The sequence below is a fragment of the Rhipicephalus sanguineus genome, chromosome 1, assembly GCF_013339695.2.
Source record: "Rhipicephalus sanguineus isolate Rsan-2018 chromosome 1, BIME_Rsan_1.4, whole genome shotgun sequence".
Taxonomy (NCBI): Eukaryota; Metazoa; Arthropoda; class Arachnida; order Ixodida; family Ixodidae; genus Rhipicephalus; species Rhipicephalus sanguineus.
In genome coordinates, this window is record NC_051176.1 from 177,343,888 (window position 1) to 177,488,066 (window position 144,179).

The 144,179-nt window shown below is 43.2% G+C and overlaps 3 protein-coding genes across 7 annotated transcripts; 1 reads left to right on the top strand and 2 right to left on the bottom strand.

Annotated features, from left to right (window-relative positions):
• Positions 1 to 24,780: 24,780 nt before the first annotated feature.
• On the bottom strand, positions 24,781 to 90,730 carry LOC119402947 (protein transport protein Sec24C). Of its 3 annotated transcripts, none has more exons than XM_049417959.1 (24): positions 90,590 to 90,730; positions 87,059 to 87,240; positions 82,992 to 83,524; positions 77,424 to 77,585; positions 69,279 to 69,440; positions 66,368 to 66,476; positions 65,184 to 65,311; positions 64,590 to 64,728; positions 61,655 to 61,770; positions 60,738 to 60,862; positions 60,498 to 60,576; positions 60,100 to 60,212; positions 59,694 to 59,787; positions 59,305 to 59,421; positions 58,944 to 59,114; positions 57,045 to 57,098; positions 50,390 to 50,584; positions 47,926 to 48,112; positions 43,923 to 44,117; positions 39,163 to 39,266; positions 38,918 to 39,005; positions 33,692 to 33,795; positions 29,540 to 29,629; positions 24,781 to 25,998 (listed from the first exon to the last, which is right to left on the bottom strand). In XM_049417959.1, exons 2-24 carry the CDS (start codon positions 87,237 to 87,239, stop codon positions 25,858 to 25,860), a joined length of 3,387 nt encoding a protein of 1,128 aa, XP_049273916.1. In that variant the 5' UTR covers position 87,240; positions 90,590 to 90,730; the 3' UTR covers positions 24,781 to 25,857. The 3 variants fall into 3 exon arrangements, with proteins under 3 accessions (XP_049273916.1, XP_049273914.1, XP_049273920.1); XM_049417957.1 differs by having other exon boundaries at positions 77,424 to 77,588; XM_049417963.1 differs by lacking the exon at positions 57,045 to 57,098 and having other exon boundaries at positions 77,424 to 77,588.
• A 4,414-nt stretch (positions 90,731 to 95,144) lies between these two features.
• Positions 95,145 to 103,979, bottom strand: LOC119402985 (uncharacterized). Of its 3 annotated transcripts, none has more exons than XM_037669978.2 (4): positions 103,855 to 103,979; positions 101,754 to 102,125; positions 97,775 to 97,884; positions 95,145 to 95,281 (listed from the first exon to the last, which is right to left on the bottom strand). In XM_037669978.2, the coding sequence occupies exons 1-4, from the start codon at positions 103,869 to 103,871 to the stop codon at positions 95,208 to 95,210; spliced, it is 573 nt and encodes a 190-aa protein (XP_037525906.1). In that variant the 5' UTR covers positions 103,872 to 103,979; the 3' UTR covers positions 95,145 to 95,207. The 3 variants fall into 3 exon arrangements, with proteins under 3 accessions (XP_037525906.1, XP_037525908.1, XP_037525913.1); XM_037669980.2 differs by lacking the exon at positions 103,855 to 103,979 and adding an exon at positions 103,442 to 103,569; XM_037669985.2 differs by lacking the exon at positions 103,855 to 103,979 and adding an exon at positions 103,412 to 103,504.
• A 256-nt stretch (positions 103,980 to 104,235) lies between these two features.
• Positions 104,236 to 117,508, top strand: LOC119402960 (L-xylulose reductase). The gene is made up of 7 exons (XM_037669973.2): positions 104,236 to 104,479; positions 105,585 to 105,682; positions 106,712 to 106,866; positions 109,141 to 109,183; positions 111,931 to 112,095; positions 112,628 to 112,745; positions 117,264 to 117,508. Exons 1-7 carry the CDS (start codon positions 104,428 to 104,430, stop codon positions 117,365 to 117,367), a joined length of 735 nt encoding a protein of 244 aa, XP_037525901.1. The 5' UTR covers positions 104,236 to 104,427; the 3' UTR covers positions 117,368 to 117,508.
• The last annotated feature ends 26,671 nt before the right edge of the window (positions 117,509 to 144,179 follow it).

Below are 144,179 nucleotides of genomic sequence, written 5' to 3' on the forward strand. Positions count from 1 at the left end.
TGGGATATACTGGAAGAAGTGGGCATAGGTGACGACTGTATACAGCTTTTGAGGGAAATATACCGAGAAAATACAGTTCGTATAGAATGGGAAGGAATAAGTAGCAAGGACAGCGTTGAAATTAGCAAGGGGCTGAGACAGGGATGTCCTTTGTCCCCGCTGTTATTCATGCTGTACATGGTGAGGATGGAAAAAGCGCTAGAAGGTAGCAACATTGGATTTAATTTGTCACACAAACAGGTCGGAGCGATGGTTGAGCAGAAGCTTCCAGGTCTATTTTATGCTGATGATATTGTCTTATTTGCGGACAGTCAAGATGATATACAGCGACTGGCAGATATATGCGGAAGGGAATGTGAGGCTCTAGGACTAGAATTTAGTGCAACAAAATGTGGATTGATATTATTCAATGATCAAGAAGACCATGCGGTCTTTATACAGGGCCAAAAAATACCGAGGGTAAGCGAGTACAAGTACCTCGGAGTATGGGTAAATGAGGGGGATAGATATATGGAGGTACAAGAGAAAGCATCGGTAGCAAAGGGAAAGAGGAATGCTGCAATTATGAAGCACAGAGCTTTATGGGGGTACAATAGGTACGAGGTGCTTCGAGGGCTGTGGAAGGGTGTGATGGTCCCGGGGCTTACATTTGGGAACTCAGTGGTGTGCATGAAGTCAGAGGTACAATCAGGAATGGATGTAAATCAAAGGACGGTGGGCCGCCTCGCGTTGGGCGCTCACGGGAAGACGACAAATGAGGCTGTAAAGGGTGATATGGGCTGGACAGGCTTTGAAGTGCGGGAAGCTCAGAGCAAAATGAGATTCGAAGAGAGGCTGAGGAAAATGAAGAAGAGTAGATGGGCAGAGAAGGTTTTCAGGTATTTGTATAGAAAAAGTGTTGACACGCAGTGGAGAAAAAGAACTAGGAGGCTCACCAGTAAATATACGGCTAGCAGTGCGGGCGATATGGCAACAAGGAGCATTAAGCGGAAGGTCAGAGAGGCGGAGAGGACTTATTGGATGGCAGCGATGGAAAAGAAGCCGGCTCTGAGTAACTACCGAAAGGGAAAAAAGGAAATAAGGAGGGAAAGGTTTTATGGTTTTATGATAATTCAAGGGGAAGCGCTTTACTGTTTGAAGCAAGGTCGGGCTGCCTTAGAACGCGTAGTTATAAAGCGAGATTCAGTAACGAAGAAGAACAATGTACATGCTGCGGGGGAACTAAGGAAACGATGGAACATGTACTGATTGAATGTGGCGATATTCACCCAGGTATACGTGTGGGCACGAGTCTACATGAAGCCTTGGGTTTTAGGGACAACAATGGAAAGCTGAACATGTCCGCGATAGAAATAAGTAAGAGACGGTTAGAGTATTGGTGGCAGAAAAGTAGAGATAAAGAACAAAAATAAATAATGGGATAATAAGGTCATTCTGCCTTAAGAGGTAGAGAGATAGACCGTGAATTTGTATTTTTTGGTATAATAACATAGATTTAATCAATGTAGATAAGGTATTAGGCCAACATGAAACAAGGAAGCTTTTTTTTTTTTTTTTCCCGAGCCTGGTGGCAGACATGTCACCGCCCCGTTACAAAGGGGACGCTCATAGCATCCATCCATCCATGGCGCATGTCACTGGATGCCTGCGCTCGTAAGAGGCGCTCGCTCTTGGCGAGCTTTCTCTTTCGCTTGGAGTCGCCGGATGGAGGTAGACAAGGAGCTTGCTCTTGGCGCGCTTTCTCTTTCGCTCGGGAGCGGACACTTTCCCTGCATTTCAGCGATCACAAAGCGGTGATAATGAAGGGACCACGTAAACCAACAGTACAATAAAGGTTTGTTGTTTAATATATACACGGTGTTTCACACTCTTTATATGATGTACTGTGCGAATTTCACGGAAGAGTTTCACGGTTTACCGATGACTCCCTCCGGAGCTTCGCCCCACTCATCATCATTCACCCCGTGGATATGCTGTTTAATTTTTATTTCAACAACTAAATGATATTTCCTCATTTGTGATCATCCCCAAGTAAGAGAACAGAGTTTAGTTATGGAAATAACAGCTAGTGGAAGCTATCAGGGGCGTAGCCAAGGGGGGAGGGGTTGGGGGGTTCAAACCCCCCCCCCGAAAATTTTCAGTTTTGCTTGCGTATATATACACGCACACATACAAACGCACGCCCGAACATACATAATGTATGGTTGAACCCCCCCCCCCCCCCCGAAAAAAATTTCTGGCTATGCCCCTGGAAGCTATATATGCACAGGTTTAGAACTCGTGAGGCCACGCGCTCCCGTGTTGCAAGTCATATAGAGCGCGACTGTACATAGATAACTAAATTGATCGTGTATGTACTTCATCGCTTTGACATTATGTATATACCAAAGTTTAACGCATTCAGGCGCTAAACAACAGACGTTGGAGGGCTTGCCTCGAACTCGATGTTGTGCGACGCTCGCTTGTACTTGCGAGTTGCGGCGCGCCGAAATAATTGAAACTTCTTTTGCATTGTACCCGCAGTTAGATTTAATGAGCTTCCTACTTTTCTGAAGTGGGGATTGGCGGAAGAAGCCTTGGAAGGTCCTTGATTTTCAGGAAACCGTGGCTCGACAACAAAAAAGAAAGAGAGGTCTGTTGTGGCCTATGCACATTTGCTTGCGTATACGGCTCTCTTTGCACTACCCAGTCAGCGCCAGGGCTGCTTTGGCGGCGCTGGTGGCGGTTTTTTTCGCAGCGCCAACTGGACAGAGCTGATGTCTATAGCACAGCCATTTATAGCATAGCCACGGCCGCTACATAAAAAAAAAAAAAAACAGGTGCGGCCTGCTGCGTCGCGTCGCCGTCAATGGGCAAGCGCGTCCCCGTCCAGTTCACAGTTGCATCCGCAGTTTTTGGTGAGGACACCACTAGTACGGTACGCAAGGCAGAGGCCAGTTCGTGCTATTAGTATTATGTAGCGGCCGTGGTGCTACAATGTGGTCGGCTCGGGATTTATGCGTTGTTCGTGTGCTTTTAATGTGATCGTGTGTATGAGTAGCTTTCCTCGTGTTTCCTGCGCCTGAGTACGCTTATTTGGTGTGCGCGTCTGTGGCGGACGGTTTTTTCTAGCGGTGAGATGCCGCGAAGCTGTTGTGTGCCGCTGTGCAATTCAAACGCGAGAAGAGACGCTACTATGAAGCACCACGAATTCCCTAGCGATCTTCAGCGTCGGGAAGCGTGGCTGAAGAATATTTCTCGCCAAGGACCGTCAGGTAAAACAAGTAAGTGGGAGCGAAGCGACAGGTCGCTGGTATGTTCATTACATTTCACTGAGGATGACTATAAAAAGAACACGAAGATTAGGATTTTGCTTCCGACTGCGGTCCCGACTGCGTTTCCCGGTTATCCGCACTACATGCAAAAAAAAAAAAAGAACACGCAGCCCAGAGAACGCTGGCGAATGATGCAGCTGATGACGCTGTAGTTGGGGCAGGTGATTGTGAAAGCTCAGGGGAAAGCCCGAAGATCAAAAGTTCCTCGCACCCTGTTCAGCACACCTGCACCCTTATTCAGCGTGTCATGAAGGCAGACGACGTCAGAAAAAGCAGCAAGTTGTGCCACATTCTGACGTCAGCCTTGCTTCCACATCTCAGTCACTGTGGACATTTCGTATGTGAAAAAAAAAAAAAAACGACCACGCTCACACTGAGGAGCTCTTCGAGGTATTCTTTAAAAAGTTGCTGCGGCCTCTTATAGCCAATTGCAGGGGCGTAGCCAGGGGGGGGGGGGTTCAACCCCCCCCCCCCCGAAATTTTTCAGTTTTACTACAAACGCACGCACGAACATACATAAAGTATGGTTGAACCCCCCCCCCCCCCCTCGAAAAAAATTTCTGGCTACGCCCCTGGCCAATTGGGCTGGAAATGCAAGTGCAACTGTAGAGCGAGTCTTGACGTTGTCGCATAAACCTCTGTCAAGGAAGGTCTTCCGCCTGTGAATAAGCTTTTCGTTAGTTAGAATAAAATTGCAGTAAAAGTGTTAAGGTGTTCGTCGAATCATTTCACCCTTCTGTCGCCTGCTCATGCAGTTATAAATTTTCCACAAGCTCACGTACATTAATATGTGGTTTCCAATTCGTGACATAATAACATACATCCAGGCACGTAGCCAAAACATTTTTTCTTAGGGGAAGGAGGGTGCACGAGGAGGATTAACAAGGTGAGTTTCATCCCAAGTGCAGGGGCGAGTGGAGCTGTTGGGAGAGACATGCCGTCAGAAACACGGGCAAGAGCTAAAATTAGTAGCGCGCAAAAAAAAACAAACAAAAAAACAAGAAAATAAACGGGAGACAAAAGGAAGAAACGTACACAGAACAAGCGCTTGTCAGTTCTGCGTATCTTGTTTTGCCGCTGTTTCTTTACGTGCCCCTGATTTCATGTCATGCAACTTTAATAACCTGCCGCGCTTGTTCCTTGCCGAGAATAGAGAGATAGAGGAAAAGTCAAATTTCGGGAGAAAAGGCGGCCACCCTCCTGAGTGCCTGCATCACTCACTGCTTCGTCTTGAAGAAACACGTAAATGTACTCAGCATAATTCGTAATAACGAGAACTTCTTTTCATTTCAGGTGAGTAAAGCAGGCAACCTTCATGAAGAGTACTGAGGCCCACTCTACGAAGTATCGGTAGTCCTAGGGCAAACTGTTCACATATGTGGGGTAATCGGCATTTCTAATAACGACTTCAATATTCAACCTGTAATATGCAACATTAAAACGCGTAATCTACTGCCTGATTGGAGTAAGTGTCGCGCGTACAAACGCGACTGTCGAAGTGAACGGCTGTACCGGTGTGGTGGCGCCAGAGCGGGCGCAAGGAGAACTAGGCCCCGGACGCCGTTTCGGCGCCACGCAGCAGGCCGCACCTGTTTTTTTTTTTATGTAGCGGCCGGGGCAAGGGAAGTGAGGGTGAGGAGTGATGTGAGGGTAAGAAGGAAGGAAAGGAGGAGGGGGCGGGTAAAGCATAGCGTGTGTAGTAGAGTGTAGCAATGGGTGGGAAAGGGAAACGAGGGTGAGGAGGAGTGATCTGAGGGCGAGGAGGAGGGAAAAGGGGAGGGTAAATCATAGCATAGCCATGTTTAGTACAGTAAAGCGAGGGGTAAAGAAGAGTGAAGGTGAGGAGGAGAGGAGGGTAAAGAATAGCATAGCCGTGTGAGTACCAAGGGGGTAGAAAAGGGGATAGAGAAGGGAAGCGAGGGTGAGGAGGGGAAGGGTAAATGATAGCATAGCTATGTGTAGTACAGTATAAGAATGGGTGGGAAAGGGAAGCGAGGGTGAGGAGGGTGGAAATGATGGGGAGAGGGTAAAGCATATATCATAGCCGTGTATAGTATAGTATACCATGGGGGTGGAAAAAGGTAGCGAGAGTGAGGAGGAGTGATGTGAAGGTGAGGAGGGAAAATGGAAGGGAAGAGGATGCCACTGCACCACAAATGAAGGTTTCCTTTTCCCGCCATGGACGCCGCGCAGGCTCCACGTCTGGAACGCCAGCTGGCGCTTGCCCGTGAACACGAGCGTCGTTGAAGGGCAGGTAAATCACTGCTCCGCACTTCCTGCAGCTTTCACGCTGAGTGCAACTGCATACATTTTTTTTATTTGTTAAACGCACGCTATGAATGGACTATGCAGTGAAAGCTAGAACTTTTAATATTGATAAAATTCATTATTGTGTTGACTGCGGCTGTTTTATGTTTGCAGTTTTTTTCCGTAAAACTCTCTGATAGAGATTTTTAGTGCTGGGGATCCCAAGCCGCTTGCTTACGTGCGCGTTGTCGCGTTCCTTTGTACTTCCAGCCGCACCCATGGGGAATACAAAGGAACGCAAGGGCTTACTTACGTAAGCCGCTTTGTGTGCCCGACACTAAAACTCTCTATTAAAGGGGCAATGACACAAAATTTCGCGGTCGAGATAACCTGCGTGATCGATTCCTGTGAACATGCGTATGTCATCTGCAAAATATCAACAGCGAATATAGCTTGGAAGGTATTTTAAATGAATTTTGAAGTTTGCGTGAGCGATCTATAGCCTCGCCCTATTGACACCCTCAAAAGTGACCTTCGGTGACCCCCCCCCCCCCCCCCCTTTACTTCCCTCACGTGACCACGCCGCGACAAGTTATGATGACGTCATAGCTGACATTTTTTTTTCCTTTTTTTTGCCGCGTTCGCTCCAGCAGCCTACTTCTCGGCGGCTGCTCGCGAGTCCGTGGCCGCGGCACACGCGTTGAAAGTTTTGTGTTTGGCGCCACTGCTTTCCCGCGCAGCACGTGCGTCAAAGTGGGAATGCGAGATGACGACGCAAACCGCCCGGAAGTGCGTCACAGTTCTCTGTGCTGAAGTGATCGAGCGCTGCACCCGCTAGTCGTTTTTGAAACCGAAACTGACACTGGTCGGTAATGAGGAGCCTGGTTGTGGTGGTATCAACTTTATTTGACTAAGAGTCAACTGTCTGACGCCTCAGGGTGGCTCTACGCGGGAAGCGACTCTTTCGGCCCAGGAAACGATGGCCAGCTGTTTCTCCCGGCCGGAGTTCTGATAAGTTCATCCCATGTTAATTTTGAGGGAGCTGATACGAGTGATTTAGGAGGCGGAAAACCCCCGCATCCCCACAAGATGTGATCTTGGGTACGTAGCTAGTGCATTTTGACTACAATTTTGACAGTTTGGTTCGAATTCTCCGTTCGTGCTAATTGCCAGTGTATGAGGACTGGTGAAAGAGTGCGTTTGTGTGCGGCGTAGGATTGTGGTCAGCGCTCTCGTGAGGTCGTCATCTGGCGGAGGGTAAAGCCTTCGTTCGTTCTTGTAGAACTTTGTGACGTCGTTATAAGAAATCAGTGCCTCACCCGGGGAAACAGGGTCTGAGGGTCGCACCAATAACGAATTTCGCTAAAGGCAGCGTAGCAAGGATCCTTAAAAAAGACCGGTGAGAAGCAACCGTCGAGCTTGTGTGGGTCCCTGCCCACTCGGGGAACCCGTGGAATGAGGAGGCGCACCGTGTATCCCGATGTCTAATGAGGAGCCTGTAATTAATTATCTGTAGCGCGCTGCAGCAAACGATGTGCAGTCCTATGACTAACAGGCCCCCAGAAACACACTGCAGCAAAATAAACGCGAGGCCACAATTTTTGTGTCAGTATCCCTTTAGGTAGCGCGAACTCCCCTCTCCCTTTACACCGGTTCCCCGCCTAGCGGAAGCGGAAGTGCCGCCATGATGTTTCTGCTACTTTTCCGGTTGATGCACCCAAGGAGGTTTAAATAAAACTATTATATAAAATAAAATTTTATTTTAACCTCCTTGGATGCACCTGCCCCATGCCCTCGCTACCTCGCTACAGTACACTGTACCCTCGCGACGCAGAAACGCCGATCGAAAACTCAGCACTCGGCGGCAGGCAGTTTAGAACGAACCTCAAAACAACAACACTTGCGAAACGGAGAAGGAAATATTTGCTTTCTCGCGTTACCTCGCGTGTGCACATGCGTGTGCAGAAACAAGATGGAAGGAAAAAGCGGAAGGACGTGGCTCAAGAGCTTTCTTCCGGAAGCTCCGGAAATTGGCGGCGTCGCGTCGAAACAATAGATGGCGCTACTTAAAAAAGCGGCAGCATATGCGATGGAGGGGCTTTAGTATGGACATCCGACCGGTGCAGGCAAAAAAACCAGAGGCGAAATGGTAGCCAGCGCCTCTGTCGTGCTTTGTGGTTGTAGTGATCTTTTTTTTTTTTGTTGCTACGACGTCTGTTTGGTGTTCATTGAAAAAGCACAGAAAAAAAAAGCGAAACTCAATAGTAATTTTAACTTTGATGCCACGCCGCGATCACTTCTAACGTTACATTTATCCAATCATAGGCTGACGCGAATCGTCATCTCCGCGCAATAGTTCTGGCGAGCGCCGCTACGCGCTGATGCAGTCAGCAGCGATGCAGCGACTTTATTGCGTGATTAAAATACTAAATCATTTGATATCGGTGCTTAGACATATACTAAAATTATCCCCAGCCATCAGTCTACGCAACCCGGCCACAAGTAAAAAAATGGGGGGTTGAATAGTGTTGGAGGGCCCCTTTAAGCCTAACGAGATCAAGATGCGTGGCACGGTATGCATCAACGTTTATAGAAGCAAGTTCTCTAAACGTTGGCATGCATGACTGTCATATAAACGGATAGTATAGTAGCATATGGGCAACTTGTGTTGTGGAATTTCCTATGGCAAGAGTGCCCAAAATAGTGTCGAAGTAGGCGCATGTTGTGCGTGATCGGCATATTTTCGGATGAGATTAGAATTAATCGTGAATATCGCATAATTTGAGTCCGGTAAAGCTCGGTGCGTAAAACTCGGGCCAGTGATGAAACATATGCAGTAATTATGAAAGTCATCCTCGTATATTGCTATCTTTCGAGGCAGTTGTAGGCGGTCCCTTAAAGCGCCATCTAGCCTATGCAACGCGTCTATGCGTAGTCAGTTTTGTCGAAGGGAAGTATATAACAAGTCGGACCTACGATCGGTCCCTGAAGTATACATATTCGCCCCGCTATGGCTTCTGCAAGCAAGCAAACGGTGTTCGGCTTCGGCACCAACCTCGACTGGCGCCCTACGCAGTTCGTGAAAGTTTTCCCTTGGAACAGGGTGTGCAGCATCTGCGGACTCGTTCCTTCAGTAGTGGCCATGTTACCCTGTTGCTCCTGCATTCTCTGCCTACCCTGCTACAACCGCGACGCCTACGACACCAACCGTTGTCCCCTAGACGGAGAATTATTCCAAGAGAATGACGTAGTGTGGTCGACTTTTACCAAGGACACCATCCTCAAGCGCAGAATTCGCTGCTGGAACGCAGACAACGGTTGCAAAGCCAAGGATGTCGCTTCAGCGGTGTTGGAGCACTTCACTAACGACTGCGAATTCCACACCGTCAGCTGCCCCAGCTGCCGAGGCAAGTTTTTACACCAGGACGTATCGAACCACATGGCATCTGTCTGCACTGCGCGTTCTCCTTTGAAGCGAAAGCCGAGACGCAGCCCTCGAGCCAACGAGTCTTCTGATGTGATGGCAGCGTTAAAGAAGATCTCGAGCGACAACGTCCTCCTGAAGAAGCAGCTAGAATCTTTGGAACGTCGGATCACTTGCGACAGTGATAGTGCCAGAAAGGTATCGTGTTCTGTAGCCGACAAAACCGTGAAAGCCGCTTTGGAAGGCACCAGTTCAACGGGCAGATCCTGTAGCGAGAGCGAATGCATGCTTAAAGTCTCATCGCAGGTCCGTGATGTTCTGGCTGAGAACGAGCGTAACACGAGAGCGTTTATCACGCAGGAATGCAACCGGATCATGAAAACATTGACGGAAAAGTTCAAAGAAGCTTCTTCCATGGGCGATGCTGATCCCCTGTCGCGCACTCTCCTGCTCTCAGACTTAAGCGAATCAATTGATGATTGCCTAAAACGCTTGGATGGTGAAGAAGCGTTGACCAGACAGGATGCGGCGAGAATTGTGAGTCCACTAGCCATTTCATCTCTGGCTGGTGCCAGCGGTGCACTGAACGTCGCGGTGCCGCGTGAACTGACCATAGATGGCTGGAAAGATATGTGTACTGAAGGAGCATGTAGCACTGGTGACAGTACCACCCGTCACGACAGTCCTAGCGGCTATGCGTACGGATACAAAACTTCGTTCCTTCTAACTGTTCACCCGTCCTGCGGAGAGTTGAGAATAGTTGCAAATGTACACAGTGGCTTGTACGACGAGTTGTTGAATTGGCCTCCGAGTATCACACCGAGGGTAAGATTCATTCACCCTACTAATTGCGCTCAGGACATAACATTAGGAGAGCCCATTACATGGAAGGACGCGATCTCGTACAATGGCGAAAACAGCTTCGAAGGGTCAATTCAAAGTATAAGCATTCTGAAATTGCACAACGATGGCTTCGGTACGAGCAATCGACTCCGTTTACAATTTGACTTTGTACGTTTGTAGCATGGGAAGACGTGCACCAAATTTCGAGAGCTTATGTTCGAACTTTTTCTTTCCATTAACATTGACCGTTTGTCATCATGTTCTGCACAATATACCCGCATCAATTCAACTTTCATATTCTTTTTCTCCTGGAATTAACAGTGCCCGTGTGCGTGGCCGCGGGTGAAATGCACTTGATGAAATCGCTTCACAAACGAACTATGGATAAACGTTTGTCTATTCCCTCAATTCTGTGCCCGCATTCTTCTCTTCCTCGGTCGCCTTTGTTGTCCTTCCTCTTTTTTCGTTCACTCGCATTCCACCACTGGCGAACGCCGTTCCGCTGTCAGCCGTTACAGTGCGGTCCCCGTCAACTTCCCGTCCTTCTTTTTCCTCATTTCAGTACACGCCCAATCATTGCTCCTACTTTTATTCACAGGGACCGTTGCCTTTCATAGCTTGCGTATTGAATAAAGAGTGTGAGACATTCAACTGCTGTGTTCGCAATATTCTGCAAGAGAGAAGCAGTGCGTGCACTTATCACAAACAGGGTCGTAACTAAGGGGGGGGGGGGTTGAGGGGGTTCTGACACCCCCCGAAATTTTTTCATTCTTTAACTTTTCGGGTGATAGTCAAATATTTGCATGCCTTCACAGCAACCACGAGTTGCCAGAGTTAGCCTTTCTGCACAAAAACACCCTCCGAAAAAAACTCCTGGGTACGGCCCTGATCACAAACGCCATATTTCTGCATGCCTAACCATGGCCGGTCTAGAGGCGCGCGCAGGAAGGAGCGAGCGCGCGCCTCCAGACCGGCCGTGGCCTAACAAAATGCTTAGGACCTGCATATGGCACACCACCTGAGCTCCAACAGCTCATCTTGGCAGGGGAGCAGAGGCTACGGAGGCGGGGCTTTCGCACGTTCGTGTTACTCCGCTATTAGTACCAGGTAGTACGGCAGCTTGCAGCTGATATATTGCAGGGGAAACAGCTCAAAGACCAGGACAGAAAAGGCACACATACAACCACACGTGGCGCTGTTGCATGTGTGCCTTTTTTGTCCTGGTCTTTGCGCTGTTTCCCTAATATGATCAACGAACTAGCCGACAAGTTCACCCTTCAAGCTGATATCAGTTTCAGTTTTGCATGCTCGCATCGCTACGCGTTTAGAAAAACAATATGCATGAAAAATGTGAATGGGGGAAAGAGACATTTTGATTGTTCAGTGTAGTACATTAAACGGCGAGTTTGCTGCCACATACGGACAAATTAACGTCAGAGACACCATGTTTACTAAGGAGAATAGGCATGTGCAGAAAACCTGGTGCTGTCTAAAAAAATGGAAAAAATAAAATAAAAATAAATTCTTGTAAACAATAACTTTATTTCACATACGGCTTTCTGTAACAGCTGTAGTCTCATAACAAATGAAGCCGTATTTCTTTGAGCAAGGGAAGTGAGAAAATTATCAATTAAATTAGGCACTATTTCTTGGCGCGTTAGCAGGCATGCGTTTCGGTTCTGTACAGCACTGCATAGCCTGTTCTTGCATAGCATCGATAGCCTGTTCAATCGATGTCCGTGCGCGGGGTAGCCTTTGATTGTTCGTTCAATTTACATTTGAGGGCACTCCGCCTAGCGCCGTGACTGCTGACTAGCGCCGCGCGTTAGGCGGCAGTCACGTGCTATTTTTTTTTTTTTTTTAATGCGCGCGCTTTAAAGAAAGGCCGGAAAAAAATTAAGCAGGGGAGTTACCTTACCATAGAATAAAAACATTCGATGTTTCTGAACAAGCGCTACAACTTTTGTATCGAAGATTTTTCTATAGAGTTACTATTTAAAAGTTCATTAAGCAATCTTTGTTAATTGCCAAGCTTTGCGGATTGGAAAAAAAAATATTCTGACGTGCTCTATATGGCTCAGAGCAATACTGCGCTAATTGGAGACGCGTATCGCCTATGCTTAATTTTTTAATACTTGGTGCTTTTGATCTGAAACACCCTGTAAATCAAACACAGGCGTTTTGACGCACGAGAGACCTGCGTAAAGGGTTTCTTTGGAATATTCTGAGGAAAGATTTTAACGCTATTTAAGTAATTTACTGCGCGCAGGACTGGTAGCGCAGGAAGGAGCGCTTTTATCCACATCAGTTGGAGATCGCGGCCGATTGCGTAGCTTGTGAATCGCAGAACGTCGTCGTCTGCGCTTTCTGTTGACACACGCTTACAACTCTACTCTACGCGACCTCACTTTCATTAACTCCGATTAAAACTAAATGCTATATCAAGTCTTGCAAGCGCCTCAGGAGCTGGTAACGTTCGCAGGGTAGTGCGGCTATTGTGGCGCCCGCATCGGCCCTATGGGAAGTTTTCCCTCTAGAGGCTGTACTAATTCTATGGTCGAGTGAACAGCGAGCGATTTCCAGCTGACTGAAAATTAATTGCAAATTTCAGGCCGCGTGCTGGGCTATAATAATGTTTGGCTCACATGTTCTCAGGAGCCTCGACTACACTCTAAGAAAAAAAAGAGTATGCGTGACTCTTTTCGGAGAGTTCTGACTTGCCACGTATACGACTCTCTTTAAATAGTCACGGTGACTCTCTTCGTGGGTCAGGGTCGGCTCGCTCTAGGAGAGTCTCCTGACCCTCTAGGAAGAGTGCAAAGACTCTTATCGGGAGGATCACGTTACCACTTATAGGGAGTCAGACGACGCTTGCCGGTAACGCTTCTAGGGTGGTCAAGGGACCCACACCGAAGCATCAAGCGACTCCACAAGTATTTTAAGCTACTCATTTGATCCTTGCTCTACTTTTGCGCGACTACTATTGAAAATAGTGGAGTATTCATTTTAAGCAAGTCCAATAATACTTGCCGTTCTGCCCAGCGACTGTAAAAAAAGAATAGTTCAGTTTTAGCATTATTTTATTCAAACTCGTCAAAACAACACATATTTTCCAGCAAAGTTATATAGAAAGCGCGAAATGATGGTCTGTGATTTCCAATTAAGAAGTTTGGGTATTCCTCATTTACATGCTTCTATGAGTATAGCCAACCAAAATGTGTGACTGTGATGTGTACAGTGTCATATGGTGATAAATGAACAGCAGAAATCGCCATCATGTTTCCATATTTATTCCTTCTGATTAAAAATAAATCAAAAAGTGGTGGCGGCTTGAGGCATCAGACTTGTGGCTTGCTAGTTTGTCGCTCCTGTCCAGCGTGAGCACCATGAAAAACGGTATCTGAAAAGCAGAACGTGATATTATGATGAGAAAATGAAATTGCAGTAAAGGTTTGCAAAACCTACACAATAAGTGTTTAACACAGACATAATAAAGGCTAACAACAAAACAACAAATGCAAACAGGCATGCTCAGGAACCAAGTTTTTTGACGTCGAGATCAGATATGTCACATTTTAGAATTACCGCACATAGCTCCCACAATCACGCACACTCACTCGATTCTGTAATAACGCCCAACGTCATCGCAGTGTATGCAAATCACGAAAACAGCAAACAGAAACGAGGGAAGAGTGCACGGCCGCGGCTGCACCAACGCGCGCCGTCGAAAGTCTAGAGCTTTTTCACTTTACCGGTGAAGCGTGTCCAACTTGAATGACTACCGCGTACGTTCTGGAAGCACCGTACTATATCTGCACCTCAAACTACCGTCTTTAAGCCAACAAAAACCATTATATATAGTGCGTCTGAGCGTTCTGTACAGAGGCATTTTTTTTTCACGTTCCCACGCGCCGAAGCACGCTACACACTCAAGGTCGATGGAAATGTTATGAAGTAGACTAAAGTGCATCTCAAAACGACATCTTGCACATTCAGTAGCGCAGACACAACGTGCGATCAGCAAAAAATGACCCTTGATAATTTTTTGCATCGCTCACTATAAGGGAGCTTGCACAGCAACGCGCATGCGGTGGCAACTCGTTAACTGACAGCTTTAGTTGGGCATCCGCAACAGCCCTGCGGACACAGGCTGCTGTTGGAAATGGCTGGCAGATAACTTCCGCAGAGCTGCTGCAGACGCCCAGCTAAAGCTGTATAATTAGTACCTACGAAGCAGTACACTCACCGTTAACTGGCGCCCGTTGTTCCTGTCCGCAGCTCCAGGAATATTCCGTCCTCCAAGCGTCACCGCGTCACTTCGTGCACGGAGCCGGCGTCAACACCAACACCACCGAAGACGCGCATGAACAGACACACAACCCGCGCAACCAACACGCAACGCATTCCAATAGACGAGGAGACAGAGAGGAAAACAGAAGCGGCACGCCGCCCCGGCGCCGTTGTGGCGCGTTGCCTCGCCTCCGTCGTCGAGCCAACGCGCCACAACGGCGCCAAAGGGCAAGCGCGCGATATGTATGGCGTATACGGCGCCGCCGCCAATCGAAACGCGCTTCAGGAGAGTCCCGTGACTCCAGCCGAATTGCGAACTCTCTTTCTCTGCCTGTACCTTCCAAAAGGGGTCAAATGGACACCCGAAGAGAGTCACGCGGCCGTGACCCTCTTTTGACTCTTTTTTTTCTTAGAGTGTACCAATCGGCAACGTTTTCTGACCATGCTCAAAAAGTGCTCCAGGGCCCCTCTAAAGTGTTCCTGAATCACTTTTCCAAGAGATCATCGAGTGACCTTAGTATCGGAGCTTATTGTCCCACAAAATTGATTGCCGCAAAAGTGTTTCGTATCTGTCAAGAACGAGCTTGTCGCACGCTACTTTTTCTCTTCTTTCATCTCGACGAGCGCGCTGGAAGCTACACAGGGGAGGTTGACAAGCGGAAAAAAGACTACGTCACGCGCGCGTAATGAAACCATATGAAACACGATCGCTTTCTCCAGGTGTGATTCCGGAGCGCGCGCTAGTGTCACATCTATGAATTTTAGAGCGCGGCGCCCGGCACGTGGTGGCAACCCGCGGCAAGAAGCGCATCTGATACAATCGCCGCTTTTGGCCTATGCCAGCTATCGGCCAATAACAGCGATATGTTGTGTGACGAAAGACCTGCTGTATGATAGCCCTCCGACGAGCGTGAGTATACGGGCCTCTGTACGAAAAAAGGGCGCTCGAGAAAGTGGTACTTCGCGCTCCGCTTGTGAACTCACCCTGCCGATTTGGCTGAGATGTTCACTTTATGTGTTTCTTCACCAAGGAGCGAGAGGTGATTTAGAAACCTTGAGATGTTTGCGTTAACTGTCCAGTATACGTGGGAACTTTGGCCGCTTATTAGTGGCGAACGTTGTCTTTAAGATATTTTAATTTGGTTTTAAAGTAAGCTAGAGTGCTCATCTGAGTTGGCAGCACCTCGCTACATCGCCACTATTATGACGTAGATGAAGGCCCCGGCGTGTGACGTTCCACAAGAGCGAGTTTTGTGGACGTCGCAGGAGATTCGCGGGCCGCACACCATACCACGACTGGCACCCGACGAGGGCTATTGTTCCTTGCCCCCCTCGCTCTTGTCGGGATGCTCTCGAGGTGGTTTTGGCTGCTTACGCCAGGAATGCCTTTCTTTTCCTTTTTTTGAAAGCTCTTAAAGGGGCCCTGCAACACTTTTTCATTATGGTCAGAAAACGCTGCCGATCGGTAGTCGAGGATCCCGAGAACACAAGAGCCAAACATTATAGCGCAGCGCGGCCTGGGATTTACAATAAATTCGTAGTCAGCTAAAAAGCGCTTCCTCTTCTCTCGACAAAAAAATTATGATTACGGCGTCACAGGCAGGTTCCACCCCTTTGGCTGATTTGAACATGGCGCGCTCGGTAGTTGCTGCGGCCGCCGCGAAAGACCGCCACTCGCCCGCGCACTGAAAGTATCTGAAAGTACGCCACGCGTTCGATGAAAAACAAAAAAAGAAAATGTGCTCAAAGTCAGAAGGCGCGCGTGACGTACCTTCTTCCCCCGTGCCCCCCCCCCCCCCCCCCCCCCCCCGCTGCTTAGCTTCCAGCGCTTTCGTTGGGGCGAGAGAAGAAAGCAATTACAGCGTGCGACAAATCTTTTTAACTCCGCTTGTACTGGACGGATTCTAAAAATGTTTGTGGCATTCGATTCGTGAGGCAATAATAGTTCCTTTCGTGAAGCCATTCCATGGCTACTTGGAAAAGTGTTGCAGGGCCCCTTTTAACAGGATTAACTCCTACCGAAGCACGCGCATCGTTTCACTCGATGTGAAAACTGCGCGACTGCGCCAACTGCGCTCCAACGTCGCCAAAGCTTGAGTGCACGTGGTCTTAGGCGCTCCCCCGCTGTGGGGCGTTAGCTCCTTACAATTTTAGGCGGGCGTTTCGAAGTGACACTAAATTGGTCACAATTAGAGTCGCTAGCATTAATTATACGATACGTTCGAGCATTTACGATTCACTTTCGGCATTACCAGACACAAGGCTACAAATTACAGTAAACAAGTCACAAGCAAACATTTCGCTGTTAGGGGTCCTTTAATGCTTCGAATAAGGTCGTGATTTGAAGCTTTAAACTGATAGAATCACTGGTGCTCTGTAGGGAGCTGTGGAAGAAATAATGCATTGAAGTGATAAAAACCACTCAGTACGTGTTTTGCCACGTCAGTCGAGTCGACTGCGCCACGTTGGCACAATTCTCCGTAGCAAGTATATGGGGCGGGCGCGCACTGTGAGAATGTCTGAGGAGCAGTACACACAAGCGCGAGAACGTGAGCGGCGCTCCGGCGGCGGTAAAGCGCAAGCAGCATCCTCGTGCCGCGAAAGGGACGTTTACACTAGACCGACACGACGCCGATTTCTGTCTGCCAACTGTCGCCGGGAGCGTGTTTTAGCGAAATTTTTGTTTGTTACTTTTTTACTCTAATTTGTAGCTTTTGTGTCTGGTAACCCCGAAATTGAATCATGAATGCTCTAAACGTATCGTATAATGAATGCTAGCGTCGTTAATTGTGACCAATTTAGTGTCACTTCAAAATGCCCGCCTAAAACCATAAGAAACTAGCGCCCCACAGCGGGGGAGCGCCTAAGACCACGTGCACTCAAGCACGGCCGGGCTAGACCGCAAGCGCGAAGCGCGGGTGCGGTCTAGCCCGGCCGTGACTCAAGCTGAGGTTATATGAGGTGATGTTAGGGGGTGATATTGAAAGCGCACTTTTCAAATCGGGGCCCCGCGCGCGGTAAAGATTGAAGGGATGTGAGTGCTTCGGTATGAGTTAAAAACGCGTGTCCCCTCAGGAAAAAGAAATAGCATTCGTGGCCGAAGCAGCCAGAACTACCTTGAGAGCAGCCCGACAACAGAGCGAGAGGGGTGAGGAACAATAGCCCTCGCCGGGTGCCAGTCGTGGTATTGTGCGCGCCCCGCAAAATCTTCTCTGACGTCGACAATACTCGCTTTAATAGTGGAACGTCACAAGCGGCCTTGATCTACGTCATACTAGGGGCGATGTCGCGAGGTGCTGCCAACTCAGATGAGCACTCACGCTTACTTTAAAGCCATGCAAAATATCATAAAGCTAACGTTCGGCACTAGTAATCGGTCAGAAGTGCCCACGCATAAAGGACCATCAACCAACACAAACATCTCGAGGTTTCAGTTTTGGTGTCAGGGGTAAGACCCGTGTCGTAGACAAAAAACTCGGCAGGTATGCGCCACAGAAAGCGGGTATGTGCCAAGCAGCTCCTAGCATAGCATAGCCATGCATAGTACAGTACAGCAAGGGGTGGAAATGGAAGCTAGGAGGAGTGATGTGAAGGTGAGGAGGAATGAAAGGAGGAGGGAGATGGTAAAGAATGGCATAGTCTTGTGTAGTATAGTTTATACGCCACAGACAGTGGGTATGTGCCAAGCAGCTCCTAGCATAGCACAGCATAGCCATTCATAGTATAGTATCCGCGATGCGCAGCGCCTATAGGGGCGCCACTGAAAGCCGCGTAGCGGCGGCCGTTGGAACCGCTCGCGGGTCGCGTAGCAGACGCCTCATTTGAGCGCGTGCGATTCGCCGGTTGTGCGCGTCCCAGATAATTACTTTTGCGGCAACAGTGTGCGCAAAGGAGCCGCACTTTATAATAGTGGACATGTGTCCGATGTCACAGCTGTGTGGGACGACAAGGTCCCCATACGCGACAAGTGTTTGTCACAGACAATCGACAACAAGCTTCTCCTACGAAGTGGAGCTCATCGTAAGTACACCGCTTTCTTTATAACGTCCCGATCACTAACGTCTGCATGCGTTGACGCGTGAACAAATATTTTTTCTCGACATAGTAGCTTCGTTTACGTGCCATGTGCTGATATAGTAGATTTTGAGGGAGCGCTGTCGCACCGGCGTATAGATTTCACAGGGTCGGCCACGTGAAGGGTCAGCGTTGGTAAAACTTTGAAACCAGCACGATAAACTTGTGAAAAAATAAACGATAAGCTTGTCATCATCGGTGCAGAAGCGCACAGCGAACATTCTGCACCGATGATCACATTCCAGTGCCATCAATAGGTAGAATGCAGCCGATTTCGTACAGCACACGTGTGATTCCACGGCGCTTTTTTAAAGGAGCCGTCACCTGCCCTACATTCTCTCGCAATGCGCTTCGCGCCATTCGTTTTTCAAGTGAGCCAAGGTATCGCGTCTTATCAGTAATAACAACCTCATGTGAATTGTAGTGTCTACAATGTAGGCGAGGCGACCAAGTGTAAACGTAGTAGCGTTCGCTGAAAACGTAGCGACAAAAAAGAAGAAATAAAAACACGGTAATCGTTCTAACACTGCCGTAAAAAAAGCGCGATTGCTTAGCTTCTACGTCGTACAGCCGCAATCCACCGCCGCCGTCGCTTTCGCTCATGAAATAGCACCGGAAACCTGTAGATGTGCGTTCCTGGCGATTTCTTGTGTGTGTTTGAGCAGCCGACAACGCAGCAGGTATTTTTCGACATCACTGAGGCCCGCCAGAATCGTTAAATCACGATAAAAAACACATTCATCCGTGCACTCGCGTATAGAGGCTCGCGGGAACACTGCTCGCCGGGCCCCGCGAGCGCTTCCGAGCCATGGCGGCAGATGGCGTCGTCGGCGCTTTGCGCATAGGAGGAGTGATGTGATGGTGAGAAGGAACGAAAGGAGGAGGTGAGAGGGTAGGCCATAGCATAACCATGTACAATATGGAATAGCAAGAGGTGGGAAAGAGAAGTGATGTGAGGGTTAGAGGAGGGAAAGGAGAGTGGGAAATATAGAAAAACAAAGAAAGAAGATGATGAATAAAGAACTGAATCAGCGTTCACCAGGTGGTGGCGCTTCTCCGCTGTTTACTGGGATTTCACAGGCATGGATGTGGATTTAATTTTTTGTCGTAACGGCATTCTATTTACACTGCAACGACAGTCTGCCGACTTATGTCGAAGACGCCGACGGAGTCTTGTCGCGCTGTAGGCCTTGCGTAGCCGATTTTCTGTAGTCACACGGGAGCCGCGCGACCACACCAAACACGCTTTTCTGCTTTTTAGAACAATATACTATATATACTACTACAGGTACAAACCCAGAATAAGTCGGATCCGTAAATCTGATCTTCAAGCTCAACCAAGGTCATCCTCGGAGCTGCGGCAGTACCGCAGCATGGCCTCCGAGATTGCGCGCCGGCTGGTATTTCGAGAAAAACCAATTTCTGTTTTACTGTTTCGGGAAGTTTTGCGCTAGAGCACCTGGAAAATTGGGATACCTCAAACGAACCCTCAAGCACTCTACCAAGGACTGTAAATTAACTGCTTATAAATCCCTCGTCAGGCCATTACTAGAGTACGCCCAGGGCTGGGCAAAGATACTTTGAAATTGTATCATGATACGATACAAGATACTCAGGCAAAAAGTATTGGAGATACAGATACAAGATACTGCCGCAATAATTGTATCCGATACGATACTTGGCAATTGTATCTTAAGATACTTCGATACATTCTCAAATTTGTTATTATAGATCCATATTATGTAGCAGCAAACGCCTATACATGAAAATGTCTGCTTGAAAATTTCTGAACTGTGACCTATGTTCTTTCATTTGAATGAGATGGATGTTAGTATCTCAAAAGTTTTGCCCTTCTCGCTCAAAGTACATTAGTTTCCTTCCAAAATAACTTATTGGGGTTTGTTTTACCTTCTTCGCAGGAAAACTCTTTATACACTTCGCTGACAGCGGTTCTTGCTTGTCATTTTTGCAATTCATGGGAGTCGCTGCTCAGCTTGCCGACCAGCTATAGCGGGTTGCCATACAATCAGAATAACGTCAATAAGAAGCCTTCGCACGACGGCGCAAATACCGGTGTGGGCTTTTACCTTGTCCGTAAAATACAGTTCGCACAGTACCGTATATCCGGAAAGGTGTACAGCTGCAACATCGCTGGTAGCGACATTTTTTTTTTGGGGGGGGGGGGGGGGGGGGAGGGGACTCATGGTGTATACGGGGTTTGATACCATTCACTAGCGGTGCGGCCGGCACACGTGACCGTCTTCGTTCCATTTGTTCTTATTTTCTAAATAAGTATGTTCGTGAGCTACACAGACATGACTGGTCTCAAGCATTCCTTTCGTGAAGAACATGTGGTCACCATGTGCTGAATTATAGCCGTGGAACAAAAACTCTGTATTTAAATCCGCGTCCAGATTTCACTGGTTGTGCACATCGGTATCGATGTTTCTCGAATCCTGACTCCAAATCCCCTTCAGAGATGACCTATATATGAGATATGTGAAAGGCTTCCTTTCAAATGGCAACGTCATTTTGTTCAAACTCTCTCCGACCACACCATGTTCACTGTCCGGGCCCTTGGAACTAAATTTCGTGACCGCGGCCCGCCGGCTATAAGCTGAGTTTGAGACCCCTGATGTATACGTAGATGATGTAAAACTGCAATGAATTTCCATGTTCTACTTAGCTACTGGCGTAAGGGATACTTTTTTGATATACTCACTAACGTGCAATCTTTTAGCAATTTTTCTTCAACGAGAGAACACGTGCAACACAAAAATGTCTCATACGTATTGTGTATATATAGCTGCACAAAGCGCCGCAGGACACCGCCGCTATTCGCGCTATTGCCGTTTATAGCTCCCATTACGTGGCGATTAGTAATACGAAAAATATTTAAGGCCTAAAACAGGAAAACAAATATAAGTAAAACAGAGAGGTGGTTGCGTATCAAACATTCACATTGAATGAGTACAGAAACACAATACAGACGGCGCACTTAATAGTTACGAGCATGAAGTATCGTGAACTTGCCTGTTGAGACAATAGAAAATTCAGTGCCTATGAAAAATTGCCTGAAACAGCTCGTCGGGACGCCCATGAGTAAAACGGAGCATTCAGTAAAACAACGTTTCTCGAATCCCCTTCCTAATATCTTTAAGATGGCTCCTAATGATTTTCGTTATTATATATTTTTTTATTTATAATACCCTCCGGGCCAAATGGCATTGAATAGGGGAGTGGATACAATACATGAAAAATACAGAATTAAACAGTGCCGTGAATTTAGGTAACACAACATTTCTACAGGTTATACAAATAATAGTAGTTATTTCAAAGAAAAGAAATAATAACATAAAATAAGATATACAAACAGAAGCAGTGAGTACAGGTAACAGATTCTCCTGGTTATACAATGTTATCTAATGCTTCGTGGAAAAGTTTGCAGTCACTGATGGTTGCGACGCTTGAGGGAAGGTGGTTCCTATCCTGAGATTTACGGGGAATAAATGACTGAAAGAAAGACTTAGTGTGTCATGATGCGATTCCTACCTTATTGCGATCATCAACGCGGTTTGAAAGGTACACAGGCCGGAGTATGAGGTCATTACTAAGTGTTGGATGGTAGAAAATTTTATGAAATAGCGAAAGACGGGCGACTTTGCGTCGGTGAGCCAATGGAGTAAGTGATAAGTTATTTTTCATTGAGGTTATACTGGTAGTGTGGTTGTAGTTTGGATGAATCTCGCAGTTATTTTGCCCTAGTTCAAGAGAGGTGATAAGGTTAGCATGACTGGAATCCCATATGGCAGATGCATACTCAAGTTTGGAGCGTATGAGAGACTTATAAAGCATTAGTTTTAAGGAAGAGGGTGCTTTGGAAAAGTTACGTCGTAAGTAGCCGCAAACTCAGTTTCGCTATCTTCTTAAGCGGTAAGCAGAATATTTTGTACTAAACACTCAAGGCACGCCCACATAATAATATTATTGTTTTCACAATCACCTTGGCAACGCGTAAATGTGTAAATAGTATTAGAAATTATTAAGCAGACAGAAGAATAAAGCAGGAATCTTATTTTGGGAGCGCGCTACAAAAGACATACTGCAGTGACCAGACCGGAAAAAAAAGAAAAAAAAGTGCAGAGACCAACGTAATGTATGTGATGCTAAATGACAGCTAAGAAAGCACAATCAAATTATGAGTTCATAAATTCTTTGAATAAATGTAGATGGAAGTGAAAAATACGGTACGCCAAGATATTTTCTGTTAGGTAAACGCTTGACCTATTAGATCTAGCATCAGTACCAGTGGTACTAAAGTTGTTAGAATTTTATTTCCATATAAGTTAATTCACTGCATGCAAGTCAAACTTACATCCACGAGATCCTTCAAATCACTGCTATGTGAAATCCACGCGACGCAAAGCAACCCCATTCTTGCACGCATCACATTTCGTTACGGAGCAAGACGAAAGAGAATCTTCAATAACGACACTGTAACAACATCAGAATTTGCGCAATAGACGCCGCACGCTGTGGAGTACGCGGCGCAGGACAGTGGCTAAGAGCAAGTATCGCGGCACTGGCACAACTAAAAAGAAAATAAATCGAGAAAACAAAAGGTACGTGGGCTGGGCGCAGACGTCCGCATGGTTGTCTTCCTCATCTTCTACCTAAAGCCCCTCCATCGCATCAACTGCCGCTTTTTTAAGTACCGCCATCTATTGTTCGACGACGACGCCCACTTCCAGTTCCGGAGCTTCCGGAAGGAAGTTCTTGAGCCACTTCCTTCCGCTTTTTCCTTCCATCTTGTTTCTGCGCACGCATGTGCACACGCGAGAAAGCTCATATTTGCTTCTCCGTTTCGCAAGTGTTGTTGTTTCGAGGTTCGTCGTAAACTGCCTGCCGCCGAGCGAGTTTTCGCTCGGTGTTTCTGCGTGGCGAGGGCATGGGCGGGCATGGGGCAGGTGCATCAACTGGAAAAGCAGCAGAAACCTCATGGCAGCACTTCGGCTTCCGCTAGGCAGGGAACCGGTGTAAAGGGAGAGGGGGCGGACGAGTTGGCGCTACTTAACCTAGCCGGCGGAAAACGCATGGAGGGGCTTTACTTCTACCCTCACTGGATGACTTTGGCGGAAAAATGAAATAACGTCACTCGCCCTAGACTTTTTCAGATGGCTTAGTGGCACCAGTACCAGCTTGAGAAGCAGAGCTTGGGCAGCGATTATTGTTTCGCACACTTGCGTTGCGATAGAAGTATCTTGTATCTTAAGATACACGATACATTATCGAATGTATCGGAAATACAGATACAGATACTTGTTTTTGGAGACGTATCGCGATACAGATACAAGATACCCAAAGAGTATCTAAGATAGTATCTAAGATACATGTATCTTCGATACTGCCCAGCACTGAGTACGCCTCAGTGGTATGGTCACCCTACACTGCACTTGAAATAAATAAGCTTGAGGTCATACAAAAGGAAGCAATACAATTCATTTTCCGTCGATATGATCGCAATTTTTCTCCTTCATGTCACGCATGCGCTTTGTCATTAGAACCCCTGGCTCATCGACGCACGCTTGAGCGTATCACTTTGCTGCATAATATTGTACATGGCCACAGTTGCATTCAAGCTCAGATTTCTTTCACTCGTTTCACTAGGGGTGCCACGCGCCGACCACGCCCACTTAATATTGTTCCTTTTCAGCCATTTGTGAATTGTTTTAAGCATTCTTTTTTTCCAAGCGTTGTCGACATTTGGAATAGCCTAGATGGTTCCTTGCGGGAAAAGCCGCATGAATAGTTTGTGGAAGAATTGTCGAACTACATATTGTGATACTTATAATATGCATTGTATGATGGTTGTTTAATTTACTAACTCATGTACCCTTCTGCTTAGTCTCGTCTATCGATACAGCAGTATCTGTAAATAAATAAATAAATAAATAAGTAAATAAAAAGTTGATCTAATTCATTCATTCTGTATATGCTATTTGTATATCTGTATCTGTGCTATCTGTATATGCTATTTATTTTATTTCATTCATTCTGTATATGCTACCTTTACCTAAAGGTAGCATATACAGTAACTCTAGTCGTAGCAACACGGCAATGCCGCAAAAGAGCTTCAGCGAAACACTAGTTGCGCTGAAGGAAAAGCGCGTCAGCATGCGCGTCCGCAAGCAAGGGCAAAAATTAGGTGATGCTTAAGCTTCGCCTTTAAGAGTTGAACGCGATATCGATATTTGGCCCCATACTCATCACGCTCCGTTTCGCTTGTCATTATGTTCAGTCGACCAGCCAGCCAGCCAGCCAGCCAGCCAGCCTCCACTTCGATGACATCGTCGAACCTGTCGAAGACGTAATTGGTCGAGAGAAGAGCAAGCGATTCCTAGCAGTCTTTTAGACATAATTGTAAATTCCCTGCTGCGTGCAGTCCTATAATATTTGGCTCACATGCTCACTGGAGCCTTGACTACCAATTGGCAGCATTTTCTGACCATGTTCAAAAAGTGTTGCAGGGCCCGTTTAATCTATGCACAAAGCAACAAATATCAGAAATTACAAACTACAAACACTAAAAAATAGATGAAAAATCTTTATTAGCTTTCTATTTCATTCGAACCTCTCTTCTTACATGGCCATCTCCATCAAACCACAGACATCATACCAAGCCACAGGCAACTGGAAACATTAGTTTACAACAATTTTTGTTGGACCACACACAGCTGAGAGGAAACGGATGTTATTCAATGTGGGCCAACTGTGTTTAAAAATATGGCTCCACTTTAGCAGCAATGCATTTAGCGTGACTTGAAAATTGTCATGCAACAGTGTTACAATTCCTTTCAGAGCGCTCTCGGAGCCAGATTCTGTGAAATAAAAAAAATGCAAATGCACAAGAATAAGGTGAGTGAATTTAAAGGAGACCTTGAATGTTTTTACATGTCCGAACAGAGGCACCCTCAATTTCTGGGCCTGAATGTATTAAATGTCCTCCGGCAGTATTTCAAAAAGCTTCTATTCAAACATTGATATGCTTACAAGACACCTGTAAAAAAAAAAAAAAAAGCAACATGCCTATACTGCAAGTAACAAAACAAGTATTACAAGAAGCTTTAAAAGGAAATGGTTGCTGGTAGCTCTGGTTAGTACAGCCTCTCTGTTGTCATTTTGAAGGTTCTCTGCTGCAGTCAACAAAGAGTGGCAATGCCTATACAGCAAACACTTTCCCCACACATTTCAATCATGCATTTTTACAGAAGCTTTTTCAGGAATTAGTTCACTGTGACAGGACATGGAGAAAAAAAAAGGGGGAGGGGGGAGGGGAAGGGACAGAGGAAGGCGCTTCACAATCAAGATGTCACGCTCATGTTTACAATGGGAAAATCTAATCGGCAACCAGGAATATCAAGGCAACCTCTTCCAATGTTTCATCAACACATAAAAACAGCACATATTTGAGACACTGTTTCCATCCCCTGTGGTGGTCACTTCAAACAGAAGCGTAGTCAGTTGCCAGGTGCTGCAGCTACTCGGCGACATCCAGAGTGTGGGCACTGCCCACTGAGGGGAGCAGAAAAACAAGGCCCATCTTCTAGGCGCAGTGATGTTGCACAAAAGCTTGCTAGCTGGGGCTGGAGGCACAAGTACGGGACCTCAGCTGAGCAGGTTGCGGATTTCCTTGTGCAGGTGGCAGAGGAAGTCCACATACGAAGGGCCCAAATCTCCATGCCGATCTTCCACAAGGAATTGCCGGAACACCAGCTCCATCTTGTCCCCTTGGCGCACCAGTGTCAGCTGCACATATGTACACACAGTTCCAAGCTAACACCCTTTCCACAGCACTTAACGCCAATAACACAGCCACTTAGAAGCATTTAAAGAGACCTGACTGCACTTAACATGAATAGACGTTGAACAAAAGTTTTCTTGTACTTTGTAAGGCTTTAATAGCAACCCAACATCTTACAGACTGCATCTATCTACCCGATAACAGCCATTATGAATGACTTTATGGTACCTGCAACTGCTAAGCAGCACTGGAATTTCCCTCAGTTGGTTGAAAAATTCGTGAACACGAGGTGTCACTCGAGCTGACGTTTCGACAAGACAGTTGCAGCCTTGAAGAAGACAAGTCCACTTGTCAAAGTGTCGGCTCCAGCGACACCCAATGTTCACAAACTTTTCATCTCTTCAAGCTTCCACCTTCCCCTAAATTCTTCCTTTTTTGGTGGACGTCAGTTGGTTGGGCATAAGCAAAACTATGGTGAAAAGTAACTTAGCATTTATCAAAGGCATGCACTTCAGTATCACCAGAATTGTTGAGCCTGCTTTGCTAGAACATTGTTGCATATTCTATAAGCTACTGAAATGTGTGATTAGTATGCAAGGCTATATGTACATACTTCCTTGACACACATAGCTTAAGCAGAGATGGCCAATACAAAACTGAGACAACACACAAAACTGATCTAGTTTGACATTGGCCGCAAATACAGTGTAGTGTGCTTATACAATGATATGTTGAAACCGGTAATAATGATCCTAGATAGAGTGATCTACTGGTTAAACTGACTACATTTCAATGCATTCATGACTTTTCAGCCATACGTACAATAAAAATGTTTGATTTGCATACTGTTACAATGAACACTTCAGAACAAGTTGTGGTGAAAAGTGGGCACATGCAAAGCTCTGAAACAAAGAAGTGCAGCCAAATACAATGTATGGTAGTGTGCACTCCGCTGGCATGTTTGTCGGGAAGGACGTACAGCACACGGAATGGGTATAGCTAATGCCAAACCGAACTTTTTTTTTTATATTTGTGACACAGACTTGCCCCTAAGGCATAATATTTGTTGTGTATATTTCTATTAACTGTGCGCCATTAGGCTGGTGTTGTGAACTTTCGCTTGCCAAGTGAAGCCCTGATGGGATACAGCATACGGCCTTTATGGCGACAGTGGCCTCCGAGATTGCCCTGGTTCTTGGAGGATATGACAACGGCACTGTCCATGACTCATTTTCATGCAGTTCTCCTTGCGTGCTAGCACCACTGCCATGTGCACTGCATCACATACATACGCTTGAGCTGCGGTTGGTACAATTTGTACCAACCGCAGCTCAAGCGTTGCTATTGCTCCTTTTCTTGATGTTGAAAGTGACTCACACCATTTGGTGTTAACATAATAGTAACACAGGCCATTATCAGAACATCACAGTTTGTTTATGTCACCGCTGCTAATGGTCCAGAGTTCTACCTTTAGAGCTTTCTTATTTTTTATTACTGGAGTGACAATCAAAACATTAAATTTACAGCTCTTAGCGTTCTAATAATAATAATAATAATAATATCTGGGGTTTAACGTCCCAAAACCACGATATGATTATGAGAGACGCCGTAGTGGAGGGCTCCGGAAATTTTGACCACCTGGGGTCCTTTAACGTGCACCTAAATCTAAGTACACGGGCCTCAAACATTTTCACCTCCATCGAAAATGCAGCTGCCACGGCCGGGATTCGATCCTGCGACCTTCAGCTCAGCAGTCAAGCACCATAACCACTAGACCACCGTGGCGGGGCCTTAGCGTTCTCAATCCCATGTCATTCTGTGCCATGTGTAGTTCATAATCCGCTGCTATACTCAGACAAAGCGGTGAGAACTTTTTAAAACAATGGCAGTCCCGGCAGTTTTGCTTCGGGCTGTGCAGAACACTTTGTTCTTGTATGCACAGAATCCATATTATGTTCTGCAGGTAGTAAAATATATATCCCATGCTCTAAAAAAAGAAAAAGAAAAACAAAGCTTGTGCTGGCAGTTTGAAAATGACAGGTGATCAGAGCCGGATGCCTTCTTGAAACTGTCAATTATCATCATGTATCAAAGTGACACATGAAACATATTCCTAAATTTAGTGAAGGCCTATGATGATTAGATGCAGAAGGCACATGAGGCAGCTACACAGGGAAAGAATGAGAAATTGCCCCTGATAGCTCCAATAATATAGCTTTACAGCAAATAAAGTCAGAGTTACAGACACTAGAAGATAACGATAAAAGCTAATTACAACACAGTAAATTTAACAAGACTTAATTTACAAAGAGGCTGGAAACACGTCCATATATAACCCTATCTAAAGAGGGAAGCACTCGCTCTTTTGGTTATATATGGTCTGTTTTTCAGCGTGATGTTGCACTTCATGCTGTAGCGGCTTAGCTCATTCAGAAGCTGCTCCCTTGCACTTTTGAAGTCCTGAACGGAAACACCATCTTATTCTTTATCCCTCCGCTAGTCTTCATGTTGTTAAAGGGGTCAAGAACCACTTTTCGAAGTAATGTTCTAGTGACCTCAGTATCAGAGTTTATTGCCTCACAAAGTTATAGCAGCCAAAATTTCTCGAATCCATCAAGAACGAGCAGAGTTACAGGGGTTTGTCACACGCTTTAAGCACTTTCTCTCTTCTCTCGTCTCGACAAGTGCATTGGAACCTACACAGGGAGGGATGGCACGGGGGAAAGAAGTTACATCAGCACATGTCAAGACCTTGAGTGTGCATGATGAAACTCCTGCTGCAATTCCTGCGCGTTAGTGCGGATCACTATGTAATATTAGCAGACTATGAAGCACAGTGCCGTCACGTGGTGGCACCACGTGGCGGCACCCTGTGGCAAGAAGCGAATCTGATCCAAACGCCGGTCTTCATTTGTGCCGGCTATTGGCCAATAGCATGTTATCTGCTGTTCCATGTCAAACAGCAGATGACAGCAGCTTTGAAGAGAGTGAGCACAGGCCTCGTTATGAAAAGAGGGCACCTGTGAAAATTATAGCTTTGCGCTCCGCTTGTAAACTCTCCTTGTCGTGCACAACTGCAAGATTTGGCTGAGGTGTTCATAGCAGTGTCTGCTATCCACAGGATGTGTTTTCTCACAAAGCCCTAGGGGTGCTTCATGACCCCTTTAATAGTGAACATTTAGAATGCAGGAAGCTATAAAACAGATGTAAAATTTTGTAAAATAAAAATTCCAATTAAACATAGAAGGGTTGCAGCTTAAGGTAGCTTGGTGCTCCTGGAAGTGCTTGTCTTCGTCATCACCATTTTTTTTCTCCCGTATTGAACTACATCCCTCCTCAAGCTTAAAGAAGCCTCAGCAGCATGCTACTATCAACTGTTGTGTGATTTTAGGTAAAAAGAATGTATAAACAAACTGTACTGTAACTTGGCAAACTGTTCAAAATGCTGGAAGTGCTTTTTAGTGACATGCTTAGTCTAGCTTACCCTTTTTAAAAGAGACCTCTAAGACACAGACAGAACAGAAAAAATCAGATACGACAGCTCACCCGCATACAGCGCTGCCTTTCCATGCGTACTCGGGCTATGATGTCCCGTACACGTCTGGAGATCGGTGTGTTCAGCTCTAGTAGAGACGTCTGCACACAAAAATTCAGATCCATCATATGATATGCAGTCAAGATATGCACTTGTATAACAACACCAAATCAAATTTATCCATAGAGGCAGCATTACATAGGCGGCTCAAAAAGCGTGCAAAAGACAGAATTTTTAATGAAATCATACTCTGGTTGAATAATTGGGGCAGCTACGAACTAGTGGTGTGAAAATTGAGGAATAAGCGGAGCTGGTGGCATTCCCCTCCTCTTTTCTCTTTTCCCCACCCTCACTTCCTTCCCTTTCCAACCCCTTGCTACACTATACTGTACAAGACTATGCTATGATTCACCCTCTGTCCTCCTCCTTGCCCTCATCCTCACTTCCCTTTCCCACTACCTTGCTATTATACAAGGCACGCCATGCTTTTTCTCTCTCTCTTTCTGTTTCTTTCTTTCTCTGCCATAACTAGGCAGAGTGCGCCCGCGTGATGATGATAGTTTTCTGTATGATCAGTGCAGACAAACAAAAAGCTTAACAGCTCCATTACAAAAGTGCTTCATGAACAAACACACTAATTTCTGGGGTTTTAAATGCCAAAACCACAATACCATTACAAGGCACACCATATTGGGGAACTCTAGATTTATTTTGACAACCTGCGGTTCTTCAACACGCACCAAAATCTAAGTACAAGGCTCTTCTTGCATTTCACCCCCTCCAAAATGCAGCTGCCGTGGCTCGAAATCGAACGCGTGTCCTCGAGCTTAGCAGCACAACTTACCAATCAAGCTAACAATGAATGCGAAGCCCTTGCCATAGAACATATGGAGTGTATAGCACAGACACATTCCTATGCTAATAGTATAGAAGTTTTGCCAATTAATACATATAAGAGTGCAGACTGACCTCCAGGAATTTGAGGTCTTGAAACGCTGTAAATAAATACTGAACAAATAAACATACGCCATAAACACATTCCAAATATGTTTCCCATTTTCTTTATATATCCACTGTTAGACGTGTTCCTTTTTATAGCAAAAAAAATGCCATAGATCAGTATTCTATACAGCCTTCTGAAATATACAGTAAAAGCTCGTTAATTTGACCGCCGTTAATTCGGAAAATCGGATAATTCAGGCATGTTCTTTAGTCCCGGCAAGCACATGTATTGTTCGATGGCATTAAACTCTCGTTAATTCAGTCATATTTGGCTGCAACCAGGTTGATTCAGACGATCCTCAGAGTGTTCCAAGCACGAAGAAAATGTGCGACACAAAGGAGTGAAAACTGTGTTCGCGAAAAATCGAAATGGCCGCGGGTTTTCAGAAAGGCGTGGTTGCCATCCTTAATCTTACCACAATCGCATTGTTGGTGAGCAACACTGCAGCGGCTGCAGCAAACCTGCTTTGTTTCCGATTTTACTGAGTACACAGGCTGGGCGCGTGCCTTCAGAATTGCGTGGACACTATGATCGTGTCTTTAGCGACCATGATTTCGTCTTCAGCAGACGCAGCACTCAGTAGCTTTGTTTTGACTTGGGGCAGTGTGCGCGCAACGTCGCAAAATTCAAATGTGGTGGAAGTTGATGACGAAGAGCTTCACCTGCGGCCTGCATGCTGGCATAAAACTCATTCGCTACATTGTGAAGACGAACTATTAGTTGCCAACCATTTTTTCTGGCAAAAAAAAAAAAAAAAAAAGAACCATCGCCATGTGCCCCTGCAGTACGTAAGGGATTGCTTCGGAGCACGTTTCGGCTTGACACGGGGGTATTGAGCCGCAGTCCAATTGTGAGCGGAGTAGTGATTGACGAAAATTGTGGCTTTTACCTGATCTTATGCAAAGCAAGTACTGGATTTACGTATTCATCAAGAAAATGAAAACGCATTGATGTAATAGACAAGTGCTTATTGTTCTCTTGATGCTTTCGATAATTTGGCATTCGTTTCATTCGGACATTTCTTGCGGTCCTGTGAAATCCGAATTAACGAGCTTTTACTGTATAGATGTTCCACTAGATGATAGCAGGAGGAAGAAACCTGCTTAATATGTAACACATACAGCAATAAGAATGACTTTGTTCAAAAGTATTACTACCTAAGCTGCTACTGGTCATAATGCCAGTTTGGAACATAAACCACTACTGTAACCATGGAAAATTTTATGCTTTAGGTACCTGTAGATTGGATACCTACAAATTAGATAAAAATAATTTATTCTGGCACCAAAGGCCACTGGATGACAACACAAATCTTTTCGCTACAACAATAAAAAGGCTGTTACCAAAAGGGTTAAACTGGATTCACTGCACAATCATTACCTGGCTGCAATAAAATGGGAAGACTGGTACTTTTCCTGCAGGATAACAAAGCATTAAGTGCCACTATACTACAGTGAGAAGCATGCTTGTTTTTTGGTTTGGTTTCCTTAACTTTCAGAGAAATAGTTTTTTTTTAATACCAAGATTGGGCTTTATGGTTTTGCAGGGATAAAGATTTCTCACAACACTACATTCTCATAAACTAGGGGGTAGTTTATCGACAAACCCTTAGTGCTAGTTAGTTAAGTCGTGTTTTTTGGCGCAAAAGGAACTCAGGCTATGATGCACCAGCCACAATGTTAAACCCTTAGTGCTACTTTCTAAAGAACTGCACTCCTTTCAGTTAATGACCAGAACAGTTTGCAGAAAAACTGTACAAGCAGATATTTTTAGTTTAAAAGAGCCCCAACAAAAAAGAGGCCTTAAGGGGGGACACTGCTCTTGAGAATTTTTTTCTCATTTCTTGATCGATTTTGAAGATACTTGGTGAGTTTATGTATATTTGTGTGCTGATTTCAAATATACAATTATTTTTCTAGTATAACTGGTAGTTTTTAAAATACAAAATATTTCATGTGTCTTTTGGGGAGGAATATTTTTTTTTTTAACAAAGTGAGTTACAAAGTAAATCAGCATATCACAATAACCTCTATTCAGAAATGAGTGCAATGCAGCAAAAATGGATGTTCTAAGCCCATTAGAACAAAAGTTACGGTATGTTGAACATTCGCGAAGGAAGACCCCACTTGAAATTGACGCACTCATGAGTTTTACATATTGTAACTTTTGTTCTAATGGGCTTAGAACATCAATTTTTTTTTTTGCATTGCACTCATTTCTGATTACAGGTTATTGTGACATGCTGATTTAATTTGTAACTCTCTCTGTTAAAAAAAAAATCTTCCTCCCCAAAAGGCACATGAAATATTTTGTATTTTAAAAACTACCGGTTATACTAGAAAAATAAGTGCATATTTGAAACCTGCACACAAATATACATAAACTCACCAAGTATCATCAAAATCGATCAAGAAATTAGAAAAACATCTTAAGAGCAGTGTCCCCCCCTTAAAGGCCCTTTTAAAAAAGTGTGAAATATGAGTGGCATTAAAGGGCACCTTTTCACAAAATATTTCTCATATCTTTCAAGAAGCATGTTTTCCTGTTGGGCGTTGGTAAATAATAGTATAACTAAGCAAAAGCTGCCACTGCCATGCCTTCATGGTCTTCCTCTCATTGCTTGAAAGTGTGTTTAATGTTATGCTATTATGCTCATAAGAAGCGACGCCCACCAGGTTCCACCCATCACCGTACTGTGCTCGAGTATAGCGGGACGACCTCAAGGAAGTGCATTGTATTTCTCCAATGTGCAGTCAAGCCTCAAATGTTGTAGTACTGGTGCAGAGATACTATTCAGTGGCACGAATACTCATTATAGTATTTGTTAGCAATAATGCAAGCATATTTAGAAGTTATGCACAGCTTGTTCAAGCTGAACGTATTAAATATCAATGGTACAACGCCTCTGTGGATGGCATATAAGATTTAGACACATGTGGTCATCTCATCCCTTACTGTTAACTTTAATTTGCATAGGTTAATCAACAGAGCAATTAGACAATAAAAACCTTCAATCAAGATTATGTAGCAAAAGTATAATCCAATCAAGAATACGTAGCAAAAGCACAATCTTCTGGATAATCCCCAGCAGAATACTATGACTAGAATGATTCCAAAGCTTTACAAGAATAGCTGCTGCAGAAATAGTTTTTCTCCATACCTTGTCAATGTCTATCCTGGCTGCCACAGGTTGTGCAAACACATTTTGCAGAAAGTCTGGGTCAACAGCCATTCCAATCCAAAGGAACATATGGATGCCGTTCTCTGAAAAGTCATGGACCCAAAGTTTAGTTAAACTGCGTGTATTCATTTTTTCAATGACCACCAAAACTGGAATTAATTGGAAAGATGTGCCTATGATTGACTACTGGCAATAATGTATCCCCATTCAGCTTTGGCAACTGCACCATCTTGAGCCATAAAAAGAAAGGTGGGGGGTTGGGGGTGGAGCCGCCAAATGCACAGACAACTGTGGCTATTAATTAAGTGGTTTCAGCAGAAAGTACAGCAGGTGGTTTCGTATGCATCCAACAATGTCACAGTGAGCATGATGACAAGACCACTGTAGAAGTAAAACAAACATCGGTTGTACAGTAACCGAAAGGGGCAATCAAGCTAAATCATAAGGACAAAATGAGCCACATTTTTTTCAGCCCTTCCTATTGAAACTTTGCTGCAGCATTGATTCCCGCAGCCACATATTGGAGTGTTATGAAATCGCATGCTACCAAAGTTTACTTGAGCTGTAAAGGTTACTCATGTGAGCACATGTCGCATACATACCTGCAACTCAGCATGTTATCGTTGGCATTGCAAAAAAATGATGAATCAGAAATGTGTAGTTGGCACTCAACTGACAGGCCTAACATGCCAAAGCAACACAGGAACTAGACTCCTACAACTATGATAGATGCAGAAGCTATGGCAGAGTTCTTAAGCACATGCATAACATGACTGCTCTTGCACTTTGTGTCCAAGAGAATGTGGCCAAAGCAACTTTGAATTGAAACCATGATGTTATGCATGGCAGCAGAATGCCCATGCCACTAAGCCACCAAACAATACGAGTTTGAAGCTAAATACAGCATGAAGAATGTCTTCTTCTCTAAAGCTTGAACAATCTGATGACTATATTCAAGCTAAGTACTAGGCTTGTGCGAATATTCGAGCACTTCGAATATTCGAACGAATATTACAGTATTCGAATTCGCTTCGAAACGAAGTTAAATTCCAGGAAATTTCGAAGTATTCGAAATGAACGAATAGACATATATAAACCGCATGTAACCTCCTGTAAAGGTGGTTTCACTGCAGTGGAGGTGTGCTATACGGTGAATACACCTTTCCAGGAGAAATTCGCACTGCCGCGAAGCCCCACTTCAAGGTTAAATAAACGTAAAGTAAAACGTCGTTAATTCAAAGTGACTGGCACTGTGAAAAATCTAATTACGCGGGTTTTCGAATTAACCAAACATACCAAAAACCGGGATGCAAGGAACTTTGAATTACTGGAAGTAATCAGAGGTGGTCGTTTGCTGTGCCTGCTAGTTTGCAGCTATAAGGGTTATGTTTTCCAGCAATACCTGGTCCCAATTTTGCCGCTAAACAAAAGAAACGGCGGGCTTCGCTGCTGCCAGCGCAAAAAAAAAAAAGAAAAGAAGGAAAAAAAACGGTCTCGTGGTCAACTGAAATGCGTGCCTGCGGAAAAGAAGACGTGCTTCGCTGCAACACAGTGGTGACACGCGGGCAGCATATCACCTGCTCCTCGCAGCGTCAGCGCGTCATGATGCGACCATTCACCCATTCTTTCTGGTAAAATAAAGAATTTAATAATGACCAGTGTGACGGAATTCGCGATCTGTTCTAGGTGGAAAAGATGATCACTGAAGTTTGCGAACTGAGTTTTCGAAGTGGGCGTTGCAGGCAAGTACTCCGCCAGCAGTGCAAGTGCTCAAATTGCCGGAACAACCGCCAATCGGAGGTTCGCATACATCGCGAATTCCGTCAGACCGCCCTTTATTAATTTCTCTATTTTCCCAGAAAGAATCGGTAAATCATGACGCACTGACGTTCAGAGAAGCATGCGTCATGCTGCCCACGTGTCACCGCTGTGTTGCAGTGAAGCAGATCTTCTTTTCCGCAGGCTCACATTTCAGCTGACCACGAGACCGCTTTTTGTTTTGTTTTTTTTTTCTTGCGCTGGCAGCAGCGAGGCTCGGGTGCGTAACTTGTCACTCATTAGTATCGCTACATTGCATTGCCTTGTGGCTCCTAAGGGCCATCGTTTCTGCGGATTTGCGGCTAAATCGGGATCGGGAATTGGCACATGGCACCTAAAGTTTTCGAATTAACCGGGCTGGTTCTGACCACCGCTTCAAATTATCCGCTCAAATTTACATTGAAAAATACGGGGCCGCAGAAATCCTTCTAATTATGCGGGATTTCGAAATAACCGAGTTCGAATTAATGAGGTTTTACTGTATTACCCTCACATCGATTCATCATTCTTTAAGTTTAAAAGCTTGTTATACCGGCTTATATGCTCTAAGCATAGTAAATTTTAAAACGTAACATATTTTACATGCTATCACTTGCATTCTACCGAAAGGCAAATCCTGCTACTACTCAAAGTTGCTTCCACTTCCCTTTGAACCAAAAAGAATGACATATGCCTATGCCTTCTTTCAACTTTAAAAATATTGCGCTGGTTAGTTGAGTCCTGACAGATATGCTCATTTTTCTTTATTATATGTAATATAAACTATTCGAATTCGCTTCGACATTCGCTTCGACCAAATCACTATTCGCTTCGAATTCGCTTAGGACCTAAAATTTACTATTCGCACAAGCCTACAGAAGTACTAGTTACAACGAGCAAGTATAAAAATGACATTAGGTGGACAAAAAGTATCACAATATATAGCATTTTGGCTTCATCAATTGGATTAAAAAGTACCTTTCTGCTCAATGTTGCAATATATGCTTGCCAACACAAAACTTTCTACATCTTAATTATCCAATGACAAGAAAATTCTCACAATCCTAATTTATAACATATCCCTTTCAGGTGCGAATTGTGATGGACTATCTGCAAATGTATAAAACTTACACAACATAATTCCAAAGCACTCAACATTATATTTCAAGAAAGAAGAGGCAGTTATGTGTTGTTTTGAGTAAGTTTCAGTAATTAATCATAATTAGCATGTAATCAGATATCAATATTTTTGCATAAAAAGAATAAAATTTAAGGCTTAAAATACATACGAAGTTTGTTTTTGGTTGCATTCATTTCAAGCAAAGCAAAATAATAGTATTGACATTGGTCCTGGAATTCGGGTGTTGAACGACCCGTCGAACATTGTAGTGCTTCTACCAAAGTGATTGGCTGCAGCCATATGCAGCCCGTTAAGGTTATGTCAAGATATAGGAGGCACATATCATCCAATGTGCAATATATCTTGCTCATTCTTGGCCACTAGTCCAAAGAACTGGCAAAAACAAGTTGTGTCCACGTGTGCCTGAAGGGTATAAAAGAACAATCTCAAACTGGCTTGATGCTAATTTTTAAGAGAATTTACAAGTTGAACCTTAATGTAATAAACATGGATATAACAAATCACAAAATAAAATGCTATAAACAAAACGTTGGGAGTTCTACTGCGGTAACAAAATCAGAAATGCATGATCTGAAACAATATCAGTTAGAGCAAAGTGAGCATTTAATTGTTTGCAGCCCCAAGTATGGATATTCTGGTAGCAAAAATGTGAATTACCCAGGAAAAGCAACTTCGAAAGGCACCTTTCAGATGCGTGTGCGTGTTGGTCAGCTACTTGTTTTTCCTCGGCCACACGATGCCAGTCAATGCGTCAAATCTTGTGTGATCACACCAACTGTTCTTTTGTGCATGAATTAACCATAGTGCATGTTTGTAATTTAGTGTCGCTGAAGTGCTTCATATTGGAACCACAACATGTCCATGAGTCAACAAAATCAAAAAGGAATTCCTTGCTTGCACTAGCACACACCCAGTCACAAATATTTTTCACAAATATCAGCATATGGTATATGCTTATGACAAGATCAGGTGTAATGAAGCTGCATTTGTGTTAATTGTGACTTTTATTTACTTACTACAGACTCACTACAGTAAGTTTCACACAAAACAAAAATTTCACAAAGTCTTGTTTTTTCATCTGAAGAGAACAACAGAACTAAACTTCCAGCAAGGAGCTTCTCGATTAACAAGAATGACTAATCATGCAAAAACATAGGCAATAAGAGTGAAATAAACAGGACTGGCAATTACTGTTTGTATAAAACTTTACTACATGCAGTATTACTGGTCTAATTGATGAAACCATACAAACTCACTTGAAAACATCGAACTTCTGTCTAACCTTAATTAGTAATGGAAGAACTGCAAATGCCTAGCAGTCAGTCACCAAGAGTCCTTGGAAAAATTACGAGCCGATTTCTTCAGGACGTTGTGTAAATGTATACTGGTTGGAAAGTTTTCTGATGTCTAATAAAAAATGTGTGGGTTTTGATAGTATATCAGTAGGTAGGAACAGTGGAATACATTTATGGTTGTGTGCACTAAGTGTTCTTTATAGAGATATTGTATATGCTGTCCTTCTTGTTATTCTGCACATCTCAGCGGCGAGTACTACATGCTAGACAATGACTACATAGAATTTTCCTCGCCAGTTACTTGCCTCATGATTGCAAGCAATACGTGCACTGCAGTGTATTTGTGCAGCACTGAAATTCCCTATGCATGTACAAGCTTTTTGTTTCTTTTTGTTTTCCTTTGTACATGTGTAATTGCTTAAGAATTGAGCAGCTTATTCACTGTGCACATTAGCACACTGAACAATTTACGGATGGCCTTTTCACACATCAGAAACAATCTCATAAGTGTCAGTTTTATAATCTTGCCTGCAAATCTTGCCCAAGGTGGTGAAATGGTGCAAGTAATTTTGGATGTTCTTATATAAGCATACAAGTATTTCTAGCTTCAATTTGAATGCTTTTCTTAAGGTAAAAAAAAAATCCAGGCTCAAAAAGAGGTCAAGAATATACCCCACTTGCAATATTTTTGCTGCATGTTGCATGCACTTGCAAGATGTAAAGAAAACTATTTGATGAAGCATGCACTTCAAAGTTGGGTTATGTAATCTGATATTTCAGGAATTCCTCGCTGCTGAGCATACTTATAAAAGGGGAGGTAGCCAGACTGCATCCTGCATATGTCATTAACGGCAGGAGGTCTTGTGTATACAATTAGTCAGCAACACACGTAGAAAATTTAAGTTATCTTTGGAGTGTCCCTTTAATGAAGTACAGTAGTCAATGCAAAAATCAATGAAACTAGGCCCTCACCTAGAAGGTAGCAGCCATCCTCTTGGATCTTTTCAGCAGTACACCGCAGTGCAACTGGCAGCTCCACAGAGTCCACGTCAACGTCATGCTGAGAAAACCCATTAACCACAGGTGCTATATGACATCAGTTTATGAAAAGGCAGGGCACAATGAGAAAGTTCCCTAATGAGCCAGAATATACCCATGTGTCGAAAAGTATGAGTGTGACGAGAATTAGGCTTCAGTGTAACAGGAAAGAAACTTACCAGAGGCAAGAGGCGCGGGTAAAAGTAAGCCACTGTGCTCGCCACATCCATGCTACACAGTGAGAGCATAGCAAAGCTCCGATCATCAGTGGTCATTTCGGGGCCTGCACGCAAACCACAATGTAAAATGAATAATAAAAACTTCTAAAAACAGCGTCATTGCATTAAGTAGCTAGAGTACAAAAAGCTCTCACTACCAACTAATCTCGGTCGCCAAGTTTCGTGTATGCTGCAATTTTGCCTTGCTTTGTGCACCACACCCCAAACCTGACTTAAAGCAGGCCAGGGACTGTCATCGGCTACAAGTAAACACATACCCTAATCTATTAATCCTCAATAAAAACTTTGAGGACACTTGAATTTCGCCTTCAAGAGTAGAATGCAACAGCGTAATTGGGCCCCATTCGCATCAACTAATTCGATACCCGGGCTTTGCTTGTCAGCGGGCACCTCAACTGTGCCACGAGGAAAAAAACGTCTCTACACGTAACATTGGCCGTTTTAAAGGAACACTTAGGTGAAACAACGAATCGGTTTAGATAGATAAATTGTGCTCTGAGAACTCTAATGTCATTAATTTCACCATCATAGGTTTATTAATACAGGAGAAATTCAAGTTCCAACTTTCATTTTTAAATTTAGCGCCGAAATTTCCATGAGTGACATTACGAATTTTGGCGACATTGGCTCAACGAAATTTCCTCAAACTCGGTATGATAAGTTTATGCCCCCCTGAGAGGACAATGTGCTTCATTATTACTGATTAGGAACTACGCAAAACCTAGTAGATGCTGTCAAAATGTACGACATCATGACATCTGGTGGGGGAATTTCGAGGTGGCGTCACCACCCGCATTTTCTTTCTGCGAGTTTTCTTGATTACCAAGCATCTTTTCGCGCTAAGCGTGGTGATTTTGGTATTGCAAAAGAGTAATTTACTAATCACGATCTTTCACTCACAGACAACACCAACCAACAATGCTGACACTGGAATTTATGCGAAACGAGCTCTTTAACGCTATCGCATTCAAATCCACCCAACGCAATAGTACTCGAACACGTGTCGGTGGTTTTGGCAGCAGCCATCTCTCACCCACATAATGTGGGTGTGTGGGCTAAGGCCACCTGAAATTAACTCACCCTTATTAGGGAGAAACTGATTTGAGAGGCAGTGGGAGGTCTGGCACGTGGGCAAATATCGGGAGGGCCAAGTTGCTCTGCTCGACCAAGCCCAGCGAGCCACACAGGCCATTAGAGCCCTGGACTAGGGGACCCACCCACCCTTGCCCTAATACCCCAAAGTAAAATAAAGTTTCTACTACTACTTCTGTAGGAGACCAGGTAGTTTTAATTTTGGTTTAACAAAGTGATTTTGTACTGCAACCATAACTTTAACCGACTCTTTGAAATCAAACAAGAGAAACTTGTCCAAAAACTAATCCATGTTTTACCGTTCATGGATCTCCACAAGAGCAAAAACCTGGTGACACGAATCTCACAAGGTGCTGTCGAATGTTAGTATCACCTGAAGTTTGTATCATAAATGAATATATATAAGCAAAAAAATAATAAAGACTTTATTAACTTGTTGCCAAAAGAATTTCTAAGCATTTGCTGACTGCGTATGCTGCTTTGGACGTAAGGCAGCACAAAGCAGCCTAACTACCCATATATGAAGCGTCTCTGTAACTCGCATCAGGCAACCAGCGACCCTGCCCAGCCTTGGCACTTGCTGCTGATTATTATCTGCACAATATAGGGTGCATAGGCCATCTATGAACTCTGCTGTGTAAGAGCTAGTGCAGCCACCACAGCTGGTCTTGAGGAGGCACGCACTACCCGCCACGGTGGTTTAATGGTTATGGTGCTTGATTGCTGACCTGAAGGTCGCGGGATCGAATCCCGGCCGCGGCGGTGCATTTTGATGGAGGCGAAGCGCTAGAGGCCCATGTGCTTAGATTTAGGTGCACGATAAAGTACCGCAGGTAATCGAAATTTCCAGAGCCCTCCACTCCGGCGTCTCTCATAATCAAATCTTGGTTTTAGGATGTTAAACCCCAATTATATTAGGAGACGCGAGCTCACCTGACCTTCCCTCACTCCCTTTGCTCCCGGGTCCACCTTGCGTGCACCTTATTGTGTGACCTCCAACATAATTAGACTCGGGAAGCTGATGTGTGTTGAAGTCACCAGGGTTTTATGTTATAAAAGAAAGGACAGTCACTGACTGACAATAAAAAATTTATAATTTGGACATGTGTGATTGTTTGGACAGCTTCACGGCACCACCACTGGCACGATAGATGTTAATGTACGTGGACAAACACAATTTTGCACAATATAGTACAATGCACCGTGTAATAATTTCAACTCTAGCTTTGTGACAATGCGCTAACTTGGTCACCACATTGAAGAGAAATAGAAGTAGGTATTTTAGTTGTGATACATACTCCGAACCTCTTCAATACCGAAACTATCAACGTAATTGATCTAGTATCCACAGACCACACCCAAGGCTGAAAAGAAGCCAAGCCGTTAAGTCATAAAACATGCATCTACACAATATGGCAGGAGAGTTTTGTCTCTCTGGTTTCATTTGGTGTGTCCACATCTTTGCACAGTACATATATAGAGACATCAGCACACCACAATGAAAGTGCAAATGGCTGTGCCAGAGTGGCCCCACAGTGGCTTTTTTGCACCTGTGTACCTTCAGGTGATCGCGTAATCAAGAAGATTAGCGAGAGGTGGTGTCTCCCGACCAGCCATAGTATGCATTTTGTCGCAACATCAAAGCACACAATGAGCATTTTGCTACAAAGCCATGCAGTAAGGCAGCCACTTGATGTTGTGGAATGCTTTCCATGAGATGTCATTTCAGTGTTACTATCAGAACAGTGAGCTTTGCAAGCACCAAACTGAAGTTACGTGCTGCAAAAATGGATTACACAAACACAGCTTCATTCTTCTTTTTCCATTAGTGCCATTATGTTCTTGTGCCCCTTTACGAACACTGAATTTTTTTATTAATAAATCAATTACATGTGTTGTGGCTTGGCATGTTTGTTGTGTTGTTTTCAAAGAGTACTAACACAAGAATTTTACACCTTGTTTTTTCTGTTGCAATAAGTAGCTAATGTTCCACTTATCACGACTGGAAACCACATTTGCTTGAGCGCACAGTGGTTCATTTGAAGACGTCTTTATAGCGCCCCGCCACAGTTTCAGTTTCAGAGAGCACTGAGAGAGGCAACACCTAGGGTTTTCTTTTCTTTCTTTTTTTTGTAAACACAGCTGGCCACATGAGCGCATGAAACAGCGATGCACTCGCCACGCTTGTCGCATGCAGCATCGTGTACATGTGAGCACCGCATTGATAACTGTGGGAGAGAGCACACACAAGGAGCACGCAGCCAACACGAACTCGTGATGTAGGTGATTGTTGGTTGTTTACACTCAAACCAAGTTGATGTTTACGTCATGAGCTGCTCGTTTCGCATGCAGTTGCACAGCACACACTTTCAAATTGATTTTAAATATGTTCTAGGCTATATATTAGCAGTTGATACTTCGTAGATGTGTGTGTGTGTCCACACAAATCTATCTCACAAGCTATATCAGCTTCAAAATTTTATGTCAGTACTATTTTAAGTTCATGGATTCCTCGGTTATGAAGGCTCAGTCCCTTCAGCTGCAATACAATTATGGCTGTCAAGTGGCATTAACAGTAGAGTTTGCTCAAACAAATGTCCTCATAATATACAGCAGAATCGCTCTGAATGGAACCTGGAAGGACCCAGACCATATGTTTCATTTAACAGGAGTTTTGTTAACTGAGAGATGTATATACACGTGCAGCAGTAAAATACAAACCAACTAAATTATTATTAAGTGATTGCAGTTACCGAGATTCTATTGTAGTGTATGCAGAAAATACATTTTCAGAAGTTATACCTTTTTGCATTTGTATGGTTAAGGATGAAAGCAAAGTCACTAGAGGCCATGACCATTAATATGAAAAGAACAAAATGAAATTCATAGTCAAGACACTGAAAACGGGTTTGTCCCAAAAGTTTCCCTGCCGTACAAAGCACTAACGATAAGTAAAGAACTGAATGAAAGAAAGAAGGGCGACAGAAGTCCCTTCTACCACTGCCCCTAGCTTGTCTTTTAGTGTACCAAAATGCACTGGTCTTATCTTGTGTGGGGTTTGGGCTTTTAGCCAGACGATTAAAATAAAACTATATGGTTTGATGTCAAATAGCTAAACAAATAGCCTATGATAGGTGCTGTAGTGGAAAATTCATTTTCAACCATTTGGGATTGTTTCATGTGCACCCAAACCATGGTGCACAATTGTTTTTGTAATCTGCTTCCATTCGAACGCAGCTGCTGCCACCAAGAATCAAAGCTGCAACCTCATTTTGAATAGCAAATTACCATCATTGTAGTGACTGCTGTTGGCATACCATATATTCACAAATCTAAGCCCTTCTCAATTTAAGATTGAGGTCACATAAAATGGAAAAGTCTGTTACACTTTTACAGGGATTCTTTATTTTGGTTCAGTGAAATCCTTGTTCATGAGCACCTAACAGTGCAATGCCATTACTCATTTCCCTGAACAGCGATTCACACTAACATGCATGTAATGTCTTGTTAATTCTGTGTGCAGTACAGCTAATGAGCAGCACATTAACATGTACTGCCATGAATAACAGTCAGTAAATGTACGATTTACTAATGCACTTGCAAGTTACCTCCAGAAAGGGCATCACTCTTGAGCAGGCAGTTGAGGTACAGGGGCAGTAGCTTCATGCATTCAGGCAGGATAAGCTGACCAGACGAAGAGGGGCTAGCACAGTGCTTCCGGTATGCAGCCAGCATCTGGGCACCTCGACCGATGCAGCCATCACGCACCTGTCGAGGGCTCTGCTCCAATAGCTGTCTAATTGCTGCATAGAATAAAAAAAAAATAATTGGATCAATGCGCGTGGAGTGGTGGCTACCATAACTACTGTCACATAGCTCTCTGGTCACATCTCCCAGCCAAATGTAACAATATGGCCATTAAACATGCACATGTAAGCCCTCAGACAATTCTTTGCATGCGAAAGGCAAGAAACTACACACATTTTCATAATGAAACAGCAACCATGATAGCTTATTTAATGTTTCTACAGCCATTTTATGCATACAATGCCATTCATTATTGTGCCTCTTTCAGAACACTGAATTCTATCACCTACAACTTCTGAAATCTCACAGCTAACATGATATCAACAAATACAAGAGGTTATTTTCTCAACGCAAAATCATGGTGGTGATGCAGCCTACCTTAAGAACAAAAGTTTCAGAGCAAGAGTTGCAAAATTTCTTACACATCTCAGTGTAACATCCAAGCATTGTTAAAGAGCACGTGGTAAGCTTGATCTCCTCTCTACCATGCTGCACCTCTACTAAAATAACAAATGGCTTGCACAATACTATACAAACATGACCTCTAAACACTGGACATTCTGCACAGTGATAGAAGATGCAAGCTGTCTCAACAACTTCCTGCACTCCAACAAGATGATTTATCAAATTCAATCCACATGCATTTTGTGAGTTGAGGAGATCCAGAAAAATGATCAAATCGCTTTTCAACAACCAATTTGTTTTCTTCCAGACAATGTTCGTTAATGACAGACTGAAGTTTAAGACAGCGCTTTAACAATAAAAAGGGGGAAGCTGCGACGTGGGCTGCACAGAGGTCACAAAGTAAACCTAGCGCTCGAAGTATCAAAACTAAAAACGTGCAAAGCATCCATCAGCAGTGCTACAGTCTGGCAACTAATAATAATATTTGTTGCGGTTTAACGTCCCAAAACCACAATACGATTATGAGGGACGCCGTAGTGGAGGGCTCTGGAAATTTTGACCACCTGAGGTTCTTTAACGTTCACCTAAATCTAAGTACACTGGCCTCAGCATTTTCACCTAAGTCTGGGAACTCTGTCAAATGTTAATCATGGACATTACAATAAAATTGAAGAAATTACAGGCACCTTTCAACTTCAAAATACACAATGTAGTTGTTAACATGGAAGAAAAGTATTTCACGACGAGGGAAGACAAAGAAAACATAGAAGGAACACAAAAGAAATCTGTAAGAACCTTGTGTTGACATCTAATAAGAACTAGAACCAACGGTTTTAGAACATGAAATATGACGGGCTGAACACCAGCTACCTTCAGATAAAGCAAGTGGATTATTAATGTCTCTTTGTTATCTGGTCCAATATCCATTGTTCTTTCAAAGCAAAGGCAATTAAACTGAAGCTTTCTTATCTTGACCATGTTGTATGGGCTGCCAGTCCAATGGGACATAAATTAATACTAGCCAAAGTGGAAAATAAGAGAAAACGAGGTTGCCTGTGTATGAGGTTGTTGAGGCCACAGGAAAACATCTTGAGGAGCTTGAACTTCTATTAATAGATCCCACTGGCATTCATATAACCAAGGTGCCACCAGGTGTCACCGACAACTCCATAGTAGTTAACAACACCAATGACTGTAAAAAAATTTGTCTTTACTCTTGAAGCTGAGAGGTGCCCTTTTTGAAAAGTAAGCTCTAGGAACAGACTTTGTTCAACAGCTTCCCATCTTCCCCTGAACTTCTGTTTTTACTGTCGATGTCAGTTTACCAACACACATTCTTAAATTTCTGTCCTTTGATGCACCGAGAGAGGGCAGCATCAAATTGTAGTGCCCAGTATTACCAGTCTTTAAATCGAACCTTTTTTTTTTTTTTTTGCAGAGTTAGGAGGGCTTTTTCATGTGTGTCATCTGGCTTGCCTGGCTGAACACTGCACATGTTTGACGGGATGGCGGCGTCATCTAGGAACAATGCAGCAAAGGAGTAGTTTGTGAGTGCAAAGAACTAACACGATGCAGTGCCATCCTTTCATCAAGTGGTGGAATGAGTACAAATGCCGCCAGCTGAATATGACTCGCATCAAGTGGTGCTGAAAATCCATCCTACATATGGCTCCTAGCAATATTTGCTCCATGTCACCTTAATGCCTCAACTGAAGAACTGACGAAGCAGCTGTCGAAGGCCATCTTAGATTACAGCCAGACTGTCACTGGTTGGCGATAGCAAAGGCAGCTAGAGCGGTTGCTCTTCCATACACGCCGCTAATGATAACATCAAGAAGCATTTTGTCAAGGGCCCCTTTGGCACCTGTTGTAGCATCCACAAAAACTATTGCTTAGCCTTGGACATCGACCAAGTCAAAAGGAGGCTGCTATTTTAATGCTTGGCTTTACGTGTCCGTTAACTGGCATCCAGTCTGAGATTTTTTTTAAACACCATTTCCAAAAGGGAGAAAAGAGAGACTGTTAAAATCTGCTAAATAACTGTAAGTAAAAAATTAAACAAGCATCAAGTTCAATAAACAGGCAGGCATCTTTATTATTATACTAGCAATGCTGCAAAGGCTGTTGAACCTTAATATAATGAACTCAAATACAACAAAATTTCCTACATAACTAACTACTGTACTTTTTGTATGCCCATGTGCATATAGCACCACATATTTTTAATGTGAGCATTCCAAAATTTAATCATAATTTTTATTAAACTGTCCGAAGCAATGTGGTGGCTGTGAACAATGTTGCCATAATCCACACTGTCGCATTGCTCCCATATGATTTTAAAGCACAGCTCTTCAATTTTTGTGGCATCCAATGGATTGTGATGCTGCACTCATTGGACTGGGTTCAGGGGTTGGCAATTTTTATGCAGGACATGTACTCAATGTTGTACCACTCTGGGCAGGCAACGCCCGAGGTAATGTTTGCAAGTGGTGGGGGTGGCATGGGGCGAAAGCTTTTACACAAATTGCCACAGTGCAATGGGCCTGTTTCTCAAGGCTTTCCATCTGCCATGTAGCCACAGTGAGAGGGACTTTGTCAGTGCATTATCATAGAGTAAATGTGGTCACCGGCTCTCACGTTTAACGAAGCTTTGTTTTTTTTTTTTTGTTACTGAAGTCAGTTTTTTTGGATTGCCTTGTTAGTATTTGGACATATTGTCAAGCCTTTACACATGGGTTGGAGATTATACTCAGCATAAATTGTCGATGTTCAATAGACGTTTTGATATAGCAATGAAGTGAAGTGTCCATTTTGCAGAATGTGGTGTAACTGAGGCTTAGCTGCACTATCGAGTCTAGCTACTAAAACCAGCTATGCTTGCCTTGCACTGCATGGCCAGATTTCGACATAGCAGTCTGCAACCTACAGTGAATTTTAACAATTGCACCCACAATTAACACGAGAAGCTCCAAGCTGTGGTTTTGAGGTAGTGCATTTCAATGATGTGCCAGCTATGGTATGATGACACTCGTTCATACTGGTGCTCTAATCACTGCATACATTACTATGCAAAAATTACACCTAAATTTACAAGAATATCAGCTTGAATATGCAAAATTTCCCTGAAATGTTTTGCATTCCACTGAGAGCACCATTCTGTGCTGTTAAGAATCAAATATAATATGATCATTAATGTCCCACTACTATCTGTTCCGTGCCAATATCCACTAAAGACTGTCTTATATCACCACTGAAATGAGCTAACTGTTGAATGCCTCAACACTAAAAATGCCTGGAAACACCAGCAGTAACTATATGTTTTTTAATGCCTTGTTCCTTTGCACACATCTCTTAGCAGAAAAGATTTCTTTTGTGATGCTCTGTTCAGAGGGAACTCACCTTGCTTGGACAAAACATTGACAATGGTGTCCAGGTCGCAGTTTCGATACATGTCAGCCATTTGAGAGCAAGTAGCTAAGGCAAGATTATGGATACGAAGCCTGCGCTGGCCTCCAAATGTCGTGTACAGCAGAGCCACCTGTACAAAGGCCCCTTCTTCCTCCGATAGCTTGTCGTCATACTTGATCTGCATACAAGATAAGCAGGAAATTATCACAAAGCAATGAACAAGAGAAGAAAAGATCAAAATGAGAGCTTGTGTATGTGTGCGATGGCACCCAGACGTTCACTAAACTTCTTAAAAAGTGTCCTTGAAACATTTTTTTGAACTGTTGTCAGAGCTTAGGCTACATCATCATCGAATCATTTGCCCCATAATTTAAGCACAATCTGTAGCGGTTAACAGGTTTAAAGCCTTGTAATAAATTACACAGTTCATGCAGAGAGCTTAAATCGGTTCACAATTGTAATAATAATAATTATGTAACAATACTACTACATTTCACAGTGCTTCCATGCTTTGTATTGCTACCTGACATTGCTTGTTCAATACAGAAGTCTTTGCCATTTTTTGTCTTACTAAACAGCTTTATATTTTCTTGTTTTTCACATTGTTCTTTACTTTTTCATTATCTGTAAAGTTATTGTAACCACTAATTTATGTATATCTCACTTTTCTTTCCGTTCAGATGATGTACAAGAGTGCCCCCAGACGGTTTTCAACCTTGGGGCTCCCTGTATTGTAATAATTTTGTATTCACTATTATGTAAAACTGACATCGTTAATGAATAAACTTGAACTTGAAAAAATTATCTTTTAGGACTCGCTCTACTGGCTCAATGTGTTTGCAGAAAATTGTCAAAACCGTTTCAGGGTCCCTTTAAGTGAATAAAATTCAGGACAAGTAAAATTAGTTGCTGCTTTTTTGCAAACGCACGATTCTTAACTAAGATAAAATTAAAATGCCTCAGAAACCCACATTTCCTATTAAGAAACCTAGAGCAATTAAATGTGAGGCAATGAAGCTTTCATGCTCCTTTTCAGCATACTTCGTTTACTACTTTTTTTCCTCACACCTATAAAACACTGCTTTTTTCTGTTCATGCTTTTTACAAGATAATATTTTATAACAATATCATTTAGCTGTTTATTTTCCTCCCTAAAGTAGAGAACAATCAAATATTTAGAATGCATCTGGAAAAATTGTTAGGGAAATTGATAATCATTAGTGACTGTACTTCAGGCTAGGGGCGATGTTTGTTTTGTTTTCATAAATGTGCATTTAATGTATGAGGGCTATTCAAAAAGTAAGGGCCGTTTGCTAATATTTAAATATTTACACGTTAGAATGAATGGATGGATGGATGGATGCTATGAGCGTCCCCTTTGTAACGGGGCGGTGACATGTCTGCCACCAGGCTCGAAAAAAAAAAAAAAAAAAGCTTCCTTGTTTCATGTTGGCCTAATACCTTATCTACATTGATTAAATCTATGTTATTATACCAAAAAAATATAAATTCACGGTCTATCTCTCTGCCTCTTAAGGCAGAATGACCTTATTTTTCCCCCATTATTTATTTTTGTTCTTTATCTCTACTTTTCTGCCACCAATACTCTAACCGTCTCTTACTTAAGATCTAATTGTGCAGCGCCATCTGTTGATTCTTCGCGAAGGTACTGAAGTTACTGTTCTGACTCAGTAGTCGTCTGCTTGTCGGGGAAAGCAAACACCAATGTCTGCAAAAATCGTTGCTCGCACCTGTTATGAAGTGCGAGCTGTAATTCAATTTTTGCTTGCAATAGGATCATCAGCTTCTCAAATTTATGCGGAATTGTGCCTAGTCTATGGACATGAAGTGATGAGTCAAAGAAAGGTCATAAAATCGTGTCGAGACTTCACAAATGGCCGCACAAATATGCACGACTAACAGCGGAGTGCAAGGGCCAGAATCCAGACCAATGAAACTGTTCAACGAGTGGATTGGGCATTGCGGTTAGTTCCGACGACTGACAGTCGTCTGTCGGATGAATTTCCTCTTGTCAGCCACACTACAATTTGCACGATTGTAATTGAAAAGACACCAGATATCAGTGTGTGCAAGGTGGGCACTAAAAATGCTTACCGACCAACTCAAACAGCAAAGAATTCCCAGGCGGTAAACTTTTATGCAGCGGGACTAAAGAAATTGGTGCAGCGGTACGAAAAGTGCTTAGAATTTAACGGTGATTATGTAGAAAAGTGAAGTAGTCTTGTGCTAAACTAAACCAGATAATAAAAACTTTTACTAACGAATATTTATTTTTCGGGGAAGAAACAGCCCTTACTTTTTGAATAACCCTCGAATTATAACCACTGGCTACAAAATGTCGTGCACTGGATATAAAAAAGGCTGACGGTGATGATGTCATAATTTCATGTACACAATGTCTCACTGTAAGACAAAAAGCATCAGGTTTCAATACCTCAACTGCTATGCATTTGTTGCAGTCCACAGCGGCCAGTTCAACATCTGTGGTGTTTGCCATGTAGTAGTTACCGTAGAAGTCAGTTGGCCGGATGCCTGTGCTAGTGCGCACTCGCATAACAGCATCAAAAGCTGTGGGCTGGGAGACATCACGCCGTAGGTCTTCAAGAAACCTGGCCCCTTCGACATCCTCCTGGAAGATAACCATGACAGCCAATCACCTGGTACATAAGCATACGCTAGCAAGCATTTCGCTTTGAACTGAACATTGCACAGCTTGGCAAGTTCTCCTGTGACTGGCCGATGAAGCTCATGTCAGGCAATGCTGCAGCCAATGTAAGTAGCCAAAAGTCAGCCTCTGCAATAGCAATGCTGAGCCAATAATGCCTGGTGAGCTCATCTTAGCAACATACCAGCAAGAAAATACAATTGTTCGTTTTCTTGAACAAGAAATTCTGCAATGGCATTCATGTGCACTTGTGCCTCAGCATACAGAAATTAACATTGCTAATCCATAGAGTGCTGTTCTATCATACATATTCCTTCTGTAAATTTGACAAAAATATTCCCATAACAATGCAAGGTCTGCAACAAATTCCCTATCGAGATCACTTTTTGCTATAGTTTATACTTCTACCAGTCTCTATGATAAATTCCACACATCAATGCACATCAGGCAACAAGATGGGTATACTCATGACGTGCAAACTTCCAGGCACATTTATATTGACAAATCTAAATGCTAACATATACTAGGGTACACACACACAATAAGAATAAAAAAAAACAGCTAATACAGATTACAGTTTGTCTATCGACTAACAATCACACTTCTCATCACTATGCTTGTGGATGCTCTTTGTTGCCCAGTTTCATTACCTCTGTCTGCAACACTCTTTATGAACCCAGTGCTACAACAGCTACACTCAAACCTCGATATAACGAACACGGATATAACGAATTATCGGTTATAACGAAGTAAATGAAGACTAGTCTTGTCATAGCTGCAGTGTCACAAATAAACGTTTATAACGAATTTTTGAATATAACGAAGTTAATTTTGTGGCATATATGACTTTGTTATAATGAGGTTTCAGTGTACCTACTTTTGTTCTCCTGTACATACCGGTTTTCATGAAGGCTGAGCTCAGCATGCCTCCATTCATTAACTACTGCTCCTTCATGCTTTGATGCATGTTCACAGCTGAGAACAGCTGCTATGGCATGAGTGTTATGAAAGTCATCCCCTATGCATATCCCTATATAGCCCCATACACCGGTTTCCTCTAGCACATGGTGATGCTAGCATAGCAATGCAGCTTAATAGACTCAATATGCCCATTCCCTTGCCACCATATTACTTGTACTCAACATGCCCATTCCCTTATGCCACGACAGCTCTGCCCACTGGTAACCAGCTTCAGCCCTTTGCGACACAATGTTTTGTAGCTATAGCACTCAACACAACACAAGATTGTATATCTGCCTACGAAATTTCACCGAGGCTATTCTGTCTATTTGAAGAGCATGCATCTCAAAGCTTCCATTTATTTACATGCAGCAGCCATGCAAAACATGCTATAACTCATTTTTCTGTCTGTGCTTGAAAACAATCAATGGCATTAAGTTCTTCTCCAAAGGCATCATACATTAACATAACTGAACATGGCATTCCAAAATTACAGCACCTTGCACAGAGAAATGGTGGTGCTCAAGCATGTTTGTTTACATTTCACTTGTGCCTTAAGCGGTGTAGGAATTTTTTATATTGCCATATAAAAAACAGCTACGATTCATTAATACTATGAGCTCTGCTCTGTATGCACTCTCCGCATGTTTGACAACTGATTCTCTATCGGTGAAATGCTTGCAATATTAAATTAATTTCCACTCCACTTCATTTCAGGTCTTGCCTAAGAAAACAGGCTTCAGGTGCCTGGCAAAGTCTCTACCCCCTTATATAAAAAGTATTAATTAGATGCTCGCCCATTTTACAGTACAAAATTGATTTTATTAGGACATTTTCCTCACAATATCTCAAAAGGACTAACTTGTTATTAAATATGAGAAGTTACCTTTTTTTCTGAAGTTGTTTGCTTCAGCTCTGTGGCATCCAGTGCATATGAGTACTGGATGCCACGAAGAAAGAATGTTGCAAAGAAAGTTCTTCAACATTTTCCTGTGCAGCATTTCATCAGACTAATACCTATGGTCAGCTGCAATCTTTCCAAAACGAGTAAAAACACTGACTGTTTCGGCAGGTTCACTGTAACACCTACAGTTAGTTACAACATAAGAAACAAGGTGCACCTGCCCTTCATCTCTGTAGGAGAGCCGTGCCAGCTGGCATCTGTTCAAAGCACAAGCATTTTTCTTCTCTACTAATGTAAATCATAGTCATATCAGAAAATAAGAGTTTGTTGTTTCTGATAAAATATTATCACTGGCTGAGAGTACTGATATCAGTAGCTCTCGTAAAATTTGTCAGGATGTTCAAGTTTTCCACTCAAATGTAGATATACATTTTAGTGGATCAGCAGATATGCTTGCCAAAATAAACTATCTTAAACATGTGAAAGTGCTTGAAGTCGCAGAAATATGCTACTGTAACTGGAAGGATCATCCATGCAAACTATCTTTGGGTAAAACAGTGCTAGCTATAAGCAGAGCTTAATTTTTTTTTTTTTCAGGTTTAACTGAATATGGGCATACAGATAAATCCCACTGTAAATTGTGAGCCGCTGATGAAAGCAGCTTAGTAAACAAGGTAGCAGGCTGGGCACATTCCACACTCCATGCAGCCTCCTTGTGTCAAAACAGCCAGAAGACTACAACTCCGGTAAGGTCTGTGGCAGTGGTGGCCTAGCACAACTACCAGTGAAATTGGTCTGGTTGAGTGCTGGTCTTAGAATACAAGCAATGCAGATAAATTGCTTAACAAGGGTTCAACATGCAGGCAAATTGTTATGAGAAACTCGCCATTGACATTGCAAGTGCAGTTAAAAGTGCGAAGATGTACTGGTGCTGCACACAGCACCAGTCAGTTTCCTTCGGATGTGGAAGTTATTCAATGCAAATACAGTAAAACCTCGGTGATACGAATCTCTCGGGGTGACCAAAAATATTCGTATCATCCGAAATTCGTATCACCAGAAAACATGGAAAATTAGTATGCGACAAAAGAAAGTTGGCATGCATTTTGATTCAGTGTTTCTCAGGGCCGCAGCGACGTCATGAACAGCTCTGAATGATTGCCAGTAAAGTTTTTAGACGTCAATGATCATACTTGTACTGGTAAATATACGGTGCATGCGCACGTGTGTAATTAATGAACCAGATTTTTTGTGACCCGTAACCCCTAGTAGCCCCTTCCTAATCATACTACGCTTTTCTGCATGACACCAGAGCACTACTGCGAAAGTGACTTAAGAAGGGCTTTGCACGCGATAGATGAAGGAGAGCAAATTTTAGAATCGCTGTCCTTTGATGCTGTTATTTTATTATCGCGGTGGTGTTGGGGGTGTTTTTCGGGAAATTTATGGCCATGCCCGCACAATAGGTAGGTTTGCTCATAATTCGGGAGTCTCCCGTGGAAATAGGAGAGTTGGCAGGCGTGGGCATATTGCGAGGCCTAGCTCCTTCCCCAAGACCTTCGGCTTTGTCTCTTGGGGTCTTCGTCCACCTCTCATGGGACTTCATGACGGACCCGCAGCCCAAGTTTCAGTCTTGTTTCATAGAACGTCTGATTGCGTGGACATGGCTGGCATCGACGTGGCAGGCACGTGTTAACACAGTACAAAGACGCTGCTGCCTCGAGCACAGCAGCACGCGTCAACGTGTCGTGGAAAAAAAATAATAAACGCGACGTCTATGTCATCTGTAATCTAAACGCGAAGGTGCATAAAGGCCTCCAAGATTCGCGCGCACTATCTCAGAGGCAACGACGCACCGTTAATGGCGCGCAGCGCGCATGCCCGCGCCCGCGCGTGACTGCCGTGTCTTCCGCGACAGCGCGGGCAGCACCTGTTCGCACAGCACCTGTTTGCGGGCAGCGTACATTCGTATCAAACGTTGCGGGGAGCAAATCGGTTCACAACAACCGTACTCCAATACATTGCAGGCTAATGGGCCTTGGCCGGGACCACAGAAAAATTCGTATCACCCCAAAATTCGTACGAGCGGTGATCGTACCACTGAGGTTTTACTGTATGCATCTCATAACTTCCTAACGTCCCCACCTAACTATTTTTAGTCTATAAACAAACATATGTCCATTTCCTCCGAAGTGAAGCACCTTCGGAATACCCCTATTTTACACAGCCTATGAGACAAGGGCCAGCATAACATGTTTCTTTTCCTACTTTACATACTGACATTCCTAGTAGCTTCCAATACATCAATGATATCAATAATATCCAAGAGAATGCCGTTACATGAAGGTAAAGTCAAGTGCTACCGTGCACCAAGTACTATCCTATGCGTCTGCAAGATGTCGTATGAAAATAGAAACATTTAAACAACATGTACCCAGCCACATCCATTTATATGTCGCTAGCAATAACTTGTGTAAATTTTCTTCCTCTATTTATGTAAATGAATAGGCTACTGTGTAAAAAAAAATCTTGCCATGCGGAGTAACAGCTACATGTTACAGCCCACATGTAAGTTTTACATTGGCCAGATACAAGGGAGCTTATTTCACAATTGCAAGACAAGCGGCATGAAAATGATTCACTCAAACACCTGCCTGTAAGAAAGGTAGACTTGTGGCCCTGTCAACAGAGCTATAATTTCACAGAAGTGGCCACAAAAGTCGTTCCTTGTAATGTGAACATGAACATATGCAGGGCCATATGAAATGCACAGTGGAAGCCTTACTGCAGCAACAGACAGCCCTGTCATGTTGAAGTGGGTAAACAGGATATGCTTTATGCATCTGCTATCCAGACTGCCAATAGTAAAACATGCCTGTTTAGTCTCTATACATGGAGAGGAAAGCTATCCACATGGTTGGTCTTGAGTGATACGAACACAGGGTAGCTAGAAGCAGCATGCCAAAAACCTTGCCATGCCAAAGGATGTTTCAGAAGAAACTAAGGGCGCGTGAACAGTGAGACCTTAGAAATGTATCTAATTTCTGAAATAGCTGTACTAAAAATTCAGGACTTCGAATGGTAAGTTGAAGCTAAATGTATATATATACATATATCCAATTTCTTAAACAGCATAAAATGTACACATAGAATACAAGGCTGGTTACATACTAAACTTTGAATTAGTCAAGATGGTGAAATCTGGAGGCTGTTGATAAAGTAAGCATCCTTGGCTGGGTCACTGCAAATGATTATGCAAAAATACTTAATGCCCAACATGCTCACTCAGAAAGCCCTCCCTTAGTGAAGCAATAAAGCCTTCAAGAGGTGATAATGTGAACAAATTTCCTCCATCAATTACTATATTTGAATATGAAAATCCCAAGTTATATGTTGCAAAAGAACAGCTACGATTCGTTAATACTGTGAGCTCTGCTCCTTATGCACTCATTGTTTTGGCAGCTTAATTGTAACACCTACAGTGAGTTACAATGCAAGAAAATATTGAACCACAATTCCCTACAATTGATGTTCTCTAGAAATATCTATTCTTGGGAATAAAATATTTATATTCCCTAAAATGGATATTTCTAACATTTCTTGTATCATACACATAATCCTAAGGCCGAGCCATTCAACACAAAATAAAAGTAACACTTAACAGCATGTTTTATCAAATGCAATCTCTAGCGATTCTTTGACAGCCCCTTTCTTTTTGCCAAAGCCAATGGCAGCATAATGTTTAGCAAATAAGACTTCGCTGAAATTAACCAGAATGCCATTTATATGGTTTTTCCTTTCGAAGAAGCATCTTGCAACTTGTTTCATTTATCAAGATGCATTATGCATACAATTTTGTAATGCTTAAAATTTTAAAAATTTGCCTTAAGCTGATTTACTATTTAATTCTTTAAATTGAGCTGAGAAGTTGGATAAAGATCACGACTGAACGCACAGCCCTACTCTTTATTATCAATACCTCTCGGGTGCAGTAGTCTTTCATGCCCGCTAAGATGTGTATTCGTACTGAATCTACGGTCTATGCAGTTTCAAAACTTATTCCACTTTGACGCCCAAGACATTTTCAAACCCGTTCACTGCTATGGCTTCTTAGCAACACACAGAAAAAAGACGATAGGCACACTCAAGTCTCGCACAAGCTTCAGAAGTTTCTCATGCACAGACAGTAGAATGATGGCTTGTGTTTTGCAAACACATGTCGGTAAACAGTAACAAGAATGCCATGCAGAGGTTAATGCTTGCAAAAAAAAAAAAAAAAAAAGCTGCTGTAGAGTTCCCTGCCCTGTTTTTCTTTGGCAACACAAAGGTGTATTCAGACCAAAGAGATGCATGCTTTGAATGTCAACCCACAGCTCCCTGTGCAACCCAGAGCAATTTTTTTACATGCCTTGAAAGAAAGGAGGAGAACTCAAGATGTGAAGAAACCCACAAGGAACCTGCCCAAGCTGATGGAAGCAACGAACCCACACCTGCCACCACATAGTCAATGTAGCATAAGCTGCTGTAATGTGTACATCACCCAACAGTGCGGGGGCCTACCTGCAGGCCCTGGACGTTACTTTCCCTTTGGACTAGTGCTTTGTCACCTGTGTTCTGGAAGAGAGTGTAATGCACTTGCAGCTATTCCTAAAGGTAGAAGCTTTTCATCCGTTAGGTAACCTGTGCTTCCACTCCATTTCATTATACCAGGTTCTGTATGTCCTTACAAGGCTTTGCAGAAGCCCTCCATTTAATCATTGTTTTCTTCTCGATGTGTCAGCAACCAACTGACAAGTTGTCACGAATCAACTTAACTGCAAAATGTTATATCAGCACCACACAGGCAGCCTGAAAGGTCACCTAGGTTTGCCAGCACCTTTGAAACAGTAGCTTATTTTTCCCCTTAAAATTATAATCTTCTGTTTTCATGCTATTTCATTTTGTCCAGAAGTCATAGTTAATTTCTGGATTGCAGTGAACTTTTGAGTATAGATTCTGAGAAACTTCTTTCCCAAATACTATTTCTTTTTTTTTACCAATGAAACTTTGCACGTTCCTGTTTTGACCCATTATGCTGTGAAATGAACTGGAAAAATTGAAAACAATGCTGCCTAGCATTTGTACAAGTAATTTCAACCATTATACTCTAGAAACACAGAATTGAAAAGTGCTGTGTAGTTCTTGATATCAGAGGCTTAGGACAAATCAGGCAGGAAATATCAGCCTCATTTTTGGCTATTTCTGCGCAAAATTACTTGCAACTTTTGTGCAGAAGATGTGAATCATGACTGTTGGTGTATCAGTCATATATGAGTGAAAATAAAATGCTTGCCCCGAGGTATAAATTGTACTGTGTGCGCATATGCAAAAGTAACACTATAAGTTATCTGATTTTTTTTACTACCTAGGGTGTATGAAACTGTCCAAAAGACTAATGCATAGCTTTTTACTTTCTTTAAGTGATCAAATCAGCCCAGCCATGTTTGATATAGCACTGCTTAATGAAGTATGTGTGCTCAATTACATTTGTTTGTAGAACAGTCAAGCCATTAAGTGAAAATATTGGGGTATAATACTGTGCCTCTTTGCCTCTTTTTGCTAGTCTATGCTGTCAAACCTGCCAGCAGCTCAATATACAGAGTGCTGCTGTTATTATTCTGATGGTGGTACTACAGATTTTTTTTTCCAGAGTCTATAAATATGTAAAAAATCTAGAATATGGACCTTTCCATGCCAAAGTACACTGATTTTTAAAGAAAGAATAAGCGAACAAACATCAACAGATCTAAGTTTCTGTAAAATATCATCACCAAAAAATCAAAAGCCTGAAAGCCAGTTGCAGTATTACTGTGACTAAGACAACAATACAGCTATTTAAAGAAGGAATGCATTAGGATAGTGAAATAATGACTTCAGCTACTTAAATGAAAGAAATAAACAAAAAATACTTAATGCACATTGTAAGACAAGGAATGCTGGCATTGCCTACATGATGTCAATAGTCAAAGAATGCTATCATCACTCAAAAGGCAAACACCCTTGAGAGTTGAATATCAGATGCAACCACATCCACAGGTAAACTGTCACCAAGCTGCCCCCAAGGTAAGAAACTTGGCAGGAAGAGCATCAGACACATTATCCAAAGGTTGTAGGTGCAGTCCCTACTGGTGGCAAGCTGTCTTTTCATCCACTTTAAATTCTTTACGTTTATATTGTAATTACTATACTACAATTAGAGTACCAAATAACGTACCCTATATACCTTTCCTGACTTCATTATCTGTTGGTTTCATTAGGTTACCTGCATGAAGACACTTTCGTACAATAACAGCAGCACTCGACCATCAACAGAGTGTCCACAACAGGACACAATAATAAATATTTGCACAAGAGAACCTCCACTTCAGAGACAATGAAAAAAAAAAAAAAGACCAGTGTGTGCCAGAGTTCACTACTCACCTGGAAGTAGGTATACTTGTACACCTGTCCCCCAGTCATCTTGGCCACTTGGCCTATCGTTGCCACATCAACATAGGCATTGTGGAACAAGAAGAGGTCCACACAGCAGCCAGCCGCTACACAGTCCTGTCCCAGCTGACTGTAGAAGGGTGACTGGGGTATCAACACTGACTGGAGCCAGAAAAGAAAAAAAAGAGAAAAGGCTTGGGTTAGCGCTGCCCATTCCAGCAACTATCAGCTGTGTCCAGCAACCTAAAAAACAGTCATGAGTATGGCTTAAAATTCAATAATGACGTATCACCAGTATGCCTCACAATTCCAAGTTCTTACGCTAAAGATAAAAATTGAACTTAATACCTACCTTCTCTTTGTCAGTACCGAGTAGCTTGCGGTCATCTCTGTTTTTTAACTTTCCAGGGGCATCCGCAATGGGAAGGCTTGTGTGCATCACAAAGAGTTTGCCTGCACACTCTGCCGCCTGAAAAGATTAGTACATGGCTTTCATTATTTTTAAAAAGAGCATCAGCATGGCATCAGAGTTGGCAACAAAATCTTTATATGAAGAGTTGGCACATAAGAACAGTTCAATGTACAGCATTAAAACCAACAATAAAATAATAAGTCATAAAATTACTATACACAAGATATAACATGAGATTGCAATTCTTTGCAACACACAATGTTACTCAAAGGCAACCGAGCAAGGGCTCGGTACTCTACACGAACAAACAAAACACACATAACCATTACCTTGAGGGCTTCCAGGCCAGCCTGAATAGCTGCTCCAAGGATTGTTTCCGTTTCACGAGTTTCCCCGAACATCACAGGAATCTGCTCCAAGAGACTAAGAAAAGGAATATTATGAAGGCCTTTCAGAAGTCTTCAATTACTTAATGAATTCCCTTAGCATAACACATTTCCATCACTCTACTGCAATGGCTCTACTACTAGAAATCATTTTAACATAGACCTCCAAAAGCCCAATTTCCAAAGCATGCACACCACACAAGAGGCTACACACAGCATTGATGTTCTGGCTCAAGAATAAACAGTTAATTTGTGTGTCTCTTGTGTACGACACACATGGGCTTAACTGCGTTCTATCAGTTACCCTAAATATGAAAAATCAGCTAGATTATAATTCCACATTACTTACCTATCAATGAGACTGGAAGCCTCTTGCACTGTCACGAGACAACCGTCCAACAAAGGCACAAACATGTCGTGTACGTCTGGCACCACCAGCATCTGTGGTTGAGCCAGGCTTGCCTGCAAAACCATAACCCTTCCTTAGTAGTAGTGGCTCCCTGGGTTACACATACAGAAGTACCCAACAATGTGGAAGGGGGAATGACCACCGCCATAGCTCATTTGGTAAAGCATTGCACTCCTAATGGGAAGGCTGTGGGTTGAATCATTACTGATGGCTGAATACTATATTCTGTTTTACTTTTTCTTTTAGTACACTCTTTAGTACTGCAAAACACCTCCACAATGGCATACACTAACTGATAGCAACAAAGAAACAGCAAGAAAGATGAAATTGTGACATACCTTGAGATTGTAAAAGTGCACAACACTACTGTAGGTGATGAAGCCTACACGCACATTGGATTCAGTTTCACCTTCGGCCCTGCACAAAAGGAATAAAAAGTAGTGCACAAAGCAACACACACACACACACACACACACACACACACACACACACACACCTCTCACTCACTCACTCTCCTCCAAGTTTTTCCTTTTGTACAAGGGTAACATGAAGTGAACTGGAGTTATGGGTTGTCTCACCTTGGCAGTTCCTGGAGGATAGTCTGAATATGGCTGCAGAAGAGATGCACCAGTCCATTTCGGATGCTGTTGTAGGAGACATCTAACAGGAACAAGAAGGCTGGAGGCTGAGGAAACACAGAGTTCTGGCAAAGAGAGAGAGAGAGTAAAAGAAACAAGGTTTGAACAACCTACTACATTTAATCCACTGCACACTTGCAATGAGCAAAGAAGTCCAGTAAAGAAAAACTCTCAACATGAGGCACATTCAAAAGAACTCAAACCCTTTGCCCAGTTTCTGGACCAATAATGCAGCATATTATCGAATGTTCTACAAACTAAAGCAAAGCATGGTTGAGCTGTATATATTTTAGGGCCTCGGTTACAAGCCAACTTATTCAATACACACAACATTCATGTCACATTCCATAGTAAATTGCTTCACAGGTTGCAAAAAAAGAAGGAAGAAAAAGGGGGTTCTCTTTCCTTAAAATATAATGTCACAAAATTTCTTGTCTTAGTTGAAATACCAGGCCAGAATTTACAGCAACCACCCAGATGCAACAATGTACCTATGTGGCTCCTCAACTACTGCAATACCGAACTGTGACATTACAGAGCACAATAATGATAATCAATGAGTATTCGAGTGCATGTACGAATTGGCAGGTTATGCTGTCAAAAGCAAGAGGCTATTAGCCATGGTAAACATTGAATAAAAATGTATGGATAGGCAAGGCACGTACAGTAGAGCAAATCACAACCTCCACTGATATTTTGTACATGTAACGTCATATTGCCCTACTAAACACTATGGTGCACAACCAAGCTGCTGATGAAGTTATTTATAGCACAGCTCTTGTGGTCTGAAAATTTTTTTGAAACAAAAAAAAATTCACAACAATTCATAATACAGCTCCCAGCTGTATTGTCAGTACCTTGCAATATTCCTTGGTGGCAACAATTTCATAGGAACCAAGACAGAGCTCAGGTCGCTGGAACTTGTCTGACCGCTGGCCCAAATGGTCCAAGTGGGCAAAATAAGAAGGAGGCACTGCACACAACAAAAAGCAAACTCAGTACAGTTATGCCAAGCCCACTGTTTTATACGTGCAAATATGTTACATGCTTGCAGCATCCGACAAGCTTGCTACAGACAGACAAACTATGTAATATACAGAGTTTATAACACTACATGACATATACTGAATTTAAAGGCAGACAAACTTTCTTGATACTAATGAGTATCAGAAAAAAAGGGGTCAATTTCACGTTTGATATGCTAGCAGTACACCTAGCGCTTACAAAACTGTCTGCATGTGTCTTCCGACTTCACTGCCTGTGATGCACCTACAGCAGGAGCAAGTGTCGCAAAACACTGCATTTTACATATGAAACCATGTTTGAAATTACTGCCAATATTCAACCAACAGTCAATTCATTGAAACCGCTGTGTAAGAATATGCAATCCTAATAACTTGTGTGTGTTAAGAGTGAAGGCAAATTGCTCGCTGCTTAATTACCGTATACTGACTGAAACCACTACGACGGTCTCTGCTCCTTTTTTTTCTCTTTTATTGCGATAGCAATTATATGGACACTCAAGGCACATTTTTGCCGTTGTGGTCATGTTCAGTATAAAGTCCAAATCTATAACATTGTCCCACACGTCCTATGTTCCATGTGCGAGCGAAGGCTTGCAAAGGCTGCAGACGAATGCGGCTCAAGCAGAGATGAAATGCGCTGGCCGGCTCCTTCGGGCAAAGAAGCATGAAGGGGTGCCAGTTGGGAGGGGGGGGGAGGGCTGAGTCGCTCAGGCAACAACTGCGAACTTTGACCAAAGGACGGGGTCACACAGGCTATTTAGACGGACATTAGTGGACAGCTCCTACTCTTGTATGTGCTGTGCTCGCACCACTTACTTCATATTGACGACTGATAGCACAAAAACCACTTCACCCACTGAAGCGGCCGTATTCCCTTACATTAATGCTTAGTAGAGTTACGCGAGATCGGATCCTAATGGAGTTAGCTGCTATCGCATTCACTGATTCACTCTTGCGGCGAGAAACTGACTCTTCTTTTTTATTCCTGCATCCCCCCCTTTCTCTCTTTTCTTTTCATGCATCGCTCAGAGGCAGAGGAGCAGTATGTGTGGCAACATCTGTACTCCATTTCTAAGCTTGACAACGTTGTAATAAAAGTATATTTTTGTTTTCCAACGTGGCTCTACTATAACACGTATAGGCACACACACACACAAAATCATGCTCATTTTATTTATCACGAGGCAAACTCTCCACTGCCCCATAATAACTGCAGCAGAGCACTTAGGCGCAGTTTTTTTCCCCCATGTGATGTTTCAACTAAGCACTTTCATTTTAAATATTAGTGTAAGGGTTTATTCATCCTCAAGGATGAACAAATCCAAAAGCAATTATGCTATGCCTCAAAAAGATTTTACTCCGTTACTGCAATTCATTAAAGTTACATTTTGTTACATATTCAAGGAACACAGTGAATTCCATTTTTTAAATGTACTATATGTTGTAGTAGACCATGTTGCACAAATAAGTAATGAATAAAAAATTTAAGGATTATGGATTCATATTTTTGGAAATGAATAAGCAAAGCACAAAAAAAGATGTTAGCTATTTCAAAGCTTTTTTAGGACGCACATCATAGACAAGAGAATGACTTCCAGGACGTGACAATATTGCTGTCTGGTATAAAAAAAGCTGCATGCCTTAGGGCTATTTTGAAGTGCTCTGATGTTCAGACTAATCAATTTTTTACTGCCATGAGGACAGAAAAGCTCCAACATCAATGTCAGCTGCAAGGGTCTCATTACATGCAGGCACATCTGCCCATTTCCCAGTTATGAAACCTGGCTCACCGCTGTGTGCCACAGCACTAGCACTTAAATACTATACTCAATATCCTTGCATTTGCTACAGGCATGGCTTGCTGTCAATTCTTTAGACAGCAAAACATCAGTCTTCTAGACCCTTTTCACAGCAATCACTCATGCTCAGGTATTGACTATGATAGCCATGATGCCACAAGGTAGCATACGAGGGTTTACTGGCCTGTTGCGTGATCCTAAGATCATGTACTATGACATGATGTCATAAAGGATGCTCTGAATCTGCCACTAGAGTTGTGACTAGCACTGTAGAACATTATTAAGGTTGTAAGCAAATACATGTACAATATACCAACACTCAAGAAAGTGGACAGAGGGACAGCCAGCACCATAAACCAATTGGTAGAACACTATGTGTCAGGCAGGGATTGTGGTTTGGGCCCAGCCAGAGGCAGGCTCTGTTCTTCCACTTTACATTTCTCTTTATTAACAATGTGAAGCTTACCAGAAATGCCTTAATTATTAAACTGTTAATTGCTCCACTTTCCCTTAACTTAATGAAAAAAAAAATGGAAGAAATGCATAAGCTAGATTAGTGCAGAAGTACAATAGTACTCTTGCAACAATGAGTGTGTTTACAAATTAAATTAAATTTTCTAGAACAAAAGATTAAGGATTTTCTTTAAGATATTTGTTTTCTAATGTGCTCAGCTCCAATTTTAAATGAGGAGTGATCAAGCAGCATAGCAAAAGCCTGCCTCCTTTTCTTTGTCCTAAGCTGAAACGTGTTAAATTTACATTAATATATAAATCCAAGTTTTGAAAAATTGCAGGCTTATGCATTTGAAGCTTCTATCCTCCTCTATTAGCAGTGTTTAACGCCAATATATTGCTCACCAGAAAATAATAATAAAGCATATCAAAGAAGGAAAATTAGGCTCTTACACTGGATCTCAAATCAAGGATTACACAATGAGGCAATGATTAGCGAGCTTCCACATTCTTACCCTCAGTAGTAGCTTTGCAGAAGACGCACTGGAAACGGCGTCCACCGTCTATGAACTGCATCAGCGGACACATGTAGGCCTTGCACCGATTGCACCGCACAGGACCTTCCTCTCCAAAATCACTCAGTGGCAGGGCACTCTGCATACACCAAAAGAATACTGCTCAGGCAGAGACATACTACCAGTCTAGGCTATGCCAATGCAGGACATGCCCCAATGCAGGACAAAGAAATGTTTCACATTTGCAAGTAGATAGTTATAAACCAGACAGAGTTGAACTCTAACATGCTAACACTTGACAGCAGCAGGAACAAATGCTAGCAAAATAAAGATACAATGAATATGTTTTAACAGAAATCAGAACGGAAAGTATCAGTAAAGTAAAAAGTTTGGACCTACTGTCGTGCTTCAAGCAGAATCGTGGTCTTTCTCCCAACATTCATTCAAGTAGTATTTCTTTTTAACCAACATTGTGCTACGCAACTGTAATTCAGCTATTTAAACTCTGTGACAGCTGTAACAAGAATGGTTCATTCACTCTGTATGATGATCCCTACCTGTCAAGGATAATCATCACAAAGCCTAAGAGCTCACCTCACCAGGAGCTTGGCGTGCAAAAGGGCTGATGCACAAGGCGAATGGAAGAGCTGTTTGTCTCAGCATCTCTGGTGTGCATGGCACACTATAGATGGTAGAACGAATAAATCGAGGGCTGCAGATGCCTGCACAGAGAAGCAGTAGCCATTTTAGACTGACACGCTATAGCTCAAGAGGGCTAAATTCTACTACTTCTGTTTAGTAAATATGAAAAAGCTACAATGTAGCTTGAGTTATAGTACAATCATGTTGCAGGAGGCCACAGGATAAAAAAGTTACATATAAATCTAATAAACAGTACTTTGAATTCAGGCAACTATACATATTAATGACGAATCATAAGCCACAATCATGCTAAGAAAATATTCAAGTTAGCAGCATAAACATTACAGATGCATGTACTACACAATGCACTTTGTGTCAGGCAGTCTTAAAGGGGTCATGAAGCACCCCTTGGGCTTGTTGAAAAAACACATCCTGCAGAAAGCTGACACGGCTATGAACTGCTCTGCCAAATATTACAGTCGTGCGCGCCGCGTAAAGGCCACAAGCGGAGCGCGAAGTTGCCGTTTCCTCAGGCGCCCTCTTTTCAAACAGAGGCCGGTTCTCACTCTCGTCGGTGGGCGGGGCGTCTGCACGTTGACGTCGCGGATCTGCCAGTTTACGTCGCAAGAGACATAGCATGCTTATTGGCCGATAGCCGACGTAAATTGAGAGCGGCGTTCGGATCAGATGCGCTTCTTGCCGCGGGGTGCCGCCACTTGCTGGCGCCGCACTCCTCAGTACACGGTAGCCGCACTCGCGCAAGTGAATCACAGCGGGAGAGCGATCGCGTTTCATGACGCACGCTGACGTAACTTCTTTCCCCCGTGCCATCCCTCCCTGTCTAGCTTCCAGTGCGCTCGTCGGCACGAGAAAAGAGAGAAAGCGCTGGGAGCGTGTGCCAAACCCCCGTAACTTCGCTGATTCTTGACGGATTCGAGAAATTTTTGCGGCAATCGATTCGGGAGGCAGTAAACTCCGATACTGAGGACATTAGATCATTACTTGGAAAAGTGGTTCATGACCCCTTTAATACTATGAAAATGCATTGACAAATTAAAAAGTGCACAATTATATGTGTTATTCACAAGTTCCATGAAAATAGCAAAAAGGAAATTACAATAGATAAGAAAACCTACCTTCATCATGCACAATGAAGTCAGTTGTGACCAGTGGTGGAACCTGGCCCCTCTTATTTGTGTAGAAGGGACCACTGTGAGCGTGGCGATCATCTTCTATCACTTGGATCTAGAACAGACGGCAAATACCACAAAGATCCATGACACACTATTTCCATAAGTTAAACCTCCAAACGTTTCACAAACACTTCAAAAATTATATCTCCTGTCCTATCACAAATCTGACTCCACATTAGTGAATTACATAACTTATATGAGAAGCAGTAAATAATATAAATAACAAAAAGGGTAGCAATCAGCTTGGCAGAAATAAGCACCCACTACATTTCATCAGAGACAGAACACCAGGTAGAATTTGTAAATGGGACGGACATTTGAAAGAATTGAAGTACTTAAAGGAGTCCTGACACAAAAATTTTCGTCCCGCGTTTTTTTGCTGCAATGTGTTGCTGGGGGCCTGTTCGTCATAACACGGCACATCATTTGCTGCAGCGCACGAGAGATAATTAATTACAAGCTCCTCATTACCAACACAGCCTCAGTTTCTGTTTGACAGAGCTCCAAAAACGACAAGCCGCTGGGTGCAACTATCACCACCTAGCGAGTGAAACGATCGATCACGTGAGCGCATTTCCGCGCGATCTGTCGTCGTCGGGCTCATCGTCGTCTGATGGTGACGATTTTCTTGCGGCGGGGATGGAAGGAGTTTTCGACGTGGCGAATCACTTCAGGTTTGACCCGCTGGTGAGGAGCAATTCGTCGCAAAGCGCGTCAAAACAGAAATGGCGGCTACGACGTCATCATAACTTGTACCGGCTGCAACGGTTATATAGGGAAAGTAGGGGGGTCACCTCGGGTCACTTCCGAGGGTGTCAATGCACCAGGTGCGGCCTATAATGCTGGATCGCGCTCGCGAACTTCAAAATTCATATAAAATACCTTCTAAGCTTTATTCGCTGTCGATATTTTGCAGATGGTACACATACGTACACAGGAATCGATCCAGCAGGCTATCTTGGCCGCGAAATTTTGTGTCAGTACCCCTTTAACAGTGAAATCTTTCCCAACTGTCAATATAAATCCAGTGCAAGGCCACTCCTTTACATAAAGGGTATGCATCAGAATTCGCGAATGTGATGCATGATGTGACATATTTTAAATTCGAAGCATTTTTTAGCAAACCAACGGCACTTCAACCATTTCTATCCATCTAGCCACCTATGTGTGGGTGCTCTCATGGTTGTCTCCTTGACTTGGTTAGTATGAAATTGGCATGGGAGGGTATGAGTATGATGAACATGACTAACAATGACATGAATAACGTGATATGTCTGTTGCATATGTCATAAAACTCTCCCACAGTCATGTGTGGCACATACCCGCATACCATGGTCCATGGTATTCAAGTATGAGCCAGAGGTGATTCACAATACATTTCCTTAGGGAGAAAGAGCTGTTCCTGCAGCAGAACCAAACGTCACACCGTCCTTTTCATCCTAAACTACTACTGATATCTTGTTAATGATCACAGACTAGTATTCACTTTGCAAGAAAGGAAGGCACCTTAAAGTGAATGTAGGACTTGAATAAAGGAACTCACAAGAAACTATCAAACCAACTTTTGAAAGTGCAACTGTCTTCTGGTAGAGATGAAAATAACAACGCTAATAACATCCTACCACTGGGCTTAGAGGTCGCCGTTTCAATTACACACCACAGTAACTAAGTCTTGACAGGGAAAGAATATTAAAAACGAGTGTTTCATCATTCTAAGCGGCAGGACACTCCTGAGAATAGTGCTCCACAATGGAAGAGGGTGCAATTGACAATAAATGAGAATCTTGGATCGATGCTTGGTCTTGTGGATAGTAACTATTTACTGTGTTTGATTGTGAATGACGATGTGCATATTTCTCATTATTGCAATTATGTTCCAAACACTATCTGATGTTGGCAGTAAAGTATTCTAACAAGAGAACCTTGTCTACTCTTCAACTTTGTCTCTCAGTAAATACAACTCCTGGTAAACTGAACACACTCCCTGGTCCTTTGAGGTTCCGTTAAGAAAAAGGTCCAGTGTATTTTCACATTTCAGAAGTGACAAGTATGAAGCTTACACGAATTGTTAGGTTAACCAGAACTTTGAGCTTAGATATATTGGCACATGCACATGTAATTAATCATGCATTCATGTGTAAACATTAATAAACGCTAATACATGTATAGTAACACTATTCCGAAGAGTAATCATTTGGAACAGTTCTCACATCCATTGTTTTTCACTCCTCATGACCCTAATTAGTGATGCATTTCTTAAACATTTAAAGGAAATGAATTGCATGACTTAATCAATTTATATTACAAATTTCAAACATTTGCACAACCCTAATTAAAATATAATTCTCACTGGAGGTGGTTCATGAAGTTTTACATCTAAAGCCAAAAACAACTCAGAAATTAGTATGGCAGGAAGCCTTTACGCAACTATTGCTACGAAATGTATGAATAGCATATTTAGCTAGCTAGCTAGTCAGTCACAAGACCGTGAACAAGCATGAGACTGGCATAAGGTGATATTTCACATCACCATATGCACGTCAGTACTGCGTAAACATTAAAATCAAAGGTTTTGGACCACAAACAACAACCACATTTTCATGAAGGCAATGGCTGTCCACTACATTAGCAAGTTCTTCACATCAATGAGATGTGCCACGGTTGGCATGTAGCACGTCAAGACCATAATGGTGCAATGCACTTTGTAAGTCTCATAAAAACACAACTCTAAAGACAATAGATTACAACATAGCCACTGAAACAGTGGCAATCACTGTGGCTCTCAACCAATGAATGATTATCAGACAGCAACCAGCCCAGTAAGTAAAGGGATTTCTTTAAGTTGCCCACTCACTGGACTCGGCATCTGGTCAGGGTCAAGTTTTCGTTGCTGCTGCTGCTGCGGCGGTGGTGCTGTCATGGTGGGATGGGCAGGTGGCATTTGAGCACCGGGTGGAGCACCATAGCCAGCACCTGGAGGAGGACCTAAGCTGCCGGGTCCATTAGCCTGTGTACCCTGCAAAACAAATCACCTATCAGCTAAGGTCCTGCATCCTTTTCTATAAACATGTGCTAACATTTAAAGGGGTACTGACACCTTTTTTAGAAGGAGAGTTTACTCTGCTATACAAATCTCCTGTATGCATAGACGGCTCTGAGCAAGTGTGAAGCTCAGGAAATGCTGATATCTTATTTTGACATTAGGTCAATTTTTCCATGACGCACCTACCGACATCGACACTAGCTTGACGTCAGGCTACATTACCAATTCTGGTGACTTCACGCAGCAGTCTGGCTAGTTCTGATGACGTCAGGTACCAAAACTTCCAAGATGGCCACATGTGCGTCACCAAAACAATCAAAATGGCTGCTTGTGCATCACCAACAGAGCCACGGTGCGGAGCGGCCCTGGAAATGTCACTATATATTGTGCGAGCATGTGACAAGAAGCTCATACCGTTTTGTGACGTCAAGGTACAGTAGGAACCGAAGCTAGCTTTTAAAAACATACTGTAATTACTTTTTCAGGGTGCACTCTCGCTTAGTGCTGCCTTTTCTAGGCTCTTGAGGGCTTGGCCTTTCATCTGATGCAAAAACAAAAAACGACGACTGAAAATTTTCGTGTCAGTAGCCCTTTAAGCAAGCAACTACGTTAAAATTACTCTAGATGTAACTACTACTGCTGGGCAGTAGTAGTTGATATGCCTCTCTTCAAGAACACCCAAAGACATACAGAGCATGCAGTAAGACTTGTACTATGCTTCCAGAGCCTGAAAGTCGTGGATGGCGAAGGGGTCAGTGTCACGCACCGAAGGCTTTCTTCTGTCCCTGAGAGTGCCACACAGGCCTCAAATATTTTCGCCGCCATCGAAAATGCAGCCACCGTGGCCGGGATTTGATCCCGCGACCTTCAGATCAGTTCTATTTGAGTTGTGCACTGCGTGAACTTAGTGACTACTCATTCAATTTGGCTATGTCAAGTGCCTGTGTAATGCAAATTTAACCTGCATTACAAGCGTTGTTCTCAGCATCTATTGAGCTCATATCAGTATGTTTTACTTCCATGTTCGTGATGCCAAACTTCAGTGATCGTATAAATGCAATCTATGGCTGCTCTACTGGCTGCTCTTCTGTGCTGGTGACATTAAGGCCAACCGTAAGCCTAAAATAAAGAATGTTCTTACCCATCTTGCCCAATTCATGGCTGATAGCAATGTTAAATTTAAAAATACCATGGCCACCACCACCACAAGAAGAAAACAAACAAAAAACATAGTAGACATAAAGTACAACTTATAATTATTAAGTAGAGCACAAGTACTGTCTGAAAAATTAGGGATGACACCTGTTTTGTTCCTGTAACAATGATTCTGCATTGGCTGTTGCCATAAACTAAAAATTTAATTCTGTATTATGAACACTTTTTTCTTTTCTTCCTTGCACATTTCAAGAATGGAACCACCTACCACCAACAAAAGAATTAGTAGCTATAGAAGTTGTCCCTATTAAAGATATCCACACTTTTCATAAAGCATTAGGTAACACTGCAATGGTAAGATATATTTTTGTAACCTATGCATCTTTTTATTGTCAGATTGTCCAGCTGAACCTAACTATCAAAATATTTAAGTGCCAAAACATTCCATTCCTATAACCAACATTGCTATTTACAGCAGGTCGCATGAAAAAAAAAAAGGGGGGGGGGGAAGATAAAGATGGCAGAGTCCTACATTGGCTGGGTTATGGTGTACTAGAATGGGGTAGTGTGCCATCTTCGTAGCAAACCAATGGGAGAACAGTGGTCACTTTTGCAATGACGCCATCAGTAGGGTGCCACGATCGAACGGTGTGTCTAGAGCACGAAATTTAAATCGAAACTGCGAAAATTTCTGCCGTTCTTGAGTCAAATGGTCACGTAACACGATTGAAACTAAATATATTTGCAACATTTAAACACTTGAACACATTTGGTTGCATTATTGCAATAAATAAAGATGCTTCTGCGTCGTCTGAGCTTGCACAATTCCTATTGCAGAGCAGCGTCCCGGATCGTCTGCATGCTTACTGTTATGATTGCAAAAGGCATAAAAAAGCACATCGCTGTTCATTCCATGCATATGTACACCTGTCTAGCTATCACAGTAATTTGAAGTTATGCGTCGAAACACACAAGGAGGTCCAGAAGGCTAACATTAACAGCATCAGGTGAGTTGCACGATTACCCGTCACCTGCATCAGCCAGAAGAGCAGTCGCAAGGTTTTGGACAGAAAAAATACAATGTTCAATGACGAATGCTGCTCCATTTCTTTAGAGATTTTACTCCTCAAAGGGGCGCCAAAGCATAGGAATGCAGCTAAATGCACCGCAATGTATTTGGGGTGTTGGATTTATCCTATGTGAATAAGTTCGCAATTCCAATCGGTCTGCCAAAACTTGAATGCATCAGGCTTCCTCAAACACTGAGTCTGCCACGCACATGAAAAAATTCGATAACGCGTCATGAGAAACAGGAGGGAACAATCAACACCTTGTTAAAATTGGTATCATTATAAATAGCTCCACTGTGGATATATACATTTCACATAATTATTGCAGACAAAACATTTTAGCTAACATTGTATATTAGCACTTTTGTATTTTTTTATTATTTTATAATCACTCTCACTTTTAATGTCTCTGTCCCTGAGGATGTAGTAAGAAGTAAATACTAATATATATAAAGTTGTTCACTTCAAGAACAAATTAGGAGCTCCGTGACATTGATGTTAATCTTCACATGAGGATAAAATGCACACAACTTGACCTCAAGCCTGAAGAAAGTGCCACGCAATGCAGACAAATTTAAGAAAGTCTAATTCCCAAGGCATGAATTCAAGAAGACTTTTCACAAACCATAAAATATGGGAAGATTCTTCCTAAAATCGAATTCTAGAAAAATGAATGCTTACAATCTGGTTTAACAGACTATACTGCAGGTATGTTATTCAAATATGACACAGTCTTAGTTGGCTTATTGAAGCTGCTGAACAAGGTGCACATTTTCCCAAATGACACCTAACAATCTAACAGTTCTGAGTTTATTACAAAGACAGAAGTGATAGCGAAGGAGCAGGTGCAATGTGCAGGACCATACAGGATGGTTATTACATCTTCAGCGCGCATCCACGATGCACTGCAATGTCAGGCAGTGATTTTAGCTGATTTGTACAGATATTAAAGGGGACCTGCAACACTTTTTCAAGTAGCCATGGAATGGCTTCACTAAACTTCACTAAAGGAACTTATTGCCTCATGAATCGAACACCGCAAAAATTTTAAGAATCCGTCCAGTACGAGTGGAGTTACAAAGATTTGATGCACGCTGTAATTGCTTTCTCTCTTCTCTCGCCCCGACGAAAGCGCTGGAAGCTAAGCAGGGGGGGATGGCACGGGGGAAGAAGGTATGTCACGGGCGCCTCCTGACCTTGAGCACATTTTCTTTTTCTTGTTTATCTTCGAATGCGTGGCGCACTTTCAGTGTAATTGCACACGCGCGGGTGAGTGGCGGCCTCTTGCGGTGGCCACAGTAACTACCGAGCACGCCATGTTCAAATCAGCCAATGGCGTGGAACCTGCCTGTGGCGCCGTAAGCATCATTTTTTTGTCGAGAGAAGGGGTAATTGCTTTCTCTCTTCTCTCGCCCCGACGAAAGCGCTGGAAGCTAAGCAGGGGGGGATGGCACGGGCGCCTCCTGACCTTGAGCACATTTTCTTTTTCTTGTTTATCTTCGAATGCGTGGCGCACTTTCAGTGTAATTGCACACGCGCGGGTGAGTGGCGGCCTCTTGCGGTGGCCACAGCATCATTTTTTTGTCGAGAGAAGGGGTAATTGCTTTCTCTCTTCTCTCGCCCCGACGAAAGCGCTGGAAGCTAAGCAGGGGGGGATGGCACGGGGGAAGAAGGTATGTCACGGGCGCCTCCTGACCTTGAGCACATTTTCTTTTTCTTGTTTATGGCGCACTTTTTAGCCGACTTTTAGCGCTTTTTAGCCGACTTTGCGAATTTATTGTAAATCCCAAACCGCATGCTGCGCTATAATGTTTGGCTCATGTGTTCCCAGAGCCTCGACTACCGATCGGCAGCGTTTTCTGACCATAATGAAGAAGTGTTGCAGGGCCCCTCTAAATACTTTGCAGAAACTACTCGATAACCTACTTTTCTGAGTATTTTAGTATCGTGGAAATACTCTGAGAGAGAAGTACTCATGCTATAACTTAAATACATTTCAGAGTATCTTGTACTCAGTATTTCAAGTATACTTCGAAGGATAATCTTCTGCCTTAGCAAGAGAGTGCAAGACCAACCCATGTGGCGGCTACAGGCACGATTTTTTAGAATGTAGCTCTTAAGCTTTCATAAGTGCGTTTCACAGTGGCAGTGTAACGAAGTGAACAATAGACCCTTTTCTTAATCCGCAAGTGCACTTCCCTGCGCTGCAGATTTGCCCAACTAATGGCAGCACCTGTCGTCCTTCAAGTGGTGACAAAGTCCTAGTTGCATGTGCTGGGGCTTGTCTATTATGCGTGTTTATGTCAAGAGGGCAGAGTCTACATTTTCCACGTCCCAGCGCAAGCAAACTGCGCTCAAACACGCTATTTGCAGTAATACCCATGTTACACAGGCAAAGCAAGTGCGGTTACGACCAACCACGGTTGACCGCGTTGAACCGCGGTTAGCGCTAACCACGGTTCGCCTATGTTACACAGCGCGAAAGCATCCTCGGTTAAGGTTCGTTCGTTTTTCACGCGTGCTCGCCGGCATGCACTCATCGGTGGTGGGCGCCGCCATTTTCTCGGTTATCTGCCTAACCGAGGTTGCCAAGCTCGGTTTCTTAAAACCTCGGTTAGCGGCATAACCGCGGTTTCGAGTGGCGTGTAACATCAGCGAACCGCGGTTTAGGCTGCCTGTGTAACAAGGGTATAAGTGACTAGCCCCCATTAGTTGGGCAAACTGCATAGCAGGAAAGCTAGCTTTACAATTATGAAAAGCGTCTATTGGCACAGTCGGAGGACGAAAGAAAGTGAATGCAGAGCACGGCAGCAAATCAATGGCAGTGATAGTGATGAGAGCAAGAGGAGGAAAGTAGAGGAGGAGAGTAGCAACCGAGGAAACACGGCACTGAATGAGCGGAGGTCTGTCTGCGTCAGCTAAGAGGTGGTGCCAGAGTAGTGCACCGTGAGCCTGTCTGCTGATCCCATAATAGAAAACAAAGTGGTGCATGAGCGGAAGTATGGCTGTGAAACGAGACCATGCATCAATGCAATGTGCCACATAATATATTACCCACACCAGCCACGCTACTCATTCTTTTAATCATAATACAGAATAGTCCCACGCAAATCCCTTCCGAAGAACGAGTGACGCAACCTGTGAAAGTGCTTTGTGTGTTGCTGCTGCTGCTGCTGCTAACCGAGGTGCTCAAGCAGAGGCTCAGCAATGCCAACACCAGAATCCAGAGGTTCACACACAGAAGTAGATTCATCGCCAACACCAAAATATACACACATGCCTTTCTCAAATTCTTTGCCTCGAATATCACAAAATGAAGAGATCTAGACAGCAGCACTCAAATTTAACATTACGGAGTTTATTATAATCATTGGCAAATCTTTTTTTGCTAAATGTTAAGTAGGCTGTAAGGCTGCATACACTCAAAGCTCACCCACGTTTGCATACACGAAGTCAAGGTCAAGAGTTGAACAAGTCAAAGAGAAAAAGCGATCGAGATTGTGGGACGACTCGAGGGGTAGTTGCGTGTCACAATTACCCGTCGAGACAACAAAAGAGCACCAATCTGCAGCACAGTAGGATGAGTTTTCCTCCTTCAGAGAGTCAACACCATTCAAATACAAAGGGCCTTTATATGCCCATGTGCTACCCGTGCGTCTTTGCAAAAAGAAGACAAGGAAAGTCACAGATAAATTTTTAAAAACCTATGCTTCACAAACATTCTCTGCTGTATAACGTGGCAATCGTGTATCCGTGGGCTACTGAAACCGTGCTAAAGAAAACAAAAAAACATACAAGCTCTCAAAACAGCAGTTTGACAAACAACTCATCTTGCAGGCCAATAAAGCTTTTTGGCAGTATAGTACTAATTTGCAGTGCTTTTTTTAATTTTCTGAGGAAACGTATTGAGGGAGTATCTTCAAAACTACTTTTTTCAGAGTATTTTGTACTGTACTAAGATACTATTTGGAGTTCAGTATTTTCAGTACATTCAGTATATACCTCTTTCTATATATGTCTTAAGTACCTTGTACAAGACTGTATTTTAGCGATTCTGATGTGAATTAGACCATGTCATCAGACAACTCTCGGACGAATCATTACAAATATATTTGCTTCCTTCAGACAACGACCATGTTTAATTTAGTGCAGTCCATACATGAACTGACAAGGCCTCAACATGTTCTATACTAGCTCATCACAAATAATCAAATCCCAAACTAATGCAATACTATACGAAATAAGTGAATCGTTCAACAGATTTGTTCCAGAATACGTAATCTACTTATGTACTACTTGTTCATTGTTCACTGCTACTGTTCCTTGAAGCTAAACCTACTGTCACAACGCAGATACCACTATATGCTAAAATGAAATAAGTGTTCAAAACATATTTAAAAACCTCATGACAAATGAAGACTAGCTTCTGCTGCATATTCACTAATGAAATGCCCCTTTCGGCTATTCCTGATGGCACTGTCTTCGCTGTTTGCCACCCTTGTGTTACATTGTGAGGGGGTACCATACCATGCAGTACAACAACATCTGGCAGCTGTAATTACAACAGTGTACTTTACACACTCTGCTCATTCACTTAAAGGGGCCCTGCAATATTTAATTAAATATGATCAGAACATGCTGCCAATCAGTAGTTGAGGTTCCTGTGAACACATGAGCCAAATATTATAGCACTGTACACGGCAGAAAATTTACAATTAGGTATGTTTTAAAGACAGCTAAAAATCACTCATCCTTCTCTAGGAAAATTACGTCCCTGATGGGCCGGGCTACGTCAGTGGAGGGAAGGACACAGCTATTGCCTAACTTGATGATCGTGAGAACATCATATTTTTTCGAGTTCAATAAATAATCAATACAGTACGTGCTTCTCTCTTCAAAAACAAAAAAAAAATTACGATGTGAGTACTTACAGTCTCTATCAATGGCTGCCTGCAAACACTTTGCGCCTCAGTCAGTTACTCGTCTCGTACGTAGCCCGCTACTGCGTACTTATCAATGCATATCATTCTTTCCAAAACAACCAGTATGCTTCTTATTGCACGCTTTGTCTCTTCTACACACCTCACGAGCAAGGTGCCTTGCCAGACATTGCTTGATTTGGCTACTGCCCCTCGGTCAAGCTGACGCAGGACAATGCCAATGCACACCAGATATTGAAAGAGCTCAGCAAGACTTTCACACGATAGAGCATTCTTATGCTGCATAGTTACTGCAGCTGCCACAGGGTGCCGCCATGTGCCAGCGCAGCACTCTGCAGTAAGCTAGAATCGCACAGCAGCAAAACTAGTGCACTCATGATCCCAAAGGAAGGGAGCCAACGCATTCAAAGAAAAAAGAAAAAGTGCTCAAGGTCATGACACAAGGTGAGGTAGCTTCTTGCTCTTTTGGCATCCCCCCCCCCTGTCCCCCCACCCCCCACCCCCCCGTAGCTTCCAGCAAGCTCCTCAGGACGAAAGAAAAAAAGAGCTTAAAGCATGCGAACAATCCCTGCAACGCTCATACTTGACGGATCCTAAAAATTTTATGCCGATCAATTCATGAGGCAATACACTCAAACAGTGAGGATGATTACTTGGAAAAGTGTTGCAGAGCCCCTTTTAAACTGTTTAGGGCCCCTTAAAATTACTTCCTTTGTGAGAAGCAAGTATGCTCACAAGCCTTCTGGTGGCAGTAATGCACAATATAATAACACAATTGAGATAGATCTGACCTGAGGTGGGACACCTCCAGGGCTGTAGAACTGCGGAGGCGGGGGCACACCACCTGGAGGAGAGGGGTAAGAATACGGTGGCTGCTGCGCCATAGGCTGCCTTGGTCCCATTGGTTGTGGTGGCCTTCGGTTCAACTGCAAGTTGCTCATCTGGTTGCTCAGCTGCTGAAAGGTACGCAAATAAAGTTGCTGTCATCCCTTATCTTCCAATTTGAAGAAGGCAAGTGGGAAAGTAAACATGACAGCAGTGTTTGCTGCACCAAAAAGTTATAAGCACTACACAAGAAGACTTGTCTAACTTCAAAGGCGGAGAACAGGTTTTCTAAAAAGCAATGAAGTTAGATTGTTCCCAGTCCATACATGAATATATTCCCTCAGCTGCATGGAACCACATGCATATCTAGGGCAAAGAGCTCAATACCCAAATAATCCCATTTATGACTACAACAAGAATGTTCAGACAGTCTCAACTGCAAGAATGAAATTAAAAGAAAGAAAAAAGCACTGTTATCTACAAAAATAGCCTCAGATAGTCACTTGTGCATGAGTATGCACTGAATATCTGAGTTATAATGGTGGTTTCTAGGCTAAATATGTACCAATAAAGGATGCTGCACTGCACACAAAACTTGAGCATGAGTTGCATTTGTTATATTGCATGCGCACACACAGACACGCCAGCTATCCCGTACTAAACATCATGTGGAATTTCAAAATAACAGAACACTTTACACAAATGATGCTTACTGTATGGTGAGGAACACTGTTCATGCTATAGTCATATCTTCTATTCTTGCAATAGCAATTACGTGCTATGTACATTCTAGGCGAATTTTTTCTGTCTACGTGAACTTTCACATGAAGTCCATGCATGATAACATCACACCCACAGTGCTGTATGCTGTGGTGAGAGTAAGCCAAGAAGAATGGTGACTTGAGTGCATGCAGTGTTCCCTCGTGGCCAATGTTGAAGGTCACGTGATCAAGTGCACACTGACGAAAAAGACCACATATCCTCTCTCCTAGCTTGGCTGTGGCTGCATGGCTATCCGTGCAGCTGAGCACACTTGGAAGTAATTTGTGGTGGGTGCAAAGGCTTTTAGACGGCTGGTGGCTTCATGCATAATGTCTTTACACATGCCTGGTGTTAGAGGTTGGGTAAGGGCAAGTTTTGTAGATGCAGTGATATAAGTGGCAGCACAAAGCATTCACCCCTCACTAGCAGCAATGTTCATCACACTAGAATTATCAAAGTGAATGCTCATGGTCATAGCATGAAATTTGTTCATGTATGCTTATGCAGTAAGTGTACGAGGGGGTACCCAAAAGTAACAGTAATAGTGCTGCGCTGGGCGGTGCAAGCGCAGTATGCAATTCTCCCGCTAGGATAGTGTTGTGCAACTCCTTTTGAGTAAATGGCATCCAGTGACTTCTCTCAGGAAGGTTTTCTCTGGTTGCAGTGATTTTTTTTCGTGAGATCACTTTCGCACACTTGGTCGTTTTTTTTTGTGATGGCCGACTGAAGTGAACAGCGAGCGGCTGTGAAATATTGTTTCACGCTCCGGCAAAATGACTCAGCAATTATTGTAATATTAAACACTGTTTACAAGGACGTTGCAAAGGGAAAAAACATAAGGCTATGAGTGATTTTCTCTTTTTAAAAAAAGGGGAAATGTCAACTGATGACAAACCTCGTTCTGGACGTCTATCAGTGTCACGAACGGACGAAAATATTTAAAAAATTTGTGCACTTGTGCTCAAACACCGACGACGGACTATTGAAGAGTTGGAGAAATTATCTGGTATAGCTCGGAACTCAGTTCAGGGGTCCAACAGCCGAAAAAGGATTTGGAGCAATTTTTGGAGCAGCAAAATGTTGCTTTTGGAGCACAAAAATCCAAATTTGGAGCAGGTTGCAAAAAAAACCTGTAATTTTTTAGCCCGAAATCCCAAATTTGGAGCAGTATAACAAAGAAGGCTTACTTTTAGAGAAGAAAACAAAAATACGTAAAAACCATTCAACATCAGGACCTGTCAAATAATTCAACAGGCACTGGAAATGCTAATGTGGATCTGCAAACTTGGCAACCTGGAAATTTGGGAGATTCGTAAAGCAGGAGCAAGTGGGGGTAGCAAAAAAAGAAAACTGGCATATGCTTTTGTCTATTGTTTCTCAAGGCCGCGGAAACGCCATACACAGCAGCTCCAAATGATTGCCAATAATTTTTTAGATGTCAGCGATCATACTAGTACTCGTAATTACAAGGCGCGTGCACGAACGAGTAATTAAGGAACAAAATGTGCTGTGTCCCTGACAGCTAGTACTAATAGCCCCTTCTAAATCTCGGTATGCTTTTCCGCAGGGCACCAGTGTACTTTGGCAAAAGTGCCTTTAAAAGCGTTCTGCACGCAATAAAACAAGCATCAGGAAATTTGAGAACTACTGCCCGTTTCTATTGCGATAGCAACTACATGGACACTCTCGATGAGTTTTTGCCGTCATCTTGCCGTACCCCTTCATATGCTTACAGAAACTAACACAGCTGATGAAACTACAAAGTTTATGCAGTTGCTTAACACCTTGCTAATGCTACCCATGCTTCCATTTTTTTCATTAGGCAAACATTGTTTTCTTAGCTAGTTTTTAGTTAAATGATATGTCAATATGGCCAGTACACACAATACACAAGGTGCAGCCTTTGTCTCAGAGCGGCACATAGCAGTCTCGCGGCATTGCACCACATGAGAGGCTAGCTGCCACACACATGCACGCCAAAGAGCCCTAGCCAAACATGGGAAACACAAGGCAAACTCGCTCACACAGACGCACACACGAGAGAGCTCAAAGCAAATGCATAAATCACAAGGCAAATCCATTCTGGCAAGAACCGGCGTCTGCCTTGTGTCATCGAACAGTGGCATCCTCACAAAAAACAGCGGTCACAACTGTAAACTCAGCCGAGATACGCTCACCAGCTGCTCATCAGATGCAGCTGGTCATCCAGTGATGGCTACATGACGTAATGGCCATATGTCCATGCAAAATTTGTGGAGGATGTTGAGACATGACCAATAACAGCATTTAAAGCAAGAGCAACCTGCGTTTTACGTGATAGCTATTCTTCTTATCGAAAAAAAAAAAAAAAAAGCCAGTGTATTTTTAAGAATACTACATGACAACATGTATGTTTGTCCCAGTAAAAGTAACAATCTTAAACCTAACTCTTGTCATTCAGTAACCTGTGCAACTTTCACAATTACACACTGAAAGCTACTCAAGCGCTGAGGAGAGAGTGTGGCCCTTTGTTCCCAGTCCTATAAGCTAGGCCTGTATTTGACTATGTTCACCTTAAAGAGCACTGCAATTCTTGGCATATGGACGAGTTGTACTCAGGCATTTTCAAAATTCCATGAGCTTTCTTTTTATGTTAGGAGGAAGACTGTGTAAGTACTAGGTTGCTCTAAAGGCTGTTTTGGGTCATATCTTGGTACCCTCCACAACCTTTGAGATGACACATTATTGGTTAATTGCTAATCACGCAATTATCCATAAGCAACGAAAAAATACTCATGTAAAGCATGAACAGCCATCTACATACACTGAGCATAATTTCTGCAAAGCACTTCATTAGTTAATGAGTGAAGACAGCCCAGTATACACATGCACATACACACATGTAGAAGTCAATAAAACATACAAACACTGCTACAGCTATAATTTATTGTGAACTTGACATTTATTCAGAGACAATACCAGAAAGCGAAACAAAGAGGGAAATAAAAATGAAGTAACCCCTTACAATTAAATTACGTCATATATTCTGTTCGTGATTCACAGAGCAGTACAGAAATTTCATGAAATGCCATCTAGCCTGATTTTACGTGTTTCCACAGAAAAATACCAATTCTAAGTTTTAAAAAGTCAACGAAACAGACTGGTAAGCTAGTTGGTACTGCATACCTTGAGATTTAGCACAAATAAAATGCTGTGCCCATGTGTGTTTTGCTATCCTGTGTTGTTTCCTTGTGCAAAATCTCAAGTTAAGAGTCATCGCAAAAAAATTATGCCTATCACTTTTGCTTTTTAGCAGCTGTTGATGCCATAATTGCAGTACAAAGAAGCCTCAACTGCCTGAGAATGCTACAAATAATTACAGCACTTTCTAAACAACCCATTAAAAATGCAGCTCAAGTACAACACGGATTTGGACCAGAATGTAAAAATATAGACTCATTAAGTCAACAAAATTGGAGGTGTGAGGTATTACAAATAACATAAGAGTCCGACAGTAAAGCCGGTGTGGTGGTAGGAAGCCATACAATGACCATGTTGCCAAAAAGCATCGAACTGGCTCTTCCAATTGTCTGCTTTTTCTTTTTTATTTTCCAAAAGCAGGGGAACTGTGAAGCAGTGCCAGTCCTGTTGTACAGCCAAACCTGCATATATTGAACTCACTAAAAAATGGAAATTAGTTCCATATATTGTCAGTTCGATATAAAACTTTTAAAGAAATAATTTACCATGTTTTTGTTTTAGATGCGAATTTCGGTGCACAAGTTGCATGACGGCTCTGCTTCGCGATAATGCAAGGAAGGCCGCTTATGCCAATACGCAGGGAAGATATTTTTATCTTTATTTTTTCGCAGTTTGTAGTTGGGTGTGCAGGTTAAAGCGGGGCGGGTTGTAGGCAAGAAAATACGGTATCGATGTAAACAGCGACTCAACATCTACAAACGCAGCTGTGCATACTCATCGGGAGCCGGAAGCCTCTAGTCTGCCTTGGCATTAATGTTAGCATTGTTTTTCTATATCACATTCAGCGTGCTTCTTGGGATGCGCTATGCAGCGGCGACATCAGACCTCTTTTCTCTACGTTCAACTGTGTTGACTATCGCCGGCTTCGCAGAGAATGGCCAGGTTAAAGGGAGCTGAGAAGCAAACAGCAACCCCGCACAATGGCCACGGCAACGAGGAATCATGGGAGAAGGCACACGATGGCAAGCGATGGTTTCTATTCACTCTGTGCACTGCCCTCCTAATCACACCGCTCACTCTCCCAAATGCATGCGAGAAAGCCCCTTCTGTAAGAAAAAGCCAACATCTTGTGATGGAAAGCCAACTTTTTGGGGCGTATTCCACTGCCTAATGTTCGATATATCAAGTGTTCTGGCCATTTTTCTTTGATGCAACCGAAAATTTTCTTATACATTGAATTTAAAACATTTTCGTGCTTGAAAATAGTTTGATATAAGGGATATATACCAGGGTTCGGTATAGTCAGGTTTGACTGTATGTGTTTCTTTCGTCTTCGTCTTTCGCGCTTTTCAAGTACCCTCTACAGGGAAACTTGCTTTTCCCTCTTGTTCTGTCGAGTGCTAAATGGTCTCCGCTTTTTACAATACCATATTATGAATGTATGCATCAGTGCTATCTGTTACCATGAGACCACTGCAACAGGTTTTGATGCAATGAGCCTCCTTTTCCAAATTCAAGGACATCCTGTGCATGGCATGCTTTTTGTAGCTAAATGTAGTTAGTACACCAGAACAATAAAATAAGGGTTCTACCTGGTCCGGTGTAGCAGTCATAGGAGGCCTCTGGCCAGCAACAGGCGGTGGGCCTTGCATGTGTGGTGGTTGCATGGGTGGCGGTTGCATGGGTGGCACTTGCATGGGTGGCGCTTGCATTGGTGGCGCTTGCATGGGTGGCGCTTGCATGGGTGGCGCTTGCATGGGTGGCGCTTGCATGGGCGCCCTCTGAATTCCAGGAGGCTCCTGAGAACCAGCTTGTCTTGGCGCAAACTGACCTGGCTGCTGAAAGGGCATGCCCTTAGGTGGTGCACCTGGCTGGTGTTGCTGGTGTTGCTGGTGTTGCTGCTGAAACTGTGGCTGTTGTAGTTGAGGTTGCTGTTGGTGCATGTGTGGCGCATGCTGATGCAAAGGTGGTGGCATCTGCTGCTGTGAGTGCTGTGGTGGCAATGGCTGTGGCTGCTGCTGATGCATGTGAGGAGGCTGCTGCTGAGGCTGTGGAGGCCCCGTGTAAACACCAGGTGGAGCTCCCATTCCCATTTTGGGGGGAGGGACCCCCAATGGTAGGCCACCTGCAGCAAAGAATAAAATTTGCACAATCCATAACCAAGATCCACAACAAAATGTTGCTCAGAAAAGAAAGCTGCTTCAACATGAACTCCTCCAACAATACATATATAGCTGTACTGTGTACAAGGTTTGACAATGACCAGAGGCACAAAATATGAGGCACCATCTTGTCTGCTCTTGGTCTCTGTCCTGTCATTTGCACCACAAACCCAAGGAAACTCTAAGGTATAAAACTATACCACTTAATCTTCATTTTAACACAAAAAGGATGGGAAAGTCACAAAGAGTTATTATGACAAGTAGACTGACCAGACGTCGGCACTATTGAAGGACACCGAGCTTACACCCTCATATACCACAGTTATTATTTTCTGACAAGTAACCTGTATGAACAGGAATGCAATCTACATAATATATACATAATCTGCCTAAGATAATGCATATGGAATACACAGCACAAAATTGAAAAAGGATATTTTAGCTCATTGCGGCAACAAGAACTTCATGTATATACGAGATATTTCACACTAAGAAAATTGAACTGCGTGAACATGGGATGAACAAAGGAACCACAGCACAGCACTCTGTCTTGTGGTTATTTTTTTCGTTCTCTGTTCACACTGTTATTTTCACAATGCTCAGATTTTTAACACTATAAAACAAAAGCAGAGGCTAGGTTTGTCAAAAGAAACAAAGAAAGGAAAATGTGAATGCTCCGGAGTGAACACAACTTCATGGCAATATTTTTTTTTTTGCACATGGCACAATACTGACAGCAAGGCATTGCACATGGTACAATATGACAGCAAGGCATTAAACTGCTTATCAATGGAGAAAAAGCTCACAAATTGACTTTAATATTGAAAATGTTCCCAGGTTCAATATTCCGAAAATAGCTCAGCATGGAAAATGGCTACACATTTTCGGAGGTATGCAGCCCTCAAGGTTGAAAAGAAGCATTCATGTGGCATTGCGCATGCCAAACTATCAGTTCAAGGCTCATGGGCTCATCAATGTTGCTCATCATCAACAATATAAATGCACTTTTAGCAGAGACTAGTATGTTACAAGATTGCGTTAATACACAGTTTAGTTCCATGTGCAAACGATTTCCTTTAAAAAGAAGTTGCTTGAAGGGACCCTCGCCAGGTTTCGGCATTGCAAAATTCAACATGCAGATCACACAGTGGCAATTCCTGTATGCACAGTATGAAACAGCTGCGCAGTGTGAAAGCCGTATAAATTTCAAAGTAAAAGATGCGTGTGCCCTCCCGCCTGAGGAACAGCACCTCAAGCGACAGTGAAAGTAGGATGCACACACTCCCCATGTAACACACACTGTCTGTAATGTTACTGGCCACATCACACGACCTTGTAGTGTGGAATGAACAATGCCACCACAGAAAGTGTACCATGAAGTGAAATAGGTAGTGAATAAAAAAGAAGGTGGGGCTTGTTACATAAATGTTGTGTGGTTCCTCTGCTTCGGTATGTGGGAGAAAGCAGGGATGAAACACTGGTTGCAAACATTAGTCAAGGCAGAAGAAGAGAGTGCCCACATCGGCAATGAAGCTCACCACCTGGCAGCTAGATACATCAGTTTCCTCTAAACCCAATCAATTTGAAAAGATTACAGTGCATGACTAAAATTTGCAATGGGGCATGGTGAGGGGTCTTTTAGGCATTAAGCTGATAATGTGATGGCAGGTACTAACGAAGATGATAGTTTCCCCTTTATTAGCAAATGACCTTTTTACAGTACACCAGAAAGAGTGCCAAAAGGAGACAAGCAGCATCACTGTCTTGAAATTCTCACACTAGCTCATCATGATGCCACAAACTTTCACAAAGTCCGCTTCAGCCTAGTCAATTGTTAATTCATAAATATGAACTACATTGCATTTTTGAAGGAGCCAATGATCGAATGTGGCCAGTTGTGGCAACTTTTACTTAGCCAATGCCAGCGCAAAAATGAAAACAACTTAAAATCAATGATGCAATAGTTACACAAGAAAAAGCACTGGGTCCTCAGCATGAAAGTTTAAAAATTTAGCTTTCACCTTCATTTTCTCTTCTAATAATGAATTTATTATGGCAATATTAATGAAAATATCTTTTATAGAATACCTGATCAGTACAACCTTATCCATCCCCATATTCTAGAGCATCCTCGCAATATACACTCCACCTTGACATGAGAATATCGATGGCAGCGCCGCCCCTCGGCAGAAGGGGTCATTGTATATGAGTGCTATTCGGCAGCAATTACTGAGAAACGCAGCATTATTTTCAGTCGTGCAGCGGCGTTTCACTCAACTCAGTTAGGGAAGGATGAACTTCAAGTCGAGGCTTGTTTTAAAATATGGGGGTAAGTGCTTCTGATTTGTGTCCTTTTAAAGGGCACTTCCCTGGGTTTCGGCATCGCAAGCAAACACGCGCGGAGCTGGCAGTCGGGACTGTGTCTACAAAGTAAGGAATGGTCCCGTGGCTTGGAAGTGACAACAATTTCAAAAAGTGTGCCCCTTTCTTTTCAGACACAATATTAATGAGAACTAACAGACATCGCCAAGGAAAGTATAGGGAGTGTTATCTGTAGTATTTAGAATATAAACGTGAAGAAAGTAAAGTGGACGAAAAGACAACTTGCCGCCGGCAGGGACCGAACCTGCGACCTTCGAATAACGCGTCCGATGCTCTACCAATAAGCTACGGCGGCGGTCATCCTCCCGTCCACTTTATGGGGTATATATGTACATTTAAACCTAGGAGTGTTAGTCAGCGGCAATCGGAGCCATGGCGCCGAGTGTGGAACACACTTTTTTCTGCCTGTTGGCGTCACGTAGCACGTGATCTTTTTACGAGCTGGTAGCTGACCAATAATCCCTCGCATACTACCTGAAGGCATCAAGTCTGCCAGAACGAGACCCTCGATATGAATGAAGGAAAAGAGATGACTCTTAAGGGCTCGTTTTTTTCTTTGTTAGACACAATATTGTGTCTAACAAAGAAAAAACGAGCCCCTAAGAGTCATCTCCTTTCCTCCTTTCGTTTCAAGAAATACGTGCTTTGAGCGAGAGTCAAATTCACATGCACTAGTAACATTACTGACTGTAGGATGCCACTTCAGTTGATCAGCTAATGCAGACAAGACAATACCACCACTTAAAATACACTCTCTGGCTGCTCCAGCGCATGGGAAAATTCATAAAAGGTACACCACTTGTTGTTGCTAGCCAAGGCAAAAGGGAAGAGTATTTCTTCTAACAGTAGCTCTCCTCACCTCCTGGCAGCACGGCAACAGGAAAGTTCAATTTCTTTGAACTCCCTCAATAAAGAACTGATTTGAAAAATTTTCTGTAAAATGCTTCTCAGATGGCACCTTACAACTTCCAGTGTGTAAACCAAAATGCAGCAGACTGACCCCATTCATGAAATGAGGTGATAGACTTAAGCAATCTTCAAGTCTACACAGCAGGGGCAAAGTAGAGCAACCAGATGGGCAAGATACTGACTGTGGTCTCTCCTGAAGCACTCACCGGCAACACTGGCTGCACCGGCTGCATAACCATCCACACCGTTGTATGCCTTAGAAGCTGGGGCCATGAAAGGTGCCGGTGGTCCCTGGGGAAAAGCAGGGGGCCCAGGCTGCTGCATGTGGGGCTCGCCAAAGGGCTGACCTCCATACACTGCTCCTCCTCCCAGCTGTGGTGGATTCATGCTGCATATACAAAGAAAGTGAAGAAGATTGTAAGATCTGTTTCAATACATTCCAGCTATAATAACAACGCACTGAACAATTCACATCTTGGCACTTGCATTTTTAGCTTATTGCCTGCGTAGTTTTTCTTCATCTTCATTCCTTTAACGCAAACCTTAAAGGGCCCCTCATAAGGTTTGGATTTTGCAAACAAGCATGGCACATAGATCACTTGGTGGCGATTATGTCTGCAAAGCATGATATACTTGCATGGTGTGAAAAGTGGACTTCAAAGTAGAGTCTCATGCGTGCATTCCCTACATAATAGGTGCGCCTTGGAACATTAAAGACCATAGCACATGAGTTCAGTTCTTTGTTCAATGCAAAGCTTGTGATGCCACTACAGGAAATGCACCGCGAAGCAATATGAAAAGAGTACGGGAAAAAAAAGGCAGAAATCTCACATGAATGTGACACACCCACTGACCTCTGGCTATTGGGAGAATGCAGGGCAGGCACGCTGCTTGCGGATGCTTTGTCAAGGAGAAGGGAGTCTGTTCTGATAGTGAAGCTCGCCTCCTGGAGGCATGGCAATGGGATAGTTCAATTTTGTCTAACTTGAGCAATAATGAATCAATCTGAGAAATTATTTTGTTAAAACGCTCCCTAGACAGTGGGTTACACCTTCCAATATATGACAAAAATTTGCAACGAGGCTTAGTGAGGGGCCACTTGAGTACAGCTATAAGGAACAGCCCTCACGTGTTTACCTTCATAAACTAAGTAATAAGTGAAGTAACAAAAGCAACACTAGTAAGCTGATGATGAAAAATGGAATTAGCAGCAGAATGAAAGCATTCAACATTTGCGGCAATAGATGAAGTATTTCAGTCGTTAGTGAGGTGTGAATGAACAATACCATGGCTGGGGCAAAAAAGAAAGGGGAAGAGCATCTACAGTTAATATCTAAATGAGGCTCACAGACAATTAATCGCCCATCAACAAATAAAGCACCGTATGCAGTCAATGCAGGTGCCTACTAACTCATGCATTTAAACAGCTGAGTGATGTGCCAACTACAGGGCAAATTAAGGAGACATGGAAAAAACATTTACGTACGACACTGGCACTGAACTGCAACTACGATTTTACTGCTGTGCAACTTAGTTTGATTTGGCCAAATGATTTTCCTGTGATATTTCTAGCAGTCTCGTTTGGTTTTCATTCATGTCATATCCATATAATTAGACTATATGAATTTCCTGTGATATCTTTTATGGCTCCCGTATCGCCCTTATCCTTCCCTTTTTGCATAGATGCATTGCTTGTCGCAGGCAGCACAAGCTGCATGGCAATAAAATCATAGTCGCAGTTCAGCACCTGTGTTGTGTGTAAATGTTTTGTCCTCGTCTCTTGAATTTGTGCTGTGGTTCTCATAACATGTATCACCAACCAGCCCAGCAGTACCTACCAAGCATTTGAGTGAAACATACAGCAAAACATCACACAAACAGCACAATATCATCACATAAACAGCAGAAGATATGAACTATTCACAGTTTTAAAATATTCTGAACTTCAGAGGCAAAATGTATAACAAATTTCATAAAAAAGTGAAAAATATTCAAAGCAGCACTTTTCTTTCTGTAGTCTAGCTTACAAATAACAGCCATATTGAGCTCTGAAACTTTGATCCCAAACATTACAGTACCAACACGTTTCATTGCCCAAACAGCACAAAGAAGTTCATGTCTATTAATTCGTGTAGGAAGCTCCTTCACTTTCCATTTTCTTTATGGCACAATGGAAAGGAAGGGGATACTTTCTTGCACTTCCATTAGTTTGAATACAGCAAGGCAAATGGTTCAAGTTATCCAACGCTTGAATAGAGAACCGTCTTAAAGGGTGGAAGGTCAAATGAAGAGTAGTCGGCTGTGCTATTTCACACTACCTTCAGCCCTGACAACTGAAATAATTAATACTTACATGGGGCACAGTTTTTTGTTTATGTATGCTTCCTTCTAATTTTCCATTCTGTTTTCCTTTCGTCAGTGACACCACACCTTCGTTAAAACTGGTTGGCATCAACCATTTGCTCAGAATGTTAAGAACTGAGAAGAATGAAATGATTCCTTACAGAATACGGCTCTCAGAGTGCATTAGACCGAACTGCATACAGCTGACACCTGTTCCAAACACAGCAGTCTCGTGCATCTTGGAAAGTGATTTCTACTTGAAAGTTCAAGGCTTTTTAATGTCACACAACGTAACTCTAATGGAAGTGACTGAAGTACTGTGCAAATAGAGCCACCACAGATTTCCCGACACATGTATGTAGACAGATCATATCAAAATGAAAGCTTTGTGTGAGAGAAGCTGAAATAACGGTGAAAGTGCGATCAACACGGCTCGTTATTACCGTGCTAGTTATAGGACCTTCAGTGAAGCCAAGGAGCTTGCAGACGTTCCGCATGAATGATGCAAGGTCATGGAGACGGATAACACACATACCGAGCGGACTGAAATGCGGTGACGGATGCATCGTACGCTCAGCTGTGAGTAGATATGAACGACGGGGGACATGTTTTACTTTCACAAGTAAAACATTCGGCCTCGGATGACATATGGCTTCGAATTCAGGGGGTAAAATGCGCCTGCTAGCTGGTGATACACCAGCAAAGGCAAGCGCTGAACTGTGAAAACGCCCTGCACGTCACAAAACAGACTAGCATTATAGCAGATGGAAACGCCGAAACAGAACATAATACACAGAACGCCGCGTTCTGATCCGTACCAGAAATCAGCGTTGTAAAATGTCCAAAGAGAGCAGCGTTAGTCTGGGGATATGACAATAATTTCATGACAGTGACGGTCTCTGCAGCGTACGGCCCGAGCGTGTCACCGCAACCAACCGCATCTGTCAACATTTTACAACGGCTAGCGCAAAAACATGTCCCACTCGTGTGTGCCCAACAGCGGTTTCTACGCATCAGATAAAAGCAGTACGAGAAGACCTACTTCCGACAAACTGGAAACGTGATGGACCAGGAAAAATGTTCTCACTCCACCAACAAGTCACGTCACCTACTCCACAAGTTACACGTAATCAAAGTCGGCACAGATCCCACAACAAAACACAGAGTGCGGTCATGGCCTTCCGCTGTGGGCTATTTTCCGCTGTTTGTCAGTCCACAAGGAACCGTGGGGCCTTTGGTGTGGCAAATCAGCTGGATTGCCTACGAACCAGTCGCTTTGCGCACGTATATAACGTGCTCAGCCAGCCCAACCGGTAGCGCTTATCACTTACGGCAAGGTTATGGAACTAAATAAATAACTGTAAGCGTCACAGAAAAGAGTAAAATTGACTCACTTGTCTAATCAGACGGATAACTTTGTTCTTTCTTACTATAAACAAGAGTGAATTACTAGTATTTTCGCCGCTTCTGCGAGCAGAATCCTCGCAGCAGCGACATGCCACGTAAAAGCGATACTATTTACGCATGCGCGGGACGCTGGCGCCGCCTGGCAACTGCACGCTGCGGCAACAACAAAGATTTTGTCGAAATATTAAATTACCGTCAAAACCTCCACTATAAAACAGTACAATAACGTTATAATGGTGTTTTTAGCAATAAATTCTGGCGGCAATAAAAATTTTAAACGGCTTTGCAGAGCAGACCATCGTGGACAGACCGGAGACCATGACCATGGGACATACCGAAAAGCATGGAGAAGCGCTCTTGAAATCGTCGACGCGAGAGCAGCCCAAAATTTTTACACATTTGTTTAGGCTTCGCACGCTATGCCAGTGTCGAATAGGATTATTTGCCGCTAAAGCACCAGTCTCCAGTCTGAACATGGTTATGGTCAAGTGTTCCGGTTATGGTCAGGGAATCGGGGAGTAAGAAAGCCCGCAGATTGTAAAGGGGCTTTATGGAGCAGGGGAAAGAATAAAGAGCGGGTATTAGCCAATCCCCCAGAGTGGGTATGTGCCATAGGCCTGAGGATACAAACAAAGCATCCGCACGTGCGCTCGTGTCAGCTGCCTAAAGTCGTCCTAAGCAGATTAGTGGCGTGCTACACCGAAGCTTTTCAGGGCCACCGTGTCGTGAAACAAAAGAAATGGCACTAGACACGTCTAAAAGGTTGCCTAATTTTTTTACGCCATAAGAGCAAAATTTGTTCATCTTAAATTCTCCGAGCTCCACATAAACACGTACCTCGGCGATTATCTTTCATAATGGTACAATACGATAGGGACTGAGGGAAGACGGGCCAAGTTTATCTTTGTTCTAACCTTGCCAGGTTTACTCACACTGAGATTTTCTTTCGTTGGAAACTATCATACCCATCTACCATTTGGCAACCAAACCTTTGGCCACACGCAGCTGAAATATCATTCATCAATCTGATCTCATCAAAAGCACTTAGTTGAGTAAATAAATTGGAACCCATCCGAAATCATGCTGCCTCCTTTGTACAAAGCCGTTACACAATCGTCAATCCAGAATGATTGAACATTGGTATTATGCTTATGTATTACTGGGATTCCCACTGTTCTGCTACCTTATATGGCTCCTTTCATAAATACATCAATAACTCATGGTTTAGTCGTCTGTCTTAAAATTACTTCACATACACCTGCTAAATTTCATAGTGATCTCAGTTTTAGAAGAATTTTTGGTCGTGCACGGGCATTCAATAATTCTGCATTGCCATATGTCATCGCATTATCATATAATCTTCCAAGTCGTACTAAAAAGCGACCCTGCAAAATTTAAAATTGAATTTTTATAACTATGCTTTTTCTGCTTTGTCTGCTGCTGCACTAGTCTACAGTTAGCCTTTTTTTTCCCCTTTAATAAGTACAAATTTCTTCATTTTCCTTGCTAAATGACTTTTCATTTGCCTTGTTCATTGACTTTTATGCCTTGCTTGTTACTTTACTGCAACCTGCCCTACTCAATGCTTCTCTGGGGCATAATATGAATAAATGAATATATCAATGAAGAGTGCTGGCAAGACTCAGCCAAAGAGGCTTCTATCCTGTGTGTACAAATTCTATAATTTCATTTGAAATGCATTTTGCTTCCCTCGACATCAACTTCACTACCACACTAAATCACCAGAGTTCCACTCTACTTTGTTACATTGCCTGCTCAGCTGTTATCTAGGCCTTTCCAATAGGCCTCCCGCACTGGAGTTTTTAAAAAAATAAAAATAAACATGTGGCTTTACCTGCTGGCACAAGGGATGAAACTGAGTTGTGCAAAGCTCAACTCCCTACCTCAGACAGCTGTGCATTTATCAGGCACGAAGCAGCTCTTTATTCTAGCGTGTGTTGCATGTAACTCTCTACTGGTTTCGCACATTGTCAAACTGTAGTAGAACATCCAATCATCTCATTCGTCAGACATATGGAGAAAATTAAAACGAGCGCTACAGCATTTTGCGGTGCAAAGAAGCATCATCATTGACGCTACTGTTGGGTCATAAACTGCCACAAACAACGACTGGATCCAAATGTTCCATTGCACCACTTTGCATCCCACTTCAACAAAGCAGAGGCAAGAATGCTGGATATGGACTGTTCATGGACAGGATACTAAATGAAAATTGGTGTCTTTGAATTGACAACCACTCACACAAAAAACTGTACCCAAGTTACTGTGCTGTTTTTTGTTTTGCATAGCCAAGACAGAGCGCCATGGCAGCCAAGTGAAAACAAAAAGATCTGCAGCTGGCTTCATGTTCCTTGCTTGCACTTGTACCCTGCAAAATCTGACAAAGATGTTCCCCACCCGCTTTTGTGTATAATATAAAATGGAAAACAGCAGTCAGCTAAAAGCTCAAAGATGCACCGATATGACAGTCAAGTGCATAAAAAGCAAGCACTGATGCGAGAATGTAACTGAAGAGGCAGAGGTCACTCGGGACTGTTTGCCCCAATCAAGTGGGCTTTGTATATCTGATCATGAACACTAGTGCTAACTGAATTTGTTAGTGTGCGTGCACTTTATTGCCTTGAAATTATGTAGGCACAAGTTTAACATAAAGAAATTATGTGCAAGAAAATGTCGCAGCACTTACCTTGAACTCAATGCCGTACAGTGCTCACTGCACCTGGAAGTTGCAGCATGCTGAAACAGCGTCTGAAAATTTTTGTGGGGACCAGACTGAGCTTGCCCTGCCAAGTTTCCTCCACTTGTGTTATGTGGAAGGGCGGAATAAGCATCCGAAGTCCTCAATACAATGGAAATTATGTCACAACACAACCAAAAGAAAGGGATTCTGGTCCACATAATTTTGCTAGTGGACAACTCACATGATACTACTTAATTTCCGCAAAGGCTGTGATTGGGACCATTAGTATTTTTTTTTTTCAGTGCCAGATAGGCAATGCAGGACCACCTGACCACATTAACTTCTGGCCTCTTAATGTTATGCCCAATAATTACTGTTCTGTCACTCTTGTGTGATCGTTTACTTCTTCATAAGCTTTTTTTGTTAACCTCCAAGTTTCTGACACACTGTAGCGACTGAATGCAATGATTATGATTAATACATTGATTATACTTTGCAAGGATATCGGTAAGTCAATGGTTTTTACTTCATTATGCCTGCCATGTGTACTCAAAACCGATTTTATTATTCTAATTTCTACCTAACTAGAGGTAACCCGCTCAAGACTGAGCCATGTAGGCTCTCTTATATAAATACAGTTTCTTTCTTCTACCGTTTCATTCAGATAATCCAGGTCATCTAAGGCTAAGTGGCCCACAGTTTCCAATCAACTGTTATTCCATCTGCCACTTTGCCCCTCAGCATGCCTTGCACGGCCACTAGTCTCTTCCCCAATTATACCACATCCAACCGTTACATCTCTGTTCTGTATAGTGTACAATGCAGCTACCCTTGTCATATTGATGAAATAAGCAATTTCATGCTGTCCTCATTTCTTAAAACAATCTCTCTTTTTTTTTTTAAACATTACAATTTCAAGTTTGATTAATTTTCACCTCGTTGACTGGCTTTGACAGTTCCTCCAATACTTGAGAGAGCTTGCTCGTTTCCCGTCTTGATGCCTCACCTACATCTTTGATATGAGCCTGTGAAATTATCATGTTTTATATATGTTATTTTCATCCTTTCATTCTAAAGCCTTGAATCCATTTGCATGCACTAGCCTTAGTTCATTTGCTCTTCCTGCTACTGCTACTGGATTTGCCCGTTTCTTCCCAATTTTTCCTCTTTCAATATTGGGCAATCTTGGACTTCACTGACTTTTGATCACTGCCCATTACACAACCTAACAATTGTACGTCCCACATAATTCTGTGGTTGGCATAGAGTACACAATCTGTTTAATCTCTGGGTTTTTTTCCTATTATTTTGCTTCCACAAGAAAGTATTCATAATTCACAAGTTTCTTGGTTTTGTACTGCAGTGAATGAAAGTGCAAATGCAGCACTTCACAAAGAATAGCATTAATATATTGAACTAGACTGGTACAGTGTCACGTGGACACTCTTGATCTGCAAGCACCTGCAAGAAATGACTGCTGCCACAATTAAAAGCAGACAGTTCTTGACTTTGACACCAATACTGATCAGTGCTTAAGTTATGCCACTCGGACAGCAGTGTAATTACAGGGGGCAAATGCATGCTTTCACATTAATATTGTTACATTAAAGTTAACTTTACCTAGACTACTTTTTTGTTTAACTACTTTTTAACTACTTTTTTTGTTTGTACGAATCATGTGCACAACTTCCATGAGCAGGACTAGACGATTGCGTATATTTGGAAGGAGGTGAAAAAGGGGATCATATCTGTGCATAACACCATAACCACAGCAACCATACACTAGTAAAAATGTATAAAGCACATAAATATTCACAAAATGCAAAATCAGTGAAATAGCTTTATTATTATTATAAAAGTGATCTCTGTATGTACATAATGAAAGCACCTATGTAGTCAAACTCTTAGTTGTGTTTCACAATTGCTTTCATATTTCTTCTGACTGCTTTCTTCTTCTGCAGCCCAAGAAAAGCCCCAACTATTGGAGAGAGAGAAAGAACGAAAAACACTATCAGCTGAAGTGACCACCAAGAGCACAGCAATGGAAATAGATGCAGAGGTTCTTGACAAATAAATGACCCATCAGAACACACTGGCAGAAAGTGACGGCTACCAAGACGAGAGGTCTGGTGGCCCACAATGTGCAAGCTCTGAAAGTGTTCGCAACAAAAACAGGGGCGCAATTTTGTGCCCTTTTATAATAGAACGTTCGTCCTTGCCGCATGCGATTGGTCGATGCTTGCTTAAACGTCGCAAACGGGCGACGTACGCGCGAGACTCGACCAATGGCGTTCAACGAGGACAGACCTATTATAGAATGCATACAAGATCACACCCCAGATGTTGCAAGCTGCACGTTATATAATAAAAATTCATTGTCAATTTTCCATTTACGTGAAAAGGCACTCGAGTAATATAGGTGCATATAAATGGACGTCACAAAATCGCAGGTAGTCAAGTGGTCTACGGTTTGTAGTACGTTAGATAACAGTGACTACGAAATTAGAAGCCACCCAACGCCTATACGAGACCTCTGGTCACAACACAATGACTATGAATTAACATATTTGTGTACGAGGCACATCATATTGTGCTGCTGCATAACGGAGCAAAAAGTACTTGGAGTGGTAGCATTTCTTTTGAAGCATTAAGAGTCAGATCTTTGTTTTTTTTTTTTTGCTTTCAGTTTTTGCATTGAACAATGACTGCATTTTTACATCAAGAATATGTGATCGCCATTTATCGATTTTTTTATTATGTGTGCAGTCTATCACATATTGCTACACAGATCTGAACATCGGTGCGCTGTGATAACCTCATTCACTGTTGTACGCTGCATTGGTTACTGTCTTTAGCAGTAAAAGGGTGCCTGAACGTTATCATTTCAGCTGTGTTCTCATCTGCGCTAGCCATTTTTGCATCACACTTGTTAAATACAGTAAACGAACGTAGTTTCTGTGTGAGGAATGAGCTGTCAAGTTGTGCATGCAATGAATTTAGCCCGCTCACACATTTCCTGCATTCCTGCCAAACGGTGCATTCATGGTAATGCAAGGGGTACAAAAAGCGTTCAAGTTCAACTTGTGATTTCATTAGAAAGCATATAAAGCCACAAAATTGCATGATTTTTTTTGTGGCACTGATTTGTGTACAAATGTTTACAGAATGAACAGAGGCGTTTTTGCAGATACACTGAATGTGCATACACAAGAGCTGCAGAACATGCAAAAGAAACTTTATTGACATCGAAAAAAAAAAGCAAAATGACTTCACATGTTGCAAGCGTTATGCCATCAACCGATGACGTGCACGTCGATTGATGATCACTGGAAGAATGACTGTCACTTGCCCTACCCTCTCAAGAACCTTGAATAAATGAATTGCTTTTCTTTTATGGGACCAGAAGTGTTCTTTCAGCAAATCTATTCCTGCTCTTTGGGGTTTTGGAGAGCTATGCCAGGCATTCGGCACTTTGTCGGCATGGCATTTTTTGACAAAATTGCCCGTCGTAGCATGTTTCATCAGAATATGCCCTTCATAGTGTGCTATCCATTCTTTGCACACGAGTTCGGACTTGAAATGTCTTTCACAGACAAAATCTGTCAACTGAAGGACTCTATCCTTCCTCAGACTTGCATGCCTCCACTTGTCCAGACGATCGTCGTCATTTGGTGCAGAAAACAACTTTTCCTTGCACAACTTGCACCCAGTATTACAGCGGTGCACAAAACTTTTTTACCGATTATGCAATACTGAGCTTGATGCATTGTTGCAAAAGCACGCGCAAAATGACTACGTGCTCAAATTTCCCCATTAGCTCAAAGTCCAAGACATGCCCACAACTGATGCCATCTGCCCACGAGAGCCAGAAACAAGAGCGAGCATTTTTCAGGCTATCTCTACGGTTGTCGCTACGCAGTTCACACACCTCTATTATTCTTCCACCGTGCTGGCAGTTCAATGTGCATAGTTTTATAAGTTTGGATGAGAGATGATCTGAGGTTCTTAAGTCACTCAACAAACTCTGCAGCTCTATGAATATAATTACTCAACTTAGTAAGATGAGAAGTTGGCGAAAAAATTGTATATGCATGATGACTATCCCAACACTTTGTCTATTTCACTATATATTAAAGCTTTCGAAGGAGGAGTAAGGAGCAGCCCACTGTTAAAGAAAACATTGCACTGTGTGGCCCTCACTTTAGTGGTGCTCCAACTGCAAGTGCTAGCTGAAGCTATGTATGTCAACACACTGAACAGATGTATAGAAAGGAGAGAGTGTGACCAACCACAAATCATCTACAGAAAAGCTATACAGGAAATTTCACCTGGGTGCATTTTACAACCTTGTTTGCAAAACCAATAGGGAGTACCAAAGCAACCAAATGGCTGCAGTGTCATTTGTGCATTCAACGCTACATGCAGTGTCTTTCTAGAGCATGTCGCAGCAAATTATTCAAAACTCTCTCACCTGACATCCTGCGAATCCGACCTCCATAAAGGTTCTCATGGCGGAACTGCTTAGCTTTCTCAGAAATTGGGGCTGGGCGGCTTAGTTCCACTGCTTGAAGGCACAGAGCCCTGCGTTTTAACCAGACCAGGTCAGGCTCTGCTTGTACTTCATCAGCAGCAGCCATTAAAAACAGGGGTGACTTGTACAGCAGTATTTAATAAATGACATGTACAAATTCTTCATTTTTTAATATGGCAGCTAACTCAGCTAGCAAGCGCACACAAAAACAAACAAGAAAGCCTCCACATGTCATAAGTGCACATTATGCCTTAGTCATTTTGAACACACCTGTGATGAGTGTAGTGCAACAGTGCAGTGTTGTGATGGTGTCGCGAGTGCTGCAAACATGGTGATGGGACGCGACAACGGCACCACACAACGAACACGTGCATCACAGAAAGAAGTACGACATTGGCGGGGCACAGCAGATGGGAGAGAAGAAGACGACGACGACGGGCTGGAATGCGAGCAGTCCGACTCGGAGAGCCCGGAAGAACACGCTGGTGTCAGGGTCCGTGTCGTCGGCTTACGGAGCCGAACACAAAGGGCCCGACAGCGTCGAAGGTTCTCCAGATGTCCTCGGAAACGGGCGTTTGTGGGTACGAGGCATTCCCACTGTCCGACCAGCTGGTCCCGGTTCCGAACCACCGTGTGGAGCAGACGTCGCCGTCCCGGTTGGGGAGCTGGTTCCTGCTGCCGGTTGCCTGCCACGGGACGAGCCCGAGTGCCTACCACTAACCTCCATGCTGTGTACGTGGGCAGGGAGGTCGTCGGCATCCTGTGCCTGAGAGTACTACCTTCTACGGCCTCTGCGACGACTCGACTCCTCGTCCGCTCTACGAGGGTCCTCGCTGCCAACGTCATCCTTCTTTCTGTGAAGCACGTGTCCGTTGTGTGGTGCCGTTGTCGCGTCCCATCACCGTGTTTGCAAAACTTGCGACATCACAACACCGCACCGACACACCGCACTGTTGCACTACACTCATCACAACATCTTCCAATAAGCTCAGGAGAAAGAGAATGTTTAGAGTAGGACAGTGTATATTACACAATAGGTCACAGGGCACCACTTGGAGGGGAAAAAAAAAAAAAAGCCAAGGACAAAACAACTGACACAGAGAAGTGCTTGTCCCTGCCTGCCCTTCCCTCTGTTAGTTTTTCCTTCATGCATCAATCTTGCAGGAGCCTCAGGCCAAGCAATTTAGAAAGGTATTTTGCATATACAAGGGAGGAGAAAGCCTTGGCAGCAGGGTAAGAGACCAGGTAAAAAGGCTAGAGATTAGTGATGAGTGTAATGTAAGTTGACTGCTCTGCCCCTCCATTCTAGCACTTATTTTTGTTTTTCCTTTATAGGAAATGCTGCTAAGAAGGCTTCAAGGTTGAGTTGTTTATATGCGGTTGCAGAGGTACGATATTTGCGTATCACATGGCAGCATTCTGTTCCCACTTTAGCTTGACCAGTGATGATGTAAGGAGACCATAACTCTTAATATAGGTCTACGATAGTCATAGATAACATGTAACTATAGTCACCACTCAGTTGGTAACAACTTTATTGAGAGTCCTGCAGTGCTTGTGCTGACAGAGCCTAAGTCTCCCACATGGCAGTCACTATAACTACCGACCATTTTCTAGCCACAATGGCATATCATACTTTGCAGACATGATTGACATCAATTGATCTATGTACCTCGCTTGCTTGCAATGCTCAAACCTAGTGAGGGGCCCTTTAAAAGCAAGTAAGCAATTGTGACAGGTTGACCTGGATTTCACCATGCGATAGTTCAAGTGAACATTCTACATGACTGAAAGCACTTTAGGTTGTAGGTGGTCCTACACCTCTTATGTCCATGTTTATGCCTGCATGTACGTAATATACCGTATTTACTCATTGTAATGCGACCAAAGTTATAATGCGAGGGGCGACTTTTCATCGCAAATCGCAAAATGGTCAAAACAGTAATCGTTTAGAATTGGGTGCATCATTGCACTTTTTAGACAACTTGAATTTCGGTATTCGAATGCGAGGGTCAACTTCAGGTAGCAAAAACATGGAAAAAAAAATAGCATCACATTAGAGCAAATACGGTACATCATACAATGGTGTAAAGATACTGCAAGGGCAGGAAAGGGGGATGGCCAAGAAGGCTGAATTTCCTTTGCCCTCCTGCCTAGTCTCCCAATCTGCTGGCTATGCCAATGGTTCGAGCCCTCTAAGCGGTAGTATAGCAGCCAGTTTAAAGTCGGGCAATGACAATCTGTATGGGCTTCAGAGCTGCCATTGTTAAAAAAAGTTAAGGCAGCTTCACACTAGTGGTGGCAAACCTGAAGGAACAGCAGAGCTTAGCAGCCTTTCTTGTTTCTCTTTATTTTTATCTTTCTTTCTATTATTGTTTTCTACCTTTTTTTCTCTCTTTCTTCCCTCTCTCTCTCTATTTCTCATTTCCTCTTTCTGTCTTTCTCTCTGCTTTTTCTATCTCTGTCTGTTTCTTTCTTTCTCTCTGTCTATTTATTTCTCTGTCTTTCTATCTTTTTCTGTCTTTCTTAATTTTCTTTCTCTTTCTTCTCTCTCTGTACTCGTTCTCTCGCCTATCAGAGTTATTGCATCCCACGCCGGACAATCGGCACATGTGTTCTGGGAGCAAAGAAGAAGATGAAGAGGACGAAGAGGGCGTATGCCGCTTCTTCTTGATGACGACAATTTTTGTGCACAGCCGATGGACTTTCTCTAAGCTTAAAAAGCTCTGCTGTTAAAAAGTGTGCAGTGAAGTGGACAATTTTATGGCAAGTCCAGTTAGAAGAACTGAGCGTTGGGCGAGTTGGTATTGCATTCCGGATTGCATTTCACACACGAAACACGAAGGGAAGAACTACGAGACTGCACTCGTCTCGTGGTTCTTCCCTTCGTGTTCGTGTTTCTTGTGCAAAATGCAATCCGGAAGTCCAGTTAAAGGACTCCTGACACCAAAATTGAAACCTCAAGATGTCTGTGTTGTTTGATTGTCCCGTATACGTGGGCACTTCTGACCCATTATTAGTGCCAGATGCTGCCTTAAAGGTAGTTTAATTTGGTTTTAAAGTAAACGTGAGTGCTCATCTGAGTTGGCAGCACCTCACGACATTGCCACTGGTATGACGTAGACCGAGGCCTCACGTGACGTTCCACGAGCAAAGCAAGTATTGTTGACATCAGAGAAGGTTTGCAGGGCGCGCACAATACCACGACTGGCATCCGGCGAGGACTATTGTTCGTCACCCCTCTCACTCTGTTGTTGGGCTGCTTTCAACGTAGTTTTGGCTGCTTCAGCCAGGAATTTTTTTTTTTCTGGGGGGGCACGCGCTTAGTAATACTGAAGCACCCGCAACATTTCATTCTTTACGGTATGCGGGGCCGCGATTTGAAAACTGCGCTTTCAAAGACACCAAAGCTTGAGTGCACGTGATCTTAGGCGCTCCCCCGCTGTGAGGTGCTAGTTTCTTATGGTATTTAGGCAGGCATTTCGAACTGATGCAAAATTGTTACAATGCGTTAAAGCATTTACGATTCAGTTTTGGGATTGCCAGACACAGAGCTACAAATTACAGTAAAAAAGTGGTAAACAAGACTTTCACTGTCAGGTGTACTCCTTTAAGTGCTTATTTACCAAGGCTTCCTAAGGTGTTGAAATTTGGCGGAAGTGACCAAAATGGAGGCATCTTTTGGTGGTGTTTCTTGCAAATTAATTTCCAACTCGGTGTTGGTAAGGCATCCAAAAGCCATCAATTGAAGTTAATTCCAATGCAATGGCAAGAACAGTTGAGTGCTAGCCTGGCAGCATTATTCTAAAAATGAGGTTTTGCCAATAGCTTGTACCTGAACCAGCTAGTGTACCTATAATTAACAATTAATGACAACTGTTAATCAGTGAAATTCCACACAACTTGTGTCGCTGCTCACCCATCTGTCCACACTGCTGCTGCAGTCCTCTTTGGCCTTCTTTTTGGTGCAACTGTTTTTACAGCTTTGGTGGCGCAGTGTGCCTCAATTTCTGCTGCTTGTGCCAGCACATCATCGGGCAGTACTTCTGCCTGCTGCTCTATGCTTTTCTCAGCTAGTGAGACTCCTGCCATGCGTCGTGTGGTGATGTCACGAGACGACACTTCTGTCTTCGAGCTTCCTGTGCCTTCAGCAGATGGGGCATGCTGCCCCACTATGCTGTCTTGATCATATGACTTTTTATCATGGTTTTGATACAACTCTGATGCTCGTACCGGGTGCATCTCACTTGCCAGTGCGACACTTGAGTGACTGGTGGGTTCTCGAAGCCTCCTGCGACATAGGAAAAAAGAACATATGGAGAGAAACACTGCTTAACCTTCATAAACAATTCGATAAAACCTGCCATGGCAGAGCTTGTTCCTGGCTCAGGTTGCGACTAATCGATAAGCAAGAGAATCAACAACTGGGCTAGTTAAATGAAATGCATGGTTTGAGTGATCTTAGCGCACGCAGACGAAAGAGGGAAGACAACAGGACAAGCGCTTACTCGCAACAAAAAGATTTATTGAACAAGAAAGCATATAAATACAACAAAGAACTAATCGACGCATGCGCAAAAAGACAATTATGGTTAACTATGGCGATAAACTATTACGAAATGCTATCAATAAAAACAAACTCTTTCTCATGCAACAAAACTGAAGGTTGGCTGACACACTGGTCTCCTCTTTTTCTTATATGAAATGCTTCAGTCCTCTCTCGAATTAGCTGATTGCTGCTTCGAAAAAAAAAAAAAGTAAGTAAGCGCTTGTCCTTTGATTGTTGACTGTAGTCTACCAAGTTTGGCACATACCCACTCTGGGGGATTGGCCAAGAAGACGTATTGTAGCCTATAGGTGATAATTACATTAATGTTTACCTCCCGCTTGTCCTGCTGTCTTCCCTTTTTCGTCTTTGTTTGCGTGTGCTTAGATCAGTCAAACCATGTAGACTAATTGATAGACATATACAGATTTCCAGGTGAACCGATTTTGCAAGTTTTCACATAATTAACATTAACCGAAAGCTGACAAAAAACCGAAGAGAACTACAAGCAGTTCAGAAAAAGAACGAAATTGCAAGCAGTGGCTTCAGTGTAAATACAACTTATCAACGTTATGAGAGCAACGCACGCTCAACTCATGTAGTCTGAACCACATCTGTCACAAGTGGCCGACCGGCGCTCAACTTGCGGCGTAAAAAATGCAGATACCGAGGCTGTAATGATACCGCGCATACAGTTATACTGAATGTTAAGTCCATGTGCTACCATGCAAACACGGACTGAATCTTTCAGCTACCGCGAGATGGTGGCTGCGGACCGCTCTAGACAAGTGCGATTCAGATCGTACTTTCACGGAGTTATGTGAAAGCTTACACAGTTTAACCACAGTTTAGCCACACTTTAACCTAAGTATGCATCAAGGCATGCTTTAAATATGGTAAAGGCAAAACATATTGACGATTCGATTCCGACACGTAAACACAGTTGCAATATCAGCAGAAGTTATACCGTTCGTTCTCCCTGGAACAATTTTGTAGAAAAGGAAAAGAAAACGAGCTGTAAGAACATTTACGTTCAAAGCATTACGCAGTACATCACGTACCGTAGCCGCGCTCGTGTCACACGAACCACGTGGTCTTGACGCGTGCCTGAAGAAATGTTGCCCAGTCGGCCCAGTCAGAGAATATCTAAAACGTTGTCACGTGACAACAACAAGATACATGCAGCATAGAACAACTTTCGGCACCTGTTGAACGGCACTTGAGTGCGTTTTCGTTATGACCTTTCTTTAGTTGCTGCGAACCCCTGAATATTCTGAAAATACAGCAAATATTACGGCGCCAACGGCTGACTGCAGCGCATTTTTGAACCATAGAGATCTAAACGAAGAACCCGTGGCTGAACCTCAACATGAGCACTCGGTCCACTGTCGAAGCTAAGACGGCTAAGACGCTAAGATACGCTGACAATAATATTTCCGGTGTTCGCTATGAACTTCAAGTATCCGTTTCTGACCTGTTTTTTAGCGACATCACCAATGGCACCGTTTTTTGAGGGAGGGACGGGACAAGGCGGTGATGCGGGCTAGTTGGTTTGAGTCACTTGTAATCATAACCGTAGCGCAAAAAAAACAGATGCAGACACAAGTAAGGAACACATACACGGGACGGTGTCTGCATCTGGTTTTTTGAGCTACGGTTATGATTACGAGGGACGGGAACCGTTGCAATGCTTTAAGTTCACGCATTAATTTTCGCATCGTTCAATTTATTTTGCAAGCACCAATGCAGACACCATGTCAATGCATTTGCAACAATTTAAGCAGACGTGCGATTTTAAATATATATATATAATTAACGAAACCGAAACATTCAAGTTTCGGTTTCGAAGCCATATGCTTGGTGTTGATCGAGTGTGTCTGAGTTGTCATTCATTCGGTGCCTCCTCGTCTGATCCTTGGAGCTGTTGGATGCGTCTCAAGTAACGAGTAACTTCCTGGAAAGAGGGTCATACGAGGAGGAGGTGTTCTCGTACATCTTGGTATCTGCAAGCTATCCGGACATCAGAAATTTCGACGGCTTGATTGCAATGGAACTATCGTTTAGCGGGAAACGCGCCGTGGTGACTGGTGCTAGCCAAGGCAAGTTTCAGTCCAGTTGGTTGAACTTGGTTCGGATGACATTGCAACTGCTCCTTTAAAGAAGTTTGACATGATGCGGGAATACCTCAAATTAGTTCGTTGGTTGCTGCGACACGTGTCGTTGCGTAATTAAAGCGTTCAGAAGTATTGTGAGCGCATGTGATGCTAAACACTTCGCGCGTTACTGACTAGATTTTCGCTTTTACATTAAAAGTGCATCTGGGCAGGTCAGGTAATGCAAAGGTCAGATAACCAATGGTCATTCAGGGCGATGGAATAGATATGGGAAGCGTAGCCGAGGACGGCAGAGGGTTTAAATGTATATATATAGTGACGAAATCAAGACATTTGCAGGCGTGAAATGAAATCAGCTTGCTCAAGATATGGTAAATTGGATATCATTGGAAGAGGCCTTCGTCCTGCAGTGCACGTAAAATGGGCTGAAAATGATTAAATGATGAACAAATCGTAGCGACGACAAAGCAACCGGGTAGAACCAGGCACACACGCCACAACAAATCCCGATTGAAATTGTTCCGTAGATAGTCCGCAAACTTCTTTGTGACATCCGCAAACACAAGGACATCCGGATATCCTTATGATTTAATAATGGATACTTCACAAGATTCCAAATCGAAATGTAATTAAATTTAGTATTTTGAACTATGCTGCCTTTTCGCAAAATCAGAAATTTCGTATCCCATGATCAAACTTCATAATGCGAAAAAAATTGAACAAGACAGAGGGCAAATGACATACGAAACTGCTTTTGTCTGTCATTTTCCTTCTGTGTGATTCATAATTTCTGTGCTAAGTATTTTGATCATCTTGTAAAAGCATATGCATTTAATTTCATTGAAAATATCTCAAAAAATGCCACTAAGGTTGGGTAGTCTATCCATTTAACTCTGTACTGTACTTTTTGCTGGAATTTATATCACCCCTCGAACGTCTAACAGCCGGCTTCCTGGACAATCTCCCATAGTGAGTACTTGCTATTGCATATGGAGGAAGCGAGCTTGCTGTTTTGTATGCATTGCGAGTTATAATGAAGTTACCTACATTTCCTGTGACTAATACTATCCCATTTTTCTGCCATTATTAGGAATAGGCAATGTAATAGCACGAGAACTTGCAAAACGTGGAGCTACAGTAATAGCTGTTGCCAGATCTGCTGACAAACTGAAGGAGCTGCAGAAACAGGTGAGTCTGCTGCTAGTTGGTTTAGAAATCCCTTCATCCATTTCCTCATGAATCGGTGAGCATTTGTGTAATTCTGAATGAAATTATGCAGTCTGCCATGGGATAAAAGTAACTGAGTACTTCTTGAACGTCTTCCAAGTACACAGCTCATGCATGTGGACTCAAAGGGACAAAAAGAGACATGCGATAATCCTGGAAAGCGCTTTGCATGGATAGCGGTGGCCATTTTTAAATATTCATTTGCTTTTGCATGTGAAAAATTACAGCGAATTCTCAAGTGTTACGTACCAAAATCATCATATGCAGCATTTTTTTCGTCATAGGCATTTTTTGCATTTTTGCCCTTGTCGAAATGTGGCTGGCATGGGACAGGAACCTACGATTTTGAGCTCAGCAGCGCAATGCCATAGTCACTGGGCTACCATAGCAGTCATTGTATGTGAATAGTGCAAACAATACATATTATAGCATACACATATTTGTCATATAACAACATACTTGTAAGTTGTGCTTGTGCTTGTAAGTTGTGTGTAGTTTAGTATGTGGTGGCCTCACTAAGGCCACACTGTGTGGGCTGAAGTGAACCAGTTGAGCTTTAAAGGTAGCAAAGCTTTAAGTGTAGCTCGAATCGCAAAAAGTAGGGTGTGATCACTAGGCTGTGATAGCAGGAGCATTTGATTGTTTTTAAAACAAACCGCATTCAAGAAATTATTGCTAAAAGGGGTTCCTGAGAAGAGGTACATCAATACCGAGGACATTATGCACATTTCAGAAAAAACAGGGCCCTTATTGATAAAATCTATGGCCCATATGCAAACGAATTCAACCTCATTATCACCTTTAAGGTTGAACACAAGTTTATAATACTATTGCTTGTACAATTTTCGAGTACATCTGAGGTTGAAATGGTTTATTTATACTGATTGGTTTCCATTTGTAGTGTAGTGTAGTCGTTTTCAATTTTAACATGTGCCGCTCACTTCTCCTACAATATTGCTTCATTGACAATTGATTTTGTGTTCTCTCTAGGTACCTAACATAGTGCCAGTTTGTGTTGACCTGGCTGACTGGAATGCTACGGAGACAGCACTCTCCAGTGTTGGGCCTGTAGATCTGCTTGTGAACAATGCAGCTGTTGCCATTCTGGAGCCTGTTGGAGAAATCAAGCCAGAGTCATTTGATATGTGAGACGTGTATTTAGTAATGTGGTACATTTCTTAACCTTCATATTTGTTTTTTTTCTTTGTTTATTGTAAATACTCTAAAAACTCATAATGCATTACAGAGGGGATTGAGATGGCATAATATAATCGTGGCACACTTTATTAATTAGGAAGCAGGGAGGTGGTGCCATTCTTTACTGGTTGAACTAAGCACTCAAGTGGCATATTGAACTACTAATGATCAATGCATGAAGGGCATGACGTGCAAATATAAGTTATTCCTTTATTACTGGGTTTAGAGTAATTTTATCAAAAAGACAGCCTGGCATTCCCGTGCCTCAAAACAATGTCAGGTAATTCAAGAGTTGCTTCATAGACGAGATGCAAGCACAATAACAATAAATGAAGAAATTGAAACAGGCGGCACAGTTTGAATGGACCCAAGAATGTTTATTACGTAAGCATCCATGTACAACATGCACATCATGGCTATAATTGTGCTTTGGGTAGGCTTATTTATCAAATGTAGCAGCTTTTATTTGTGTGTGTTTGTGCATGTACGTTTTATTTTATAGTCTCATAGTTCTTTTGCATTTGCATGCTTTCTTTTTCTTCCTTTGAGAATGAGGAGGCAGAAGTGAATAATCTGGCAGCTTAGCACTAAAAATTCTCAGGGAGTGCATTGGACTTTGTCAGTGGCCTCACAAAGGAGTTCAGGGTTGAAGCAAAGAAAGCGGTCACTTTATGCCATTGTTGTCCAGGGGTACCATTCATGCTTCTTTGCCTTGACACTGTAGGTGCAAGCGAAAATCACTGAGTGATAACTATTCTATGACAGTCCCAGTGGCAATGCCTAAAGAACTTCCAGGCATCAAACTTGAGCCATCCACTGTAAAATTTATTTTTGTTGGATAAATGCTTAATATTCATAGATAAAAGCAGCACAGCTTTATTTTACATTTTGTGATGCTTTGTGGCACAAAGGTCACTTGCAGCTTGTGCGTGTAGGAACTGAAATAGCTTGCTATACTTGATGCGTGCTGCTGAGTGACAACTGCTAGGAAATGTGTGTCATCTTTTTTCTGGCTTCATTAATGACATGAAACTGATTCATCAAAAAACTCCAGTTGGTCACAGTGTACCCGTGGTATGTGTTCGTGTTACCCATTCCACAGTATGGTGCATAGGAATTGAACAAAAGCTGCTGGTATTTTTGACATTGTAGTAGGTAGGGCATTATTTTGATTATTGAGAAAGAGAGATGCAATGAAATATGCCCATAATTTTTAAAAAGTAAGCTACAGAACAGGTTTTAGCCTAAATTTTGCCCATTGATACCAATATACATTGGGGATGATTGGGTTTTCAAATAATTTTCTCAAGCTATGTGAACATTGAAGCTATAGCTCACAGTTGTATCCAATTACATTAGGTGTTCAAAGCTATAGTACAAGGAGGGTGGCATTTTTTGTTCTCAGTTCACAAAGCCATGCACATGAGAGATGACTATAAGAAAACACATTAGTAGTCTTGCATATCCAACGCTTAAAGCGGCGGAAAACAGTGTGTTAGAAGTTCCTTGAATCAAAGTTATTCTTTGCACCAACACAGCATGGACTTTGCTAATCCCCTCCATACAAGACCTAGCTTATATTGTTCACACATAAAGTACAACAAATTTTATATTCTTCATCATGTGTGGATTGGAATTTTCTTAATTTTAGTAAGGCCTCTGACGAGGTCTATCAGAAATCAATGTTGTAAATCAATGCTGAGCTCACTTAATGTAGACAGCAACCTGCTCAAGTAGATTGAATGCTTTCATTCTAATTGATTAATTGACTGCAAAATGTAACGGCTAATGGTCGTAACTAATCACCTATTGTGGTACTACACCCAGGTATATCACAGAGGCCAGTCATTGGATGTCTCTTGATTTCAACTTATGCCAATGACCTTACTTTTGCTATATTGACTAACATTGACCTTTTTGCTAAAAAATGTGTGATAATTTTCAAAATAATTAATGATGAACAGTCCTACCTCCAATCTGGCCTAAATAACATTAGTAAATTGACGCAGTACATGGCACATGGAATTCAATCACTTTTAACACATGAGGACCACATAAGGGGCATTTTTTCATTGCTGGAACATAAGGAACGTCTCGTAGCTAGCATGATAAGGCCTGTTTCCTTTATGTCTTGTGTAGGATTGAGAGTGTAAAATTCTCCTGAAGAGTCAACCGTGTGGGTAATACTTGTAGGCTAATGGTTTTGTTGCTTCTCTTTGCAGCTCCTTTGCGACAAACGTGAAAGCTGTAATTAATGTGTCACAGGTGAGTTATGTTTGTCGATTAATATTAAAATCACCTTCAAATAACAAAGATTGCATACTACAATGTGAAGAAGTAATGCATAGTACTTCAGGCTTTTGGGAGCACAGCTGAAATGCCTCTATATCAGCAATTTGTGTATTGATGCTCTTTATTTTTACAGATTGCTAATCTTTACTTTTATATTGTTTTACAAATTCTAAAGCTAGATTTCCTTTTTTTTATATTAAGCTACCCCACCTTGTCAATTGTAAAACTTATTCAGTCATGAGAGGAGATTACTATTTGGGAAACGTTAAGTTTGTTGCTTTCTCAGTATTGGTGCTAAAGGTAACGTAAAATTGAAAAATGAGTGATGTTTGGACACAGTGCTGTAGCATAACTTGAGGGGTCTTTTGTGCTTAATCAGCAAAGGACACGGTACACTGTACTGCAGACATACAAAAGGGTGTTTGTTTGCATCTTTTTTATAGTGAAGTTCAATAGCTAAATTATACAACTAATAGTATGCACCTACTGTAGCACGCTGTAGAACCGAGGATGTTCGACACACCACGCCAAGATAACGAGCAAGTGATATTTGGCGCTGCCAGAAACCCAGGCCTATGCCATTCACAGGTCTCGTCTTGCAAACAGAGGCATATTCAAAGGAATGGCAAAGTGTCTGCAATATAGTCCTAGGGGTGATCCCTAGCGAGTGCACGAGAGTTATACTCGCATTCTGGTCCTCCAGCCAAAGAGAAGAAAACCCATTCGCCATAACGCCAGCATAACCTCGTCGTCAGGTTGCGACCACTGTGGGAATGCTGTTGGCATCTCTCAGGCTGCTGTGAAATTTTGCCAACGTTGGTGAAGTGCCATCAGAAGCCAGATTACAGTAGAGCTCCATGATCTTGCAAAGTAGTGACACTCTCCTGCCTGTGTGCATTCTCCTTGGATTTCTCTCCCTTCTGGGTCCAGGCACTGCGTGTGGCACGCACTTCTTCAAGAGCTTCAGCTTTTTGAAGCGTTAATCCAAAAATTATTGCTTAGTGACACTGTTATGACAATATTAAGCTTCTGACAGAAAGTCTTGATGAATATACTTTTCAAGCAGGCTTTGATATGAACGAACCGAAGTGCTCTAAGATATGGGCACTGGGCAGTAGTTCCATGGCCTGCTCTCCCTGGCCACTTGGGCCGTCCGTGACATGGCAGAATTTTTTTTTACTATTATTATTCAAAAGTTTGTTCAATGGCATACACAATTAAATATACAAATGGAGACCAATTTCCGCGATGTGCATTAAAAGCCCTGCAGAAAATACAGAAGCAATTGTTCGGTATTCGTGGCTTTTGAAAAGCCTAAGGAAGGTAATTAAGAAGATATGGGATAGTTTATTTACAGTGAATCTGCCCCAATGAGTGCTCCAAAGGCTTTTGTACCGATGCCTCTGCGCAAAAAACAGTCTAGAGTTGCATGAATAGCCAATATGGGACGTAACATATGTGCTTGAACTTCGTTTTGCTAAACCTGGGCCTGGTGTGCACCTCACAAAAAGAAAGGATGATTGCTCAAGCAGAAAATTGTGAGACTGCGGTGCTTGACAGTTAACCTATGTAATGAAATATGTAAAGTTTATCACAATCAAGGAGACATGCAACGTGCGTAGCTTGTGTTTTATAAGAAGCTGCAAATAATACATGCCATTTACGTAACTTTTCATAACTTTACATAGCTGTAGTAACTGAGTGCAAAGTGTATCGCCTCACACGTTCGTCAAAGTACACTGGATAAAGCGAATGACAAAAGCCTTTTAATCTAGAAAATACTGAAAGAAATGAAACTCACCACCACAAAGAACAACAGATGTGTCACTCACACACATTTCCTTCTTTTTAATGTAATATGCTTCTATGATCTCATGTGCTAGGGTATCTTTACTCTTGGCAAGAATGTAAACACTGGAAACCAGGCTCACACTTGCAGGAACCGCAATGCACTGGCAAATGTGCTGAAAGTTTTTGTCGTCGCTGTTGTTGTTTTTTATGGAAAGTTCAGTAAGCATGTACCAACTAGCCCAGCAACAAGTTTTACTGAGTCGGAAAGTTGTTTGTTGCAAAATTGGTGAAAATAATTTTATCACAAGTTCATTCGCATAGAACATGTGACTATGATTGTAATGTACAAAATATTTTACTTGCACTAAATACCTATATTCTGGGAGATTTGATTCCTGTGTCGCCACCCGGTATAATCAATATGTAAGAACTGCACTGGTTTGAATTTTTTCTTTCCATAAGCTTGCAATATTTTTGGCTTGTACTGAATGTCAGCAAAATGCAGCTGAAACATGATGGTGCTTTCCGAGTGTATGTGTGACAAGAAACATATTCAGTGTATTTTAATTTGGTCATGTTGCCGAAAATGGCACTGCTGTGGACATTTTTTTTGTATTGTACATTGTACATGTAATATTAAAAGGCTAATGATCTGCTGAAGTGGTACAACCTGAGTGTGGATGTTTGACCATGTCTGAAGCAATTCTACTGTGGTGCTGTGCCAGAAGAAATGTAGGTTTCTTGCTGTTGCCGTGGGCTCCAAGCTTTCACTCAAGGCTATACATACCGATTTAAATTTTCATTTAGACTCTAAAAACTTTTGAAGTAGCTTCTGTTCTGTAATAGTCTCATTGTATGTTTCACTATAATTTTATAACAGCTTTCTTGTCCTTGTTACTACTCACTGTGGCTTTTTTAAAACTGTGCAGCTGTGTGCCAAATCAATGAAAGAGCGACGTGTAGCTGGTGCAATTGTCAACATCTCGAGCCAAGCAGGCATTGCGGCCCTGGAAAATCATGCTGTGTACTGTGCCACTAAAGCAGCTTTGGACCAGCTTACCCGAGTCATGGCCCTCGAACTCGGGCCACACAAGGTTGGGTGGTCCTTTCTGCTATAACTAAATGGTAGTTTTCTGTTAAGGGTAAAGGGTGCAAACAGTCATAGCCTATCACTGTATCATAGGGATAGGCACATCGTATGCCAAAAGAGGTGTATCTGGGGCGTCTTTCTGCCACACAACAATAATCGTAACCTATCTCGTGTATCTGGGGCGTCTTTCTGCCACACAACAATAATCGTAACCTATCTCGTGTGCTTTACCTGCGTTATCACCCCACACACGACACTTTCCGGTCATGAATGGCGTGCGGCTTTCAGCGTGACATAGCTTTCTTGATAGGAATGTAGCAAGCGTACAGTTCTCAAGAAAGGAGATACAGGTAGGCCATATGAAGGTTATTATTGTATGGCAAAATGACGCTCCAAGTACTCCAGTTTGCCTTAGAGTGTGTAGTGCATCAGACTACTGGCAATCTTAGTGCACGATCACTCTGTTTTCTCTGGGGCTCATTAGTATGTCATGTTACTGGTTAATAAAATTTGTGCTTATTGGCTATGCATTTCAGATTCGAGTGAACTCTGTGAACCCTACAGTGACTAACACTCCTATGTCCTTGGTCGGCTGGAGCGATCCTGTCAAGGCTAGCGCCATGCGGTCCAAGATCCCCCTTGGGCGATTTGCAGGTGCATTTGTCTTAGAATGGACTCTTCAGAGTTTAAATGAAAGAATTTAGTGAAAATGTTGTGATGGTAAATATTGCGTGAATTCTGGCATCTACCACAACCATGAAGCTTGGTTGACACTATTACTTTTTTTTAATTCACTACTGTGTATACTTATGGTAATGGACATGGATCAAGATCAACAACCTTTAAACCACTAAACATTTTTTAATAAAGATTGAGCGACTAATTTATGGCATTGATATAAGGCTTAGCACAGAACATTACTTCTAACAAAATTCTTGACAATTTATTACTTTTACAATGTGGAAATACGCGTGGTTACTAACAAAAGACATCATAGCAAAATTGTTGGTAAATCTGGCCATTTTGCCTGTTGGCCATTTTGTATTTTGTCTTAGGAGTGCCCAGGATGTGAAATTCAGGAGTTATATTTTTACTTCATGACATCTCATAGGCAAAATGAGGCATACAAATAGTAACAGCATTACACTACACTTCCATCTTGGTTCTAAAAGTTAAATTTTTTTAACAGCCAAGGAGGCAGAATATAAGGATCTGAGTCCATGATTTTATTCTGGATGAAATACTGTGAAAAGATGTGTATAATACAGACTCGCTTATAATACAAGGTGTAATTTGGGGATAGCTAAAGCAAAAGAAGAAAAGGCAGCTGGGTACTGCTTTCATGGTCCCGACACTTTAGGCAGATGTGCCGATTCCTGACGCAAGCGCGTCTCAAAGTTGGTGCGCCCAAGATGGCACCAGTTGAACCAAGCAGCAGCCTGCCCTTGCCTACCGAAGCCACCACAAGATCATACTTCCTCTGCTTGATGGTGCCTTGATGGTGATAGCACTGGGCCACCACAACACCAGAATTGCAAATTTTTGGCTGAAATCTTTCAGATTCGCATATAATACAAGGCAGAAATTTCACGCAGCAAAATTTAGAAAAAAGCTCATATTGCATATATGCAGGTTTTTATGGCATGCAGACTAAGAAAAGTGGCTTCAAAGATTAAAGGACCCCTGACACCAAAATTGCAAACTCAAGATGTTTTTAGGGGCGAAGCACCTTAGGGTCTCAGCTTGTCGGCGTATCATGTCGTCATGGTCCATCATAAGTGGGTATGCGCCACAAAAATTGGGTAAATCCCATTACTCGCCACCGGTCCATACTATTCATATTATGAGTTAAAGGTTCGTCGTTACTGTCTAAAACATTATGTTTGGCTTAGCAGCGGTGCCAGAATCCCTGATGAAATTTACCAAGGCGCTCAAGTTTCTTATCTAAAACCAGAGACACAAACGTGGATCTCTACGGTAAAGTAATCTATTTGAAACACCACTTCGTGAAACATATCTGGAAAGTGATGGTGCTTTACTCGCCACCAGTGCACTAAAAATGAAGAAGGCAACAGATAGCCCAGAAAATAGCCAACAATGTTAGTGGAGCTGAAACACCCTTCCCTACATGCCTGGCTTCAGGCTTGGCACCACTAGTGCCTCAAAGAAATATCTCTCAAAACAATGTGGCGAATTACCTCGGTCAGGCCCTTCTTCTTCTTCTGTCTCTCACTGCCCATTAGTAGCGATTTTGCTGTGGGAAACACCAGTGCACACTGCATGCTTTGCCGCGTTTTTTTCTTCCACCTTGCTTTCTTTCTCTTTTTTTTTTTCAAAGTGAAACACAAAGGAACTGGGCAGAAGTTGCATTGTGCTGACTCGCTCAGTGAGTTTAATAAGTTCGAGGAGGATCCCTGGCATGGGCAAGATTAGATTATGAATAATTGGGAAGACACAGTTTTGCTACATAAATATTACGATCTGTAAATATCGCCACACAAATCTTGTTTATTCAACACGCCACTGTAATTGTTATCGCTTGCTTTTGTAGCTGTGCATATGCCTCTCACAAACTAAAACGTAACGTATGTCTGACATTTATCGTCACAACATCAATGCAAAAGCGACCATGAAAGTCATGTTCTTGTGTTGTGATTATACAAGCAGAAAGTTTATGGCTTGAGAAAGTTATACCAATGAACAACCTTTGACGTCACAGTATATACACTGCTGTCATCTTGCCTCCCCTCCCTCAAATTTTTTTGTTTGTCCTGTGTACATGGGCACTTGTTACCAATTGTTGGTGGCTAACATTGCCTTTAAGATATTTTGATTTGGTTTTGAAGTAAGTGTGAGTGCTTATCTGAGTTGGCAGCACCTTGCAACATCACCACTAATATAATGTGGATAGAGGCCTCTCTGTGATGTTAAGCGAGTAAAGCGAAGATTGTCGACATCACAGACAAGTTTACAGGGCACACACAATGCCACGACTGGTGCCCCACGAAGGCAATTGTTCCTCGCCCTGTCGCTCTGTTGTCAGGCTGCTCTCATGGCTGTTCTGGCTGCTTACGCTTGTGGCGTTATAAGTCCCATAGCAAGGAATGTCTTCTTTTTTCTGAGGGGGCACATTCTTGACAGTCTAGTGCGGGCCGCATGCAACCCATGGACCTTTCGTAGCGGCCCGCCATGGCCCGGCGCTACGTCGGCAGGCTGCTAGGGTCATCGCCATGTTCGGAAGTACCTACTTGTGCTAACAAGTGCTGTCCGTACGGAAGGTGAACAAGTCTGCTCAAGGATAAACAGTTGCAGTCGACTATGAGGACCGCCTTCGCACAAGAAGTTAATGTGCGCTTTTCCCCTCTTGTTGCAGCTAAGCGTTGCCAGGCATCAAGTCAGCGCGTTTAGAACTTTAGCCATTATATTGTGCTTCACAAGGAATTAAGCTTCATGACATTGCTCAATGGTACCCCTTTATTTTCTTGCTTATTGTGATTAAAGGGGCCCTGCAGCACTTTTCCAAGTAGCCATGGAATGACTTCACTAAAGGAACTTAGTGCTTCATGAATTGAACGCCGCGAAAATTTTTAGAATCCATCTAGTTCGAGCAGAGTTACAAAGATTTGTTGCACGCTGTCATTGCTTTCTCTCTTCTCTCGCCCCGACGAAAGCACTGGATGCTAAGCAGGGGGGATGGCACGGGGGAAGAAGGTAGGTCACGCGAGCCTCCTGACCTTGAGCACATTTTCTTTTTTTTCCTCCAAACGTGTGGTGTACTTTCAATTCGATCACGCGCACGGGCGAGTGGTGGCCTCACGCGGAGGCCGCAGTAACTACCAAGCGCGCCATGTTCAAATCAGCCAATAGTGTGGAACCTCCCTGTGACGCCATAGGCATCATTTTTTGTCCAGAGAACAGGAAGTGCTTTTTAGCCAACTTTGCGAATGTATTGTTATTCCCAGGCCTCGTGCTGCGCTATAATGTTTGGCTCACATGTTCTCGGGAGCCTTGGCTACCAATTGGCAGCGTTTTTTGACCATGCTGAAAAAGTGTTGCAGGGCCCCTTTAATAACACTTATTTATTTGGGTAATGTACACAGATAGCTGGTCTCAAGCATCATTTTTTTCATGAGGCACCACGTGCGGTCACCATATGCTGAAACATAACCGTGGAAGAGAAACTATTGGCGTCTCCAGATTTTAGTCGCTTTGGAGATTGGTATCGATATGTTTCTCTCGAATTATGATGTCAAGCATAAAAGTCACAAACAAAAACTTTGCTTTCAGGGGTCCTTTAAGAATAGGCCTTATATGATTTTGTATTCTGTGGAAACGACCTTCAGTATTATATTTTTTAGCTGATGAGTACATAGACTCTTTCCTGTGGAAGTACTGCTACTCATGTTATGCTCTTATGAATGTTCAGTCAAGCCTGATGAAAAATAAATGCTTGTGAAGAAAGCTTTAGCACACTTGAAAGATGGAACTAGCAAAAGATAAAATACATAAAGTAACAATGTGGTGATGGTACCTGCATCGCGTCACGTCCTTGTGGCAGTACAAGACATACAGAGGAACTTCCTTTGGCCAAATTTATTCCACCAAATTTCTGAAGCTGGAAAAGTGACTACAGTTCTGTTGTTGAAAAGCTCACTGTTATCGAAAAACATTGTGCTTATGTACTGTTCCAAGGTTGTTGCTGCTTTTGTGCTGCATCTCGTGTAAATAATCATTCATAAAGCGTGTATATGTCTTACAAAAGGTGTATGACCAGGAAAAAAAAACTTTTTTTTAACCCTCCTCTCCTGTCCCCTCCTCCTTGCTTGTGTGCGTATGTGTACAACATTTTTATGAATTCAAATGTTGGGCTTTAGACGGTATGTATTTTTAAAACATGTTTTTTGGCTGTAAGTCTCGATAAAACATAGCACTCACTGCCCTAGGTATTCATAACAGTATTGGCTAGGGAGTAATCAAGTTTATTTTCAAAATTCAATAAGTGTTACAGGGCTGCATGGAAAGGTGCTACTTCCAGACTTCTATGTTTTATTACGGTAACCATAAGGTGTTATATCAATTTCCTGAAGTTTTTGAAAGCGTGCTTAGTAGTGTCAACATGCATTGCTTAACCTCTTTCATTTTTCTGTCTCTTCCCTTGGTGCTTGCTTGCAGAACCTGAAGAGGTCTGTGATGCAGTTTTGTATCTGCTGAGTGATCGCTCTTCAATGATTACCGGAACAGTGTTACCAGTAGATGGTGGCTACACAGCCTGCTGACGCCAGCCTGAACTGATGTTATCTCATATTATGCTGCTGGAGTAAATATGAGGACACTTTGTGCCAAGGAAGTTGTTTCTGGCCACTACAGTATTATGGAAACTTTGGTGCTTGTAACAATAAAGGAATTGATTAATTCTACCCGTTATTTTTCATATTCGATGCAAATGGCAAGTCTGTGAACAGAAAATGGGTTTCTCACAAATCTGTGTGTAAAAGGCACAATCTCCCACACGAGGCTGACGGCTGGCGCATGCCATTTTATCTGTTGCATCTCTGAACTTGAATAATGCAAAGTCTATTTTTACTTAAATTGTTTCATGACAGCTCAGTGAATCAGTTTACTGTCTCCGTTTCTTTCCTCCTTTTGCTAAGCACTAGGTTGCTATTAGCAAGAAAGCCAACGTAGCAGATTTTCGCAAAGTGCCAATTTCTGGCAACCGTCACATGTGGGAAAGTCACATGACCTGTGTAGAAACGTCTCATGACGTCATACCACCGCCGAAATTTGAATGACAGGGAAAGGTTCTGCCTGGCGTTGTATAATTAAGTATCGCTATTTTGTCAATGCCGGTGGTTGGGGGGCCGCTGTCGCTGCACGGAGGACCAACGCCATGCCGCTTCGCGGGTCTTGTCATTTTGCTAGCATCACTACTGCCAGAACCGGAGACGACAGCAACGTGCCGACCAACGATGTTGTACGTGACGTTTCTGCTTAGGTCACGTGACTCACATGTGATGGTGACCGGAAGCTCCACTGCTGCGCTCTTTAGGGTACGGGAACACGCGTCACCGCTATGGCAAAAAAAAAAAATAAAAATAAAAGTAAATTAAAATAGAAAGAAACATGGCAAAACACACTTTATGATGACAGATTGTTCCACCGATCCGTTGCAGAAAGATGATAAAAAAAGAAAGAGATTTCTGTCTTTTTAGCCGTTCAGAATGCTGACAAAAACGTAAAGAACGTTTGTCCGAAAGGCGACGCACTTTGTAAAAGCAATCTATTCGACAACTACACATGTAGGGTTCATAGATTTATCGGCAATCGTACCGTGCCATAATTAATGTAAGTGAAGCACCTTCTGTCAAGGGAGCTACAGGCGGTTAGATGTTACCCTCCTCCTCAGTTCTGCTTTTTCCTGAATTTGGTCGAACGGCCAGGTGCGCTTTAAAATGCAACTATCCGTCGATGAAGTTGGTGAAGGTGGTGCAAAACAAAAGCGGCCCGCACCTCGTATTCACGTAGCTCAGCTGGAGTCGCGGAGCAAGAATTATTTCTCCGTGGCTAGAGTCTACGCATACTACACTGTAGCTCAGACGGACTGCAGTGCGCGAGCGCGCACTCCATTCTTGAAACGCTATGCTATCCGCTGTGTATAGATTAGAGCACTGCACGGGCTGTGATTCTCGGCCCGGGCCGAGCCCGGAACTCGTTCAGATTTACCCGCCCTAACCCGACCAGGTGACTCAAAGCGAGACCCGGGCCCGGCCCGAACTCGAGAAAAAAGTTCGCCTACCCGGCCCGGCCCGACAGGGTCCACTAATCTAGGTGGTGTTGCCCAAACGTCGAATCGACAGCAAGGTGTTTTAAGTGGCAAATATCTACGCTTTGTTGGCGCATGTTTCGCTAACAGTTATATTTTAACCTAAGGTAATTTCTTGTAAAAAGGGGTTCACGGTTGAAACAGTTGAGCGGACATACTGGGTACGATGAATGTTTGTTCGACAGTGGTATACTGCACCTATTTTTTCTGCAAATAATTGGGGATCATCAAGGGGTTTTTGTAGCAGATATTGTAGCAAGGAAAGTGACTTGCTGCATGAGTTCTGTTTCAATATAGGGAGCGCAATAAAAACAGAGGAGACAGAGAACAGAACGACCTCTTCACTTTGTTTTTACTTCACTCTCTGTTGAAGTTTAAAGCATGCACCCTTCTGGATATGTAGCACCTAGTCTTCATCATAGTAGCACAATAAGAGAAACAGAGGAAGAAAGCCAAATATATTACCTTGTTGTAAATACACAAACCTATAGATACAAATTATAATGAACCGCGTGCACCACGTGTGCTTTTAGAAATACGTATACAAGCAGCCAGAAGGAAGAACAAAACTATCTGTCATAGCATTCACTGCTGGTATATTCAGTGTTGTATGCATTACCGAAAAAAAGTAACTAAATACATTACTCGTTACGCTAACAAAAAAGGAACGCGTTACCGCCCTGCGTTAACGGACGTTACTTCTGCCGTTACTCCGTAATCAGAAATATTAATCATTGCACCTTCGCTGCAGGAACCCACAATAAGAATTTTATAAAGCCCAAAGTACTGATTTAACGAGAATAATTTGCACAAATGTGCCGTTCCTTGGCAGTACTGTATATAGTGGTCTGAAGTTGCCTTCACAGTTATATTTGATGGCTTCTAACTCTGCGTCGCATCATGTAAGGCCGTTTTTCTCAATGTGACATTAAATATAAGACGATCGATGTCACCACCAACGCTCTCCACAAAGAAAACATCACTGAACAAATTTGCAGTAAATATAACGGCGGGCTTCTACTAACAAAATTAATGGGCAAAATTATAGCGATCAAAAATGCTTAAATGACATAAATCCGGCAAAAATTATTCGCGCGCATTTTTTTTTTTCAATTTAACCTGCATAATTACCGCAAGAAATTGCGACTGTGTATGTGAAGCTGTTCAGGGTCAGCCTCGCTGCCTCAGGAATCCAATAGCCAGAAAGCTAATCGCAGCTGCAGATAGCAAGACGCGAAACTAATTTTGGCAACGAAGTTTATAAGCAGCGTCAAAGTATATTGCACGAACATGTAACTGCAACTTTCTGAATGTAAGACGCAGTTGCATTTCAAAGCTGTCATCGGACAGCTTGCCTCATTTCTTGGTGAATACGTCCGCACCTACGCTAAATAGGCGCTCGACGGAGACGTTTTGTGGTACGTATTCACTTTCAGAAAAAGCTGGTGAACGCGCGGGTTTTCCTTGACCGCACTCAGCAGGGGCGTAGCCAAGGGGGGGGGTTGGGGGGGTTCAAACCCCCCCCGAAATTTTTCAATTTTGCTTGCGTATATAGGGACGCACACATACAAACGCACGCACGAACATACATAAAGTATGGTTGAACCCCCCCCCCCCCGAAAAAAATTTCTGGCTACGCCCCTGGCACTCAGCGTGATGTAATGATGCACCAAAGTTGCATCATTACACCGAGACAGTCGTTCATCTGCAGTTCGTGATGTTGTTGAGAATGCATTTCCGAAGAAGTCATCGTTGAGCTAAGGCAGGCCGCTATACCCCAAGTCTTGATCTCCGCAAGCAAGAAAATCTCGACAGCTCGCTTTTTTCGGTTACGAGGACCGCATTTCGCTTCGATTCATCGACGATCAACGACAACTTGAACCTCGATAGCATGGTAGCCGAAACTAACAGATACATATAAGAAATTTCGAAAATTTGCACCCAAATGCAATGTTCCCCGCGCAACAAGGGACCCCGCGCGTGGTCGCTTTGTCAACGGTTGGCGGGCTGACAGCAGTCCACCACTGCGACGAAATTTCTTCAACGGGGCTTGGGAAAGCTTTGGGAAAGCTCTGGGAAAGTAGTTCCTACGAGACGAAAAGATTTTGTGTAAAGTTTGAGATCAGTGGAATAAAAAGTAACGAGTAACGTCACACCTCGCGTTACCGAAAAATGGTAACGTAAATACGTTATTCGTTACAGTTCCAAAATAGTAACGAGTACGTTACTAAATAGTTACCGAAAAAAGTAACGCGTTACCGCCAACGCTGTATACAGTGTATAAGTTTTTTTTGTGGCATATTTTACGGTTTATTTCTTCACATGTTATTGTGCAAAAAATCAAATTACCAAGAGATTCCGGCTTGAAGCACACCATGCGCTGTTGCATCACACACCAAAGTTTCTCGCACTGCTTGCGCTAGCCGCAGGGCCGCACATCTGCCTTGCGAATTGTGAAGGCATTCTTAACTTCCACCACTGGAGCAAATTTAGAATGTTTTTGTGGACCTCTGCAGAATTAACACAGCTGTCCAGCTCATCCCTTCATTCCTATCGTTTCCGAACGTCTTGCCACTCTTCAATGTCATCTATAAAACTGATTCAGTGGTTCACTCTCGCGTCCCTTTAAAAACCGAGCAAAGTCCAAGCCCGGCCCGAACCGAGCCCGCCACCTCAAACCCGGGCCAAACCCTAAGCCCGGAGCTTCAGGCCCGAGCCCGACCCGGGCTCGCCGTGAAAACTATACCTTGCCCGGCCCGGCCCATGTGCCGGGCTGGGCTCGGTTTTCGGGTAGGCCCGAGCCCGTGAGATATCGCACCGCTCTAGTAGAGATATCGCACCGCGACCATCACGCGGTACGTTATTTCGCGACGAACCATATCGTCTTGAGGTCAAGGTTCCAGTGAATTTATTGATGTGCGGGGACACTATAGTACATGATTTCACTATTTCACCGTAGAGTCACCAGAAAAAGAAAAACGATTACGGTAGCTCTGCCTCACGGTGGATGCCGGCGTGGTCTCCATCTCCAAGAGCCGGTGTTCCTCTGGGCCCCTGCTTCCCTGCGCCTAGCCTAGCCTGGCGCTTTCTGTCACCTTTCCCGCCATTCTTCTTCTGTCTGTCACATTCATATCGCCAGTGGCGTAGCCAGGGGGGAGGGGGGCAAACCGGGCCCGTGTCCCCCCCACCCCGAAATTATATTGACATGGCCAGGGGTGTAGGAAGAAATTTTTTTCGGGGGGGGGGGGGGGGGGCACCTCCTTGATTTGAATGGGGGCCGGGCAGGTAGATTGTGATCAAGTGTCATTTTGGGCTTGTATGCCATGGCAAAAAATATTTCAGAAAAAGAAAAACGATTACGGTAGCTCTGCCTCACGGTGGATGCCGGCGTGGTCTCCATCCGGCGTGGCCTCCGGCTACGCCACTGGCCATGGCGTACAAAGCCCACAATGACACCCGACAACATCTGCCTGCCCGGGCCCCACTTCTGATCAAGGAGGTCTCCCCCCCCCCCCCCCCCCCCCCGAAAAAAATTTCTGCCTACGCCCCTACATCTCGCCTTCCACTTTGGCGCTAGATCGGGTCAAAGACGAATTACCCTCTTTATCCAGAACCGTTGGCGTGCGTGGGGTTCTCCACGAGGGGTGGGGGTGAATGAAGTTTCACCGAAGCGCACCCCACCCCTCATCCCAACACCTCCCACACCACCTTATGATTGAACGCAGTACAAATGGTGCAAAAACGAGGTATTAGGAGGGAGGGGTGGGGCGCACAAGATGCTCTGAGAAATGCGATTGGTTACTGAGGGTGACAAGTGAAAAAGTGAAGGGAGGCGCGGTAACTATATATATATATATATATATATATATATATATATATATATATATATATATATATATATATATATATATATATATATATATATAAAGGGTCGAAGAAATGGAGGAGCACACTTGCAAAAGATGCACATTTTTGGCAAACGTCTCGGCCGTGTCACGGCCTTCGTCAGAATTAACAGAAATACAATGAACGTATGAAATTTACAAAACAATAACAAAAACAAGAAAAAGCACTAGTAACGATGAGCCATTTGCCACACTATAGTCACGATGGTTGCACATGAAGGAACGAACCGATAGCGAATTAGCGATTGTTAAATAATCAAAACTTTTTGCAGATACGTTAGGCACGTTTCATTACCGAAAATGTGATGTCTTGTTGCGAACATCAAGACATCACATAAAGACACGAAACTTTTCCTACGCTCTCGTTAACTGCAGTGTTAAATGTATGGATTAGAAAAGAGTCTCGAACTTCGCGATCATGGGTGCGATTTGAAGCCTGACTGTAATAGCGTCACCGTGATTTTGTCAAACGAATGACCTGACAATCGAACGTGTGTAGACAATGGAAGATGTGGCAAAGTGTTAACGTGTGCTCTGTGATTGTTAAAACGGGTACGAAATGATGTTTCGGTCTGACCGATGTATCGCACGTGACACACTGAGCGTCCAAGTAAGTAGATGATGTTAGTGGTGTCGCAGCTGAAGTCTCCGTCAATATCAACTGAAAAATTAGATGCCGTGCTTTTAGTAGTCTTTGCACTGGTCATATGCGCACAAACTTTACATCGCAGTTTGTTACAGGGATGACGACCAGCAGGAGCCATGGCTTTAGTCTTTGAAGAGGTTACAATATCGCGGAAGTTCATTGATCGACGATAATAAACCACTCTTAGTGATTCCGTGATAAACGTTCCGAAGCCGTTCTTTCTCATGCATAGAACAGGTAATGTTCACCTGTCTCCTTGTGACATTTCAAACTTCGGTTCGTACGCGAAAATAATCAAATGCGCTTTTTTTTTTTTCGCCGAATGACCAAAATTTTCGCGACTTCTTCAAACGAATAAAAAAAAATGGGGTTGTGAATTGTCTTTCAATATTTAATTTCCTTTTTATGCACCTTTCGAGTTTGGAGCCTCGCGCGACCCAGCCTTTTTTCGTTACAGCCAATATCGCGGCGGCTCTTGCGTTTTCGGTTTCGATATAAACAGAATACATGTCACTGAAATGAAGCGTGACCAACCAAAGTTCGTAATCAGTTAGCTATAACCGGTAATTCGCTCTATCAGTGTTCGTTATCATAGGCGTGCGCAGGGTTTTAGGTGACTAGGGGGGTCAATGTATGCGGCAGATTTTGCCCCCCCCCCCTTCTTAGGCAAATTGGGGGGGGGGGGGGCGGCCGCCCCCGTGCGCACGCCTATGGCGATGAGTACGGTTGTGTTTTCTCAATGTGAAGTTATAATATGTTCTGTGGTCGTTTTGCCTTCACTCTATGAATTTATTTTTTTAACTCTCCCCTGATCTCTATTTGACAGACAAATGTAAGATGTGCGATGCAAGGGCAACACTGGGCCACATACTATGGGAGTGCTCGAGCTTAGACGACAAAGCACACGGAAACCACGAGGAGGCAGTATCGAACCGCAGGGTGCGCTGGGAGGAGGCTCTGCTCAGCTCCGCAATCGAAGAACAACTTTGGGCCGCCCAGCGAGCCGAGGAAGCCGCCCGAGCACAAGGGCTCGTGGCCGATGCCTAGGCCGGGGTTGAGGCCTACCCCAAGTCAAGTTCGCTGGACTTTATAAATAAAGTTATTTCTCTCTCTCTCTCTCCATACGTATCAGGGTCTTGAGGTTCGCTTCTCTATGTCTATTCATTCGAGCAGCCTAACTAGAAGCATGCGCGCGTCATTTTATCTACGCGAAAACTTCTGTCGTGCTTCCATGAGTGTAATGTGCCTGAAATGCATTATTTTCGCAGCACCCTACAAGCAAGCAATACATCGTGCACGAACTCAGCTTACAGCTACAAGCTGCTACATTTGCGCCATAGAAAGGAAATAATAAAATCCGGAAATTTCCGGATTGATCTTAATCTGAAGGCTAACATCAGTGTCCTTCACAGTCTTTGAATGTCCACCCATAGCTCTTTCGTAGAACTCTTCTTTGCTGAATTTCTGTAGTTGAGCAGCATCTTGATCTATTATAGATTCCAGAAAAGCAGCGGTCAACATTACCTATTCCTTCATTGTTTTCCAGGAACCACCTCGTATTGCCCTGTTGTCAAATATGCATTGTTACATCTCTTTAGCAAAACACCAGCATGCATGCTTTCCTCTTTTACTAGTTTTGGAGCAGAGAGCGTGGGAGCAGAGAACACAGCTTGGGAGCAGAGAGTACACTCACATATATTTACAAGTAAAAAGCTGAAAACAGTTCTCGCCGAGTGTGGTGAGAAATGCCCTTGATTGTTGGTGCTGTTGCCTGACTGCAAAGGAAGAGCGACAGGAGTTGAAATATTGAGCGACCCTAAAAGTGGGAGAACCAACCCAACGAAACTTCCCGCTCAATGGCTAAAAGAACGCAGGTCTGCAGTTATGATGGCGATGATAACCTGACTGTTATGGGAGAGAGAAAAAAGAGAGACGGACTGCCGCTACAAAATGCATCTGGATCCGAGCCGTCATGAAGTCCAGGCACTCGGTCTGCCAGTTCCAAAATGAATGCCTTCGTCATTTAGAGAGGTTTTGGCTCGCACTCGCGACCAACCGCTATAAAGCACCCCTTCAAGAAGTAGGAAAAGTGTAAGTATATGAGGAAATGACAAGGTGTGTTTCAAAAGCATGTATTATGCGTTTCAAAGGCAGTGTTGTTGTCTTAAAGGAGAAGCATGGAAGCGAGCCTGTGAACTTTAGTTGGCAGCAATCGTTGCCGTTTAAATAAGGATTAGTGGAATCCGCATAAATACACGCTCTCCAAAATTATACGTCATCGTCATTATGATCGCCGGCAAGTCAGTGAGGTTGCCAGAACTAAGGAAGTCAAAACCAGAAAGCACCGGTAGAACGCGCACATGCGCATATTCACGGCTATCATTGAGCGCGACAACGACCTCCAACTCCGCTTCTGCGTCACCGATTTGAAAAAAGTTTTGCACCAATCGATTCGTGAGCCAGTAACGAACCATATTCTGCACACGGTTTGCGGCGCGAAGGACGAATCTACTCCCTCAGTCAGAGTCGGACAAGCGTTCTGTTCTGTAGCCTTCCGTGCCTTCCTCTTATTTTAGCTTAACGTTTACATAATACAACATTTACGCCGTACTCAGTACTTACGCCGTATAAGGACATGCTGGTAATCTGGTGGCCCAATAATGCGTCTATACGTACGCCGCGTGCCTGCCAAGCCAAAAGTTATAGCTGCCTAACGTGGCTACCAACACCTTCCTATAATCGTGATCCGTAAACATGTAATCCTTAAGCAGGTAAACACGTTATCCGTAAACAGGTGATCCTTCAACTGTTCGATTATGAAAAAGCATGGAAAACCTATTTCGCTGCTCTAAACACAAAGGCACATCACTATCTATTTCAGAAGAGTTTTCTGAAATATTCCTAAATGCCCGCGCACTTGTGGCACACTGCGGCAAATGACACAGCAAACAAACAATTGGCTAATTGATAATATATGGGAGAGTTGATACGTTTGACCCAATAAAAAATGTATGACAGAGATGTCGGAGAAAGCAAATCCATCGGGGAGTGCCTCATCAACTTTGACTGCGCCTAAAGCTCTTAAAAAAAAAAGGAACGCGAATGGCAGCCTACCACTCATATATATATACTAACAAACCTTTGACTTAAAGGGATATGGAACGATAACTTTGCGGGTGGTGTTTTGTAGCAGAACAAAAGTTTAAGAATAAGACAAAAGAATAAGACAAGTCTTCACTTTTTCAAAGAAAATTTCTGGATGACAAGTTAATAATAATAATAATAATATTAACGGGCTAAAAACACTACTTGGACTCGGAGCTAACGAGGTGGTATACATAATATACTCTCCTTAGCCAACCGTGCATGTGTCTGGTTAACAGGCTCCTTGCCTCTTGTTTTCTTCCATCCATCCTGAATACGTGCAGGAAAGTGTCGCACTGAGTACGGAAAACCCGCAGTCATTGCTACCTACATTGAAAGCGCAATCATATGTGAACAGCTTTTAGACATTAACGAAATTTCATTGAGTGGTACAAAACTGTACTAGACCACCAGTAAAACTTGTATTCATGCATAAAGTTGTGTGGCTAACGTACAGAAAGTACGGCTTGTATGTACTATTACAAGCGCAACACGCATGTGCATGCATGGCTGTCTCAGACGTAAGAGGGACTGCTTTTGCAATACTAATGTTTTTGTTAAACACTCCCGTGCTGTTCCTTATACATGACGGTCAAGTCCTCTCAAGCTGTTTGTGAAGCTTCTTCCTTCATCTCAGACAACAGCCTTGCGAAACACACTCTCTATCGGTATATTAATAATCACGTCAAACTGAGTGAAATTTGTGAGGGGGAGGTGGAAGGGGGCTGGGGAGAAGAGAATAGCAGATGCGGTGGAAAGCTAAGTGCGTTTCTATGAACCAAAGCGTCGGGCGCGGTGAGGTCAGGTTGCTTGTGCTCGGTAGTTGGGCGAGATGCAATAGTCATGCTGCTGTGAAGAGATATGTACTCGGCACTTGAGCTTGAAGCGCTTGAAGGACACACGGGAGCTTGCGCAGCTGTCCTTGTCAAGATTTTTCTGGCAGCTGTAGCTGCCAGGAAAATCGCCTAGTGAAGTTCGTACATTTACGGTAAAAAACACTCGCCACAAAGAAAAAAGAAAACGCATTTCCGTGAAATTTATAGGTCCGTTGCTCACATAAGGAAAGGAAAAGCTTTCAGCGCGTCATACAAGTATACCAAATAGGTCCTAGCGAGGGACCTTTTAACAAACATTACCATGTAAAAATCTAAGCACGCTTTTCTTGAGCAAGTAACGCAATGAAACAACGACACAAACAGGAGCAATGAAACCAGACGAGCGCTAACTTCAAATTCGCTTGTACGCGTCCTTGTTCTCAATAAAACTGGCCGAAATAGCCGGGTCTCAAGCCAGGACCTGATGCCGTTGCGCAGACCAGCATAGCCAGTGAAACAAAGAGGTGGGTTTCACGGCCATGAACATAAATCTAATTGGTTTCACTACGCTTTCACCAACACTTAGCAGGGAGGCAAAGACGAGCTGTATAGCATGTCATGTGCATAGTGAAATACGTTATTTCGGAAGTCTTTTATCATGTGCTTGAGAAACGTAAAGGGCGTTGTTTAAATTAAAGCATCTTACTTAAAAAGGGACACTATAGAGCAAAACGATTTTTCTCGCATTAGTAAAGTATTCTTCCACGATACCAAAAACACCGCGCTTGCTGCGAGAAGACGCTTAATAGGTGAGAAAACGCGCAAAAATAAAATACAGGTGGCGACACCACCTTGGAATTCCCGCACCATTTGCCGTGACGTCATACATTTTTGACGGCGCCTGCTCGGGCCTACGTAGTTCCTAATCGGTTAAATCGAAGTACATTGTCCTCTGAGGGTGCCAGAGACTTGCATAACGAGTTTGCGGAAATTTCGTCGAGCCAGTGGCGCCAAAATATGTTAAATGCTCTTTGAAACCTTTTACGTCACGAATTACAAAGTTCGGCGCGAAATTTAAAAATGAAACTTTGAACTTGGTTTTCTCCTCTAATAATAAACCTATGGTGGTGACATAAACTACACAAGAGTTTTCCGAGCACACTTTATCAATCTAAACCAATTCATTGTTTCTCTTTAGTGTCCCTTTAAAATCCTTAAATTCAAAAGGTCATTGAGCAATCACAACTTTCGAATCAATTTCTGCGTTTATTTCTTCTCCTTCTTGAGCTCTAAAAATACTGTTACTGGCAGCGGATACGAAGTGGCCGGGCGTCTTAACGCAACAGCGCAAAATAATTCACTTGTAAAGGGATTCCAACAAATGTAGGGGACGTCAAGTCTGCCTCTGCATATTCTCAAACCGTCATCACCACCTCATAAGCTGATATTATTTTCTTGAAATTGTTTTTTTTTTAGATTGCGAAAACGCAATCTAAAAAATAGACGAACGGACGTCCTTATTTTCTTCAAGAAACCCGCGGGGGCCGACGAAATGTATTGAAAAGGACGAGAGGAAGGGCAGCACGCCCTATCGAGTGTTTTTCAAGCACAGCCAAGCGCCTTGTATACACACATTTGGGACGTTAAACCCCAGATATTATTACTTGTATACACACATTCATTAAAAAAAAAAAAAAAAAAAGCTGCTTCACCATCGAGAAGCCAGCCGACCGCTCTTCGTACGCGTTGCGCTTATCAGTCGGCGATTGCGGTTCGCTCTCGGTGGCGATAGTCGATATCGTGCTGTTTTTTGTTACACGTATTCTCGTTTTGTATGCAGCGCGGCATGCGTCATCACGCCAATTTTTGAAAGTTGAAGGTCCGTACGCCACGTGGTGTAAAAAACGGCGAACTAAAAGCGATGTCCCAAATTCCTGGGTATGATGACCCGAAATGATCCATTGCGTAATGACCACTCATGCGCGACTACATACAAAATAAGAGAACACACTATTTCCAATACGGCATATTTTTGGTCATTGATTTTTCTCCATTCGTCAAAAATTTTCGGTGTGCCTTAAAATCGCGTGCTTGTTACGCCACGTCACAAATCTGTGAAATCTCACTGTGTTAAAATGACGTGTGCACACTAAACAGCGCATTACTATGCTGAACAACACCTAAACATTTTTTTTTTTTGAATAGCCGCACAGTGTCTCATTCTGAATGTAATTCAAGAAGGCTGCCCGCCGATCACATTGGCAGCGGCTACTTATAGCAGCTGGCGACATGGATTTATATGAGTATAATAAATATTTTCAGTTGTAGTATAACGATGGTGAGCTGCCTGTGCGCGTGCACAACTCTGTGAACTCATCCTTGCTGAGAGAGACGAAGGGAAATAAACAGCGCTGCGCGTGCTTCTTTGCCGTCCGAGTTGTATTTTGCCCCGTACAAGTCGATTCGAGACGAGTCAAGACTAACTAGCACGGCTGTCAATCTCCTTAGTACAGAAAACCCAGGTTGCGGGATCGAATCCCGGCCGCGGCGGCCGCACTTTCGATGGGGGCGAAAATGTTTGAGGCCCGTGTGCTTAGATTTAGGTGCAGGTTAAAAATCTCCAGGTGGTCGAAATTTCCGGAGCCCTCCACTATACGGCGTCTCTCATCATCATATCGTGGTTTTGGGACGTTACATCCAATTATTAGTCCAGAAAACCACGGACCTTGACCATTTCTTTGGTCCGGTAAATCAAGTTGCGGGACAAACTTGAAAGCTGGGCTTCCAAATGTACTCCAGTCCACTGCCTTATTCCTTGCCTTGTTACAAGCCGCCGCAATCGCTTCAAGCTATACGGTAAACAAGGCCAAGGTTTTTAGATTAATCTAAAAACGTTGGCAAGGCGAAGCAGGTTAATCTGAAACAACTCAAGCGGAAACATTCTTTAGCTCCCTAATGCGGCTCAACTAAAACACTGCATGCACACTCATCGACTTATAGCAAATTTTATTTATTTATTTATTTATTTATTTATTTATTTATTTATTTATTTATTTATTTATTTATTTTAGTATACTGTCAGCCCCAAATGAAGTTTTTACAGGAGTGGGTACACTTAGAGAAAACAAACAGCAAACACACAGAAGTGTTACAGTGTAAATGTAGATAAAGGCGGAATCGCATGTCTGTACAACTTATAGTACATAGATGTCTTGACAGATAAGAAGCTGATGGCATACATGCTAAACACAAATATACATCGGTTACAATATATTCACTGAGGTTACAGCATCGTAGGATTCATCTTATGTTACAGGCATAGGATAAAGCAACAAACAAGCAGGAAATTATTTAGAATCAATCTGACAATGTCAAGCATCTAGATCGGTGTTGCAAAGGACAGCTCGGCGAGTTCTAGAAATTTTTGTACTGTCGTTTGCAACACCGTTGAGGCGTCTAGCGTATTCCACTCACGCACGGATAACGGGAAAAAGGAATAAAAGAAAGTGTTGTTGTTGCAAAGGAATTCTTCAAGAGTGAGTGGGTGTTTGTTTCGAGTGATCCTAGACTGACTTATATTGATGTAGTCTGATTCTTTAATCCTGAATGAGCTGTGCAAAAGTAAGTAGATAAACTTTAGACGATGAAATTGGATATACAGCAGCGGTGATGCTATTCCTTTCCGATGGAAGAAAACGAACTTCCTGAAACAGGAAGAGCGTTCAATCGGTCCATAAAACGTTTTCTGGTTTCTGCCCGTATTTTCGTGGTTGATTATGTAAGTTTCAGGCCAGGCAGAGCAGAATAAAACCACGACGGAGTGCTCTAACGTTAAGAGCCCCTGCTCAGCGATAGCCTTCTCTGAAATGCTGTAGCGCAAAGCGCGAAAACGTCGCATAGGCGGCTTGCCCCGTACAGAACCTACAGTGCGTAGTCGTGAGACACGGGAGGCAATCTCCACAGCAGAAGCGCCGGACAAATTTCATCATATAATTAAGTGATTGCTGTGTGGAAGCAAAACTTCGCCTCAATTGATGGTTTCCCAGTGTGCAGCCGACTGTGACTACTGTCGAAAGTGGGGGGGCTCGGCCCCCCTAACTTTTCTCAGTGGAGAGGCAGCGCCCCCCTTGCCCCCCCCCCCATCCCCCGGTACGCCTATGCCTGAAGGTCGCGGGATCGAAACCCGGCCGCGGCGGCCGCATTTTCAACGGAGGCGAAAATGCTGGAGGCCCGTGTACTTAGATTTTAGGTGCACGTTAAAGAACCCCAGATGGTCGAAATTTCCAGAGCCCTCCGCTACGGCGTCCCTCATAATCATATTGTGGCTTTGAGACGTTAAACCCCAACAATTATTATTATTATCATCGATGGGCCCGGGCCATGAAATTAGACCTTTACAATGATGTAGATGGTGGTCTACTGGAGTGACAATGGGTACGAATTGAGGGGAAGTGCAGTCGAGGACAGCAGATTATTATGCAGTGTATTTCGAAATTTACAGGCATAAACAACTACAGCGCTAAAGAACGCTAGGAAAGACCTCCACCCCGCAGTGGACCTAAATGTGATGGTGACGATGAACTGTAAGTACACGAGCGTTTTGGCCTCCGAGAAAGTGCTGCGCGTGCGCCGCCATGGTGCGGAAATCGAGAATGACAAGAAGTTGATGAGTTAAAAAGACTGGGCGTGCAAACACGGACACAAGAGAGAGAAGTCAAGACGCCAACTAACAGCATGAATACCTACCAACTAGCTCAGCTCTCTGTTATTCTAAGAAGAAGTTGTTTTTAAACAAAGCAAGCGCATTGATTAAGGTGGCCAATTTTCAGGTAAATAGACGCCAAGAAGGCAGGCTAATGAGGTTTTCCTGGCAGTTTTTCCCTCACTCCAAACTGGCGCGCTACCAATGTATACAGTCGACAGCCTTATTGTCTCTTTGTACCCACACACCATGCATACAGACCTCCGCGAGTTCCTTTAACCCCGCCAGATTTCGAGATAGCAATCACCCGAGAAGTGACTGCCCGGTTTTGGAAGGGTGTATTTGCAGTGACGATGTCTTGAGAAGAGAAGATAGAGAATATCGTCTAATATCTTCTTGTAATGAAACAAAAACGAGAGAATTGACCGGACAGGAAGGAACATCCCTCGCAACTGACGTTTTCTCTCTCTTTTTCTTAAAGGTATTGGCATGATGAAATGGACGACGTTGATGCCTCTGTTCAGAGAAGGGAATGTGCCAGCGGTGGTACAAATACATTTGCACACCGATATTAGACACCATAGCAATGGACTACGAATTGTGAAGAATGCAGTCCTCTAAGAAACACGCGAAAAAAAAGACATGTTCATTGCTTCGCAGGGCCAACGGCGTATCACAAACAAGCAGAAAACTTATTTTTGATCGAAATCTCGCGCTTCATTCCTCTGACATTACCGCAGCGGTGTAATCCCTCCCCCATCCACTTTTTCTTCTGTATAACGACGAAGAGAGCGGAAGAGGGGGGGGGGGGGACCACAAGGACGCCTCTGTGGTATTTCACTCGTAATGACCGTCGTACGGAACACGTCAGATGTGTGTATTACTGAAAGCGCACGGCAAGAACGTCGCGTTATATGCGTTCTCGATATGGCATCGTATCATTTAAATAATCACTGGCCAGCGCCACAATCTCTTCTGAACGATCGAAGCGGGAGGTGGGGGTTATCTTGCCGCGGGCATTTTATCACAACACACAGATAGGAAGCAACCGTTAGTCATTCACTGACCTCGACCGTGCACAATCATCGCTTTTAAGCAACGGCGCCGCGGTACAGTCACCCGCGGCGTGACAGCTCGGCGAACTCCCGCTGTCGTTGGCTGCGTGGGCTGCATGCCCGAAGGGCGACCAAGCCCGCTCATGGAAAACCCTGCCAAGGCTCTGGAAGGTGGAGCTACCGTCGTGTCGTCTGCTGCTCCGCGACCATCATCGCTGGTGTCTTCGGAATGCCTGTTCGGTAACCGTGAGCTTCTTACCTCCACCGCCGCGCTTAGTAAGTTCATGCTTGCGGATGCGCAGAAGTGCACCGGTATATGTGCGCGTCATTTGTGATGTCCCGGTAACGAACGCACGTGTTTGGAAGTCTGCGCCGAGCTCCAGCGCTTCGAATAGGTAAGCGCGCTCCCTGCGTGCCTCTTTCTCTCTATACTCTGCATACTCTTTCTATTTTCATATTCGATAGAGTTCAGTACTCTTCGGGTCCTTGCTTTATTAGCTTTGTTTTCATTTACACGCGCAAAAAACGTGCCTGTTATTTGAGAAAGGCTTATAATTACATTCGTCGATCGTTGAAGTCCACGACAAAATATCGCAGTTATCGCACGGCACAAATAATCACATTTGCGGGAGGCACTGCGAAGATAACGGCTCGAATAGGGCCTGCTAGTTCAAAAAGAGGGCGTCATCGCTTCCTTGTACAGATGCTGCGAACTATATATTTCAACAAGCTCGTTTTCTTATTGCTCGAACAATTTTTGTATAATCGTATTACGCGTATATGAGCGTAACAATTACTGGTTATGGAACAAGGAATGATTGTCACTGTACTTGCGCACGTTATCATGTAGTTTTTTTTTCTTATCGCATGGCGCATGGAAGGCAAACTGATGTATACTTGTTGGATTATCTGAAGAGAGAAACTACCAGTTTCATAAACTGGGTCGTCCAGATATTTAATTTAAACGATTTACTGATAAGCATGTAAAATATTTGACTTAGGGCGCATGTTACAATTGCGGAAATGACACCGCACTTATTAAGTTTGCCGTATCAGTGAGCAGATAGCTTTCACCTGGATGATCTGTCTGCCTCTCCTTTGTACTAATAGAGTGTGCGTGCGTGTGTGCGCGCGCGCCTGTGTGCTTTCCGGTAACCGTTTTCGCTGGATAAGAGATGTTGCGTAGTCATCGCTCCGCAGAAGACGCGCCTCTGCGCGCCTGCAAGTATGCGAATCTTCCCGAATCTTATCGCCGATTCTGTGTCACATTTCATGAGCGTCGCCAGTGACGTATCGGAAGGGGGGGAGGGAGTTCAATATCCCTCCCCCCTGGCTTTTTGTTTTTGTCAAAAGTCGCACCAAAAAAATTCCACACATTATAATTGACGCTGCCTTATGTGGAGGAAATGACAATATTAGGGAGCGCAGTCACAGTTAACTTAGGGATATCTTCAGCGAACCGACGTGGCATACATGCCCATGGAATGTGTTGCGGTAAAGCTAACACGGCAAATGTTGTTGACGGTGAATTCGATATGGTGTATACTAGCGCACTGTGTATCGGAGGCCATGATACCCTTATCTGCAGTGTGTTTCTAGCCTATTTGTGAACGGCAATGCCAATCTAACTTCCTGGATAAGTTATTTGACAGCCGTTGGCATAAGCCATGGCGGTTTTTTTCACAAGGCAAGCAACTGTGCCAAATGCTTGTTTACAGGAAACAGCCGGTCAAGGGTAGATACACTTGCTCTACATGACGGGCAAGAAAGCAGAGGCGTGCGGAAATACTTTTATGGAGTTGCCGAATGGCTGGTATATAAGGCTCGGACGTGCAACTATATGCACGTAAGCTTCTACGTTTTTTTTTTTTTTGCTTCGTTTATAAAAACAGCTACAGTGCACCTTGATGAAACTGCGGGCATAAACTGTTTTCGTTCGTTTGAAATTTAGTTCGCCGCACAATTGTGCAGGTGCGTTGGTCATCGAAGTAATTTTTCGAGTATTCGTAAGGTGATTCGTCCACTCTTTGCAATGTGTGGCATCGCTTTTCTGCATGTGGAAAGTCAGATGGAGGTTAAGAAGCGAGACGCCGCCTTAAATCACAACTAATTGCATTAGACCGCAGACCATTCAGTATGAAAAATCTTGGCTCTGGTTGGCCCGTGGCCAACCAGAGCTTTACAAACGTGCGCTTTAGAAGCGTTAAAACGCTTCTTAGAAGACAGCGAAATCGCTGGCAATTATTAAGAAATTTATGTTCATATTACATTAAGTCAATTATTATATGTATGTCCTACTTATTATATGTGTCATTACATGATACATATGTGTGTGCTCAGGTCTATTATGTGTCGACTGTTATGTTGCCGAAATGTGCGGATTAATCCCCATAATGACCAGAAGTGTTGATTGCTATGTTGCCCGAATGTGCCGATTCTGATTCACTGCCGACCAGTGGCATTATCAGAGACATTATTAATTGCCTTTCGGACATTTCCTTTTCCGTTACGGTGGTGTTGTTTGATATGTGTGTGTGCGGGTGTTTTCCACATGTGTGCTCGTGTGCTTATTTTACATGTACTGCTGTTTATATGCTATTTCTATGTTGTATGCTCGATCTACACTCAAGGGCTAAGGGGTAGCCGGCGCCTTATTTGTGAGCCAACATCTCCTTTTAAATTATGTCTATAATAAAAACATTGTGGAAGCACTGCAATGCGGAGTTGGCGCGAATAAAGTTATGAGCCCCTTTCACCTGTGTTTCAACTTTTGCCAAGATTGCCGAAAAAAAAATAAATAGTGAGAAAAGCATTTTTTTCTACCCCTCAATATTGCCAGAAATGTTGCATCCCTAGTTGTTAAGTGGTATCGTAAGGGAGCAGGGCGAAAGACAGGGAGAGAAAAAGGCACACATACAACCACACGCGCTGCTCCCTTACGATATGTTCAACCAAATAGCCGACAAGATCACTCTTCAAGGGTAAGTGGTAGATTGTGCTATGAAAAATTGGATGAAACAACGTCTGTTCTTGGTTAGGAAACAAGCCTCGAGTATGCAAGACTGAAGTACAGGCTGGTGATATCCTCCCTCTGGTGACATCTCTGGTGAATTTGATGACGTCCTCTCATCTTGCTCGTAGAGATATGCAAGCAAGTTGTGTGTAGAAGCTCACTCCCGGTGATGGCTGATCACTCAAGAACATTGTGCACACTAAGACAGAAACGGCCCCACATGCCCAGTGTACAGTGGGTCATTTGTGTTAAGTAATAAGCCAACTGACTTCCATTGAGTGAAGATGTGTAGAAAATAGTACCATCTTTTACCACAAGGGAGTGTGCTTCGCCCCGGTGAATGTGCATAAGGCGGCTCACCCAAGTAGTCACCTATTAGAGAGTTTTAGCAAGTTACGGAAATACGGTACGCAAATACGGTAAGGCAGTACGGTGCCGCTCCTCCTTTCCCGCTCGTTGTGCTTTTGCCGCTCCCCGTTCCAGCGACAGGTGTCTCGTCCAAACGACAGGCGTCTCGTTAATAATGCGTAGGCTGACGGGCAACAATGAGGCGTGACAACACCACAGTAATTTTTTTCAAAAAGCTTTTGTAGTGTTGGGGTGCCTTCGCCGGCAAAAGGTCGACGACCTGGAAAGGAGGAGCGGTACCGTCATACGGTAGCGTATTTGCGTACCGTATTTCCGTAATTAGCTAAAACTCTCTAATGTCACCGTCTATCATGGGTCTTTAGTAAAAATAAACCCTTGCACTAGCTGCGTTATTATTATTTTTTTTACTCAGATTTATGGTCTGGCAAAAAGTTGGGTTAGCGCTCAACGCGATGCTTCGACGGTAACAGCATAAACGAGCAAGGCGCTTGAACTCATTGGCTGTACTAAGTTTTATCTTCAGTGTTGCTGATTTTCCCGTAGATGATACAGTCATCTGCGAAGATAGAGAAAAAAAAGTGTTTGAGATTAAAGAAACGGGAACAGCGCGGCGCACTGTTTTCATCGCGCTCTGACCTTGGTGGCAGTAAAAAGACGCTAGAGTGGTCCTTGATTATATCATGGATGACTCCAGTCGCTTTTTATTACCATCCAAGCTACTGCCGCTTGAAAAGAAATACGAAACAGCAGAGCGCGTGGATGCCGCACTGTTCGCGTTTCTTTCCATCGCCCCTGTACATGAGTACCTGTATACATGGGCTTATCGGAAAGCATTAATACTGCGTACGTTGCTTCCATAGCTGCGTTGCGCACGCAGTAACGCCGCGTTTCGCATCGTGCGCTTGAGGAGCAGTTCTGCGCACGCGCTCTACGCGACACGTGGCGTTCTTACGTCAATTAATATAGCATATATTACTAAGTAATGAAAGGCCTCGTTAATCGAGATCGATGACCAATTTCGATAACTGAGTTTCGCAGGAACCGCCCCGAAAGAAACCTGCTAAATAAATCGTGTTTTGATAGAAATTTCACGATAGTCAATGAAATAATGTGCTCTAATAAATCGACGTATCCTCGTTAGTGAAGGGGGACTAGAGTCTAAGAAAGGATTACCAGATTTAAAAGCAGGAACCACGCGACGCAGATTTCCTGGCGTCCGCTATGCATTCTGTATCAACCGAGTACATGGAAAGCATAGCGACCGAGATACGTGATATGACTAGTTTTATTCGTTTAAGCTGTCTTACGCAGATGTCATCTTGTCCGGGTGACGGATTGATTGATAGACAATCCCGAGGAGCAGCTACTTCAACTTCTTCGCTAGTAATTATGAGGTCCGCAGCGGTGGTACAGATGTTACGGTGCTCGGATGCTGACCCGAACGTTGCGGGTTCCATCCCGGCCGCGGCGGTCGCATTTCGATGGAGGCGCAATGCTAGAGGCCCGTGTACTGTGCACGCAGATGTCAGTGAATATCAGTTGATCAAAATTTCCGGAGCCCACCACTACTGCGTGCCTCATAATCATATCGTGGTTTTTGCACGTAAAACCCCAGTTATAATAATAATAATAATAATAATAATAATAATAATAATAATATTAATAATAATAATAATAATAATAATAATAATAATAATAATAATAATAAAAGTCACAGTTTCGCCGCAACGGCGAAGCAATGAATGCGATAGCAATAAATTGGAATGTAACACGAAGAAGGGAAAGCAGCTCGAAATTGCCAGCGCGTCGCTCGAGCCCAAAGGACGTACGAAAAGAACGCACACAGGACGAGCGCGAACTATGATGCGTCACAGCTCGACACTTGAAGCGCACTGCTCAAACATAAAGCAGGACGCACGAAACAAACGAACAGGTACACACAGGACGAGCGCGAACTGTCACAGTTGTTACTTATTTCTGTTTGAACAGCGCGCTCCTTTCGCAAATGCGGCCGCTGCGAAGTGACCTTCGTACGCTCTGTGGCTTCAGCGCGGACATCGCGGGGAAAGCACAAGACATACTCCGCCCCCCCCCCCCCCCCCGGCCGCCCCCTTCTTTCCTCGAGATAAGCGCACGAAGGCGGCCACGCCCTGTAGGGCGAAGACCAACAGCGTTCGCAGGAGCGGGGCGATGATCTTTAAAGCGTGTAACGCGCGCACATCGCGCCATCTATGTGGCGAATAAGAAAGCATGCTGAAGGAAATGGTGTATATAAATAGCTCGCCGTTAGTGGGCTGAAAGACGGTACTGTTGGTGGCGTAACCGTCTAACGCCGCTCGCAGGAAAGCGAGAGGTCGCCCGTTCGATTCCGCGCGTCGGAAAGTTTTTCTGAATTATTTTTCTTTGTGGCTTTCACACACACACACACACACACACACACACACACACACACACATATATATATATATACGGTGAATGACGGCGGCCGGCGACGGCAAAAATCAGCCGAGACTGTCCATATAATTGCTATCGCAATACTACTACTACTACTACTACTAATAATAATAATGATTATTATTATAAAGCGAAAGTGTAAGCTGGGAATGTTCGGCAGTATACTGCATGGTTCGTATATGATGTGCGAACCGAACGAAAAACAAGTATTTAATTCACCCGCAACATACAGGAGTGCGCCGAATAAGCTGTCACTGTCTTTGTTATCTATGCAATGGATGATGATGATGGTTTCAGATTTGCTACTTACCCACCGCAGTGTTCTTTGGCTATGGTGCTTGACTGCTGATCTGAAGTTAGCGGGATCGAATCTTGGCCGCGGCGGCCGCAGTTCGATGGAGGCTAATTGCTGTAGGCCCGTGTGCTTAGATTTAGGTGCACGTTAAAGAACCCCAGGTGTTCGAAGTTTCCGGAGCCCTCCACTACGGCGTGTCTCATAATCATAGCGTGGTTTTGGGACGTAAAAGCCCAGCAATTATAATTTATATATCAGATTCACTACATCTAAACTTTTTTGAGGGTTGTTTTGTGATAAATCGTAGTTGTAAAATCTTTCCTTCGTCGCGTCAATTTTTTTCTCGCGTAATCTTGACAGTTCACGCGGCGTAAGCAGTCGTCGCTAAAGTTCGGTAGTTGTCCCTTTGTTTTCTTTATTACTGCGCTGCGTTTCATGTTTTGTAAACGACGCATTTTAATTTAATGACGTCGCGCTGTAATTTTGGAAATACAGTATTTTCACTTTGGTTCCGTGAGCTTTTCTTCAAAAATGTGCCAATTTCCTTTCTTATCTCGATTGGAAAGGTTCGTTGAAAGCCGCGTAGGAAATGTTAGTATAAATAATCATGTATAGGACTCATGAGTCATACAGATTTAGGAGTGAATCACCATGTGTGGGACGTGACACCTTTTGTTTGACTCAAAATGTCAATGCAAAAGTTGTGGAGGGTGTCGACACTGTCGATGAATGATCGACGGCAGCATTTAAAGCAACCTATGATTTATAGGTCTTGTGTGACAAAAAACAAGCATACAACGTTGCTGCGCGTCCATACTGCAGCGCAGGCAGTGGTCTCGAACGTATCAAACTGGTGCGCTATATACACGCGTTGAAAACCAGAGTTCGCGTCGAAAGCATGCTGGCGCGTCAAGGAAAGATCACGGCCGCTCGTTCTCAATGCGGTAAGGCTCCTATATGAAGATGTTTACGTTCGAGCGCTCCGCGCTAATGAAAATTTATTGGGTTTTACGTGCCGAAATCGCCAAAACCACGACATTATTATGAGGCACGCCGTAGTGGGGAATTGGGGGTTAACTTTGACCACCTGGGACTCTTTAACGTGCACCTTTTATCCAAGTACACGTTTTATGTTGCCCCTTGCCCACATCGAAATCCAGCCGTCGTGACAGGGAATCGAACCCGTGCCCTCGAGATCAGCAGCGCGTCACCTTACCTACTGAGCTACCACGGCGGGTGTGGCGCGCTGGGGCACCTAGATAAAATAACCCTTTTTTTTTAATCTAGGGACATTATGGCGAGCGGAAGCGCAGTCAACTGTATCAGTAAATGTTGCCCTCGTATACGAATATCAAGAACTCCGCCCTTATCACGAAAAGAGGCTTCGTATGCCAAAAAAAAAAGAAGGCTGTAAAGGAAAGACGACTGGCGACGCCACCTTCAAGTTCCCGTACTATCTCACCATGACGTCACAGATTTCGACGAACTCTGAAGGAGCCTAGTCAGTTGTTTATCGGTAGGGCTCTGTGTTTTCGGAGTTTATTTTTCTTGAAATTCGAAAGGTATTTTTCGAAGTTTATTTCTTTGGGGGAAGTTCGTCGTTTATCGGAGTTTATTTCTCGTAAATCTCCAATTCTCCAAAATTCAGTGTTTGATTTTGCATTATAAGTTATTGCAATGTCTTCTTATTAATTTGATTTCCTATGAAAATGTGTTGCAATGTTGCTGATAATCCTGTTCCTCCATCCTTTCAGTTTTTTCTCACTTCCTGTTCATTTATCCTGTTAATAAGGCTGTTGATGTGCACTGCTGTAAACTCGCCAAAGCGTACTTTTGAGGGGAGCAAGAGCTAGACAAGCTGCTTCTCAGCTTTTTCTCCCAGCCTCCCTCATCTTCTTGATAAAAAATAAAGGATCTATTATTATTATTATTATTATTATTATTATTATTATTATTATTATTATTATTATTATTATTATTATTATTATTATTACCAGAAAAAATTAACAAAACGCCCAGATTTGCCTTCAAGCGAGGTGACTACGTTGGCTTGTACCATGACTTGTCCACCACAGATTGGTCACTGGTAACTGACAAACCCAATGTTGATGATGAAGTCGATCAGTTTACGGAACTTATCTTGACCAGCATGTGCAAGTTCATTCCCCAGTATACACCTAATCATCGTAAATATCCCTCCTGGTTCTCATCAGAACTTATAAGTGCACTGAAACATAAAGATCGTGCACACAGGAAGTATAAACGTTCTCCATCAACTCATTTGAAGGAAGAATTCTGTCGTTTGCGTACTCTTTGTAAACGCCTTTATAAACGGGATCACAGTCTATATATTTCATTTTTAGCAAAACGCGCGTCTGACAGGCCGGCTGAGTTTTGGAAGTATGTGCGCAAACGGTCGAGCAAAAGTGGCGAGTCCTTCAGGATACTGGACCCAAACGGAGTAGAAGTTCAAGCCGTTGCTGACTGTTTTGCCATGCACTTTTCATCTGTTTACAAGTCTCCAGCCTCTGTAGCTAGTAACGGTTGACAGGTTAAGGCAGTTGGTACAGCTGATGCTGTGTCACTAGATGAAGATTCCATTTCAGAATGCATTAAGCGCTTGAAACCATCCTTTTCAGCTGGCCCAGATGGCATCCCCTCTGCCGTACTAAAAGCCTATGGCAGTATACTTGTACCTGTATTGACTACCATATTTAATAAGTGTCTGCATGCTTCAACTTTTCCTAGCATGTGGAAAACTGCTCGTGTTTTCCCAGTGTTTAAGTCTGGCTGTAAACGTGACGTCTCGAACTACCGCCCTATTTCCCTTCTTTGTGTCGCATCCAAAATCTTTGAGCTTGCTCTTCACAAAATATTGTCTTTTGATGTAAAAATTAATTGATTGTGAATCAGCATGGGTTTCTCGCTGGCCGCTCAACTGTCACTAATCTTGCCAGTTTCATGATGCAAGTCTCCACGCCTATTTCGCAGAGAGGACAGGTTGACGCTATTTACTGTGACCTTAGCAAAGCTTTTGATGTTGTCAGCCATTCGCTGCTTGTGGATAAACTTGCACACTTTGATGTTGATTCTTCAATTGTGAATCTCCTTCATAGCTATCTTCTTGATAGATCATGTTATGTTGCCGTTAATGGCCAAACGTCCTCTTTGTATAAAGCTACTAGTGGGGTTCCTCAAGGGTCGGTACTGGGCCCACTCCTCTTTTTAATTTATGTTAATGATGTTTCTTCTGTCATTCGGAATTCTTCTTTCCTTTTGTATGCCGATGACATAAAGATATTTAAGGAAATTCATTCAGTTATCGATTATCGCTTGCTGCAATCTGATTTGTGTTCTTTTTCTGAATGGTGCAGGAGCAATAACCTCTCCCTAAATATTTCAAAAACCAAGGTAATGAGTTTCACTCGAAAAACATCTAGTGTGCGATTTTTATAACCTGTCAATTCTGTGTCGTTGTGTAAGGTATGTGAGATCAATGATCTAGGTGTTCTTATTGATAGCACCTTACACATTTCTGCTCACGCTAAGCGTGTTGCTTTGCGGGGTCTTCTCACCCTAGGCTGTGTTTGCAGAATGTCTAGAGAATTCCGTTCTCCTGTGCCCTTCCGAAAATTGTACACAGCGCTATGTCTTCCTCAACTTGAGTATGCATCTGTGATCTGTGGCATTCCTAATTCCAGCAGCAACGCCATTGAGCGAGTCCAGAAAAAAATTCCTAAGCATTTACAACCATCGTTTCGCTAGAAATGACTCTGGATCTTGTTCTAACGCTGCTAGATTATTATCATTGCCATCACTTTGCTGCCGACGAAATCGCGCTGATCTGTTATTTCTTTACAAGCTTGTGCATGGTATCATATCCTGCCCTGTACTGCTCAACTGTCTTAATTTCCGAATTCCACGTAAGCTGACCAGAGAGAATAGACCTTTTCATGTAACCGCCTGCCTCTGTGCACATTCGACCATTGGCAGGATACAACGTCTTTGCAATGCTTACTTTTTGGAGCTCGATGTTTTTCACAGCTCCCAGTCGTTGTTCTGCTCCGAGCTTTGCACTGTACTTACATAGCCTCGTACACTGTTGACATTTTTTTTTCTGCCTGCGCATAGTTGTATATGTGCAATTTTATAACGTTTTTTATCCCTGATATTTTATTATGAATGTTTGCCTTTGTTTTTTTCCCCCCGTGCGCCAGCACAAAGGCCTCATGGTTGTTCCTGGGCACATTAAATAAACGTTTGATTATTATTATTATTATTATTATTATTATTATTATTATTATTATTATTATTATTATTATTATTATTATTATTATTATTATTATTATTATTATTATTATTTGGTGTTGTTGTTGATAGCGCGTTAAACTTTTCTTCTCACGTTAAGCGTGCTGCTATGCGGGGCGTTCATTCTCTCGGATGTGTTTGTAGAATATCTCGAGAATTCAGGTCTCCCATGGCCCTACACAAATTGTGCACGGCAATATGTCTTCCGCAACTTGAGTATGCGTCCGTGATATGGAATGGCATTGCTCAATCCAGCGGTAACACCATTGAACGAGTCCAGAAAAAATTCTTCAGCATATATAACCATCGCTTTGCTAAAACTGACTCTGGATCTCGTTCAAATACTGCTGAATCATTATCACTGCCATCACTTCACTGCCGACGAAATCGTTTTGATCTCTTATTTCTTTACAAGCTAGTCCACGGTATCATATTTATTTATTTATTCACAAAACCCCCACAGGCTCCAGCAGGAGTATTGTGTGAGGGGGGGATTATACATTGTATAAGATCACATAAGTGGAAGCAAAAAACTATACATGTTATGCCACATAAAGCT

Excerpts from the sequence above, each read along its gene's own strand:
- LOC119402947 (XM_049417957.1), bottom strand. The coding sequence starts at position 87,239 with ATGAATCCACCACAGCTGGGAGGAGGAGCAGTGTATGGAGGTCAGCCC. Across the intron at positions 77,589-82,991 it reads TGACTGCTACACCGGACCAG|CAGCTGAGCAACCAGATGAG; the intron begins GTAGAACCCTTA and ends CGTACCTTTCAG. Across the intron at positions 65,312-66,367 it reads CTTCATTGTGCATGATGAAG|GCATCTGCAGCCCTCGATTT; the intron begins GTAGGTTTTCTT and ends TTCTCTGTGCAG.
- LOC119402985 (XM_037669978.2), bottom strand. Across the intron at positions 97,885-101,753 it reads GCAGCAGTGTGGACAGATGG|GGCTCTGTGCCTTCAAGCAG; the intron begins GTGAGCAGCGAC and ends GTTAAAACGCAG. Across the intron at positions 95,282-97,774 it reads TCGGATTCGCAGGATGTCAG|TTGGGGCTTTTCTTGGGCTG; the intron begins GTGAGAGAGTTT and ends TCTCTCCAATAG.
- LOC119402960 (XM_037669973.2), top strand. The coding sequence starts at position 104,428 with ATGGAACTATCGTTTAGCGGGAAACGCGCCGTGGTGACTGGTGCTAGC. Across the intron at positions 106,867-109,140 it reads AAGCCAGAGTCATTTGATAT|CTCCTTTGCGACAAACGTGA; the intron begins GTGAGACGTGTA and ends TTCTCTTTGCAG. Across the intron at positions 109,184-111,930 it reads CTGTAATTAATGTGTCACAG|CTGTGTGCCAAATCAATGAA; the intron begins GTGAGTTATGTT and ends AAAACTGTGCAG.